Genomic DNA, 107,590 nt, shown 5'->3' on the forward strand with positions numbered 1-107,590 from the left:
AACGTTTTGACACTGTCCTGTTATGCACAAAAGCCCATTAAAGAGTAGTTTAAAATGTAAGGGAATGCCTAGCAACATTTTGCAAATATAAACCCCAGCAGACATTTGGTGAGGAAGCAGCGTGACTCTTCTTTCTGTGGCCAACCCAATAAATCGCAGAAGAGGCGGCAGGCAGCTGGCGGTGCCAGTAACCTGCTGGGGCTGACTGTGCACTCCAGGCTCCCAGCCTTTTGTCTCCCCTCTTCTAAAAGTGTCTCTGCCCTGAGCCCAGCCTCCGTCCTCGTCCTGCCAGTCTCCCCCCAGTTTGGGAGAGGGGGAGGGGGCCTTTCAAGACATTCTAACCTCACATCCTCGCCAGTCCCCTCCCACAGAATGGGTGATGGAAGAGGGAGGACGTGTCAGCTGTCATCGGGATACCAAGTGCAATACCTGTAGTGCCAGGGTGCTCCACGGTTTCGGCATTTTGCTCTGACTGATCGTTCATCCCACTTACCTGACCTCACAGCTGGCTTAACAACCGCGCCTGTTTTCGTCTCTTGAGCTGGGAAGAATTGTACTTGAATAATGACAATAAGAGGGGGTTGCTTGAAATCCTCCAAGTGTTAAAAAGTTGGTTGCTACATTTGTCATTGAGCAAGTTACCTTTTCAGGGTAGGCTTGGGGGAGATACCAGAGAGCTCCACTGCAACTGAAAACAGAAGGCACAGGGTACCTGCAAAGAGCAAGGCGGGGAGCTCCTTCTACAGACACTGCTACACAAAAGCACATGACTATGCAGGATGTCCAGGTGTCTGGACGTTTACTCCTGTTTTCAGATGTGCTGCATCCCCATCCACCAGCACACGGAGGCAGCTGAGAAAACACAGCAAGGTAGAGGTCTCCTGATTGCAAAAAATCACTAACATTGGGAAGCATCAGTGAAAACAGAAGGCATCTTTAAACTAGTTGAGTCTGTGGGGGGCGTCTGTATTGTTAAGTGAGGATTCTGTTTTGAACTGGATAGTAAAACTGTACTGCAGTGAACCATACTGACAATGTGGAAGTCTTTGGTCATCTTTCTTTGAGGACTCAACATTCAAATAATTTAAAAAGTCACAACTGAAGGCATTTCTGAGCTATCCTTTGTGATAAAAATAAGAATAATCTCAGGCTAGGATGCTGTTGTTAGTGGTTATTTCAGTTCTTTTTTTGTTCTCCTGTTTCTAATGTGTATGATGATTCCCTTATGTCACTCTTCCTCAGATGCCTTCTTCCCACACAGGATCACACGAATATTGTATTAATACCAGAAAATTCCCCAGTTCTATTTTGGTTCTCCAAAAAACCTTGCTTAAATTATTGTCATCTGCCCTATATTGCATAATTACGTGTCTGACAAAAACTAGAAACCAATGCCAGGTATTCTGTTTTTACAGTATATATAAATTCACAATTTAGAGTAAAAAAAAAAACTTGTAACACAGTATGACAATAATAACCACCACAGTAAAGTCTTATGGTCATGTTGTGCATTTGTTGTGTGTGGCGATTTCTGTTTTTCAGTTCTGCAGTCTCACCAAAGAGTATTAGGAAGGCTTGATGCACCAAGTAGAGTAAATGTCAAGGGAGTTCCATGTCTATCTGGATTAATATAGGTTCCTCTGCATGACCTAATACTGGAAAGCTTGTACAGTTGGACAGGAGGCCAAAGTTTCTGACAAGGATAAACTGTACTGGAGAAATGGCACTGAAGTCTACGCAATGTTGTGAAATGCTCTGAATATCTCAATATAATCAGTGACGTCATTCAGAACAGATGCCTACCAAAACCATTTTTTTCTAGTTATAAAAAAGTCTGACATTATCTTACATGGTTATATTTCATATATTGTCTGCTGTTCACACATAAATCCACTTATTTATTGACATTTCTGAAAGCTGTGATACTAACACAAGTGCTGTATTCTGTTTCTACCTTAAACTCCGCACTGACTGTACGTCGTACATATCCTATAGCCCAAAACCTGCAGGATGGAAAACAGTGAAACACGAACCAGAGTGAGCATGTGGAAACTATAATGAAAGGGCATTTAAAACAGAAAACATGAGGCACTTTTTTTACCCAAAGGGTTCTGGGAACGAGCCACCCAGCCATGTCTTCGAAGCTGATAAAATGGATTTATTGAAGAAACAGATACTGTAGATGAGATCCTTGGATTAATTAACTACAGTACAAACTACTAAATGAGCTAGATGTGCTGAATAGCTCATAGCTCCATTTGTGATCTGTCTTGTGTGTAGTGGTTACTAACTGAATATGAACACCGAAAGGCAACATAACATTTATTCTTCTAACTGAAGATTATCTATGTAATTATTAGCAAGTTGAAGACTAACAATGTTTTAACCAACTTCTAGTGCTAGGGAAAACCAACACTTTGAAATCCACAAGCTAAAAAGCATATTATTTGAATCCTTCCTGTAGAATGTTCTACCAAAGAGATCTGGTGTTAAGTCACGCATGTGCCATCTGTAATTTCTGATCTAAGGAGTGGAAATAAGAGATGAGCGATACAGTACAGGGATCTGTCTGGGTCAGACTGTTGCTCTAACACATCATCACTATGGTTTTATGTACAGACTCTGTTGCTCTAAGAACTGTGAAGGACACTCCAGGCAGTGTGAATGTTGCTGAATGACTTTTAAGCCTTAACCTAACAGGCATGTGGCTCAGCAAAGGGATGACTCTTTTTAGTCAAATTGTTAGAACTTTAACTCCCAGCATTACTATAAGGTTAGCAGGCCAGAGTATGGAGATCAGTCTTGACTGTCCATCTGAGAGGTTTACGAAAATAGAGAGGTAATTCAGGCTATTCCGGTTGTCTCCTTTAAGGATGCAGCAGATTTGGCAAGAGCACCTGGATACAAAACTCCCTGGAATGGCTGAGTGACAGCGCTCACCCAGCTTGATGCAGGGAGTCAAGTGACTCCACTAGTCTTGGAATGCCAGGCTTTACGTTACCAGTTACGGTCAAAGGTCAGAATACAGGCAGTCCCCTTGTGTTGTGACTTACTCGTAACGCTCCTTGTGAGGCTACCCAGAGACAATAATGGTACAAGGAAACAGAAGGCACCAAAACATCAGGACACTACAGAGGTCAGTGCTGGACTGTCCAATCAACATGGCTGCCTATCAATAGCACCCACCAGTTGCAGTGCAATGGAAGGAATGAACTGAAACCGAGACTATCTTAAGGGACAGATGTAATCTAAATATAGCACTCCAACTGGGGGTGTGAGATGTCTTGGGATTTCTTGAAGAGGGTGCAGCTTCTTAAAGCACTGATTCACTGCTTGACAAGCTCTAAGCAACCAAACTGAAGCTCAGCCAGATAATAAACACAACTGCTTTCTTAAGAGCAGAATAGTTTTTTTTTTATCTGCCACAGTTTTAGAACACTTAAAAAAATTCAAGAGTATGAACCCATTGCTTAAAAAATAAGATGGATCAACTCTGAGAACTGCAATAAAATTATTTTTATCTTAAAGCACTTTATGTACATGGGGATATGCAGCTTGTTCACCAGGCTGTCATGCTGTAGCCAGCAGCCACACAGCAGGTCAGCTAGAGACGTGAGAAATTGCATCACCACTTGAATTCAGGGGTCCTTTAGGGTGGACAGACTGTATTATACATACTGTATACGCTCAGACACCGGAGTTAGAAACTTTACTTCTTTGCATGATGAGAACACTCTTTCCCCTTGTTTTTTTTCTTTTTACCAATGCAGATCTTTTGAACAATCTAATCTTCTGAATAAACCAAATCTGTGACTGCAACATCCACTACTTTGTAGAAACTGAAAACGGATCCAAAATTGTTTCCATCTTTAATCTTCAGCAGTTATTGACCTGTAGTAGCCAGGAAGACAAATAACAGAAAAAGACAACAAGGAGCCCAGAGAATAAGAATCTCACCTTTATGTAGCCCTCATCTACTTTTACACTCACTATCATTCTTACGCTACAGAAGTATGTCACAAAACCCACTTTACCTGCTGCTAGGAATTAGAATTCAGTTGGGAAACACCTACACTACATCATCTGAACTTATCACCGCAGACTGTACAGTATCATGCAGGGAGAAGACGCACCCAGGCTCTACCACCTACAGAGCAGTATGTCAGCTGACACACCATGAGCTCCACTCCAGGAGGTGAGAGGACAACAAATGGAGTTGCACCTGTCACTGTACGCCTGTCAGAGGTCACAGGAGCTATTACCCCAATCAAAAGAATAGCCATTACTCTAGCACCAAACCTATGCCATACACTACCTTCAGTCATAGCTCCCATCTCCCTAGATCTAAACATCAGAGAGCCGTGTAAGAAAGAGGTAAAGGAAGCCGCTCATTTTAAATGAATTGAACCAGAAAGCAAGGCTGTCATAAGAGCTGACTTAGTTTCCTCTTACTATTGTTTCCATCCATCTTCTAACTTCTTGATTAAATTCAGGGCTGCTGGGGAGCCGAAGCCTCACCCAGCAAGCAATGGGAACACGCGGACGGCATACCAGTCCACCGCAGGGCAGACACACAGACACACACCCACACCAGGACCAACGTTCCCAGAAGCCAAACCACCTACCAGCGTGTCTCTGGACTGTGGGGGGGAAACTGGAGAACCCAGAGCAAATTCACGTGAACAGAAGGAGACCACACAAACTCCACCCCAGGTCCAGAGGTGAACCCAGGGCCCCTGCGCTGTGAGGCAGCACTCCTGGCTTTCGGGCCACTATGGCGCCCTACTGCTGTTTCTCCTGGGTTTAAGTTTCAAGAGCTTCCATACATTTTAATTGCTTCCTATAAAATATTTAGGATTACAAATGGCAATAAAAATGTCTAGTATTGAATTAGCACAGAAGCGAGAGGAGCTGGAGAACCCCCTCCCCACCAGGACGTACAGTACAAACTCTGTACATAAGGCTCACCAGCTCAGTATTGAACCTGGGGCAAACGGGTTATGACACAACAGCTCTAACAGCCACACCAATATACAGTACCAGACAGGAAGGCCATTATCAGCAATTGGCTTGCATTATTCATCCATTATCAGAAAGCCGCCAATCCCTGGAGCTTCTCCCAGAAGGCCAGGGTGTGAGGCGGGACTACACAACAGACAGGCTGACAGTTCATCGCAGGGTGAACACACGCAGACACACACACACTGCACAATTTAGATAACAGACACCCAGTAACCCAGCGAGCACGTCTTTGAAAAAGGGAAGGAAACTGCAGAAAACCCACTGGAACTCCATAAAGGACACAGTAAGCAAAACATTTAATAGAATATAAATTTCTATGTGTCCCTACAAGGTTCAAACAGTTAAAGCATGAGAATGTTTTCCAATGCTTGACTATAATCACAGATCTATTTGACTTTGGCATAAATACCTTAAGGTTACATTATGCACAAGGCTTATTAGCAGAAAAACTGAAACATTTAAATTAATCATAAACTGAATTTAAACTGACATGAACAGATTTCTACAGGGAGTACAAAGCGATTAAAAAAGTGAATCTGTTATAGCTTTTGTCCAAAATATAGACTGGCTTCCTAAATTTGGACTATTTGCAAATGTATTAGGACACTGCTTCATTAAGAGAACAGTAGTTGCTCCATCTTTTTTTAATTAATTCATCTGCATTCGGCAATATACAAGCATGATCATTTCTATAAAACTCCAAATGATAAATATACAGTAAATTTATTTTATATGATAATACTACGAACTGAGACATCATGCCAAATGAAAGAGAAATTCTTTCAATATTGCGATCAGCCCAGCTTCCAGTGCTGTACACTTCTGTTACTCGGCTAGATCCAGCAGCTGCGCTCTGGAACAAATGAAATCAAATCATGTTGCTGCCACCTGGTGGCCAAAATAGGCCAGTGCGCATTGATTATTAAAGCTTGCAGCGCCAGCAGCCAGTTGCATTGGAAGTTCCATTCGACATTTTACATCGAGTATACTATACGACCCGTGGCCTGGGACTGTGAAAACAAAGTGGGTTATATGACAACGTGTTGACAGTGGATGTATGAGATGGATGAGGTCTTCATTTCACACAAACTTGTCACAAGGGCTGTTGTCACCAGTCAAGCAACAATTGCGTCTCCAAACTGGGCCATAAAGATAAACATGTTACTTTGAAATAAAAATGCTAACAAAATTATACCTTAAGTTAAAAAGTTAAATAAGGTCTTAATTATCTTCTTATACCCTCATAAACACTTTCTACACAGAAGAGAGTGTTTTCTTGTGAGGGTACCAAAATGATAAGTGCTCCTTTGAAAACCACAGGAGAGAGCAATCAGACCCCGCCTGACTCTAGTACAGTATTAGGATTGGATATTATATTAAGCATTTATGTATATCGTCAGGATTATATAAAGATCTCAATGAAAAAAAAGTGACTAGGCTCCCAGAAGGAAAAAGTCAGAGAGTTGAAAACAGTAATAAAAGGTTGAAAATGATTACGCTGACCATTCACTATCACAGCAGGATTTTCCTCGGCTGACAACGTGACACGGAAGTGTCTAATACTTGTTTATTGTTCTAAACGTATTTAAGTCATAAGCAATACAATAGCAGAAAAGAAAACAAACTAAAATACAAGCATGAATCAAGAAATAAAAAAGTACATCAAAATATTTTTCTCCTAAACAGAAAAGCTTGAAATAAAAGTAACAATATAAGGCAGAACGCATATTTTAATTTAAAGCAATAAACATAACATATTTACAAGAAGACCATTGCAAATCAACTGTATTTCATAGCTAGCTTCAATTATGCTCTAAATATACTTTAATATACAGTATAGCTGTTTTCTTTTCCACATGTATGAAAAGTAGAATGAATCTCTTTCACCATGCATCTACAAATGTGCCTTTTCAAATCATCTTCGAGCTGTAGACAATTCCCATACCACTGCACGGACCTCCTTTTCCTACAGCTGGTTACCTATTACAACATCTCCTCCCATTCCTCAGGTGCTGCTTCTTTAAAAAGATCTTGAAAATCTGGAGACATGTCAGCCCACTGGGACCAGGACCGGACAACTCCTGTTTTAGAGCCATCAAAAAAAGAAATGCAAAGGTGTTTGGCAACTACCGGTACAAAGCTTTATCTGCCAATTGGCATATCTCTGAGATTCTAGACATTCAATACCACAACACTCAAATACCAAGTTGAGTGGGGTTATCAAGAGAAAGTCAAGAGTAAGACATTTTCTGTTTACTCTGATCCACAGTGCACACATATCTAGCGTGTTAGGTGGAGTCTGCATCATAACGTGATCTCTCACTGGACACTAGGTTAATGTCATGTGACATGACGTGAGACATGGCTTATTCTTCAGTCCTCTCTTCTCCACTGACCCTGCTCTGTGCCACCGCAAAATGTTGAAAAACCTATTGAGAATGATGCTGCTTTATTTTGCAGTTGAAACTGAATTTCATTTAGGACTGCTAATAAATACAAAACTAAACCTCCAAATGAACACCATAAAATCAGAATTATGCAGATTTTGTTAACGGTAACATAGAAGTTGGCATCACACTACTTATTTACCAAAAAAACTACAAACTACCCCTCAGCCCATTCTGACTGGAGGCAAGTGCTTCACAATTCAGATCCAATACACCCCCAACAGTAAACTTAAATGCTGAAAAATGAAAAACGCAAACAAGCACAGTGCTGAACAGGACATGGTATATTCCGGTGATGCAGTCCAGCTTACTTCATGGTAATATTCCCCTTTCTACAATTCAAACGCTGGGAACTTAGATCTCATTGGCTGCAGCATGTCAGCGAGAAAATAGATGGTCCCAGCCATACCTGCAGATAAAAATTAAAGAGAAAAAAAAAAAGATGCAGAATAGGATTTCAAGTGCTGCCCTATTCTTCTGAAAAATAAACAGCTGCGGTTTACTGACAGAAGCCCTGTGTGACTCTAATGATCAGTATGAACTTTTTAGTGCAGTGCAGAGAGGGATCTTTGGAAAAAAACAGAAATACTTTTCTCTGCCACTAATACCTATTCTTTCAGATCCAAATAAAAGGACTGATGATCAACTGCCCCTTCTAAGAAGGTCTCTCTTGAGCAATGGTCTTCAATCCTGGTGATGGAGAGCCTCAATCCAGTTACTCTTATACTGTACTGTAGGTCACCCATTCATACAGACTGGCAACACCTGTCAGCTATGAATTAGAAAGAGATGCATGAACAAAATCCTGTATGAGCTCTACATTAATTGATTTAACAGTAGTCAACTAAGGAGTGGTTTCATATCTTTAGAAACTGGCGATATAATGGTGACCTGCGAAATCTGCTGGAATAAGGCTCCCCAGGATAAGAGTCCTGCTCAAGAGGATACATCGGTACAGACCCTTTCAGATTATATTGATTATTTTCCATTATGCGTGCTTTATCGGCACAGGAGACTGTTATACCGAGACAAAATTAAAATTTAGACCCTTCCATTTTAAGAAATGAAAATCTTCAGGGAGAAAGGATCATTCACTTGCCAAGATCTCCTGTTCTTTGGCGGTCACAGGTACAAAAAACGGAAAAGGTTGGAATTATTTAATTTTTACTATTAAAAAAAAGAATTTAAGTAATCGCCTACAAAGTGTGAAAGCTTTTGATTGTGAGTGAACCAATGATGGTTTCTTCCAGACGTATGCAGATAAGTGGCGTAATGTTGTGAATTAGGAAAGTGGGTTACAGGAAGGATAAGGCTGCTGAAGAGACGATACATCTGAAGACTGGTTTTATACAAACTAATATAATAGTGTAAAATACTCCTATCCAACTGTAGAACTCTCTTCCAGTCAATACCTAAGAGGCTCTTTAACTGCTTCACCTACTACACTGGACTGGGATAAATATAACAAGCCTGCCCATCTCTAGCAAAGGCAACATCCAATTAATTCTGCAGTATCACTATATCCACACACTATAAACTGTAGTTCACTTTTATCCTCATACCTTCAAAGAGAGAGAAGGGAGTGTCAGGGGTTCTGCAGCCATGCTTCCCATAGTCCAGACACCACTCAGCAAACTAGAGAAAAGAGAGGAAATAGCTATCAGAGACAGTGAGATTATCTATTGTGTGGCAGAGGCCTATGTGTTATGTAACAGGAGCACAAGTGCATTTATGCAAGTGTCACATAACATACATTTTTGAAAGCTCTACTTATTTTGAAGCATGTTTTAAATACCACTTAACACAGACTGATATGTGGTTGATGTTATTCTGGGGGCTTCAGCACAAATACAGTGTTTCCACCTTTCAAACAAATGCAAACCCATAACTCCCCCCACCCATAACTCCCCGAGACCCTTCAAGTGGATCTGGTACACAGCTGGATTTGTTTATAAATTGGATGAAATGCATTTATACTCATTCTCCACAGATCATAATAAAGGGACTCCCCCTTTAACCTAGAGGGCTTTATCATTAGTCTTTAGTCTTTAGTTCATGGAGTGCCTTATTAAGATGAGCTCCATCTCAACGTGTTTTACAGAAATATGGCACGTGCAAAGCCATGCATCTGTTACCCAAACAAAAATGAAAATGAAAAAAGTTGTCAATGATGTACAGGTCTGACTACGAGTTGTAGAGGAAAGCTTGACGACTGCTATTCTGGTGACTCGACACCCACCTTACAGGCCCTGTACAGGAACTTGGGGTCCTGAGTTAGCTTGTAGAGGGCCAAAAACCCATAGGCATTGCCAGCTGCCCCATGGCAAAGTCCATAGCCCTTCTTCAGAAGTCCTCTCTGCCAGATGACCTCGGCACACTGCAATGCGTCAGACAGATACTGCTCTCCACCATACACCTACAGGAAAACACGGGTTAACAGCGTCTGGAAAAGGACATTATGAGCAAGAGATCCCCGTTTTCGTCTGCTACTTTACTTTAAAGCAAAGGAATAGCTGCACAGTGTATTATACCTAAGTTCTGGTAAGAACCTGTAAGAAATGGCTTGTTATTTGCAGTTAAAGAACACTAAACCCTGTTGCAATAGCTATAGAACTACTTTGTCAATGGGGGCAGACAACAGCAAGGGTATAGCATGCCAGAGACAAAACTAATCAGAACCAAGTGAACTTTCTCCACCTCTGCCTACCTTGTAGGCCTGAATCAGCATGTAGATCACTCCTGGGGAGCCATGGCACCAGTGCACCAGTAGGTCTCTGGTGTCACCGATGCAGGGAGGGAAATTTCCTGAAGGGAACTTCAGCTGGCAGACATAATCCACGCTGGGCTTCACCAGCCTGACAAGCTTGTCTTCACTCACCCCAAAGCCTGGCTAAGAGATGATCAGTGATGTCACTTAACAGCCTGATCTTTCCCTATAATTTCTGTGCAAACTCCCCCTAGACTAGGAATTCTTCTTTTCATATACCCCAACTTGCTCTCCATAAGACACACAGACAGGGAGAGAAGCTTGGGGTCAGAGCGCAGGGTCAGCCATTTATACGGCGCTCCTGGACCAGCTGGGGTTAAGGGCCTTGCTCAGGGGCCCAACGGAGTAGGATTCCTCTGCCGGCCGCGGGATACGAACCGGCAACCTTCAGCCACAAGGGCAGATCCTTAGCCACAGGGCCACCACACCGCAGGGTGGTAAAGAAGGGATCAATCATACAAATAGTTTATATTTAACATTTAAGACACACATTCTTGTTTATTTTAAAATAAACAGAGTGAACAGGCAAGAGTCCGACACTCCTTTTTTAATGGGGGGCCAAAAGCAAATCAGAGCAAGTAAAGCCCATTGAAAGGTTTTACCTGCATGAGGAAATAGTAGATTCCAGCCAGGCCATGTGCTGCTCCCACATAGTACTCCTGGTACCATTCGTACATGAGAGGGCTCCTCTCCTGGTGCCGGCTCTTCTTGGACAGGTTCTCTCCAGAAGCAATGACTGCATCGCAGATCTGAAACCCACAGTGGCACATGTCCAGTTATACCCCTACACAGTGAGTGCATTTAACTCAGCCCGACAACTGAGAATCTGAAGATTTCTAATTGTCAAAGGGAAATCCATCTCATCATGAACTAACAAAAGCGCTCCAGGGAGGCTGTGTTAAATTCTATTTTCCTTCAAAATCTCTTCACACTGATAAAGGAGCTCTGATGATGTGATGTTTCATGTCATCTAAGTACGGTTTCATCCTTTCTCTTTCTGTTTCTTTTGAATTAAGCCTCACTTCCTAGTTTACAAAATCCAGCTTTCACTTATTCTAGCATGAGGGGGATAAAATGTTTAACAGCCCTCGGCACCAGTCCTTTACCAGCTGAATGTACTGCATGGGGATCTTCTCCTGCTGGAATTGCTGGTTGATGAAGACCAGCGAATACAGGTAACCCATCCTGCCGTACAGCATCTCGTCAGGGAGCCGCGAGTCCCCCTTCACCACGGACTGATGCAGACGCAGCAGCCTGGGAGGGGAGAGACACCGCGCACCTCAGCAGACTAAGCAAGCAAACTGTCGCGGCACACTGGTTTCACCCTGGTCTTTATACTGGTGTGCATGCATTGTATGTTACCTGGTACAATTTTTTATACTGGTCTGCATGCACTGTATGTTACCTGGTACCATTTTTTTATACTGGTCTGCATGCACTGTATGCAATCTGGTATAAACTTGTATACTGGTCTGTATGCAATCTGCTATAAACTTGTATACTGGTCTGTATGCAATCTGCTATAAACTTGTATACTGGTCTGTATGCACTGTATGCAATCTGGTACAAGTTGCAGAGTTCATGCAGAAAAGGAAATCTATTAACAAATATGATCTTATTATTTGTATATATCTAATCAAAACAAAGGAGCAATGACACAAGAGTTCCTGTCACAAGTCGGACTCGGTCCAGGGATAATGCCGGGTGGGGATGGCTAGTATTAAGGACAGTGGGCTGCACAGGGCGACATCACTTTTTGATCCCCTGATATTAGATCTTCCTAGAACTGTGAAGTAGGATTCACTTAGTACTGGATTGTTCACCCTCTAAATGGGAATGCGAGCTGGGTTAGACACTCATGAGACAGACTGACTTTACTGATGATGCGATGTTGCGATTGCTGTTGTGATCTGCTGCTCTTTATGAGAGGAACCACAGGTTCAGACACTTGATGCCTGTCTGTGCTTGGCTGAGGAGCCAATGAAACAGAACCCAACAAAAAATTTGCGGAATTATGGTTGGATACCTTCATGGCAACCCCAACGCCTTAAAAGGTGTAAATGTTCTGCAACACAGAGTCACAAAGCAGATTAAGATTTCACAGCAAATCACCAAACAGATACCTTCTTCACTGTTCTAGAAAATCCTTTTCTACATTAAAGTCCCTGAAATAAGGAAGATCCTCGAAGGTGCTAATTCTTGCACAACAGACACTAGTGCAGTCAATAAGGCTACAGGGAATTAAATTAATTCATAATGGCGGTCCCTACCAGAAGCAGACAGGTTTAGTTCTTCTTGTCGGTGTCATGGGACCTCAGTCCAAACAGCTCCTTAAGTACTCAGTTGTTCTTGCTACCCAATATCATTAAAGCGGTTAAGCATTAACTTATATGCAAGCTTATACAAGCGTGCGATGGGAAGGAACTCAAGAGCCAAGACTGTCTAACCACGGTCTCTATGACTAGCGGCTGCACTAGTAGTAAAACCCCTGGGTGGACCGAACACAAGGAGGTTTGCTCTGCGCTGTGCTCACTGGTTCAAGCAGTCCTCAGCCTCCTGTTTCCTCTGCAGTTTGTGATAAACCACAGCTGCCACTGCCAGCGGCCCCGCATCTCCACACAGGAAGGTCACCCAGCGCCGCGTCAGGCACCTCAGGCTCCTGCTCACATAGTCCAGGGCCTTCTGGAGGAAGGAAGACTCCCCATACACATTGTACAGATGGAGGTAGAGCAGGGCAATGCCTGGGAATGAGAGGGAGGAGGATGTAAATCCGGGGCCACAAGAGGGCCCTTCTGGGAACAGCTTGCTGTATCTCTCCTTTTTCCTTTGAACAAAAGAAAGGTTACGAACGAGAGAAGGCCAATCGGCCCACTCGGCCTGGGCAGCAGTTGGCAGTTAATTGACCCAAGGGCGTCTTCCAGCTGTTTCTTGAAAATAACAAGGGTATCGGCTTTAACAACATGGCTGGGCAGATTGTTATGTACTCCCACAATCCTTTGGGGGGAAAACGTGCCTCAAGATCTCGGTTTTAAATGTACTTCCACTAAATCTGAAAGCTGCTGTGGAAGTACGCAACAAGAGGCGTATTTTTATAGTGGTAGTACGTTTATTTTTATATTTTTGCTTCACCTTTAACTCTCAAAAAGACAAAGTTATGCGTAGAGTTCTTGTGTGCATCACCTGGCATTAATATACAAAATAAATTGTATCTAAGAAATTATTTCTCATTAACAAATTTATGGAAGAGAAGAGCTTACAAAGATGGCAACAACACATCAGAGAACCAGCCTATCTGACTTCAGAAGTGTCCCACACCTCTCCACCCTCCTGTGCCTCTCCCAGGATCCTCACCTGCCCAACCAGTGTATCCAGTACAGTCTCCCGGGTCTGCGGACTTCAACCCATTTTCCATCTGCGCCAGCAGCTCGCCAATCTTATTGTTCAGACGGCCTGCGAAGTCCGGAGTGAGCTACAAGAAATGATACACACTTCTCAAACGTTATTTATGCAACATTTGACAACCGAAGAAGGCTCCACAGCCGAAACACTGCGTTTCCTTTCTACTCATTTCAACATGGAATAAACCTTTAACTTGTTCCTTTGCAGCCTACATGTGCTGATGCAGCTCCCTTCGTGAACTACATTTACAGGTACTGTATATATCAATGTGTTTGCTGATATTATCAGTGATAATGCTCTTTTCAGTGGATTATTTAACTTTACCATCCCTCAAGGCATGGGAAGCAAACATGACAAAAGGAGGATTGTCTTACTGAATGAAATTCCATTCAAACTACGACTGCCCAATTCCTGTCTCTTCCTACCAAACAACAAGTGCGCTAGGAAATAGAGATCACTATAAAGCATTCGACCACTTTATCTGATTTGCATTTTTCCACTGAAACTCCCTTCCACCCCCAAAAGATCATGCAGATGTAAACATTTCTGGAAAATGTCTCGCCACGACCTAACTTACTGCTCCCAGCTCAAATACAAAATCTGGGCTCTTTGCTGACACATTCAGCTTACTCATGACTTCCGCCCAGCATGCCTGCTCTCAGACAATGCTGATTCCACATCAGAGGGCTAGAGGTCGAGGTCCTTAATCGAGCATTACTGCCCTGATCAGCAGACTCACAGTCTGCTTGTAATCCGGGTCATTGGGGCTGCACTATTGTCACTCAGGACGGAGGGTGGATGCAGAGATAAAAGAAAAGAACTCAGCTTCACTCTGAATAGCAGGCTATTGACACAGCGCACATCCATTATGCAAATCAGCGACCTTGTGCACAGTGGATGAAATCTATTGTCAGCCTTCTTTCAGAAGGGAAAGCTTTTTAAAAATTTTTATTATCAGGCTGCATATTTGAAAACAAAGTATTTTCATCATACAAAAGCGTGTCGTCTTTGGTATCTGATTTGGTTGTTCACTGCTGTTTTGCTCTTTAAAGCTTCCTTTTACCACACGCATTGTCCCTGATCACTCCGCACCTCTGTAGGTAATTATGATATAATCGGGCCAGAGCTCACCTTGGTTTCTGTACTGTTAAATGGGAGAGAGAGGGTGACCCTTCCCCTGGAAGGGGAGCCAGTCCAACACAAGGACAACACTTCTCTGTCCCCACTTATACAGCTGGGTGGACTGAGGACACTGGAGTAGGGTACAGTACCTACTGTACAGTAGCTGCAGGGTACAACAGCAATATCTGCAGTGGAGACTTGAATCCACAACCCAACAGTTATGAGCCCAGAGACTTACCCACAACACTATGTTGCCCGCCTTCCCCTAAAGAGTCTAAATGTAATATGATATCAGAACACTGGAGTAGTAACGCATATAAGGCGATATGGTTTCACCTTATGTGCTCTACCAAAAGATGGGTGAGCATCACAAACATCAAGCCAATATTAGACTTAATTTGCAGAATGATTCAAATTAGGTGCACAGCACTGTTGTACAGTTAGCAAAGCTTAATAAAATCACACAAATTTAATCTTCAGATTAACAGAAATGAGCATTTCTGCAACTACTTTAAATATTACATTTTCAATAAATGTTACAATATACAAAATCTGATACAAGCTCTAAAAATGGTACATTGGACTGAAATCCAATGAGACTGAACAGACCTATTTCAGATCTCTAAAAAGATAGAACTAGGTTACCAAACTGCCAGGTTTAGCTCTCTCATTGCATTAAAATGAAGCTTGCTTCTGTAAAGTTAGACCAGTTACAGAACAGAGATTTTCAATGTTTGCAATTTCTTATGTTGTTTTTATATGTAGTGTCATATTTAAAAGTAAAACAAGTAGACCTCATTTGAGTGACAAGTAGAGTGAGATTAGAGATAATAAGGAAGGAGAGCTGTGCTATATTCTTATTATTGGTATTTTATTATTTTTATATTAACTATGGATTGCTCCTATTGAGAAGAAATACATCTACTGGAAACCAGCACTGTATGGGATTCAATAGTAACTGGGTTATGTCAGGAGGTAACGAAATAAACACACATTTCTTTGTTAATACCCTTAATTTTCCCCAGGTAAATAAAAAACTTCGTTTCTGCTATACATCAGTAGTTTATGACAGGGAAAACTGAACTGCAAATAGCCTTTACCTAGATGCACTGCTTTGTCTCACTGTGTTTTTCAATGAAACACCGAACCAAACTAGATGGGCCAAATGACCCCTTCTTATATTCTTGTGATGTTAATGGACAATGAATCAATTACATACGACCGGACATGGCTCGTTGTAATCCCTACACTTCATTTTGAGCTATTCGACCCCTGCCTGAAGGGGTTTGTGTAAAAAATAAAATATAGCCTAAAATATACTTGATTTAAAGACCGAATTATTCTCTCTCCAAATGTTTTCTGTATCCCACGTGATTTATGTAGAGCAGCAATAACTTCTGGTTTGCCACAGGGCCTAAATAGTTTAAATGAACTAGTTTGCGCAGGGTGCAAGGTGGACTTTTCAAACTTCTGCTCTCAAATTAGAACTCCCGTACACAAGTCTTGGGTCAAAAGCCTCCAGATTTCAGTTCAGACCAAACCGCAGGACGACGTTTTCACGCTATTGCACCTGCAGAGGAAGATCGCATCCAAGCAACACCCGGCGCGCAATTAATTACTCAGCACTTTCAAGAAAGACCCTCGCATTTTTTAGTTGTCTAAAAAACAATTGGGGGCGAATGTCCTCTCGTTTTGCGATCTAAATTCTAAAGCACGTTTTAGAATTAACTTAGTTTTCACCACAGCAACCAAATTAGAGAAAAATCATGTTCAAATTAGCTCACTTGACTTTTTTTTTTGTAGAAGACTGCGCGCTAGGATTTCTAGGAGCCAGAGCAAAATGAATCCGAATTGCTGTTTGGAGAAACATACACTGTCTCTGTTCGTGAAAGGCAGCTGCAGACTTTCAAGGGTTTGCCCACACCGTTACACAGTCCCCGGTCTGCAGACCACTTTTGTAAACAGTACCGCACTAACTTACTCTGCCTTGCTGGTCAAAAAGACCCTGGGTGCACGCAGGTGTTCCCTCATAGTCTCTGTACGGGTTCTTGATCGCTCTTTGCTCCATATTTCTCTTGCCGCAGATGCTCAGGGTCTTGCTCTGGCCCAGTCCGGGCTTGGTGCACCAGGAACCGAACCAGCGGGAAGCGGAGACAATTCTGCCCCTGAAAATCGCCAACGCCAGCGTGGGCAGGGCCTCCTTCAGCTCTAGAGGAAGCGAATTTCTTTCTGTAATAAAAGATAAAACACCGACCAGATTCTAGGTGTTATTTTGAAGACGAAGTTCCCTTACATGCAACGTTTTGCTCTTAAGACGTCATGAAACCGGCCATAAGCACTGCAGTACGGGACTAAATTGCTGAAAGGGTGCTGTCCCCATTAGCCAGGAGAGGTAAAACTGTTATGCAGACCACTTGATTTCCGAAGTAAAACGCATCTGCAAAATTTTACGAACTAAACGAAAATCATTTTTGCAAAAATAAAATGTAAACGTGAATATATTGCAGCATAACACCCTCTACCTGATCTTTCAGTCGCTCTGGCTAATGTTTTGAGCAGTTCCTGGGTGTGTGTGTGGGTTTAGGGAACGTCTACAAATTCCTTTCTTTGCGGGACAGCGTGTAACGATTTTTCAATGAATATTTTTACTCGACCTTTTATGCACCAAAAAGAGCCCTGATAAAATAAAGTTAAATTGATTTTGATACAATACAATGTAAAATCCGATATACGTCGGATAATTTTATCTGACGTGTACTTGCGTTACTGTTTGAAATTCGTATTCCTACATTTTTATTTTAGTCGTTTAAAGTAAAAAAAGGAAGAATTGAGGCCACGGGTGCTTCTCTAAAGCTCATTTCCAAATGTACTCACGCCTGTCTTTAGGGAGTCAAAGGGACTAATTTAGACAGATGCAATAGTTGCACATGTGGCATAAGCGCAGTGCAATAGTACTGCAAAGTTTTCCACCTTCCTCGCAAGCCCAGCTAACTGTACCACTCAGCCCAGAGTCGAGCTCCTGCGACAGGTTGCGCCGGTGTCGTATCAGAGCTGCTCGCACAAGACGCGAGTTTGAACACACTGTGGTTTAACGCGGAGGTGCCGCTGACATATTTGTTTTTTAAAATCGAATATGCCAAAGATATTGACAGCTTCTAAATTGGTCAGGGCTTGGAAGCATGGATTGCCGTTCACACTCAGCCGTAGCACCGCTGCTTGGAGAGCCGTTGGAGCACGATTGTTCAGCGCAGGGGTAAGCTGTATTATTGTCATTATTAGTATTGTAAGTAGTAGTAGTAGTAGTAGTAGTAGTAGTAGAGTGAGTCGTGGTCTTTCGAAATACAGCGAACCTTAGTGCAGTAGTAGATCATCTGTTTCAATTGCAAGTGACTTGAAGAGTTCAGTACATTTGAGTCTTTATTTTTCTTGCCAGTGAGGAAATGAACCTCTTCTTAAACCTAAAATATTATTTTTAAGTTTTAAACATATTAGATCGTCCAGGAAATATACGACCCGCTACAGTAAATACTAAGGTCGTATTGCACAGCTCAGGTTATTTTATGTTTTCTTTAAATTCACATGCATCTGGCTCTCTCACTCACTTAAAATACTCTTGACATTTAAAATACTGTTTTTTTATTCACTTCTGAGCAAGATGATAGACATGACCCTAATGGCTGCTCTGGTTTAAATATTTTTACTGACATTTGTGTTGGTCTAAATGTAAGACGAGTAATGTATCATAAAACTCCTCACGTCTAAAAAACATAGTGAAAAGGTGTGTGCATTACTAACACTGCAGCTTGTGCAAGAGCCTCTAACATTGGCGAAGTGTAATCCACTGCAAGTCTGGTTTCCCTTACAACGCTAATGAAATCATACTTATCTTAATGACACCTCAATTTGGACCCATGGTCAAGTCTGAAGTCAGAGAGTACGAAGAAACAGGACTCACACAGGTGATATGAGCTCTTGAACAAAAATAAAAACATACATTCTGTGTATTTACAGTACTATGCTTCTGTGCGTATTGTTTCAATGCATCATACATCTCTGGAAACGAGGCTTAGCACCCATCCTGGCTATGTTTTAACCACGTTTTCCAAACATAATACGATTTTAAGCACAAATGAAGATATACTCTCTAGAAAGAACTAGTAGTCCTAATTTGAAACGGCTTTTCAAACGGCTCAACGGTTTATGTTGAGGCATGTTTTGCAAGTTGTTAAACCCGTGATGAGTGAAAAAAGTCTCAGTTCAGTTCAGTTCTGGCAATGAGCCTAAAGAATGTACCCGATGCGTACATGTTCTTAAAAAAAGATCCATCTCATTTGTCCAATTTAACCATTATAAAAGTGAATTTTGGAATAAAAAACTTTCTCCCCCCCCAAATTCTTTAATGTAAGAACCTGTTTGACAGTCTTTCCTCAGTCACATTCATGACAGGATATGTCCATTATGATTGCCGATAAAAGGAGTCAATTCTGCCAGTCACAACAAGTTGTGGAATGACACATCACCTTAGTCTCATATTTTCATGAAAGTTGTATTTTTATCACTGTAATTTATCAGTAATTAATTCATGAATACCTGAAAGCGCACACATGCTCCAGGGCTCTGCTGCCTGGATTAACCCTACATTTGTAGCAGGTAAGAGCTGTGTGGTTAGAGTTCTGTATGCAGTGTAAAGAGCACAGTGAAGCTGCTTGCCCACTGCCCTTGTGTGTTTTACACATGGCATGAGTCAGAATCAGTTTGACGTTAGTGGGGCTGGCTGTTCTTATTCTTCCTCTTTTTACAACCTGTTTTTTGGGGGTGGAGTACACAATTATAGTGGTCCTGCTGACTCTTAAAAATGAAGACCAAGCTACAGAGCCCATATACAACGAACACTTTCAGAAAGACTTCACAAGTGGCAAATGACTGGCATGATATATATAAGTGCATGATGACATAATTTATATTGCCCACACTTCAAAAGCAATAAAGCTCAAAGAGTATATGAGGATAATTAAAAATGCAGAATTTTAAATCAATGCATGTTAAAATTGAACACACTACTAAGATCCCATTTGGAATGTAGTATTTTGGGTCACAGCAGCACTAAAAAGTTACTGGTGTTTTGGAATCTGTTCAGAGAATTGCTGCAATATACATTTCTTAGCTCAAAGGTCTTCCCAGTCCAGAAATGAATCTTTTGAGTTTTAAACAGAGACGATGACAAGGAGATCTGATTCAAGCGCTCCAAATGATCAAAAACATTGATAAAGTCAACCTGGGACCCCAGTGGAAATGAAGAGGAAGCACATTAGAACTGACAAGTCTGAGGACAAACTACAGTAATCCCTTGTTATACAAGCTTAATTCATTCCTCAAAAACTGCTCGTAGGGTGAAAACCTGTATAATGAAAATTAAATTTCCATTGCTTCCCATGTTATAATTTCTGATTGGATCCACAACTGAATAATGTGCCCTCAAACACCCAAGCTTCACCTTAATACAGCACAGAATGATACCTGAGCATGAAACTAACACTCCTGGTTAATTATTTGGGTCACATCCTTATTAGCCAATGTGTAATGTAACAAGATGTAGGAAAACAATAACACTCTTGCATTTACGGTACAGTACCGTAGTTACATTGTTACATTAATTAATTTGATAAGCACTTTATCCAGTTCAGGGACGCAGGGGAGCAGGAGGTTATCTTGGCAAGCAATGTGCACAAGGCAGGATACACCTTGGATGGGACGCCAGACCATCGCAGGGCAGACTCAAACCCGCACAGACTCACACCAGGGCCAATTTTCCCAGTTGTTAGCAAATGCATAACTGTTAGGTAATATCCTGTACTATATGCACTTAACACATTGCAGTTGTTTGTATAGTGAGGGATTATTATGGTATCTTATAAGATTCAGTACAGCAATATCATTATGCCTCCAGAAAGGGAGTGTGCATGGCTCACTAAATGGCAAAGACTGGAGTTAGAACAGTAGACACTGATATAATAGGAGGTTTCAGCACAGCTGCGTAGGATATGTGCAGCTGGTTTAAAGCACAAGGGAGAACTTTCAGCTGCTTTTACAACATATGCTACTTCAGCATTGTACATGGCCAGTACTGTGACCGAGATTAGTTTATTGTTTATCAAATTCTGTGCTAATTGATGTGAGAAATTGAACGTACAAGACAGGATAGGGCTAGGGAAAAGGCCATTTTACCTTCTCAGAGCAGGTTTGGGAAAAATGCCTGGAATGTTGGTGAAGCTTCAGTTTTTCGTAGTAGGTTATGTTTGTTTATTGTGTTCATGTGCAGTTACTCATCCCTGATTCATTTGCAGAGTTCAACATGAAGACAGCGGTTTTCAACTGGCATTAAACTGCTCTCCCTTTGTCTCTCAGGCCCAGTCGGCACACCTGGTGCTGGAGGATGGCACACGGATGAAAGGTTTCTCCTTTGGATCCCCACATTCAGGCTCTGGAGAGCTGGTGTTTAATACTGGACTGGTGGGGTAAGGGGTAATAGACTAATAGCTCATAGCATTGGCAAAAGCACAGTGCCAAGGGCGATTGGGACTTTCATGCTTTGCACATTTGCAGAAGGTTAAAGTCTTTTCTGATTTTTCCTCAAGGGCCATATCCCTCTGCTCATGTGCTTCTCTGGCACAGAAACCTCCCCCTCTCTCGTTTTTCACTGTGGGGATTTGCTATTGTGGTCCTAAACCTGTGAGCCACTGAAGACTGTATTCTGAGCTGTCAGTTAAGTTCATTTTAGTATTGATCTCACATCATTTAAAAACCTATGTGCAACAGAACGGCCAAAGTCTCAATATTGTGTCTGTAAGCATGACCTTCTGTGCTAGCACCATTGAAGGTGTGTCCATCAGAGTGGATGCTGGCCTGCTTTCTGGCCTCCTCACTTGACCGGTCTGCTTCCCTTTCTTTGCTACAGGTACCCTGAGGCTTTGACAGACCCCAGCTACAGGGGTCAGATTCTCACCCTCACCTACCCTATTGTGGGCAACTACGGAGTTCCCAACACTGAGGAATTGGATGAGCTGGGGCTCAGGAAGCACATAGAGTCTGATTGCATTCAGGTATTTCTGTTTGTAAGCCTCAGCTATCAACAGTAAACTTCCGTACAATAAAACCTTGGTATTTATGGAGGTTAGGTACATTGAAGTCTTCCCGAATGGTGAATTTGCAAATATGGGATTTAATATCTTTTGGGAAAAATAAGGCATGAATCTGCAGCTTGTGAAACAAGCATTTCCATAGGAATATTTTTGTTATAATTAACTGTTTCAGAAGTAGTGTTAGTATTTATTAGTAGTAAGTATTTATAATGAAAACGTACGTTTTCTTTAAACTTGAAACAAAGCCTTGTTTTACCCCCTATAATTAAAGTTATTGCATGTGCCAATGAATCAGTTCACTAACTAATGATAACTGAATAACTAAACCATTACCCATTATATGAATCTATTCTCAATATTCACAGTTTTGGTTTGTGAATATGGATAAAGTGGTCACTAATAATTTCTCAGAAATAGGTGAATTCTCAAATGTAGAACACATGAATATTGAGGTTTTACTGTATAGATACAGCATTTAAATAGTATTCGTGAATAGAGTTCTTTATTCACAGAATATTTTTTTCTATTATGTGAATAATTATTTTTTAATTGTTTGGGGAGAAAACAGTCCAACATAACAAACAAATAAAGAGCAATCCAATTTTTAAAACCTTCACCAAGTAGTGACCCATTCCCTCTCTCCTCTTCTCTACAATCTATCATAATATTTTAAAGGGGAACTGCAATGCTATTTTTATATTTTTGGTTAGAAAGAATCAGCATTGATGAGTAGATTTTAAACCACAATAAAAGTCAAATGTGCACACTAACTTGTAAAACCTCCAATTTACTGTACATCACAAAATAGAGGAATTTTCCACGTATGTACAATGCCATTGCGTGATTCAGAATGGGGCAACAAAACATCAGGTGACATGTTCCGGCCCTATTACATCGTAAACGAGCACGTTTGTGAATATATCTCTTTTAATCCAATAGAAATATTGCTTTCAATTTCGAGACGGTTTTGCAGACAAATACTACTTACTGTACTTGTTAACTCTGCATGCAGATCACATTTGAACATTGAAATCTCTGCAGTAAAGTGTCTGCTGTGCCTGTTCACTCATAGATCACATTACATCAGTCGTTATGGTGACTAGTGAGCAGGAAGGGCCGCATCCCGTCGCAATTCATGAGAACTCGAATGCGAATTTGCGACAACATGGCGACTTACAGTACATTAGCAAAGTTCACGATGTTTTTAATCTGAAGTTTGTCATATTTTTTTTAAATGCCGATGAATTCATTTTGTTACCAAGATTTAACAGTTGGTCTGAGAAATTGGGACCGCAGTTCCCCTTTGAACCTTTTGAGAAAATGTTGAAGATCTTGAGATGAAGAGAGTGTTGGATTGAGATTTTGAGAGTGTTGGATTTAAGAACATTTGGTGAGTGTTAACGGTGATCTTGGAGGTTTCTGTAAATATTGGGTTATACTAATGTGCTAAATTTGCTGTTTAATTATGAATTAACGAATGCAGAGTGTTGAGTCTTGGTGATCTTCTGCTTTTGCAGGTATCGGGGTTACTGGTGCAGGACTATAGTCATGAGTACAGTCACTGGAACTCGGTAAAGTCATTGGCACAGTGGCTGCAGGAGGAGAAGGTACAGTAATCTAGCATTTGCTATTTTATTCAGTATTAGTGTGAACTTTAGTATTGATATATATTTGTGGTTTTAATGTAGAGGGTATATGTGTATTCTGTAAGATATTAGAGACAAAGTATAACAAAGTGACAAAGTAGACAAAGTCAAGTGAGGTAAATCTGTGAAGTGTTTTATTTAGTAGAGCTTCACAGAAACAGGTGAATGGCTTAAGGGGTCAAAGAAATGGTTTTTGGTGGGCCTACATATCAAAGACAAGTGAAGCACCATAGAGATGTCGACTAGAAACTGCCAGAGATAAGGGCAGCCTTTCATCACCTTTTCTCTGTGTGTGCCATTATTTACAGTTGCACAATGAGCTCCTGGTGGTAAATAAATAAGAACTTAAGAAGAATGAACAAAACAGGAGAATGTAGTTCAGCCTGTCTAGGTTATTTGGCTGCTAAGCCAAACGATTTAATTTGAGGATCTCATCTAGGCATTGTTTGAACGAAGCGAGGATATCAACTTCAGCATCATAGCTGGATAGCTTATTTCAGACACCCTCTGTGCTAAACATTGCTCCCTGTGTAGTGTCCCAACCAATAAGAACACAAGAAAGGTCAATTGATCCAAGGATCTCATCCAACAGTTTCTTCAAAGAAGCCAGGGTATCGGCACCAACAACATGGCTGGGCACTTTCCTGACTCCTGAAACTCTTTCCATACTTCTATAGCTCAGTATGTGGGTTGCATTATAAAGTATATGTTTGCTGTATATATGACATCGGAGACATCAGATATTTCCTCTCAGACTGGCAACTCCTTGTTGTTTCCCAAGCAAGGGTTGGTGGTGTGGAACAGAGACTCCAGATCAGGGCTTGTGATTTCAAATCCCAGGGTGCTGCTGTACCCTTGAGCAGGATGCTTTGCCTTGATTGGATTCATGTTTGTGTTTATAAATTCGGTTTAAATATGGTCAATTAATAAGATGCTTTGGATGGAAGTGTCAGTCAGATACATTATAATGTAATGTATTTATTAAATTCTGGTAAGGTGAATTGGATGTGGCTGACAAATGTATTGTATACAGTGTACGGTATTACGCTAATGTAAAGTGAATATGCAGAGGACAAAATAGAGGTGTTCTTACAGAATGAACTAACACTTTAAATTTCAATGTCTTAATTTCACCTTACCCAGCTGTTTGACTGTGAATATTTAGTGTTTGTAACCTGCAATAATTCTATCTCTAAAGGTCCCAGCTTTGTATGGAGTGGACACGAGGATGCTGACTAAAATTATCAGAGATAAGGTGAATAAGATAAGGCTATGTTTTTGACAGTTTCAGCTAACAAAGTATACTTACAGAAACGTTCCTTCTTCTGGGTGTCTTTCTTCTATTGAAAAAAAGATTTAGCATGAATTCTTTAAAAACAAAATAGTTTCCTTATATCTGAAGGTTTTCTTTGGTTTTATTGTAATTTTTCAGGGTACAGTTTTGGGAAAAATTGAATTTGAAGGGCAGCCAATGAAAATTTCGGACCCAAATCATCGAAATCTAGTAGCCGAGGTGTCTACAAAGGTAACAGTCTGGAAGCTGTGGGCTCAGTCTTGTTATTGCCTAGTCTTTGTTTAAAGAACCAAATCAACTCTGTGATGTTCTTGGCTTATTTAGTTTTGAGTAAACCCACCTATTCTGTCATGCCCTGTGTTTGAGTGTTCCTGCCGGTTGGTGTGTGTATTGCCAAAGCCACTTACAAACTGGATTATTATGTACCTGCTTTAAAGTATGCCTTTCAATCAATTTTTGTACGAGGTCTGTGGACAAATACAATACATTTGTCCAGATTTGGCTTCTAGTTGCATCATTGCCACATGCATGAAGCTCACACCAGATTAAGGAAGGCGTAGTTCCACGTCAGAGAGTGGCGTGTTGCTCAAAGCCCTTTGAAGCAACCGCACATTATACAGTATACATACTCCAGTTTAATACTGCTGACAAATGAGAAAATGAAAAAAAAAATCTTTCAGCCATTTTGAACAGCTTTATTATTTTTAGTGCTAGAAGTACAACAGGAAAGCTTTCTTAGGAATCATGCATTTGGGTTGTTGAGGAGTAACAGCAGTTAAATATTAAATATTTTTTCATAGTGCGTGATGATTTGATGACTCTTCCCCTCTTGTGTCAATAAATAGGAGGAAAAGATATTTGGGAAAGGAAATCCCATTAAGGTTGTTGCAGTCGATTGTGGGATCAAGCACAACATCATCCGACTTCTTGTGAAGGTGAGGTTGCTAGATTATATATACAGTAGTTTCCCTCTTGGGATTCTTAGGGGAAAGTTATTATCCAGACCATCTTCCGACAGACTTTCTCCGGATCAGCTTGCACCCTGGGGTAAAGAACTTGAGAATATGCTTGCAGCCAGTTTTTCATGTTTTTTTTTTTGTATTTCGTAAAAGTGACATGAAACCTGCTGAAAACTGCAAGATGATTGCTTGGAAATTAAACTGCGATTCCATTTAACCTCAGTAGAACAGATGAGGTCCATAGTCCTCTGGCAGTTCCAGAGGCTTAAATGAGTGAAGGCTTTGCCTGATTCTCCTTTTGTAAGTGCTGTCTCCCTCTGCATTGCTGTAATGCCATCTCTCATTTGCCATTACAGCGGTGCTCTAATATTGTGTCTTTGTTGTCTCTCTGCAGCATGGGGCTGAGGTGCACTTGGTACCATGGGATCAGGAGCTGCTGGGTTTGGAGTATGATGGGCTGTTCATCTCAAATGGCCCTGGGAACCCTGCCCTGGCCAGGACTCTTATTGACAATCTCCGCAAGGTACTTGCCCGCGTAGCACCGCTTAACATGGGGGGAGGGTTGCACATTAGGATTGTTTAAGAGAGTTAGTCCCAGAGATACAGTATAACTTTTTGCAAGGGGTGCCCGTATTTTGTGCTCAATAGCCACAGAGTTTCTGTTTTGCTCTACCTCCTGTGAAAGATCTTTTGGGATAGGTAGCTCAGGTAGCTCCTTTTGTAAGTGCTGTCTCCCTCTGCATTGCTGTAATGCCATCTCTCATGTGTGTCGTGTGTCTCTCATGTGTTAATTTTACACATGAAAACTTCACTTCAACACATGTGTAAGTCAACGGTACAGGGTCACTCACAATTTGCTTGATTGGCAAAACAAAGTTTCAGTAAATTAAAATATAAACAGACACAGTCCCAGAGCTCTAACTCAAACTCTGACATCTACTGTAACCCTGTGATACACCCTGTACTCAAATAAATCCCAAGTACAGTACTTAATTACACTGTAATTAAGTAATTAGTGTTAGTCCAGTGACCATCAATGGCAGCGCCACTGTCATTGCAGTCTTCTGGTGGGGTACCATGACATTTTATACAGGTCCAGGTATGTTAAAGAGAATGTAAATCCAGCAAGATCTGACTGTCATAATTTTATGTGATTTTAAAACAGAGCTTAAGGAGATCCCTTGAGCAGCAATTGAATTAAATGTTAATCAAAACCTACAGTTCCGTAACAGGTGATGTGTAAAGAGAAATTGCAATTCTTATTCCACTTGTCTGCCACTGTTCTTCACTAGATAGAAATGAAACATGATTCACTTGTCACACCACTGAGGGATTAATGTTGTCGTCAGGTCCTAGAGAGCGACCGTCGGGAGCCTGTGTTTGGGATCTGCATGGGGAACCAGATAACCGCGCTGGCTGCTGGTACAAAGTCATACAAGCTCCCAATGGGAAACAGGTAGATCTTCAGGGGCTATTCTTCTCACAGCGAGCAAGATTCCTTGTGACATATTGGGCAGCTTCCAAAGGCTTTTACACCTGTGCAGTTTGCTTCATTTTCTTTAAAGACCTGCGTAACTGTTGGCTCATTTTCCAAAATGATTTATTATTAATTGCTCTTTTTCATGCCTATGATGTCAGTGGTGGATTTTGGCTTTAGAACTTGACAGACAAATATCCCAGCCCAAAAAGGGTATTGAAGAGCAGAATTCCACGTTCTTAACGTTGCAGCATCTGAATTTTCTTTGCCTTCATGGAAGATTGTAATGAATGTTCAAAAGCAAGGGATAACCGCCCAGGTAGGTAGACATACGGGCTCGTCCTGCCTGGCAGGGGTGCAGTCCCAGAGACCTCATCCTTCTGGCCAGGCCACGGCCCTCAGCACAGCGGGTTCATGCCAGATAAGCGTCTCGATTGCTCAGGCGCTAAATCACCCAAGACTAGAAACACTCGCTCTAGAAATGGTGCCAGTCGCACTTGCAGTTATAGCACAGGGTTGTCCAAAAAAATGATCTGTTTTTCCTTGTCCGTGTCCCCTTGTCTTTCCTTCCTTCCTCTCCCTCTCTCTCACTGCAGAGGTCAGAATCAGCCCGTGACGAATGTGGTGAATGGTCAGGCCTTCATCACGGCTCAGAACCACGGCTATGGGATAGATAGCCAATCGCTGCCCCCAGGCTGGCGCCCTCTGTTTGTCAACGCCAATGACGGCACCAACGAGGTACAGCTGGTGTCGCCCTCCGCGCAGAGCGGGGACCGACCAAGCCCAGCTTGTCGAGAATAAGATGCAGCTCTTCTGTCTGTGTTTTGTCTGTGATTTTTTTCTTTATTGCCCTATATGTACCTGCAGTGGTTAAAGTAGCACAAATTAGGTTGAATTTGAAACGGGTCTTTTTTTAATAAATACTAAAGGCAAAAGACATTACACTCATTTCTGGTACTGCGGGACCTTCTTTGACCTTGCATAGATGAGCTAGTTAAATCCTAGTTATACCTTATACAAAGCCATAAACTATTTAAAATACTACGGTGGGATACAGGTAGTGTGGAAGAGGGTAGTGCCATGTTTTTACTGGATGGTTTGGATTGTTGTCTTGTCCTTGTCGTTCTCAGGGAATAATGCATGAAACCAAGCCTATCTTCACCGCGCAGTTCCACCCTGAGGCAAAAGGGGGCCCCACTGACACTGAGGTACTGTAGGTCCTGTATATAACATTGTCTGGGATAATGTAGACTGGCGACTTGGGAATGATGAGTGCACATTGCTGCGAAACAGTTTGAAACCTAAAAAACCTATGCTTTATGAGGGAGGCATGTTAACGTTCGTGGCGTAAAAGAGGGACATGTGCATCACACAACACATTTCAGATCCCTGAAGGGATTCCGAAATTAGCATCCTAATTTTTGAAGCATTACAAGTCCATTATTACAAGAACTTACAGTGGTAAGTGTTTACACAGGAGAAGCAACAGAACTATTAGAACTATTAGTTTGAGTAGCGTTCAGATTTCTGGGTGCAAGACTTACCAGACCCTATGTCCATCGAGCGAGGTTTAATTTGAGGCTGCACATATGTTTTATGGGAGTTATTTATTATGGACTTTCAGAACCGTGCCAAACTATTAACTAATTCTGATATTCTAGAAAGAACGAAAATAGGTGTCTGCAGGTATTCATTTAGGTTCTTCTGCATTTATATAAAAAAATTAATTTGTCTGCCTTCCATTGCAGTTCCTGTTTGATGTATTCATCTCCCTGATTAAGAAAGGCAAGGGCAGCACCATTATGTCAGTGATGCCCAAAAAAGTCCAGCCTCCAAAGCGAGCACAGGTACAGTTTTGTATCTATACATTTTTTCTATACCTTAGACCTTTTCTTTTTTTACTGCCGTATTAGCGAAAAGAAGCTGCGGCTGTGTAAATTCACTTTTATAACAGGACATTATATGAAACTTTTAAATAATTAGCCCTGGCCTTTTTAGGAACAATTCATCACATTTTTAATGGTGTATTCTAAGGAAAAGGTCACGTTCTTTTCCGTGGTCTTTAAAGAGCTCCTGGCCTTTAGTTACTCATAGAGAAATAATCATGACCATGAAAATAAGTCCCATTCAACCATGGAATGAAGTGCCGGAACTGCAGGAACTTGTGATGTTTATATTTTGTGTGTGAGTTGCAGTGCTCAAAGGGTAGTTCAAGTCTGAGGGGCGCAGTAGCTCTTATTGTATAGCAGTTCTGTCTCAGGTTCTACAGACTCCAGGCTTTTGCAGTTATTTGCACCTGGTACACAATACATGAAACTTTGCAATTTGCATGGACTTGTATGGAGTTTAACTAAGAAACTAAGCATGCAATATTAAATAGTAAAGTCGTTTTGTTTCTGCATTGAGTATCCAGCACATGCAGGGGGAGCGGGGCAGGTTGGTCCAGTGGAGCCTGGTGCTGCTGTCAGTGATATTCTGAGTGTTTCTCCTTGCAGGTGTCCAAGGTCCTGGTGTTGGGGTCAGGAGGGCTGTCTATTGGCCAGGCAGGGGAATTTGATTACTCTGGCTCCCAGGCAATCAAAGCCATGAAGGTAAATAGCACAGCTCTGAGGCTGATGCATCAGGGACCATCTGCTTCTGAAATGCGCTGAACCAGAGCTGTCTACAGACAGCAGGAATCTTCTTTAACCGCTGCTAGTGTAACGAACAGAGATTTCTACTTGGATTTTTTTTCCTTCCATCTACCAACAGGCCTGGCTTGAAATGTGTAGCCTGAGAAGAGTGGCAGACACATCGTTATTAATTTGAGTTCCTTGTTATTGTTTTCCTGTTTTCATTCCTGCTGTAGGAAGAAAACCTGAAAACGGTCCTAATGAACCCCAACATTGCCTCTGTGCAGACCAACGAGGTGGGCACCAAGCAGGCAGACTCTGTGTACTTCCTCCCTGTCACCCCGCAGTTTGTCACTGAGGTCATCAAGGCAGAACGGCCTGATGGGATCCTCCTGTCAATGGGTGGCCAGACAGCCCTTGACTGTGGTGAGTTTGCACACAGGGCCTTTATGTCTGTTTTTCTTTCCTTTATGGAGCAGCTGTCTTTGTTCATTGCTTGAAAGGTCCTATCCCAAAAGCAGTCTAGCCTCGCAGTGATTTCTGGTGAGGTGTAGAGTGCTGTACTGTACCCTTGAAGTGGGTTCTCTACGTTTCCCAGGGTGATTTGGAATGTTCTGTGAACAACAAAATATAATGTCATGGCTATCCACGGGTGTATTAAAAATTACATACTTACTGCCAGATTGTCCAGATAGACAGGATGGCCTCCTCATATTTCTTTCAGTTCTTATGGTATAGGAAAATCAAAGAATAGTAGAGTTATGGCCTTTTGGTATTGTTTTTGGACAACCACCTGATTGGACACAAGCTCCTTTATTATAAAGTGGTTCTTTCAAAAGACCAATACTTAGTTTGAGGTGGAAAGACATGAATATATGTGCTCTAGCCTGTGTTTGTGTTGTGAACACTGGACTCTTCTCGGGTGCTCATGTCTGAGGTCACTGGACTTGGGTGCTCATGTACTGTATGTCCCTGTTTCCTTCCTCAGGGGTGGAGCTGTTTAAGAGTGGGGTGCTGCATCAGTATGGGGTGCAGGTCCTCGGCACGCCAGTGGAGTCCATCATGGCCACTGAAGACCGTCAGCTCTTTGCAGACAAGCTGACGGCGATCAATGAGAAAATTGCCCCCAGCATTGCAGTGGAGACGGTGAGGCTCTGGGCCCCAGTCTTGTGTTAAAGGGTTAGATAGTAAATGCTGAAATGTACAAAGGCTTTATATAGCTTCCAACCCACAAAATCAGTTTCATTTACTGCATTACATGCTTCTCTTTTTTCTCTTTTTAGAGAGTCTTGCATGTAATCCTAAACTGTTTCAGTAAAAAAGTTCATTTCCATTTAAAAAGTTTTCTTTTGCAGTTAGTTTCGGGAAATCAGGAGTAAATTCTACTCTGCACAGACTGCACAGACTTTGACAATAAACCTGTCTCAGCTAATCACTTACAGCTGTTCTGTTGGAATAGCCTTTGCTTTGTGACCTTTGTATTGGTCATAATTGGTATAATATATGCACTTTGCAGTACTTAGTATATAATTCCATATATAATGCATAGTAACAAGTAATAGGTTTATTCCATGCTGAAAAGAGAAGAGAGAAAACACAACATTTCGGCTGTGGAGCCTTCTTCAGGTGTCCACAGCCGAAACGTTGTGTTATCTCTCTTCTCTTTTTAGCATGGAATAAACCTATTACTTGTTTCTTTGCAGACTATGCATGCTGACACAGCTACTCACCTAAACCACTGATTCCTTGTGCATTGTCTTGTTGAAATAGCAGATATTAGTTCCCTTAAGAGGTCTAAGTACCGTCACTGAAGTTCTTCAATGTAGTATTCTGCTCTAACATCTAAAATTCTTATTGGCAGAGATAAAATTTCACTGCTTCTTATTTTAATGATCATACTTTCTTTTCCTTTGGTGTTCTAGTTATAAAGGTGATATTTTGCCATGAAGATCTCGTTATCACCTCAGATCATGATCGTTATACACCTTATCTGCTCATATTAATTTAGTTTTTTGAAAAGGGGATGAAACCTTATTTTACAGGAGTCTGCCGATAATGAAATGTCATGCTTTACTAGTTTAATAGGCAATAGCAGTCTGTCTCATTATGGATGCATACTTGTGTAAACTGTAATGAGAGAGAAAGAGATGTGTCACTGGTGTAACAGCTTGGCTGAAGCTCGGTGCTCTTGACTTCTTTTGTCTTCAAAACACATTGGTTATTACTTTACATTGGAGGAATTAGTGTACATAACTCATTTTAGTAACTGAGTGCTGAGTATGGAACACACAGTAGGGGCAGTTCAGAATGGGTTTATTTCCCAATTATTTTTTGCTATTACTCAAGTCATTTCAAGGCTTTATGCTTTTATTCATTCCACTTTCTCTTTCTTGAACATTCCCAGTACGGAATTGTAAATTTTAATGAAGTATTCTGGCAGGCCGACTATTTTTCATTCCTCCTGTCGCTTACTCTTACTGAGGTTTCCACCTGCTAAGATCATTCATTACAAATAGTTATTCAGATACGTCAGAGGTGCTACTTATTCAGAAATCAAATATAACAAATCAACTGCACTGCTAAAAAAAGAGTTGTGAAGTAATACCTGAGGCCTCCACAAATGCCTATTTTGTCCTATATTTTTAAATATTTATGTTGATTTCCGTATTATTGTTCGGGTTCATATTTTGGTTCAAGTGTAAAATATGGAATAGATAGTCGAAAATAACTATAAGTGTGTTATGGACAAGAATATGAATTAGGTAAGACTATTTGCAGTAAGCTGTTTTGAAACTGCTCTTATTTCCTAGTGTATATGTTGGACCTAATTCTAGGTGGTATGCTGGTGCAGTGATTAATATTGCTGCCGTGCAGCAGTAGTGCCCTGTGTTCAGTTCCTGACCTGGAACATGGGTTTTGCATGTTCACATGGGTTTCCTCTGGGTGCTCCGTTTTCCACCCACAGTCAGTCCAAAGACATACTTTCTTTTCCCTAACAAAATAAACTTTCTTTCACAATAGACGTCCTGCAATGAGTACACACTCTAGCAGGTCGTGCAATCTCTACTATATTACCAACGTTTTTAAACGGGTGATTGTCCTTTATCAAGCTGAGCAAGTGCGTGTTGGGGCTGGATTTGCATCCCTACCCCTTGTTGTTGTCCATGCCTTTTCCCTGTCCTAGCTGTGAAACTGTGGTCTAGTCCTCTGCAGCAGCTCAGAGGAACAGGGTATTCTTCCCTGCACATTTAGAAGACATACAGTACTGGTAATTTGAATGCATTTTAGGAAAGCTGGCCCAGGTCTGAATGTGTACTTGTGTTTGTGTGTGCCCTGTGATGAACTGCTGTTCCATGCAGGTTGTATTCTGCCCTTGTGTCTGTTGCTTGCTGGGATAGGCTCCAGCTCCCCCCAGTGACCCTGTGTTGGTTAAAACGGTTTTAAAAGGGATGGATGGACCAAATTCCTTTTATATTAAATATGCTTGAATCTTTGCACAGGAAGCTCTTTGTATGTTCCTGCCTGGAGGTGTCTTATTTAACATTAACACTCGGATTGCCACAAACACACAAACTGGGGGGGCACTGTGTATTTATGGTCTGGATCAAAAGGGCTGTCCACACACGCATGATAGACTCGTGTTTCCTCCCGCAGGTGGCTGATGCCCTGCAAGCTGCCGAGCAGATTGGGTACCCAGTGATGCTGCGCTCTGCCTATGCCCTGGGAGGGCTGGGCTCTGGCCTGTGTGCCAACAGGGAGAGGCTCCTGGAGACTGCCAGGAAAGTGAGTTAGTCATTCAAGAGTCTCACAGCAGCTAACTGTGGTCATCAAGCAGTCGCATTTCATGGAAGCAAACCAGGTGTTGTTGCTTATGAGGTTGGCAGCTGCAATAGCTGCAATATTTCCCTGCATGCTGCAGGGCCTTGTAAGTAACTGACAGCAATAGTTATTATTTAATATTCAGCAATAATAAAAATATTTCCAGCTTGTTCATAGGTACTGTCTTTTATGGGTAAATGTGCAATGATTTAGATTGAAAAATAAAGTTTATTCTATTTGGCACCAGCTTGCAAAATTTGAAATGGATCAAATATAGGCATGCAAGCATAAAGGTTGAATTGTATGTTCTTGGTCAAGGAATGACTGTCCTTGTCTACTGAATGACATCATTGCCTATATTATTCAATAAGACAAAGTTCCTTCCATGTCGTTTCCACATGGAAGGCAGGCAGATACTGTAACTGGACCCGTTCTTCAGTTTCACTGGCTGGGGTTGGGGGTGGTGTGACTGGCTGGGCTATTTCTCCACAGGCCCTGGCGCTGAGCAGACAGATCCTGGTAGAAAAGTCTCTCCTGGGCTGGAAGGAGGTGGAATATGAGGTGGTGAGGGACGTAGCTGATAACTGTGTGACAGTGTGCAACATGGAGAACTTTGACCCCCTTGGTATCCACACAGGTACAGAGCGCTCGGTCGTCAAAAGAAAGCACCCAATTCCCCATTTGCACTGACGCATCCCCGGAGTCACATTCCCTGTCATGCCATCTTTGTACCTGATTGGTTGACGTGAGAATGGATCAACAGATGTCTGTGTAGAAATACAGGACCATTCTGCAAAGAGAAAGGTGTAATTGCAGGGAGTTTTCTCTCCACTTAGGCGACTCCATCGTAGTGGCCCCCAGCCAGACCCTGTCCAACGAGGAGTACCACATGCTGCGGGAGACCGCCATCAAGGTCGTGCGGCACCTGGGGATTGTGGGAGAGTGCAACATCCAGTACGCCCTGCACCCTGCCTCCCTGGAGTACTGCATCATTGAGGTTAACGCTCGGCTGTCCCGGAGCTCCGCTCTGGCCTCCAAAGCCACAGGGTGAGGCACATGGCCCTAGACATCGGCCTCCTTGATGAGATCGCAGCTCAGGTTTTAAGATGGGAGGAGCAGATCAAGATAAAAGCTAAACCCAAACCTCTAAAGTTATAAACTTAAAAAGAACTGTTTGCACTGTGAACAGGTACTTTCGATTTAACATTCACAAAAGATTGGGATGAGAGCCTTTGTGTTTTATGAGAAACGTCCGCAGGCTAGCTAGGTTCACAGTGCAGGGTAAGAATAGACCAGGTATCCATACTTGCAGAAGCAGAGACAGTGCTATAGCAGCTGTCTGATAGAAGAATCCAATGGTTATCCAATTTAAATCCAAATAGAAATTATAATACATTGGGCAATTTGTGACAGGCAGTAAGAATTTTTTGAATGGGTTCCCATTGCAGTAAGAGCTTTTTCATGTATTTTGTACATTTCTCTTTGTAGCTTGTATTTTTTGTTTTTTGATTTGAAAGTAGAATGTAGTTCGCAGCCTCCAGACCCCGGTATAATTATACTTTTCGGATCCTGTTTTTTTTTTTCACCAGCTACCCCCTGGCATTTGTCGCTGCTAAGTTGGCGCTTGGCATTCCGCTTCCAGAGATCAAGAACGCCATGTCGGGGAAGACCACAGCCTGTTTTGAGCCCAGCCTGGACTACATCGTCACCAAGATCCCTCGCTGGGACCTGGACCGTTTCCAGGGCATGTCTCGAGAGATCGGCAGTGCCATGAAGAGTGTGGGCGAGGTGAGCCCGCTCGCCCATGCAGACACATGCCGGTGACCGCGCGCATGCACGACATGTGCTCATATTGATAAGTGCAAACACCCTCACCTTGAAACCCGTTTCAGGTCTCAGGAACGGCAGATATAGAGTGAATGTGAGTAAAATAGCAGAGTATGTATTTAATCCCATAGTGCAATAAAATGTCAAATGCAATACATTTTAATTTGGTATATTGCATGCACTTTTATTTCATGTGGAGGAGCTCAGCTATGAAATCATCTGTACCAGGAGAATTGTAATAACAAAAACGTTTGTTTCTCCTTCTGATTCTTTTAAAGGATCTCCAATGTCCATCTCCTAGGCGCCTGTAGTAGCGTTACTGAGTAACGGCATTGTCGTGTCCCCCAGGTCATGGCCATAGGGCGCACCTTCGAGGAGAGTATCCAGAAGGCCCTGCGGATGTGCCACCCCTCTGTGGATGGCTTCGTGCCCCGGCTGCCGATGAAGAAGGCCTGGACTGAGCATCGGGACCTGCAACAGGACTGGGCTGTGCCCTCCAGCACTCGCATCTTCTCCCTGGCAAAGGTACTGAGACAGCCATGGCCACAACCGTGATCTTAGAGAGAAGAGCTCGACTGATCGACTGTGTCGCTTTGTCCCATTCCTGGCTGTGCTTCTTCCTGAAGAAGTGAAGTTTCATTTCTTGTGACCACATCCTTCTCAGAGCCCATTGCAATACCAATAATTTCATTACACTATATGTAAGAAAAAAAGACCAAAATCTTAATCTATGATGAAGCTTTCCACTCTCATGTGAATGCCTTTCTTCTAGCAAACGGCACTATCCAGTATCAATTAGTTTTGCTCCTTCTGGTCCATTTGGTGTGGGTTTGGAGTAAATTAGTAAAGTATTCAAAGACTGTGTGTCACATTTTCTGGAATTTTCTTTAGCATTTTTCCGTTTTTAATCTTCGTATTAATTTCTTGGAATTTACAGCAAATGTAAAAAAAAGTTTTTTGAGATAAAGTCAAGCCAGTTTGTATTTGTGATTAAGTACGATGCTTACAGTATGTGCATTTGTTCTGGGTGATTCCATAATACTTGCTCATATTAGAACAAAATCATACTTGCTTTCAATCCAGTGATTTCAAGCGACCAAAAGTATTGGGGCACATTTCAGAATGTAAAAGTCAGTCTTTGGTTGCCTTTTCACACTTCAAACATTTCATTACTTTGGTAAATGCTTGTCTTGGTCTCAGCTGCCCATAAAATATTTGTTTAATATTTGTAATGCACAGCAAATTGCAATATGTTATATTGTACTTATTGTAATATATGTTATGTTATACAGATCATTCATGTTAACGTCATGGCAAATCACAAGCAAATACAAATCGCTTGACTATACAGTAAATCAAAAATAACAATTCTGACTTCTGTCCCAGTACCTCTGGAGGGCACTGCATTTTTGTCTGACTTGAAACTGATTCCTCTCCCTCTGTTCTGCGGTGGTTTGGAATGTGCCTTTCTATGTATATTAATTTGTTTATGTCTTTTTAAAAACTTTTTTGGGAGCTTCAGAACAAGACTGCAGGTGCTGAGGGTTCAACTTCAATAGTGTTTTCACTCTCCTTGAAAATACCTTTCCTTTATTTTTTCACTGACCCTTTGAAAAGAGAATGTTTCATGTGTGGAATGAATTTATTGATGCTGGCAGATTTATTTAGAAGTAATGGGCCAAATCACATAAAGCTCAGAGACATCAATAACTTTCAAGGTTAGCTTTGTAATGGACTGTAATATTATATTGTTTCCTGGATCTAGAATTTCACCGACTACTTGTTATGAGTTGCATTAGAAGGCATACTGTGAAAATGCTCAATGTTCATTGGGGAAATTCCTTAGGTACAATGGCAGCAAAAATGTCATAAAGTAGAATTTGAATGACCTCATTTACAATACTGTGTATAATTTAGTCACCGAGTTCCAAGAAAGGTATTTCAGAGAAGAATAACTAGATACATTTCAAAGCTTAAGGGAATGTCCTGCACTGATAAGAAAAACGAACTGAACCATCTTTAGACCCGAACAAAAAAGACTACAAGGGCAGCTGATTCAATTATTGAAAATCCTCAAAAGCATTGACAAAGTCAGTCCAGTGCAATCAGAGTCAGCAGTAGAACACAAAACAGAGGACACAAGTGGAATTTATTTTAGATTTAGAAGAAGATGCCATTTGTAGTATAGAAAATCTAATTTTTTTCACATTGTAGAGTGTGGTGTTCCTACAGTATCCATTTGTCTGGAGTTACCGAGTCTTCGTTGGTACATTATCTCAAATTCTTTTCCCACATTCACAGGTAAACTTGCCCCACACACTGTGTAGGATGGGTCTGCTCACTATTCTTTCTTCTCCCCCACTTATCTGTGTCAGGCTCTCTGCAATGGGGTGACAGTGGATGAAATTCACAAACTGACAGCCATTGACAAGTGGTTTTTACACAAACTGCGTCACATCACTGAGCTGGAGAAACATCTGGGGCAGTTCACCAGGTGAGAGACAACACTCAACATATCTGCCTGACAGGACTTCTCTGCAGGTCTCCTTTATTTTTGCCACAGGAATCTTTTCTGTGGGCACTCCAAAAGTGATGTTCTAGGATGTTTGCAGGAATCAGTAAGTATTTTGACCTCAAAATCCTGCAGGGTTTTTTGTACAAATTTGTTACAATTTCAGTGCCAGCTGCTTGTGCACACAGCATTTAGGGTGTGCTCTCTGTATGGTCTGGATATAAGCGTACGGCAGTGTTGCTTTTTAACATCACATTGAATAAGTTTACATTTTGGCAGAAAAATATGTATATATGCACCTAACATAACTTGAAATTTGAGGGCTTCATTTGCTTACCATTGTTGTAGTACAGTGGCAGAAACAGAAGATGGCACTGCACCACAGTAAAGAAGTTTCACTTTTATTCCTTTCCTTTCAGAACGAAACACAAAAATCAAAGGAAATTAAAAATTCACCAAGACAAAATGAACAAAGGCATTTTGAAGCAAAGATTTAGCAGAACATGGAGCTAATAGGCTCAGACAAAGGAAGCACAATGCCTTTTAAAAATGAAGTTAATTAAAGAACAAGGCAACTTGACTTGAAAAGATGTGAACTAGCAGCACAAGGCTATTATCTTTTCCAGGCAGGACTTTTGAGTTTCTTATAGAGCTCACTGTGAACTGTTATCTTTCATTGATCGCTAGGCCAAGCACACCTGCTTCCATACTTACTTTTAAATAATAAGGGGGTATGAATTTTGAAATAATACCATGGCTTCTTTTTCTGAGGTTTTACTCTGACAATATCCTCATCTATTGAAAAGATTTAAGCTTCTTTTCATTTTTTTCTTCTTGAGAGTTTAATTTCAACTGTTGATAAGAAATACCTAAAACTATTAATATTGGAAATTATTTTTGGCAGGAACTGTAAACATCATAGGTCATTAAACTCTTCCAGAAATCCATGTTTTCTTCGCAAATGTCTACAAATACTGTACTTCTCTTTAAGAAACTATCAGTTAAAAAGAGGTGAGTCTTTCCAATTCCACTATAAAAAACAGTAAACAGTAGATAAGGGGAACCATCAAATTAGGACAATTTAAAATGTAGTAGTCAAGAAATGGTCCATTCACCTGCATTTCCTGGGCTCTTTGTTTCACAGAAACACTTCTCTCTTTAAGAAAGAGAGCAGTAAAGATATATCCATACTGGAAGCATGTGAAGTGAGTGACGAATATAAAAGTAACATGGTTTTGCAAAATATTCGATTTGCTACTACAGAAGCTGTCTCTATCTTTTTTCCTAGTGCAAATGGAAAATAACTAATTTACCAATTAAATGCAAGGTTAAATGCTTTTTAACGCACCTCAGCATAAAATTCAGTTCTCAGATGTAGAAGATTAGAGGTCATAATGCAATTGTGGAATAGTATAGCTGGGCTGCTCTCGCATAATGGCTGCTGTGCATCACCTTGGTGGGTGCTACACTTCAGTGATGGTGAATCCAGTGAGACCCCTCCTATGTGTAGAAATTCAAGGAATTCATGTACTGTTACATTGAAATCACATTTAACCAAAACCTGTTATATCGTTAGAAAAAAATACCATGAGTTGCTAACAATGATTTGCTTTATTTAGTTATCAAAAAAATCTTAAAGTGATTAAGCCGAAAAATGTATCTGCAGAGCAGAGTGAGAGCTCTCGGTGGTCATCTAAAAATAAGCAATGTGGTTGCTGGGCCTGCGCATCTAACAGGCTGTGTCAAAAAGGAACGCATTTCGGAGTCGTGTCTGGTGTGGGATGACTTTCGGTCTCATGTCTTGAGACGATTAGTGAGAAACAGAATTCTCAGGTACTGTACAGTTGCGCCCTTCCACACTCCTAAAGCATCGTAAGTATTTTACGTGGGCAGTCGGAAAACCTGGGGAAAGTTAAGCGATATAGAACTGTCCTGCACTCTGAAATCCAAGTGTGCATTCCTGGTGACACGCCAGCGGATCATCTTGACTCTCAGAAGCAGTATGGAAGCATGACTAAGCTACTCGGATGCAATCAGGGCTGATATGAAGGTAGCGAGATGCGACATGGCTGAGACTGCGATGCCCTCCGTGGAAGCTGCTCTGAGCAGCATACCCATCAAGGCTTCGTGCCCGCTGGGTGCTGGGGGCAATAGCAGACTTCACAGCAGCGCACCAGTGACACGGAGCCAAGCGCAGGCCCAGTCACATGTGACTCATGCGCTGTGTGCTGCGGCGAGCGGAGCTGGTACTGCAGCCATCTGCCTTGAAGCCTGGACCTGTCACATCTCTGAAAGCAAGCAAGCCAGGCCGTGCACGGCACTAGGCAGGGAGACCCGCGAGCGAGGCAGGAAGTGTAGATAGCGGCTGATAGGACAGTAAGTCATGTTTTTACCCTGCATGATAAGCCAGTGATGGGTAAAATCCTTATGGGCTCTCGCCTACTCTTGGGACTTTAAAGATAAATGTCTGCCTTTTGAAGAGAGACAAGAGTGCAGACCTTGGTATCACATACTACTTGGTGGCTAAACTAAGATTTACCATCTCTGTCCTGACCCTATCCCCTACCTGCATTAATTAAGGAGCATCTGTTTCCAACCCCCCTCCACTCTTTTATTTTAAGCTGTGTGGTTTGGCTGACATTTGGGTTATAAATGCCGCTCTGGGTAGGGAACAGCCCTCGAGTGGCTTGCGTCCTCTGATGCAGTGAATAAATGTGTGTAAGTAGGAAACATCTCACAGGGAGCTGCACTCTGTGAGCCTGGGTACACATACAATCCTTATGCCTGTCATACTGAAAACCTAGGGCGACATTGCAGTAAACTGGTTCAAGCCTTGTTTAATTAGAAATGATATTACACTGTTTCATTTTACCTGTCTATTCTTCAAACTTCCTTCATCCTGAGTGCCTCATGATATATAGTTGATGTAAATGCTTCCATTTGTTTTAGCAGGCCTGCAGTTGTGTACTGTATATATGGATAAATGAGAGGGAAACTTCAACCACAATAAACTTTCTTTATTGAATTTTGCAGACAGCCACTACTGTTAATATTACTTCTCATACGTCACCAAATAGTAATGTAAAAATTGATGTCTTTCTGTTTAGCTTATAGATATGGATGGATAGTTCCCTTTCATTGTGTTCGAGAACTTTTTGATTTATTTCCTTGTCAACACTTACGTGTCAAGTCAGTCTCTTTCAATCCATTCTGATCTGAGATTATGGTGTGGTATCCACGTGGGCCACCAGTGTTCCCAGTGAGGACAGTCTTTCTCCGACCCGTCCACCAGTGCAGGAGCGGTTGTCTAGCAGGTACACGTGCCTCACAACTGCAAGTGAGCCAGCATGGTGGTCGCAGGCATCTTCCCCGGGGAGCTGGGATTGAAGACAGATTAGTCTCCCTTCCCACAGCAGAAGCTTTCCTCTTCGACTCCCTTTCCCTCACTGCGGTGCCTCCACCAAAAAAAAAAACCCTAGAACTTACTTTAGAAATACATACAGTATATATATATATCCAAAGAATGAAAATTCATGTCTTTCCTCTTTTTGTGTATAGAGGATGTTGTAACATCTCCTCCCTCCTCTCTCCCGTGTTTAATAATAAATGATAGCAGGGATTTCGGCGTAATGAGGGAATCTCGGCCGTGTGGAGGATACAGGAGGCACTGGAGTCTGGGACATGCTTTAAGCATATCAATTAGATGAGAAAACGAGCCTCTTTCTGTTTTTTTTTTCTTTTGCCCTCTGCTGATATCTGCCTTTTATCTCTCATCTGCGACTGGTAAGAAATACTAAACAAACTGCTGTGCTCTCAGCCAGAGAGACAAACAGCCATTGCATCTCTCAACTGTCAGAATGTAGAAACGGTATGGAATCTGTGATTTCTGTTTAAAGTGTTTAAAAATAATCTCATTGCACTTGGACAGTGGGAGTAGCGGTGGGCCGTGTGGAGCATTTGGAGTTTTGGGTCTACCAGAAATAATTGAAATTACACTGTATATGGGTGCCACGTATCTACTGTAAATGATTCAAAGCAAAACTCATATGGAAGGCTGCTGTATGTAAGACATCCAAACTACCACATCCTACAAATATTGGAAGTTGAAAATGCTCTTGATGTGACTGCAAGAACCTTTTAGTTTAATTTAAACAACATTTTTGATTAATGAAAGTGCACAATCTTCACAATCTCGAAAACGTTAAAATCTTCCCAAACCTATTAGAAAACTGAAGAGAGAATTTGAAAGCACGTGACAGTTTGGATTTAGTTCTGCATAGACCTTCAATAGTTAAGTGAAATTAAAAACCTTGCAGACTTTTTCAAAAAAGGTTTTGATTCCCATGTCTTATAGATGATGGTGTCCCCCAAATATTGTAAAGATTCCTTCCGGTTATTTTGTCTCTCTTGTCCAGCTCCACTGTGCCAGAGGATTTGTTGCATAAGGCCAAGCAAGATGGCTTCTCTGATCGACAGCTCGGCCAGATCCTGGGAGTTACAGAGACCGAGGCCAGAGACTTGAGACTCAGCAAGAACATCAGGCCCTGGGTCAAACAGGTGGCTGAGAGCCTGGGCTGGTATTTGTATCATACCTGGGGGCGGTGTACTGTAACACGTCTTTTTTTTTTTTAATTGGCAAGAATGAAGTCCAGTAGCTGCAGAGTGAAAAAACAGTGCTCTTCTTTATACAATGCACAGAAGCTCCAAAAACTCAAAATGCCAAACAAAGGCCTAAGCTCCACTCTGAGCGTCTGAACTAGACGTTTCAGCATCCCTCACTACACACACTGCCAAGGAGCTAGGCTGCTCACTGCCTTCCCCTTGACTCTGTCTACAGGAATTCACTACAAAACCCGAAACTCACAATCATTTCCACAGCTCTGTCCTTCGGCCCCTCTCTCCATTGCTCCTTCTCCCACTGCGCCACGCGCTACGATGGATCTGCCTTCTGTCTCCAGACAGAAGATGAGGAACAACATGTTGGTCTCGGCTTCCCTTTTTTTCTTAAACTGTCTTCTGAGCAGTTGTCCAGGTGATCTGAGACCGGCATGTCATTCCTCACTGCTTTCTGGGGAATGTAGTTCATGTAGCTTCCATCTTGTCTGAACAGTGCCATCTCCTCACACGTGATGCATAAATCTTTCCGAACCAGGATTCCTCACTGTTTCTGTCTTTGCATATTGAGGACAAGGTTACAGCCCCAGGCTTGAGTTTAGATCTTTCTTGCAATATTTTTTTGGTGTGACGTTTCAGTGTGTATCACGTGTCTAGTTGTGACCTCAGGCTCCTGAGGCTCAGCTTTCTGTTGGTGAAATTTAGTTTTGCTTTTCCTGTTATCAGATTGACACCCTTGCTGCTGAGTACCCTGCTGTGACCAACTACCTGTACTGCACTTATCATGGCCAGGTGAGTCCTGCCACAACTTTCTTTCCAGAACCTGCCAGGAAGCTACTAGATGAAGTTGTCATGACAATGGGCAACAGGTAGCCTGACAAGCAAGATGGTAGCTTCTTTTTTGAAACATCATTTATGTTGATAATGCACAGAATAAAGTAAAGTGTCTTCATTATTGGTGATATTAGGCAGTGATGTGGAGCTGTGGTTAGGCTTCTGGTATCTGTACTGTAAGGTGATAGGTTCAAGTCCCAAATAGGCTGTTGGCTGTTCTACCTCTGAGCTGCTGTAGGTACTTCAGTTCATTTTACTCTAGTAAATACCCAGCTGCACAAATGGGTACTGTCCATTTTTTATGAGTGAGAGTCTGTTCAGAATTGAGCAAAGAAATAAAGTTATATGTTCTGTCTACATATACTTGACCTCAGCCTGCGGTTATAGCTCTGTACTCTGGGCACGGCTCAGTTTCTTCAACATATGTCCTGATCTCAGAGCCCTGTGGGAGTTTGCTGTTTTAATTGGAAGTAATGCTATGCTTTTTAAGATTTAATGGAATGCCATTGACTGTGTCCACTCTTACATGGTATTGATTAAGAGACACACAGTAGGTTCTGGTTGTTCTCGTTCCTCTTACTGGATGCAGATTACCAGACGTGGAGGGGCAGACGAATCCGTCCCATGACACACACCCTTTTCCATCTCCACTGTCAACAAGATAATTTAGCACAGCTCTGCCACTGATTCTCCTGTGTTGTGTCTCCCCATTAGGAACATGACCTGGACTTCACTGATCAGGGAGTGATGGTGCTTGGCTGTGGGCCCTATCACATTGGTGAGATGCGCTTAACTTAATGCTGAGCTCTTTCACTTCATTTGATTTCATTCACATTGCTCAGCTTTCACCTTTTCTCAAATTATACCTCAGCTAAATAGTTCTTTTTGTGAAATGAATACAGTATATAGGCCTAGTGATGCACATTGCTTTCACTGCTTTATTCTGTTGGTTTCAAATACCACATTGAGAGGTCAACAGGTAGCAGAAGGAAGAAATAAATGGAATGAGCAATAAAAGTGAAGCAGGTAAATATCAGCCGGACAGGATTACTGCAAAACAACAGTGTGGAGCCTGACCGGTGTGCATTTCTCCTGCTTATTCCTAAAGGAAGCAGTGTGGAGCCTGACCGGTGTGCATTTCTCCTGCTTATTCCTAAAGGAAGCAGTGTGGAGTTTGACTGGTGTGCAGTCTCCAGCATCCGGGCTCTGCGGCAGCTGGGGCGGCGCACTGTGGTGGTGAACCACAACCCTGAGACAGTGAGCACAGACTTCGACGAGTGTGACCGGCTGTACTTCGAGGAGCTCACCCTGGAGCGTGTGCTGGACATCACTCAGCAGGAGGTCAGTCAAGTCCCACTCTCTTTTTCTCGCACGCTCATGCTGGAAGGCGCAGCACCCACTGAATGGCTCTTTCTAAGAACGAGCAGACACCATGGCCTCTCCCAGGGGAGACTGGTTCTGCGGGCTCAGGAAAGGTAAGGTAGATGAAGGATTTTGTTTGCCTTTTGTTTCGGCCATTTCTCACAGTGTTCCATGCAACTTTTCATCATAATAGTGTTGCGCCACGTGTACCTGCGGTGCAGGGCTGCCCAGTTTCTGAGCAGACCAGAACGGGTCAGGGCAGGTCGGGCTTTCAAGCAGACAAGGTTCCTGGTGGACAGGTTGACTGACAGCTTAAGCGAAGAGACACCAGGGCTGTCAGTAGCTAAATGTCCGAGCGCCGGTCTAGCAGTGAATCAAGCCTTTATGTGGTGTTTAACTGGCAGCTTGATTGGATGATTGAGTGCCTGATTGATAGGCAGCCAGACAGACAACTCGTTCCCATGGGTTTGGCTGGAGAGCGAGGACCTATCCCCTGCGTGACAGACAGCTGACTGAACTAATACACCTAACCTATGAAAGAGTGTGTTGAAATTTGACATAATGTGCTAGGAAAGAGAGAAAGAGGTGTGGCATCTTCGTCTTCTTCTTTCCAGAGGGAAGGGGGGGATCTTGCATTGACCCCCAGTGTGTCTTTAAATGCTGTCTGATGGTTTAGCCTGCTCCTCAGACAGCTGTGAGTGGATAGGCGGTTTTCATAAAAGTGATTCCATTTGAAGTTTCTTAAAATTTGAATAATTATCTCTTTATTGGGTTTGCCTTGCTCAGGTTTTTACTCTATATACAATATTTCTGTGGTAAGCACTGTTTTGTGCCTTTTCGAACACAATACAGTTCTTTCCCTCAGTACCAGCTCCTTTGTGTTTTGGACTTGAGGTGATTAGAAGCAGAGGATAGCTTGATTGTACCCCAGGAGCAGCAATCTGAGAATAGTGTGGATCGCTCAGGCCATTATTTATTTGGAATACCGAAAGCTTGCTCCTTTAGCACACTTATCAACATTTATCATCAGGGATACTGATGAAGTGGTTTGGGCCTATTGGAGCTATTCATAGCATGTGGTAGGACACTGGAATTAGAACACATTCTAAGCAATTAAATCTTACCATGAGCTAGTCAGGAAAGATGGGGACTTGTCATTTAGTGAATAAGTTAATTTATTTAACAAATGTGCAGCTAAAAAACTGCTGATATCCCCTGCAGCTTTTTCCACATTAAACCATGGTGTATGCCTCAATTTGGCAAAAACATCAATAGTTTTATGTTTTATTACTGGCAGCTGCCATACTACTTTTAATACTACAGTACTGGGTTAACCAGATACATGTTAAGGCCTGCTTTGTCTTTAACTCACTGGCTCAGTTGTAGGTCGCTTCAGCAGGGGCTCTTGTTTAAGCAACCCCTGCGTCTGCCTTCTTCAGTGATTTCCCCCTTCACCAGAGATAGGAAAATAACAGCCATCTGAGGTCCTATTTATTCGGCTGCTCGAGATAACAGATACCTGATACCTAATTTATCTATCAAGCTGGAAAAATAAGACACTGATTTGAGATCTAAGTCATCCCGTGGCTCAGCAGAATAGACACTACTTGAGATGTAATTTAAAGGAGCGCTGGCAAGATTGCTGTATGCTGGAGGTCCTTCTTTTGTAAAAAAAAAATAGAAGGAAAGCACTGGGCTGTCTAGCTTGTGTCTCAATTGAAATTGAAGGATGTTGCGCATATCCTAGGAAGCAGGTTTACTGAGGAAAGTCTACAGTACTTTAGCTGTTCCTAAATGCTTAGTTTTAATTTTACCTGGGTTTTTTATAGTCATAAATTCTGAAACATAATCAGAAATAGCATTGATCTATTCAGAAAAGTACATATTTTTGTCAGTTACACGCATATCTTATCTACAGTTAGCTCATGAAGGTATTCCTGCCTGGTTAATAAATTAAATGACGGTTAGTGATTTAGTTATAAACACAGGTGATGTTATAAAGTATTTTTCTTCACTGCTGAGTAAAGACAGAGACAGGAGTGCAAATGCAGTGCTCTCTCGTCAGTCTGTCTCCAAACCTCTCTGTCTGGTTTTGGGAGGTTGGTTTACTTAAAAATATATTATTCTGGAATTGGCTGTGTTACGATGTCTCACACACTTCATTTCTTGTTGTAGGGAAAAAGCTACAACTCAAATTTCACAGCAGTTTGGTCCATTACAGGTTTTATGATCTGGAGGCTCTTATACAAATTAAACTAATGAAGCACAAAAGGCAATATACTTAACATTATTTTGGCTCCCCAATGTGTCTGTTTAGATTTGCTCAAAAAAACAAGCTTGATATTTAAGAGCAGAGTGCTGTGTAAGAAACTGCGGTTCAGTGAAAAAACTGGATCAAATTGCAGTCTGCTTCCGTTTTGTTTTAACTGTGTAAAGGACTGGGATCCTAGATATAGCATTAATATACTGTTGATCCCTGTTTTAGCTAGATGTAATAGATCTTTTTCGAATGCCCTGTTTTACACAAAAAGAGTTGAATGGCTCACAGCAAAATAACAGTTATAGTGGTTGAACCCCTGGGATATTTTATCAAACATCTGAATGACTTTCTTGTGCTAAATCGCATGTCAGCATGTCAGCATAATCAGCGGACCATGCAGTATCAAAGACAGCCCTGTCTTTCCTGCAATCATCCTTCCATTATTGCCTCCTCTCTCCATCTCCCACTGTCTCTCCTCCCATGTTCAGGGCTGCAGTGGAACCATCATCTCCGTTGGGGGTCAGATACCCAACAACCTGGCCATGCCGCTCCATCAGAACGGGGTGAAAGTCCTGGGCACGAGCCCGCTGCAGATTCACCGGGCCGAGGAGAGATCCGTCTTCTCGAGCATCCTGGACGAGCTGGGGGTGGCGCAGGCTCCGTGGAAAGCTCTGAGGTCTCTGGTAAGGAGGACGGCCGCTGGTTGGCCATCGCTGCGCTTGGCTCCCAGCGGGGACCGCAGGGGATGGGTGCTGTTGTCAGGTGGTGAGCAGAAACGGGGAGTTTCCCCCCCCCTCGCAACCTGAAGCACATCTCTCTGCTTCTGACGCTTGGGAAGTCTTTGCCCGCGAGGGGTTGGTGACAGGTAAAGAGAAGTGCACATACCGGGCTTTGAAAAAATAGCAAACATAAGATGTGACCCAGTTTTCCAGTTTTAGTAAAGTCTCATGCACACCTGGTAGCTGCTTTCGCTGTGAAAGTGAGTATCACCTGTTAAGAGGTGGGGGTTGCTAATAAATCATTTCTCAGCTGAGGATTGCTCTTCGCTGTCAAACAACCTTCAGCGTGTTCCTTTAATTGCGTCACAGATCCATCCAGACTTCTGGTGTTTTAACGGTTTTTGCACTTTGTTTGAAGACTTCATGAAGTCCTTTTAGGTTTTGTCGGGATGAGTTGAATTCCTCGCTTTTAAGACGCATCTAATGGTTACTTCTGGCTCTGGAGCTTGTTAAGAAAAAAATCGCCTTAAGAAGCACTTTGATAAATGAGGCTGTTTCTTTTCATCAACCACAAATCATCCCTGTAACACAGGCTCAGGTCTTTATTTTAACAAGTGGTGGTGCTGTTTCTCTATTTCAGTCTCACTTGGTGCTCTCTGTGTTGATGCTGCAGCTTGCCTGAGGTTTCGCAGAAATTAGGCTTCTTAGGCTGCCTGAGACTCTGGAATGTTCTGGATGGCAGAGACGTTTGACAAAAAAAAATCCAGTGACAGAAGACAGACACTTGCATAGTGACTTATTTTCCTTTGGTATTGTGTTTTAGGAAGATGCCTTTGCCTTTGCCAATAAAGTTGGTTATCCCTGTCTTCTGAGACCTTCATATGTTCTGAGGTAAGAATTTGTACAGACAGGTCTAACTGGTTCCTCTTTTGTGAATGTGTTGCCTAATATTTCTTGTATCCACTCAGTTGTAAACACAAGACCAGTAGTGAACTTAATTTCCTTTTATACCCAAGGGACTAGTGTTTCTGTTTTTTTTCCATGCCAGTAAAGCAGTGGAAAGGGTCTTTTTTTGTTAAAACCTGTTTGTTTTTTCACATTGCAGCATAAATGCAGGACAAAAACAGTAATGGGACCAAAAAAAGTGGAGAGTAAGACCCTTCCATCTCCAGGGTCAAAAGATTTGCAGGAAGCCCTATTTTTCTAAGGTGGTATCCCTAGTAGGGATTTATTTTAGTTGTCAATGGCAGAAGTGATGGCACAGTTGTCAGCATTGCTGCTTTTCAGAGCTGTGGCTCTCTAGTTTACTTTCTGACTAGGAGTGCTATCTGTGTGGAGTTTCACAGTCCAAAAACATACTGCTATTTTAATTGGCTTTTGGGAAAATTAGCCCTGGTGTGAGTGTCACTAATCCAGGGTGTATCCTGGCTTTCTCCCATTGTATCTCAGGGAGGTTAGCTCAGGGAACCTAGCTCTCCCGCAGCCTTGAATTGGAGGGAGAGATTAGGATGGATAGAAGATTTGTGTATTGACCAATAAACAGCACAAGCTCTTGCTTCTTCTACCATAAGTGGAGAGACCACTGCAACTTTTTGGAAGCTGTTCACATTAGTGCCAATTTTAGTTGAAAGCATTTAGCATTGCATTTATTTAGTCAATTTTACAATTTTATATGCTATGATTCAAATAGTTTCTTGTGGAAACATCGTAATTGTGGAAGTGTGCATTCTCAACCCATACACAGGTCTGTGCCAGGAAATAAAAACGTGCCTATATTTTGAGTAATATCATCCTAAAATGCTGTGTCAACTCATTTTTGTTATTTTTTATATTTGTAAACAGTCGCTAACAAAGAGTAAAGAGTAAGCTGAATTGCTACGTGAATATTTCCTTTTACAAGGCCTAGTTTCTGAATGGCCACAATTATTATTCAGCCTGACTCAGTGGTTGACTCTACATAACCTAGGAGAGACAACATACTGTAGACCCATCCTGTGACATTTACCCTTAAAAGCCATTTGATTTTTTCTTCCTGCTACAGTGTTAGACTGCAAGCAGCAGAGCATCTTAAGCAACAAAAGGAAGACCCACAATGCCTTATGGATCATACTTTGCCCTGCAGGCTTCCAGCTGGTATTAACATTCCTGATTGTGAGTTTAAAGCAAGGAACTTTTGGCTGTTCCCATCGCATCTTGAATTTGGGCATGTGGTGTCAACATGGCGCAACATGCTGGAAGCGCTGTTAGTGGGGCCAGCAGGGGGTGCTCACCCTGCGGCCCATGCGGGTCCTAATGCCCCAGTATAGTGATGGGGACACTATACTGTTAACAGGCGCCGTCCTTCGGATGAGACGTAAAACCGAGGTCTTGACTCTCCGTGGTCATTAAAAATCCCAGAGTGTTTCTCGAAAAGAGTAGGGGTATAACCCCGGCATCCTAATAATCCCCATCTATGAATTGGTTTCATTACTCTGCTCTCCTCCCCACTGATAGCTGATGTGTGGTGAGCACTCTGGCGCACTATGGCTGCCATCGCATCATCCAGGTGGATGCTGCACATTCGTAGTGGTGGAGGGGAGTCCCCATTACCTGTAAAGCGCTTTGAGTGGAGTGTCCAGAAAAGCGCTATATAAGTGTAAGCAATTATTATTATTATTCCACTTATGAGGCATTCCTGAGGCTGTTACCGCATCAGCCAGTGAGGAGCCTTGTCTTTGGGACTTTGTTTTAGTTATCATGTCAGAAACCCAGCTCCCCAGTGAGATGCCTCAATAAGTAAAGCAGTCTTCTTCAGCCTTTTCTGTGGTTCAGAGGGTCGAGGACATTTTTTAGAAGGTAAATCAGGCAGTGTGGGAGGTGTTCTCAAGTGAGAAAAGGTAAAAGGAAATATTTGTTTAGGATGACACTCGAAATTCTCACTCGTGTTTTCATTTGCCTTTCTAAGGTCATTTTACCATAAGCAGACAAAAACATCAGCAGAAGTGTGATATATTTACTTCACAGTTTTGAGGATCAATATATGCTTTAAACCACTGGCTGGTGGTGCTGTTTTGGACTTTGCTTTGGTTGAAATTTGCTTGCTTAAACACTTCATTTCATAGTCAGGAAAATTGTTTTTAGCTGTTGTGAGTGAGCCCTCTCTGGCCAGCAGGACCGTCTGTTCCAGTAACTTCCTCAGGTGCTGTACCCCCAAGACATCTAGGGACAGCTGCATTCAGAAAGCTTTGAGGGAAGCAGCCGCCTTTTTCCTCATCAGAATGTTAATGAATGTACTTATCAATCTTGTTAATCTTCCAATTAATGACTGAGTGCATGCTTCCACTCATCATTCTGCAAAAAAAAAAGAATTTAAAATCCCTCTGGGGTCTTGTCTTCAAAATAGCTTCTATTAGCTGAAAGCATCAGATGAAAAATTAATCATCACCTTACACTGTAAATTGGCCGACACCCTTGAAGTTTGTGTTTTCTTCCCTACAGTAGGCACGATTCTGAGTGTTTTGCTAATAAAGTGTTTTCTGAAGCCTGAGGTATCATTTAATGAAACAACTTCAATTAGTTTAACACACAACTAAATAAGGGATAAAGTCTGTATTTAATCGGGTAACCGAGAAACGAATATTAGAATAGGATGCGAGACATCTTTTAATTGCATACAGTATGAAATCCCTCAGAGGAGACACACTTCCACGTCTCGCATGAAGACTCGTTCTTAGTTTTCACTGGGGTGAGAAGAGCAGTGTTCGCAGTACTCAGGTGGTTTGGTGACATCAGGTAAAGACTGTAGCTGCGATGTACCAGAACACCTTTCGTTGCCCCTGGTGGACCAGCTTTAGTGATCAGAAGAGGCTTTGTGGCATTTTGTCCCAATGCTCTGGTTTACCTGCGGTATAAGTATTCTGCATAAGTGTCTCTATCAGGCTTTGCTTGCAGCACAAGACCTGTCTTACATTTTGTTGTGCAGATATTATCTCAGTGTATATTTTGGCCTTCCTGGAGAGCCCACGCTGAGTGGTGCATACATGGCATCATTGTGGCTCTTAGGATAGCATCCGTGGAGCATTGCAGCAGCTCTTTGGAAAGCTGAGGTTGCGCCGAGCAGGGCCAGCCATGCAGCCCAGTCCCCCTCCTGTCTGTGAGCGCGGTGACATACCCTGAAGCTCACAGCCTAATGGGCAGCTGATGAAGTGTGCTGGGAGGCTGGTCTGGGAGATGCTGTGACAGCTTCATTCCCAGTCACATCTACTAATGCTCCTCTGCAGTGCGAAGGGATTTGGGCTTGTTTTGCTAAAAAAAAAAAGTCATTTTACCCTAAAAGCTTGTTTTTAATGACAAACCTTAACACAGTTCTGCTGGGAAAGTAAAAGTAATTTTGAAGAGCCTGGAGTGATTGCTGACCTGAATGTCTCTGTCTGTCTCCCCCCTCTCTTTCTTTCTCGCTTTGGATGTAGCGGTTCGGCAATGAACGTGGTGTACGGTGAGGGTGAGATGAAGCGGTTTCTAGAGGAGGCCACGCAGGTGTCGCAGGTAAGCTGAGTGGAGGGGCATCTCTGCGGCAGCATTTGCCCCCTCATCGACTGGATGCAGCACAGCTGGTCGGTGCCTTCTGTCAGCTCTCTGGCCCTCACTCCAGCTTAGGGGCGCTGTTGATTTTCATCTGTAATTTTTCTTTTTCACGGCATTCCCACCGAAATCTATGGACTCCATGATTTCCCTCATAAAACGGCTCCTTGCTTTTGCACTTCTGCACTGAAAGCTGATTGATCGATTTAACCTCGGCGGCATTTTCAGGGAGGGTGGTGAAAGGCAAACGCAGTCCAGTCCAGCCGGCGACACGCTTAGATTCGCCAAGATTCTTTAGTGAATGAAAGACGGTTTGTGCTTCAACGTGGAACATTGTGGAAGAGGCTTGTGGTAATAATGGTCTTTCTCTCATGGAGGTTCAGACATCTCCAATGGACGTGCAAACTTCTTAATGCTTGTGCAAAACAGAGCAACTATGTTTTTGACATTAGCCTGCCTCAGAATTAGTCTTCTCTTGCACCTTGTAGTTTTAAATAGCTCTTTCATGTCCAGGGTAATGAAGGGAGTGGAGATCTGGATACGCAAAAAAACATGTAAAGAAAGTCTATGCAAGATAGCATCGTTTACCTCCATTTTATGAAAATGTAACCTATGTGATCATATACGGTACACTGGTCTTTTTGTAGCTGTTGACTGTGTGTGATCACAGTCCTGTACCTCACACGGTAGTTTATCTTATCTGTGAGACCCATAGCCTTTGATGGTATAAAAAAACTGATGGTGAAAATAAAGTTGACAAATCACAAAGCTTCGAAAAAAAAGACTGTCAATGAAAAATGTGCATAGGGATTTAGATAATTGTGAAATGCACTGTAACACAACAGAGTGCAAATGAAAGTATGTAAGCCTTAAGATCAAACCACATTCCTGACACATAGAATTAAGTTTTCAAAGAATTCTGCTTAGAACAGCTATAAAGACTATAACTATATCAGAAAATAAAAAAACTAAATGTCTAACTTGCTTCTGTTTTCGTAAAAGTATATTAGTAATAGATCAATTAAAGAGCCAATGCTATGCACAACCTGGATAAACCGTTCGTGGAAAATGCACAGTTGACTCTTTGTGTTACATAATAAATGAAATAATCACATATTTTTAACTTCGCTTTTCTCTCTGGATGTGAAACTCTATAAAGGATATTTTTTTTTGCATATTTCTGTTTTTCTCATCAGGAAACTGTTCAGATGCATAGGATCTGAAAGCAGTCAAAAGCTGCTAGTGTTGTATTGAGGTAGTTCCATAAAAAAAAAAGATTCCCACTTGCTTTGACAGTTTTTCTGTGTTGAGGGATGTTTTAGTTGCCTGTGGAGCTGAAAACGTATGCCCTGGTCTCCCCTTCTGTTCCACGCTAACCTTTGAACAGATCAAACTATTATAAGAATTGCTTTTTCTTTACTACAGGCGGTATTCTTTGAGGAAGCTGCATAAAGAGATCTGAGTAACTTTCAGGGCAGTGTAATATGTCACAGGGGCCCTGAAGTGATTTAAAAATAGATGATACAAAAACAAGGGAAAAAAAACATGTTTGTTCTTACATAATTCACTTAGACTTAACTAAGTTCCAGCGATGGATCAGTATCATTTTTAATGCTAAAATGAATTTTGCATTCACCAGTCTCAGCATAAAAAAGTAGCTTTATTGGATTTTGAGATAATGCGCTGTACACAGTATAAGAACATAAAGATTATAAACATAAGGAGACCGTGTTTCCCATTTTGCCCATTTGGTAAACAATATGGCTGAATAGCTTGTTCCATACTCCCACAACTCTTTGGGAAAAGAATTGCCCAGATATTTGTTTTAAATGTAAATCTTGGTTATATTTCCACGTTATAAACTTAATATTGCAGCTTAATTTACAGTACGTGTCTTTGCATGTCCAAAAGCCATGTACAAAAGTTGCACAACAACAGCTATTAGGGTCTGGGCAGCACCGTGCCTGTTTAGTGCATAAATGAATTTGCACCGAAACAGTTATTCACAGATAGCATTTACCAGCTGAGTAAATATGGTTTATCATATTGTTCTTAATTATGATTTATTTTCAAAGTTAATTGAGCACAGATTCCTTCTAGTGAGTGCTGGTGAAGATTGCAGGTAAATTACCTGAAGGACCAGTCTAAAAACCAACACCTGAAATTCAGTCCTGCAATACTTCTTACTGAGATGAATCAATTGTCAGTAGATGTAATGTATAAATATGTTTAGTTTGTTAAACCCAATGAGTAATAAGTAATTGTTTCAAATGAAGAGTAATAGTACTTCCTTGGTAACTGCTTCTTTGGTTGCTGCTTTTTTTTAAAAAATAGACCAGTTTCATTTTTTTCTTTTTTTGCAGACACTTGAACTGCAAAATGTTCATCTCTTGATCCCTCTTACATTCAATAAAGACCTTCATAAATGATCAAGTGGAATGTCTGAAGTATTGGTCTTCATCTTCTAAGCACTGACTAATTCCTTCTGTATCTCCCAGTGATTGAAATAGTAACAGTTTTTAAAATGAATTCAGGGACAGATACCTTGACACAAAGCCTTTTTGAAAGCAGAAGCAAAGTTTTGGAAGACGGAGCTATTGCATGCAAGTGATTTCATCTGCCTGGGAATACATTTAAGAGGCCATGCGAAATAGATTTATCCCCCAAGAGGCTATCCCTTAAAGACTCGAGATTGACTATGATATATGTGTCTCCATGTGTTGTACCTGTCGGATGAGATTTGATTTTTCTGACACTTTGCCAGATAGATTTTTCATCCATACTTGAGCTTTACAGGCTCATCGTGCCAGATTTTGTCCCAGTTTCTTTTACCACTAAGCAGACGGAGAACTCTTGACATCCCCCTGGATAGGATGCTAATCCATCGCAGTCTAGCCTCCGACAGACTGGAGCCATTGAGGTGAAGTATCACACTCAATGGAACAACAGTTGTGTCCACAGTGGGAGTGTGAACCCACAACCTCCCCAGTACTCTAATGCCTGCTCTGAGACAGGTTAGTTTTACCCCGCTGATGAGATGCTGTAGGAGCAGGAATCCTAGTCAGTACGAGAAGAACTGCAGGTTTTAGACATTTTGTGTCTGTGCCTGTTTGAAAAGCCAAACACCTCTAAGTCTGAATCCCCCCTAAAAGTTTGTGCTGAAGTGGTTACTGGGCATCAGTAGCCTTTTACCATCTATTGTTTAGTTCTCTAATCTTATTTTCAACTCTGAACACAGTGGCCATCAGTTTAAATGTCCTGCCCTGATAATTAAAATTGCTAATTGCTAATGAAACCTCTAATGTGACAATTAGTAAATGCGTCTACTTTATATACGTTTATATTTATGGACAGTGAAATTATATATTACAATACATTGTTGACATGTTTCCCTCTTGTACTAAAGGAATCAATGACCTTCATGCGCTGAGGTTCCAGACTTGTATCGGCTTCATCCTCATTGCCCACTTGCCAGCTAAATAGGGAGCCGATTTTGACCTCCCCCCCAATACCCCCCCCCCCCCCACACACACACACACACGGGGCCATCTCAAAATCAGAATACACAAGTGAACACTGTCCCCCAAGCATTGCCTGGATGATGTCTTTGATGTTATGCGAGTCCAATGGTGACACACTGTCTCAAGTGCTCCCTGTTCCTGTGTGGTTAATTGGCTTTGCAGATCGGTTCTGTGACCTCTCTGTCCTGGGGCTCCGGCTGCAGTTGGCACATGTCTTCCTCTTCCCTCTGCCTGATTATTTTTACACCTGGCAGATTACGCAGCTCCTGCCCTCCAGACTGATGAACAGGCTGTTTCATAACACTCCCCGCCACTGCCCTCTCATGTCAGACTGGGAAGCGGTTGTACATTGTTGGACCTGAAAAGATGAGGCAAATGGCACATTGACTGAAAAGAACAGAATAATAGAAGCATTAAGCTACAAAAAAGCTCACTTTACTAAAAAAATATTATTGATTAATTATTATTAAGTTATTAGCCTCTGTTCTCACATTACTGCAAGCTGCTTAATCAAAGGAACATGGTATTTTGCTCAATTGCACTGTGCCACATTGTGCAATAAGATAAAATGAGGAAATTGCAGGTAAACACAAAGTTCTGTGTTCTTAAAATCCAGAATATCCCATTTTTCTTTTATCTGTACCCTCTCAGTTTAGAAGCTGCAACTGTTTATCAGACTCTTTGGTGCTGGTGTTGTGGGCTTTATGGGTACAGCCCCATGCAGTGCACACCAGTGAGGTTCTGCAACCATGCTCCTCTGTCACACCCACCTGCAGTACCAGAGTCATGTATGATTTGACGTTCTCTCGAGCTCCACAGTGCCGTGCAGGAGAGTGCTTGACTGAGGGAATGCTGCATCTCTGTCTGATGTCACTGCAATCTTGTTGGCCCATAGTAAGTCATAGGACTCAAGGATTCACCAAACGAAATGCAGACCCTTGCCAACTAATACCCAGGCAGTCCCACAACTGCATCACTACTTTGCAGAATTCGGTTAATGACAAGACCCAAGCTCAAGGGGAACAGCTTTTCTGATTAAGCCACCTATGATTTCAAACCGTACAGTATGTTAAAGGCCCTTTGTTTCAGCCAACTTTGATGTGTTACAGGGATAAAAGCCTCTGTCCTGTTTGTGCTGTAGAGTGGTCTCCCTTGTTTGCTTTCTGTGGGATGCTGTACATCACAATGCGGTAAGTATGCCTCAACCACTTTCTGCTTTTTTTGTTTGCTGCAGGAACACCCAGTTGTCATCACCAAGTTCATTGAGGGAGCCAGGGAAATAGAAATGGATGCAGTGGCAAGGGATGGGAAGGTGAGTAACTGGATTTGACCAGTTACTGTCCATATCATAGCAGGATGGATAAAATGCACGTGAATGTACAAAGGGCGAGAGTGCAAGTCTAAAGTTAATAGGGAAGGTGAGTGATCTACACTGTATGCAGTAGCATGAAACCCTTTTTAACTTGTAGAACAGTGCTGCTATAAATTGCAGCTGTGATCTCTCCCATTTCTAATTTTATTTTCTGTTTCATGCACCCGATTGGTTTTTACAGCTTTCTTCCCCCAAGGGTGATCTTTGATATGGAGAGCGCAGTGACGCACAGTAGCTTGTGGTCAGTCTGTAAGTTATGCATGTGTATTTCTGAAGCATAAATAGCATGGTGACCTGGCATTAATGTGGGTTTTTTTTTTTTAAAGTTTTTAGGAGGAGCGCCCTCAAAAAATAAAAATCTAAATGTCATTTTTATAGATATTTTCTGCATATGTACTTAGCTTTCTTTAAAGTAGGATTTTAATATTTCAAGAAGATACTTTTCCTGGGAGGTTTCTGAATATAGATATGGGATATGGCTAAATAAAAAAGAGAGAATATTATTTTACATCAGCAGTCATCCCACATTACTGTCATACATCAAGTTGAGCCTTAATGCTTTAGTGACCTATGGGATGCAGTTGTTTCCCCTATAATATGTCACTTCAGAACTTGACTTTTCAGAAATGCTGCTGTCTTTGGTCCAGCCAGTTTGAATTTCAGCTTCAGACTGGCTGGCTTGGGGTAGTCTTCCCATTTCAGTCAGTCATGGCCGCTGGGTGTCCATGTTAAAGTTCATCTTGTTCAACAGCTCAGTTTCCTGGAGCCAGTCCTCAGATCCTCTTGATCTTCTTTCAAGTGGTGGGTTAAAGCGAAAAGGGAGAAATCCTGTCCTAGTAAATCACCAAACCCTTTCCTGATAGATTCTTCGACAGTTGCTATCGATTTACACAACTGTTTCTCCGCCTTTTGCTTATGGCAGCAAAAGAAAAAAAACTCAGCTGTGTACTAAACTATATATTGATAATTGTGAAGAAGATTTGGATTAAGATCAGTTTATAGCATTAAGCAGTTAAAGATAATAAGCTGCTGAGTGCTTGAAGTGCTGTTATGTGTAATTGCTGAAGGAGTTTAATGATGCGGAGGAAAATTAGCAAAAGCTTGCTGTTGCTAGTGAGTGAGAGGTTTGGTGGGTCCTGCTTCATCAGAATGGAAAGCCTCCTCCATATTTGCAGCACTCTTGCAGGAAGTGGAGGCTAACCTGCCCTCATAGTCGCTCTGCTCACCAGCTGTGTCACGGAGACATGTCATGACAACCTTAAAATAGAGGTTGAATGTCTGAAGGCAGTAAACACAGTAAATGCACTATCTTTATTTGGGCCTAGGTACCATTCAGGGTGGGTCTCTATAGCTGTGTGCCCAGTCATCACCTCTGTGAGCAGTAGCATAGCAACCCTTGGCATTCACAGCCCATAACTCTTGGTTTCCCAGCTCTGTGATCTAAATTGGGCTACTTTTGCTGACCTGTAGCTGTTTTTTTTTTCTACCCTGTACCTTTGCTGTTCTGAGGACATTGTATCACAAAGTCCCTGTGTCCTGTTTTGAAATCTTAACCATTGATCTTAAACCGAACCATAAATCACAACCCTTTGAACAGAGAGTCCGTACCCTAACCTGTAAACCATAACCTATACATCATTAAACAACACAACCCAATTCAAGAACACACCCACCATGTAAACTGTAATTGTAACCTTCACCCGTAACCAGATCTAAACCCTAACCATCAATTAACCATTAGCCTGTAACCACAAACTATGTTAGTGTGTGACCAGATCACTAAGCCATCGGTCTGTCTGTATAAACCTACTAGGTGTTTTCTGGTTGGTATATAACCACATGATCTCTCTCATTATATAACACCCTCTGGGAATATTGTTAAGCAACCAAATGAGACCAGGGCTGCTTTCCTCAGTCAAGTTAACCCAGGAGTGTTCCTGATAGCCCCCTCCATACAGCCTGAGGTCTTATGCACTGGAGGGTCCTGCACATCTGACCAGTGGGCTTACGCTCAAGGGAAGACCCACAGCCTCCTCTTATGCATATAGTGGAATTACACCTTAAAAGAGCAGTCTTACTTCTTCAGGCAGCCACAGAGTCTGGTTGCCCCGATAACCCGAGTCCCCTCTGGGATAACCAATAACCAGGCTCCTTTCAAGGAAGAGAAAACTCACCCCATTTCCCTTTCACCCTCCCTTTAACCTATAACCAATGATACCTTAACCTTTGTACTGTACCTTTATACCAGTTGTATAACCTTGACTGATTTATCCCTAAACCTGTTTAACCAGTCATAGTATGATTGTAAACCTACTTGGTTGATAGCTTATGGTTAAGGACACTGACCATAACCTTTACCTGCACCCCTGACATGACAGCAGCCGAGTCTCCTACTACTTCACCCAAGTCTTCTTAGTTGCAGTCAAGGAATCTTTTGACACAGCAGCTGTCCGAGCAGTACATCTCCATACTCAGCAGAGGGCAAGAGCTCGTTATGTTTAGAGCTAACCCAATGGCAAATTAACTACTGCTTCTCCTCTCCTGGTCTGGAGAGTCCAGAATTGTAACCACTGCAAATATTGCAGATGCTCATGAGTTCCAGTGCTGCAGGTAGACATGATTAGGACATGATTAAGTGGAAACAGCAAAACACAGAAGAAATGCAGCTTAGCCATTTTAATGTATTTAATTTTTAATTTGAAAGCCTGGGTTTTTATATAGGAGTATGTTGCAGAAGGATCCCATGCTGAGTGCTGACGAGTGCTGACGAGTGCTGACGAGTGCTGACGAGTGCTGACGAGTGTTGACGAGTGTTGACGTCCTTTATGAGGCTAGCTGATCTCTAAACACTGCAGGGGAGCCCGAGACACCCTCGCCTCCTAGCCCCCAGACCAGGAAGATGGATCCTTTTAACCCAGGCCATCTCCATCTTACCCTGTCTTGGTGAATGCCTGGAGAACCTTGGTAGAGTCCACTGTCACGAGTCCTTTGGTGGTTTTCGGTGGTTTCTTGGAAAGAAGCCGGTGGTCCAAGTTCACAGAGTGTGTATGCTTGCCAGTGTAAAAAATCCAAATGACATACATTGGAAGAAATCACAGAACAAAAGTGTCCCACCTCTCAGGCCTTAGTAATTGATCTGATCTGGAAAAGAAAACTGTTGAAAGCTGGACCTGGCTTTTTAATCTTGTCTACAAACTAGACACGCCACAGTTCCTCTGTGGATCCATTGTGATACCCCAGAAGGAAGTTCCACAGCCAAAATACCCACTTTTCAGAGTGGAGTTAGCCTCTACTTGTTCCTTTGCAGCCCACAGGCATGTGTAGCTCCCCCCTTCAAGAGAGACATAATAACGATCATAATAGTAATAATTTTTATTGATGAATAAAGGACACCAGTATTTGGTAACTTACATTATTTGTAAACTGAATCCAACGTCATGAGATAAGTATTACATCTTTATATTCGAATGTCCCCTGGATTTCATTGTACGATGCTTTGTAGCCTGGGGTGGGAAGGGGAAAAGTTCTTTAACACGCTGTAGAGGAGTCGGGCTCCAGCTTCCTCACCTTGGGGAGTTCCGCGCACTTCAGAGTCTGTGACACTTGGCAGTTAGCTGATAATGTTAATTGCTGATGTGTATATGAGCTCCGTGCAGCACCACACACACAGTCTCTGCTGCTCTCCCTCATGCCTGTTCTGTCCTGAGCATTGACAGAATGCCAAACAAAATGCATTATTCAAGTCAGACTGTGAAAGCAATCTGGGAACACTTCATGTGCCTTTTCCATATTAATTATAGTGTTCATTTGAAGTGTGTTAATGAACGTTACAGTTATTGAGTGTTTAGAGGCTCTAATGATATTGCAGTTCATGAAATTCTGCCGCTTTCCCCAGAGAAGAAAATGGTATTTGGGAAAAAAGAAAAGATGGCATTCAGGCCTTTGGAATAAATTGTTTTCGTAACTGCACAGAAAGTGAAGATATTTACAAATAAAAATCCTGGTAATCCATTTGTTGATTCATTTGTAATTTCCTCTATAATAGGCCGACTCAGAAATTATTGCGCAATTTAGCAGCGATTGCAGCTAAAAGATGATTTTTTTCGGCGCCATGACAGATAACGTCATGTTAAATTCCCATTCCTTCCCATTCTTGTTTTCTGCTGAAGAGGATCTGGCTGGATTTTTGTCATGAGATTTGAGAGGTCTTTTACCCTGCAGTGTTCTGTTGGCAGCATGCATTACTTAAGAAGAATATTTTTTTAATTGCAAACTACACAGCTAAGAGGAATTAAAAAAAAAACAGCAGCACTAAAGGAGCTTTTCGGAAGTGAACTTTCATTTATAGAAGCCCGTGTTTTCATCGCTAGCCGAGGAATCGCTTCGCTCCCCGTGCTCCGGTTCTCCCGGGTTGCCGTGCTGTTTCACCATGCGGACGCCTCTGTTTGTGCCCGCCGCAGGTCCTCGTCCACGCCATCACGGAACACGTGGAGGACGCGGGCGTGCACTCGGGAGACGCCACTCTCATGCTGCCCACACAGACCCTCAGCCAGGGGGCGCTGGAGAAGGTCAGAGCACCGGGGCATTCCGGAATACCCCGCGCCAACATTCCGCGGCTCCTCCGCCTCTTTCGCCTCTGTGTAACGAGAGGTTGCCGCCAGACAAATTAGAACAAACGGGCTAAAGATAAAAACCTGCTCATGGTGCAAAACACAAAAAAAGACCCGGTGTGTGCCAGGTGTGAGAATCGAAAAAAATCGATAAGAATCGGCAGCTAATGCAGAAGCTACTATTCCTTTTTGGACACTTTGGCAGGTGGTTTCAATACAGAGCAAGATGCTCTCAAAATGGCAGCCAAGAAAATCCTTAATGCTTTGACTAAAAACAGAGCAGCCACTCCTGTCTCGTGTGATAGTGGCAAATGAGCTGATACTCCTATTCCTGTATTCTAGGAGAGTATGAGGAGTTGTGCTCTTTCAGATTGTAAGCATTACAGAGATGGAAAACTATATACTAGCCCATTCATTGGTGAGTTTAAAATGAATACAGGTTGACGGTACAAGACTTTTTAAAAGTGAAGTTACTGTGCAAGGCAGAGTTACAGTGTGTTGTGGTGTAATTGTGGCCTCTGACATCTCTCTAGTTGGCTGAGAGAACAGTGTGCTAATTTCAATGGAATGATGGTAACCATCTCATATTTAGAAGTTTATGCACTGGTCCAGACATTATACCGTTCACCTGTGGCACAGGCTCTTCTAAGAGCAGCATGCAACTGGCAGAGCACCACCAGGACCGGCTCTCTCTGATTTGAACAAAACAGCGCCAGCTGGGGCTGCCAGACACCTGCCTCTTGCTGTGACATTAGTGAAAGATACAGCTTTCTTCCAATTGGTGCCTGTTTTCCTGTAAAGCAACTGTGGGTCCTGTAGCATGTTGCATTGCAAGTGGCTTGGTGGACATGTAGCTATAAACAAAAGGGAGGATATAACATACAAAAAATTATATATTTTTTTAAATGTTAAAAAGGCCTGTCTTGTTGCCTTTAGAGTTTTTTTTCTGTATTGTTGAATTAAATGGGAAATTAACACCAGTAAGAATTTGAGGTTTCATTCAACAATGATGGCAGCTTTTTTCAGTGTTGATTTAGAATTCCTCACCCTTTCCCTCTCAAAGTTCTTCGATCTGTCTTGTGTTCGTTTCTCCAGTATTAAAATCAAGACATTCCCATGTTGGGACACCTAGTATCCTCTGGGATTATCTTCAGAAACACAGGCAGGGGGAGAGTATTGTCTGAGTGTCTCTAGTTCTCTACGGAGGAGATAATTTTGCTGTAACACCTGGCCTTCTAAAAAGGGTGTGGGGGACATACAGTAGCAAGGAATTGTATTCCAGTGTCCTTTAAATAGATGAAACATTAATGTTTATAATATGAGAGTGCAAACCTTTTTAGAAGGATACTGTAAAGATCTAAAAAAGTGTTAAGTGAAAAAAAAATCAAAGCAGTTATACAGTATTTCGTGAGTAAGACCTTATTTTTTTTCCACCGCAGGTAAAGAGCACAACTCGGAAAATCGCCATGGCATTTGATATTTCCGGACCATTCAACACACAGTTTCTCGTGAAAGGGAATGATGTCATGGTATAAAACTTTAATTTTAACTTACTATTCTATGCAGTTGTGTGGTTTTGAGATTTCTGAAAAAAATTCTCAATCCCCTATTAACTGATGATGTCAGTAGCATCAGACTTCTTTATTGAGCTTTGAACCTGTTTAGCTTTGTTTGGGATCCTGTGTTTGGGAGTTCGTTCTGGAGTATAGATATGTTTAAAAATGGCTTTTGTAGCAGTTAAGAAGTATTTTTTTTAGCTTTTAGAAGCCAGGATGCTTATCATTGTTGTTATTGACCAAGATAACAGAACCAAGAGACTGTTAACCTTAACTATCCACCATGATGAGAAGGATGCTTTGTGTTTGAGCCAGTGGTGGAGCTTTTCTGCTGTAGCTTACTTCCTGCCTATTGCTGTCGGGTGACATAAGAGACGTTATAAACCAGAGGCCGCTATTCAACCCATCAAGCCGGTTTGGTAGTTAGTAACCAGTTGCTCTGAGGATCTCTTCCAGCTGAAGGTGGCATGTTCATCAAAGAAGTGCCCCCTGTAACCCAGCTGTGCCACGTCTTGCTGCCCCTGTGCCCAGGTCATCGAGTGCAATCTGCGTGCCTCTCGCTCCTTCCCCTTTGTCTCCAAGACCATCGGAGTCGACTTCATCGACATCGCCACCCGGGTCATGATCGGGGAGCACATCGACGAGTCCCGCCTGCCGTCCTTCGAAAACCCCCTCATCCCCATGGACTACGTGGGCATCAAGGTCTGTGAAAGAGAGGGAGTGAGGCTGCGTTGGGAATGTCACCCCTATGGCCCTTTTCCACAGCAGAGCCTTTGTGACATTTAGGTCTCTTTCCCTTTGTGTTTAAGGGGGGCTTTGAAGAAGATGAAATGACTGCTGCACCGTACAACACAGCGTAATATGCTTCGGTTTTCATGTGCACCAAAAGGACCCGTTTTTTTTCCATTTCATCTGTGGTTACTCTCTTACGATCGCTGTGGTTATCAGTTAACTATCCGCTTTCATTTTAATATGACTATTAATATGTTGTTTATTTATACTGACAGTAATTAGTTCTGTGTAGTGACCAATACACAGCATCTTGCTTGTTCTGCCAGAGATGCAGAGACCACAGCAACTTCTCAGCCACACCGGTTCACCTAGGCCAGCTGCAAGTCCACTGAGGTTGGATTTAGTTTTTCTTTTTAAACTTGATGGAAGGCGCTTAAGTTAAATACTGGTAAGAGAGGAAACCGCCTTTATCCTATTGAAGTGCAACCAGTACTGTGGGCTGTTTGTAAAACCCAAACTATTTATTCCATGTCATGTGCTCCTTCTAAGCACACAGGTTTGGCCATGTGTATGCCTTAGAGGCGATTGAAAGGGCACATAAACAGGTCACTGAAGGTGGAACTGTTCTACCTGAAGGGTATCATTAATGCTTAATTTGTAAATCACAAGGTGCCAGAGCTCACTGTGAACGGGAGAGAGCAGATGTACAAGGGGCAATGGAGCTCTTCGCTGTGACATGTACTTAACATCAATGAAACAAACTTTCAATGTATCTTCCAGCTGCCAGGTGCCAAGATTTTTTTAATTAGTCTTTTAAATACCATAATCATATGCTACCAGACCTTCTCTATTTTTAATCATTTTAACTCTGATGGATATAGTCCATAGTGTTTCCAGATCTGACTGTGATCTCCCACTAGCCCACACTGTGCAATTTACTGTATAGCCCATACTGTAGGTAACAATATTGACAAAAATATACTTTTCATTTGAAGGATAGAATTCTTACCTTTTATTATTTTCGTAAAACCATGATTTAAACTATTTTTTTTGTTCAAAAAAGGTACAAGCAGGTGCACAATCAAGACACTCCTGTTAAGACTAGGAACCTCATTTACTGTTAGCCAGACTTTTGAAGCACATTGTTCTGTCTTCTCAAATGTTTTTCTCCTCATTTCTGAGGAAACGTTGGAATTTTTGAGCTGCTGCCCATATCATTAAGATGTCCTGGAATGTTTTGTGAAGCACATGTGCATGACAGAGGAGGGGATACAGGTTTCCAGGGGATACTGAAGTGGAAACAACACCAACACAAATTAATTAGGCTGGAGAGAATGGGTATAAGGAAAGGCCGGCATCCTCTTTGTTAGAAGAAAGGGGGGTTAAACTGAATTAAGTTAGAAAAATGTTATCACGCTGTTCATCTGAAGAGATATACAATCTTGTGCAGTTCCACTTTTTTTCATGGTAATGGAGACTGTTAATCAACAGCCATTCTTCTCTAGAGAGGGACAGGGTTATGATTGGTTTCTGGTCTGAATCGTCTTATAAGATCTTATACAGTAAGTGCACAGTTATTTTTTCTTAATTTTTTTTTCATGCATCTAAAAAAAACAAAAACGATTCATTCCCAGTAACCCTTTCCACCCATTGCTGATGCTGTTCCTTTACATAGTGCTGTGTTTGGTGACCTATGGACCATTTCATATTATTTTACCTGCCAGTCACCAGATGTGCGAAACACAGTAGATAGTGGAAGTCATGAGAATTGCAGGGGATTATACTTCTGAAGAAAAGGTGAAAATGGGGACATGGGGATAGAGCTCAATACAATGTTGAACTATGGTGCGGTAATAATCATTCATGTCATGGCTAGCAGGCAGCTTCATATCCACTCGATAGCTGCTTGTGGAGTACGCATGACACCTTGAACATTTAAATAACAAAATGCTTTTTTTCAAGCCCTTTCCCGGTAATTACTGAAAGTTTATGCAGTACAAGACCAGGATACAAGAGACAGTTACCCAGGTGTAATCATGTTGGCTCATGATGCATCATGTCTTGAATATAAAGTGTGCAGCCACTCACAGTGACTGGGATTTCAATATCTGGAACACACATGTACATTTACTGTACAATAACGCAAGCCTCCCTCCCAGTCTCTCATCCCATCCCAGCTTTTCTGCTGTATTCGCTGATCTTCCAGTGGCTTCCATATAAAGATTGCCAGATAATTCCAGCGAGTCCAGAGTTTTCCCTTTCTTGATCCTGGATGAAAGCAGACGTTTTGTCCGTCCATTGGAAGTGCTTGCTGCGGCATTTTGAAGTTTTGTCTTTGGGGTCTTGGGTTGGCTGAGCCATTTAAAGAGGGGCTCAGAGCACCAGCTGGCGTGCTGCCTGGCTACAGTGGGCCAGTGGCTCCGACACTTTTCATCAGCACTGATTCCATAAACACCCAATAAAGACACAAAATTATTTGCACGTTAACATATGTTTGCATCTCTTTGGGCATGCTGGTATAAACAAATTTAAATGCATTAATAAATTACACATTCTTATGCATTTTCAGTTTAGATGGTTGCTCCCAATGGCTACTCCCTGATTAAACAGATAGCACTGCTTTCACCCAGTTACAGTGATTACCATTTTTTTCTGCTGCTACCATTTCAGCAGAGGCCTGTACTTCTCCTGTAACAAGTCCCAGCTGCTCAGTTTTCCTTCATTGAAACTTGTGTTTCTGCAGCATCATCTTTAAAACCACACTGCTTTTTTAGTCTCTTCACATTAAATTCTACCCAAAGCAGAGTCCTAAGCAATAAAACTGCTTTAGGTAGATGCCATGTTCTTGGAAGGTACTGTAAGCTGCATGTGTTTTTATGGAGGAGGTTTCTATCGGTATTTAATGAGGATTCATAATTTATAAGTACTGGTAATAAAATTATTTTTAAAATCAGGTACTTATTCACAGAGGGTACAAATTAGATTTAATTGTTGAAATGGTTGCTTAAATTGTTCAAATGAAGAGGAAAACACTCATTCTGTGTCAATCAGACCTCAGTCAACTTATGAAAGCTGTCCTTTGTTAACGTGAAAGCAGTTGCTTCTTGTAGTTTTTAGGTTTGTTGCTTCACTCGGTGCCACTGCAGAGGAGTATCACATGAACATTGCTGTACGTTTTGTCATCAGTCTACAAATTGATGTCGTTTCCAGTTGCAGAGTAATCTGTTTCTAACTTGTTTAGGCTCTCGCCGAAGAATACGGAAGTCAAAATGTTGGATGTCAGCTGCATTTCATTTTTTTTCTCAAAAGATTTCAAACCTCAGTATTAATTTGCATCAGAATCTCAGGGAAGTAATTAATTCAAATGGAGTTTGAGATGAATAAAAGGCAATCTTCGTTTGTGATTGCCTGTAAATGTTTTTTAACTGCCTCTAGGTGGCAGCATTGTCATAGACTAGCTGGGAACCAGCTCTACTGCACTACAGTGGACACAGCTACAGCGCCCTGTGTTGCATAAACTTCCGATCAAGTCGGCAAATAAACAATCACTAACCTTTTGGAATTCATTTCATAGGCTCCCATGTTCTCTTGGCCTCGCCTGAGGGACGCCGATCCCATCTTGCGCTGTGAAATGGCTTCAACTGGAGAGGTACTTGTACAGTAGTTCTCCTTTTTCCTAGATCTTTTTGTTTTTCTTTTGCTTCCTCCTCAAAATATCGGATTAATCTTTAGCAAAAGACTGTTTAGCTCCTTTGGCCAGGGAGCAAATGCTAACACCCTCACAGGCAGTCCCTGAGTGGAGTTAATATGCTTCTTTCTCATTAAAAAGGGCTTTATTGCACAGCCCACCCCCCTTGACTTGCCTCTCAGTCATGTAGCAATCCATGCTGATTGTTTCAGGCGAAACACCTGAATCCTCACCGGCTGTCTGGAGGGCTGGGAGAGCTAAGTATCTCTTGAGCGTGACTGCGGAACTCAGGTTCCCCATACACCGTCCTGTGAATAACTGACTCTGTGAGGACGTGTTCTAAAAAAAACCCCGAATAGCACAATATTAATGTTCAGAGCAGATTGCCCACCTGCTTCACTTGGCAAAACAATAACAATTGGAACTAATTTTCAGAACAGAGGCCCAGCAAAAGCCAATTATATAACATATTCTCTCAAGGCTTTGAAGTTCTAATGCTGTGTTTTTCTTGAGTTTGCTTGTTTCTAAATGTGATCCTGTGCTCTCATTTGCTTCGAGGCTGCCTTGCTCACACAGTTTTACTCAAGGCAAAAATTAAATAAGAGGTATGGACGAGATGTTACAAGTTATAGACCAAGCACTTGAATGTATGTTTTGCTTTTTTTAACATTATAATAACAGGCAATAACATTATACGAGGAAGAGAATAGTTATCCATCTATTTTTTTTAACCTTTCCTTCCAATTCCGGCTCATGCGGGAACCAGAGCCTATCCTGGCATGCAGAGGGTGCAAGGCCTGGTACACCCTGGGCAGGACGCCAGTCAATCTCGGGGCAGACACACATTCAGTACTGTATATACAGTACACACATTCACACAAGGGCCAGTTTTCCCAGGAGCCAATTAACTTACAGTACTTGTCTTTGGACTGTGGGAGGAAAGCGGAGCATCTGGGGAAAAAACATGCGAATATGGAGAGGAAAAGTTGTTGTTGTTGTTATTATTATTAACATACTGTACAACCTCCACACAGAGAGCACTGCAGGCCCAGGGCTGAACCCAGGGCCCCAGCACGGCCAGGCAAGAATGCTATCCACTGCGCCACTGTGCCACCTGAGAAAGGTTATTACCAAGGATATTCTTAATGTCCTGAAAATGATTTTTTTGTTGTTTTTAGGATGTTTCACTTGCATTGCTAAGGAAACGAGAAAATAGCTTAATCTGTCATGTCTCTAATCAGCTTGACCATATCTTTGTAGGTCGCCTGCTTTGGGCCAAACATTTACTCAGCATTCCTGAAAGCGATGCTGTCCACGGGCTTTAAACTACCTCAGAAAGGAATTCTCATTGGGATTCAGGTAAGGGAACTGAAACTGAAGCCACTGAGCCTTTTGAAAAGGTTTCTGTGACTGAAGTTGACAAGCAGGGGAGGGTCCACAGAGGAGCACGCCACCACCTTTGCTTAAGTTTGTGTGCATCGACTGGCTTTCTGAATTCGATCCTCAGCAGTTCAAGTACAATTGCCTCTTCATCCTGTATTCGTAAGGAGAGAGATAAGGTGCTTCTGGCTCAGTGAGATGCCTACAGGCCTGTGTGTGTGGTTTTGTTTAAGTGAGGAAGAGTGTAAATTGCATTCTGGGAGACTGGCGATGTTCAGTGTTAATTAACACGATAGTTTGGATCCAAAATGAATATAAACACTGATCAAAAAAAAGCTGCCAACTTCAGTGATATAAAGCAAGTGAGACTTTATTTCCCTTTACAGTTCTCAGTTTGACAGATTAACAAAATCTACGCACAAAGAAAAACATGAAGTGGGACTCCTACTGAAGCTTGCTAGGAGAATATTTTTGGTGGCATTTCTTAGCAGACACCCAAGCTCTCAGAATGGCATATTGTGAAATGCTGGAAGAGTCTTTGGCTTCATGGAAATGAGTGCAGTAAAAATAGACCTTCCTTATTTGGCAAGTAAGACATACAGTATGCTTCTTCCAACAGTCTGCACATTTCTCTTAATTTCGGAGTTGCTTCCAAATAAACCGTCTGCCTCCCAGAACAAAAAGAAAAACTTTAAAATAAAAAGAAGCCTCTGTCACATATACTACCCTAGCCTTAGGGTACAGTTTGGCTGAATGATTTCAGGGTCTGGTGGTCTGACAGTGACCAGGGGAATTTCAGCTTGCAGTTCACCAAGGGCTCCTGTGACTGATAAGCTTGAACTGGCACCAGTGAAAGGTGCTCTGCTTAGAGTTAACCCTGCGATGCAGCAAAACAAAATTTAAGATACCTGGTATTTTTACAGTTGGGGAAAGGAAATTAATGCATTATTCTACAACTAAGAACGGATTGATATCATTTTCACATTTGCCTGACCTTCTGATATTGTGTTGTTGTGAGTACATTAGGTAAATGTGTAAAAGTGCATGTTTGATACACGTCTTAGCAGAGAGGCGCAGTTTGTACACTGTGTGTAGTATTAACTGTAGTAATGTTTTTGTGTGTGTGTGTAGTTGTACTGTGCAGAACAAACTGTCATGCTCTCTGCCACTGGCTGCTCCTCTCCAGTGCATCCATCCCCAGCTTGCTCTCGCAATCTGCTTTTAAATCTTTTGAAGCCCAGATGGAAGTTGACAGTAGTTATTTCTCATCATGGAGAGGCTGTTTTATGTGTCACAAGCGCTCAATACTTGTTTGATAGAAGTATATAGCACCGTTATGAAACGCAACACCCCCAGAAGGCAGAGCAGTTAGCTATTTGGGAACCTGCCAATATTGTCATGTTTTATACTCATCCTTTCTGCTCGGGAAAGTAATGGCAGCAACAGCTTCATAACCGCTGCTGCTGCAGAGGCGCTTTTGAAGCCCCGCGCAGGAAGAAGCTAATGCAGGGAAAGAGGAGGCGCAGTTGCACACCTGTGACTCTGGGAACAACCAGACAGCCTGAGCCTTACAGCGACCCCTGTGCCGGTCCATTTACAGCCATGATGTCTCACTGCATCCGTGCTGGTAAATTTGTCAAAATGTTAATTTAAAAAAGATGTGTCCCCCCGCCACAATTTTATTTAAGATCTGACTGATGTTTTTATCCAAAGTGACTTACATTTGCAGACAGCTGTTCACTCACCTCATGAGCGATTGCCTCAAGAGTCCAACGGCAGGGTCTCACCTGGGTTCGAACCCACAACCTTCCAGACCTTCTAGTTACGAGCCCAAAACCTCTGCTGCTTGGTTATTTACCATTTGCTTTCTTCCCTGCCTGGAAATGGCAGAAGCTAGAATCAGGGCTGGGAGGCAGCTGTCACTGACAACAAGCTCACAGGCACTGTGAGCCCCGGGAGTCCCTCTGCACAGCTGGCCCAGGAAGCTCAGGCCAGCTCGAGTGCTCTCAAATCCAGCAACCTCCAATCCTCCAATCTCAAACCGCCTAGGCAGAAGTTTAACCTCTGCAGTTAAAATTTCATTACAATATTTTAAATATACAAGTCAATTCTTTTTGCTTTCATGCAGTATATTTTCTGTACAGGTCTAATGGATTGCTTCTACACCTTGTGATTTAATAGTGCTTGTAGCTATCTATCATTATTATTATTATTATTATTATATGCCTTAGTTATTTTGTATCTTTTGTTTGATATTATGTCTTTCATGTGAAAAGTGTATTTACTGTTCGGAAACTATGGGGGAGTCTGTTTAAAACTGAGAATGGGAGTCACTTTTTTTGAACAAAGCGTGGTAGAAGAATGGAACGCGCTACCCAGCCATGTGGTTGAAGCCGATACCCTAGTTTCTTTCGAGAGACAGCTGGATGAGGTCCTGGGCAAATTAATTCTTACCCAATAGGCTAGATGGGCAGAATGGCCTCCTCTGTTTTGTTGTTGATTACAGGTTTTATATGTGGTGCAGCCTGGGGGTCAAGTGTGCAGATAAAGTTGAAATGTATTTTAGATGCAATGGAACAAGTAAAGGTTTATTCCAGGCTGAAAAGAGAAGAAAGGAAACACAACGTTTCAGGTGTGGAGCCTTCTTCGGGCACCACCTGTTGTGTTGTGTTTCCTTTCTTCTCTTTTCAGCATGGAATAAACCTTTGACTTGTTCCCTTGAAGCCTACGCATGCTGACGCAGCTCCCTACTTGATGCATTTTGGATGTTTCTTTTCTACATTGCACTGTGTTAAAAACAGTGTGGATGTGTTTTTACTTCACTGTCACCTGTACTTGCTCCAGCAATATGTATACTGTTGGGCTCAGTGTGCTCTACAAAGCAAGGGAAACACTTGGAAGTGTATGAAATTGCTCATTCTTAATTAGCTGTCTTGGACAATGATTGAAGTTCCATACCTTGACAAAGTTGGTTCCATACCTTTATTGACTGAAGCTTCTCTGGACCTACAGTAATAACAATGTAATAACATAATCAAGTATATAATAATGCAACACATCCAGTTTTTATCAGCAGTCACTGTCTTTAAATAGGAGTTTATTGTACAATACTGCTATGTGTAGTGTGGTATGTTACAGCCTCATTCTACTTTAGTGGTGCTTTAAAAGTAAAGAGTGGAAATAAGTGTTTGACACTATGAATGTGAGTGTTGGCTTCATGCTACTGGTTCTAAAGAAAGTAATTTATGTATAGTAATTACAGTAATAGGAGATTACAATGTGCTCGGGAATGCCAGATATTTCTGTACAGTTCAATGTCTAAATGAGTTTGCTCTGATTTTTTTTTTTGATGGCTGTGAAGTTTGAAATCTCATTAAATAGCTCTAATATTTTTTTTAATACATTTAATCTATTTATAATCTGCTAGATCTTTTGACACATCCGTGATATTGGGATACTCTAGGGACGAGCCGAGCTGGAAAGAACGATTGCTGATGGTTTTATCTCAAAGAAATCTCTCAGAAATACAGTTGAGCTGGCTGCGTTTCAGAAGAACGAGACGGAAAGTGAAGGCTGATTCATCGACAGTGGCGTACACCGCTCTGGTAGTGGTAGCAAGAGTGGGAGCAGTGTAGTTCATTACCTTTTTGATAAATAGACTGTTGCGATTGCTGCACGCCACACAGCGGTCTGACTCTCCCATTAGTTCCCTGGGTGTCTGTCAGCGCTGGGGCTCCAGTTTGAAAAACAGCAAGAGGCTGTTGTTGAACTCGCCTCGGAGCCTCATGTATAAATTATTGGTTTGTGACGGCAAGGCTGAAGTGAAAGGGCAGAGGTTGTGTGTGCGTCGGCCGCAGCCTGGGCCAAATACCCAAGGGGGAGTTTTAATGCATTTACTACAGGGATGAGTGAACCCAACCTTGCAGAACCACCTCTGTCCAATCACGGCTTCAGGTGCCTACCAGTTCTGTACCTTTTTATTGTTATTTTTTTCTTTTTCTTTGTGACTCAAATGCACGTGGCGTGTCATTTCTTGAGCCACAGCACTGCCAGCAACTGTGCATATTTAACAAAGGATCTTCAGTAAAGAGCCTTACGGGTAACAAGTACCGCCTGTGCGGCCTCACATTTTCAAAATGACAACACGTTCGTCGTTGTATATTCAGATTGCAAAATGTAAATCTTGAACCTCTGTAAACTAGTAGGCATAGATAAAGCAAAGACAAAAGAATTTAGAACTTTTGAAAGATGAAAAAGAGTGTTTTCTTAGTGGCTGTCTCAATGAGATGATAACCAAATGATATGATTAGCAAGCCAACTTCCAAATTACAGTTGGAATGAACTTCTAATTGAAATTCTAATTTAATCACAAGTTCCAGGCCCAATTCTGGATGGATCCTTTTAGCCAGGATTGGATTTTGAGTCCATTTTTTGAAATCTTGAGAAGCTACCACTAAGAACTAGATGTTGGAAATTGTGTGGCAGTTTATTTTATTTTATTTATTTCAGTTTATTTTCTTTTTTCATTTTATTAACAATAGAGTCCTGTTAAACACTTGTGTGGTTTCCTACAAAGTGTCACAGTATTGAACTTAATTATACGGTATGTATCCTTCTATTTTAATCTCACTTTAAATGTTTTGGTTTTTTTCCAGCATTCATTCCGACCAAAGTTCTTAGCCACAGCATATCAGCTCAATGAAGAAGGGTTTAAGGTCAGTTTGCTCCTTGGATGGATGAAAACGGATCCATTTTCTAAACCACTTTATCCAATACGGGGTCACAGGGGACACTGGAGACTAATGTGGCAAGCAACAGGCGCAAGGTGGGATGCACCCTGGACGAGATGCCACTCCATCGCATGTCTCTTCATAACATACTTAATTCTTTTCAAACGATAAATACATTACACTTATGACAGGACAAGAAGGATTAGGTGCATACTGTATATTCTGTAAAACTTACAAAAACTGCAACAAAACATGCTATTTTAAGTGTATACTGTAGATTCCAGTACCAGCGAACACTAGGAAAACGTACCGAGGGACAGAACTAATCTTTTGAACAAATCTAATGACAGTGGATCATTTGAAAGGTTTTGTTTTCTTCAACATGAGGTATTGAAAGGACCAGTTTACAGGTCTGATGTGAGTTTTGCATTGCTTTCAGCAATGCGCAACCCTGCCACTTGCTGGGAGTTTAGGACTTGAACTTTCCCTTTTGGGAAGTGTTAACTTCCTGTATACTGTTCATACATCATACATCATCCCATCAGACTTTGTGTGTAGATTGTCACCACATCATTCTTCTTTTTCTGAACAAATGGAATTTACAATGAAACTTGAGGGGGGATGACAAGTTCAGAGGGCATCAGCTGTCTCAAACCATAATCATCTGATATTGTTTCCTAAATTAAACAAACAAACTAAATACAATACTTTACCCTTTACTCTTGTGCATTCGTCTTTTTGCATCCCATCTCCACCTTTGCAGTTGTCCCTTGGTCACTCCTAACTCTGCATGGGGCCCCATCCTCCTTGCATTATGACTGAAACACTCAAAACCTTTTTCAACACACTTAATTCTTGAGTGTTGTGATTCCTTTGCATTGTATGATGATCTTACTGTATTCTTCTACATGCTTTCAATATTTTCCTAATAAAATTTGTATCTCAGTATAGGAGATTTTTTCTTTATTGGCTTGTGACACATAGGTACTGTATATGAAGTACAGTTAATGGTCTGATTACATACATATATTGTATATATATATATTGGGGAAAACTTAGAATAGCTGTGTCATCATTTGTACATCTGTACCACTCAGGGTACAGATACTGTAAGTTTATATAAAATCCAAAAAACATACTAATAACTTTCAGGCTCTGTGTTCCCAGCTCTATGCTACTGAGGGCACTTCAGCCTGGCTCAATGCTAATGATGTTCCCTCCACTCCGGTGGCTTGGCCATGTGAGACAAGTGATGACATGAACCCTGCCCTGCCCAGCATTAACAGGTAGGACTGCTCAAATTCCTGGATACAGATATGAAGGCTTACAGTGCGTGGGGAATAATGAAAGCATCTCACTAATGTTTTTGAACCAGGATGCATTGCTTCTCTTCTGCCTTTGTTGACCTGTGTTCTGTACGTGATGATTTTTCTGGCATTTTGTATCTTCGGTTATTCGTTGGAGTATGCGAACCTGCAGGTTCCACTGACTGCTAAGCTTTAAAGCGAATCAGCTGGAAAAATGAACAGAAATGAATTGTGTGATCCTTTAATTTTTAGCAGATGGGAGAATTACCAGTGTAAAAAAATCTGCACCGCTTCCCTCCTGAAAAACTGCATCGTTTCCTCGGAGGGTTTAACTTGATGTACTGTATTTCATAAAACTGCCGTATTCAGAAGTTGTGAAGAGGTAGATTAGTGTTGACGAGACTGATGGGAATTAATACATGTAAAAAACACCATTGTATTCTCAGTCTACTGATCCCCCAATCATTATCTCTGCAGATTACACTGCCCTCTCATTAGAAGTGTTTCATTCAGTGGCGGAGTGTTTTTTTTTGTTAGAATTAAGTGCTCGTTACAATCAAAGCAGGTTTAATAGGGGCCAAGCATCTGGAATCGGTGATAGTTTGTTAAGAGAAGACCTTGCTCTAAAAGTGAAGAGCATTCATTATGAAATGGAATATCACAACCTCAGCCTCACAAGTTCTATATCAGTGCTGCAATTTGTAAAAGTGTGTAGCAGCCCTCTTGAAGTGGTGGTCTCATTGCTTTTCATACAATCTGCTACACATGGTTCAGTAACCTGTGTTGCTTACTTCAAAGAGGAACACAGGTGTAATGATCTGAGACATCTCTTCTAGTCCAGTGCTAATTCCATCACAGCAGGGGATGTCTCTTGGCTGCACCATAAATACACTAATTAAAACAAAAGATAACTACTAGAACCATCAAGGCTGAGCAAACACCTAGTAGATGTCATTTAATGCAGAGTGTAGCATGCATGTGTAGTACCATGCACTACAATTCTACAATGCACCTATTCAGATGTTTGTGTATGACTATCCAGTCACATTATAGAAAATTTCATGGCTTCCTTCAAGAAGTGGCTGGATGACGTTCTCCACTCACTTCACTACTAAAAGCTAAACAGCCCAGATATTCAGAATGACCTTCTGTCATTTGTCATATATGTAAGTTCTTATAATGCACAATGTTCAGGACTCATACAAAAGCCTCTTGGCTGTTTTCATGCAGCTGTGATATGTTCCCATTCTACGCTCACACCTTTTGGGAAAAGTATTTTAGTGTCTTGTAGATGGTAGTTAGAACCTGATAGTCCTTACTTTTATTACTGAGAGCACTCGTGATGATCTTGATCTGCAGCTGTATTCTCCTGATGTTTTTTGCAGCATGAGATAACTGCTACAAGGTTTCTGCAAGCTCGGGAACTTGTGTCTGTTGTTTATAGAAGATTCCTCATGTGATCCCTGTAAGACATGGAGGAGGGATACATGTACAACCTGTAGAGACAGAGCAGAGCAGAGTAGATGAGACCTTGAGAGCTGGCAGTCTGCTGGGGACAGAATTATAGAAAACAAGATTGGCTTGATACGCTTGTCATAAATCTGCCTTCAATCATTAATTATTGGATAACTAAAATCATAAACATGAATGAAAAAAAATCAGAGTTTGAAAATTTCCCATATCCCACCTTAGTGTGCAAGAAGATCTTATAGTACATGCAGTCTTTACCTTGGATTTCCATTATGACAGGTATGGGATGATAACACCTGGCCTAGTTCCCTTACTTGGATAAGAGCTCCTCTTCCCCAGGATTCCCCTGTGGCAAACAAATGAATGAACAAATGAATGCCTTTAGTAGATGTGTGGTTAAAACGTGACTAATGAAGTTAGCCAGGTCTACTTTGCCAGCAGGCACTTGGGCAAAGTGCCCACTTGAGTAGTGGCATCATACAAGGCTGCTGGTCCTGGCAGGCAATAAGTGTGGATGTGTTGTGTACTAGTGGAACGGCTGGAACAGAAAGTCTTCTAACGAGGGTAGAGTGCGACTCGGCCCAGCTGAGATGTGCCAACCTGGGAACACCTTGCCAATTATCACACTATCAGAGGGGAGGACTGCTGCCATAATTCAATTCAATTCAACTTTATTGTCATTAAACTTACACAGGTGCATAGTATAATGAAAAGTGTTTCTCATTAGTCACTCAGGTGCAGTATATAAAAAGGACAGAAGATAAGACAATAGACAGTTACAGAATAGCAATAACAGTAACATGTAATAACATAAATAACATGTAATCAAGTAATCAAAACTGTGCAAAATTCCGCAAACAGAGAAAATTTAACAGGACAAAAACAGTGCAAGGTAATTCTTGGAACAGTGCAAAAAAAAGATAGTATGGTTAAAAGTAGTATGGTTAATTAATAAATATTAAATATTATTATGCCTGTTACAATTTTACTGGGCTATCGAGGGGACAGTACAATTTTGGCTTACATGTGTGTGTGGTGGTGTAGGAGTACAGTCGTTGTGGGTACAGGAGGATGTTAGGAGAGATCATAATAAGGTGGAAGGGAGTGGGGGCGTCACCAACTTGACAGCTCTGGGGAAGAAGCTATTTTGGAGTCTAGTTGTGTGCGACTGGAGTGACCAGAACCTTCTGCCAGATGGTAGGGGAACAAACAAGTTATGACTGGGGTGAGTGGGGTCAGACATAATTTTGGTGGCTTTTTTCAGACTCCTGGTGTTGTATATTTCCTGGATGGATGGTAAGGCACTGCCGATGATGTGTTGGGCAGTTTTGACCACCCGCTGTAGTGCCTTACAGTCAGATGCGGTGCAGTTGCCGTACCAGACTGTGATGCAGCTGGTCAGTATGCTCTCCACCGTACATCTGTAGAAGTTGGTGAGGATCAGTGGGTGTAGGTGTATTTTCTTCAGCCTTCTCAGGAAGTACAGCCGCTGTTGTGCCTTCTTGATGAGACTGGAGGTGTTCAGTGTTCATAATGAAGGGCCATTTAAGTTTCTGTTGCAGAAAAACACGGTGGAGCAGAAATGTGGGGCTATTTGTTGAATAAGGCCCATTCTGGAGGGCAGGGCTTTCAGTGCTGTGCTTTGGGGAGGCTTTCAGCAGGGAAAACAATGGCAGTACCTCAAAACTGGCAATTTGCTTCAGTGGTCCATACTGACTTAAAGGGTCATATCAATGAGGCTGTGTTTTTCATGAAGGAGAATTTACTCCACACACACTCAGTGAGAAGTCAGTTCAAAATAATTTGTTGCAGTGTGTTTTTATGGGTCAAAATACTGAACTTCAAAATACAGGTTTAGATCCAGTCTTTTTATTGCTGGAGAAAACTGTATAAACAATTGCTTTATCCAAACAATATATACAGTATTCAGTGTTCAGCAAAACATAGATCCAGGGTCCACTGTGTCTGTCACACAGACTGTCCTTCGCAACACAGATTTCAGGCATCAGCGTGTTTGATCTTTCCATGTTTTTTTTTTCCGACTTCTTCTCTCTCAGGCTTATCAGTGAAGGGGAGATTGATCTGGTAGTGAACCTTCCCAACAGCAGCACCAGATTCATCAAGGACAACTTCCTGATCCGCAGGATGGCTGTTGACTACGGAGTGCCCCTCATCACCAACTTCCAGGTGAGAAAGTCTTAGCACAGGTCTTACTGACCTGCAGTTACCAGCCAGTATAACATGCTTGCCCAGCAGCTCTGGATTTTAAGAACTTTTATTTTCTCATATTATGTAAAGAGACTTTAGGATCATTTCTTAAACGCCAACGCACCATGATTGCATTAAGGCAAAAAGTAACAAAGTATGGGTGGGGTGTAGGTTGGTCTTTCCTCTTTCTGGACTTTTTTATTTCTCACACAGGTGATGCTGAATTTTTTTTTTAGCTGTGACCCGTTCTGACCCATTCTAGAAGGCTCTCCAGTAAACTAGCACCTCTGGGTTGTAGGAAATGCAGTTCATGTTGTGTTTAAATTTGACATCTTTTACATTGAATGTGGTGCATCAACAGAGAAAATGGAAGGACTATTTCCAGATTTCCAAACAGCCACACCTTTTCTAACTTTTAAACTCTTCCCTCCATCCTGGGCGTCAAACCCATGGAGCGATGAGGTTGGCTCACTTTCTCCTCTCCTGCTCTCCAGGTTGTGAAGCTGTTTGCTGAAGCAATCAAGCACTGCAGTGAGCTGGATGCCACCAGCCTTTTTCACTATCGCCAGCATGATGTCAGTAAGCAGACTCCTCCTTCAGCTACAGGGAACCTGTCTATATAGTTCCACTCCAGTGGTAGAAAGCCCTATGAATTGACAAAACTGCCTTAATAGATGCTTATTAGTCATATATTCTGTACAATGTGACTGGTATACAGTATATGCCTCCCGTAGCTCTTAATATTGAGGAAAACTTGGGAGGTCCTTACAGTATATTTCTTTCCAGTGTTTTTTTTAGGTTTTCAGTTCTTGTAAATGTTAAAAAATCTGTTTACTTTGTTGTGTTTATTACAATATTTAACACAGGTTTACAGTAGTTCCTTTCTAGTTATAAATGTGGTTGAAAATTAATAAAATGGTTTCTGTACTTTTATGTTTTTGTATTTTAGTATTTTGGATGTAAGAATGAGCGTGTGGCAGCAGAATGTGTTGAATGAGTTTGTGAATATAAGAGCAGAGCTCATTGAAATTAATCTGTGCTTTTGTCCTTGACAGTAAAAGCAATGGCTGTACCTCCTTTGGCTTTCACTCTGTTTATTTGTATTTAAAGCTACACAATAAAGATTTGTTGTGAGCTTTAAAGATCAAAATATGCAAAACCTAATCTTTAAAAAACAAAACATGACAGTGTTGAGGTCAAAATTAGTTAAAAGATCTTAAATGTGGCAAGACAAGAAATTGCATCTATTACTTGGAATCCGAGCTATATAAATTAAAATACACTGTAGGTTAATAAAAGTGCTCTGCAGACTTCTGCTGTGTTGATGATTGCTGATGATTACAGTCCAGCATCTCTTATTATTAAAATACTATTGTAAACAGGTTGTGGACTTCATTTGTGATTACATTGCATTTAAAAATGTCTGACTGAAGTTATTTTAAGGCTGTCTGTTGTTTTATGTGTTTGGTTATTGGTATCACAGTAGGAAATTTGCAACCTGAGCTGTGATTTTTGTCAGGATGTCACATTCACACTGCAGTGACCCAATATCAGGATGTTTCACAGTAATGTGTTGCATATGTGACAACTGCAACTCTGTTCCTGACGCAGTTGGTCATTGACCACTCATGGGGATCTCCTCAGACAGGCGGGAAATCCACTACGTCAAAAGGCCAGGTCTCCTGTTGCTGGAGTATTCCAAGAGAGTGATGTCATGTACTGTAACAGGCTCACTGCTAAATCAGCCCTGTTACTTATAGGAGGCTTAAATTTTCCGATGTTTGGTGCTAATGCTTACAGCTTGGCTCAGCAGCTTCCCTGAGTGATCTGCTGGGGGAAAGGAAAGTGTTAAAGGGAGAAAGTAGCAAGCAGGGTCTGGTGTTGAAAACATGCCTGTTGGAAACATGCTGATGCGTTTTATTTACCGAAGATTTCTGGGAGCGGTAGCCTGAGTGTGCCCGGCAATCTAGCGAGCAGCAGGGTGGGCCAGACTTAATCTCGGAGCTGGGGCTGCAGCAGAACGTGTGAGCAGCGTGAGCGGAGTGAGGCGCGCCTCAGACTGGGTCTGCCTTTCATTTGGCTGAGATAATGGGGCTTAGATGTAAGCTCTGCAAGCTCCAGGGGTGCCCTCACACCACAGCTGAGCCCACAGAGCCCCCCACCACTCTCATTATGAAAAATGACATCTTGCAGAACAGTTTCTTTCCTTAAAATAGACAATTTCAGCGCTTTATTTTGGAAATCATTTTCAGTTTTCTGTCAATCTGGATGTGTGAAATGCGGATTCATCCCAGTTTAATGCTGCTGGGAGAAGGAGGATCTTTGCTTCCACTTCTCACAGATGCCTGCCTGTCTTAAGCCACTAGTCACACAGCCATCACACCAATTGGAAGAATGGCACAATCATCACTGAAGTCACCTCAAGCTTCCAGCTCGGCGTAGCTGTTGCATGGTGAGATGATGACACTGCCCAACCCTTACTGTATGTCCTGCATTCAAAATGTCAGAATTGCAGTGTCATAATAAGGTTTTACTGTATATCTTGAAAACAGCATTACTACCTTTAAACCCGATCTCAGAAGTTAAACAGAACCTTAGGAAAGCAAGGTTGTTGCTATAAGTGGCATTAGTGGACTCGTACTGTAGGTGGCACTCTTCATTCTGGAAAGAACTAAGAAGTCTTGTGTGACCCAGGACACTGTGCTGTAAAAAGCACTGTTCTTCAGCTCAGACATTACACTGAGGCCGTGACTACTAGGTTATTAAGGATCTCATGACATTGTTTATTAGAAAAGGAGGTCTTAATCACATTTACTTCTTTTAATTTGACACCGGGCTTGTACAGTCTGGCTTCCCTAAAGGTCTGCCTTTAATTTGGAGGATATAGGAGTTACTCACTTCTCTGTCTGGTCTGCTGTGTAGTGGTGGTGCTGGTGTTGCATAATGACTTATGTGTGTCACCATTTCTTCCAACTTCATGCTAATATGCTTCATACTGTGATCAACAGTTTCTTCTGTCCAGGCATAATACTGTTACAGTAAAAGGATATGTGTAGTTTTCCTTCTGCTAACTATTACAACCTCCCCCTCCTTAATCAGAATATTGTGACACCCCTTCAGAAAATTGAGATTGATTTAATCAGTTAATAATTCAGGCATGATGACTGTCCAAGTCCACCCTGTAGCTAGTTCAGTTCAGCTCATTGACGGCCAGTTTTGTGCTGATATCCAGAGAGAGTCCTGCGCACAAATAAGGCCATGCCTTGTACTGTATATACACCATACCATACAACTGGAACTCCAGCAACCAGCAATGCAGTGGCCTTACACCAATCATCAGCGCTTCCTCTCTTTCCTAAATGAGTTTCTGTGGTGAGATTTCAGCTGTGTTCCCCTGAGATCCTGTGCAACTACACTGGAGTCTGAACAAGATCACACTTCACAGCCAGTCTGAACAGCAATTAATCATCCAGCAAGTGATACATTTTTAATTGTGTAGGTTTTCGTTTACTTTCCTCTAATGCATTTTAGCATTGCTTCGAACTAAAGCATCTGTCAGCGGGTAGGTCGCTGCATTTGTTAAACTACTTGACAAATTGAAATGAATTTGCTGTTTTCCTCCTGTCTGCAAACATCATTGGTTAACACACTGCCGTTTCAGTTGTAACACTGGGTCTGCACTTAAAGATGACCTATTTATAAAGACATAACAAATAATTGATGTGATTTGCGATTCAGTTACTTCCCATTAGAAAACTTTAAGAAGCCGTTAATGTACAGTATTTGGGTTTCATTACTCTTCTTAAAGCGATTAAAACTATTAGATTTATAATTGAGAGAGAGATTTATTTATTTTTTGCATAGCAATTCATCTTCTAATGAATGTTTTGTTTTATTAACATTTAAAAAATGATCAGAGATTTCTGTGTAACTTTATAAATGTGCATATTCAGAAATATTTGGGGTCTTGAAAGACCAACATGGTACAGTGGTGTGAAAAAGTGTTTGCCCCCTTCCTGATTTCTTATTTTTTTGCATGTTTGTCACACTGAAATGTTTCAGATCATCAAACAAATTGAAATATTAGACAAAGATAACACAAGTAAACACAAAATGCAGTTTTTAAATGAAGGTTTTTATTATTAAAGAAAAAAAAAACCAAACCTACATGGCCCTGTGTGAAAAAGTGATTGCCCCCCCTGTTAAAACATAAATCAACTGTGGTTTATCACATCTTTGGAAAGCTGAGTTCAATTTCTCTAGCCACACCCAGGCCTGATTACTGCCACACTTGTTCTCAATCAAGAAATCACTTAAATAGGACCTGCCTGACAAAGTGAAGTAGACCAAAAGATCCTCAAAAGCTAGACATCATGCTGCGATCCAAAGAAATTCAGGAACAAATGAGAAACAGAGTAATTGAGATTTATCAGTCTGGAAAAGGTTATAAAGCCATTTCTAAAGCTTTGGTACTCCAGCGAACCACAGTGAGAGCCATTATCCACAAATGGCGAAAACATGGAACAGTGGTGAACCTTCCCAGGAGTGGCCGGCCGACCAAAATTACCCCAAGAGCGCAGCGACGACTCATCCAAGAGTTCAGAAAAAGCCCCACAACAACATCCAAAGAACTGCAGGCTTCACTTGCCTCAGTTAAGGTCAGTGTTCATGACTCCACCATAAGAAAGAGACTGGGCAAAAATGGCCATGGCAGAGTTCCAAGACCAAAACCACTGCTGAGCAAAAAGAACATAAAGGCTTGTCTCAGTTTTGCCAGAAAACATCTTGATGATCCCCAAGACTTTTGGGAAAATACTCTGTGGACTGACGAGACAAAAGTTGAACTTTTTGGAAGGTGTGTGTCCATTTACATCTGGCGTAAAAGTAATACAGCATTTTAGAAAAGGAACATCATACCAACAGTAAAATATGGTGGTGGTAGTGTGATGGTCTGGGGCTGTTTTGCTGCTTCAGGACCTGGAAGACTTGCTGTGGTAAATGGAACCATGAATTCTGCTGTCTACCAAAAAATCCTGAAGGAGAATGTCCGGCCATCTGTTCGTGACCTCAAGCTGAAGCGCACTTGGGTTCTGCAGCAGGACAATGATCCAAAACACACCAGCAAGTCCACCTCTGAATGGCTTAAGAAAAACAAAATGAAGACTTTGGAGTGGTCTAGTCAAAGTCCTGACCTGAATCCGATTGAGATGTTGTGGCATGACCTTAAAAAAGCGGTTAAGGCTCGAAAACCCTCCAATGTGGCTGAATTACAACAATTCTGCAAAGATGAGTGGGCCAAAATTCCTCCACAGCGCTGTAAAAGACTCATTGCCAGTTATCGCAAACGCTTGATTGCAGTTGTTGCTGCTAAGGGTGGCCCAACCAGTTATTAGGTTTAGGGGGCAATCACTTTTTCACACAGGGCCATGTAGGTTTGGATTTTTTTTTTCCCTTGTAATAAAAATCTTCATTTAAAAACTGCATTTTGTGTTTACTTGTGTTATCTGTGTCTAATATTTCAATTTGGTTGATGGTCTGAAACATTTCAGTGTGACAAACATGCAAAAAAATAAGAAATGAGGAAGGGGGCAAACACTTTTTCACACCACTGGTAAGTGTGATCATATAGAATGTTGAAAGAAAGATTGACTCTTCACGTTAGGAGTGTAATTGGCTCAAAACTAAATTCTGGTAAGAATAATAAGATCTAAATTTCAAATTTATTGCAGGAGTTTATTGATTAAGCTGTTTCAATGACTGTGCAGAAAACTAAACACACTTTTTTTATTCATGACAGTGTTACATTTATATTTGGAATATTATATTTCTGTTTTTCAAAAAACAATTCAGTTCAAAGCAGGAAGTAAGAAGTGTAATGAGGCATTACTGATTGAAAAGGATGTATGGATTTTTCTGTAAGAAGCATTCACAATTAAAATAACAGTGGATGTTTATTTGTCTTTTGTGATATTTTAACACATTTTAGGGGGCAGCACGGTGGTGCAGTGTTAAGTATTGCTGCCTCACAGCACTGGGGCCCTGAGTTCAATTCCATGTTCTCCCTGTCATTATGAGAAGATTGGTTCTCTTCGTCAGTATGCATGTGTTCCACCTGTCCCCTTGTGTCTCCCAGGTTGGGCTCCTGTCCAAATGAAACTCTTAAGACAAAGCTGTTGCTGAAAATGCATAGATGTTGTATACTGTATTAATTAATTTATTTTGGTTTAATTCTATTTTAACTTCAGACCTTTTGGTAGTAGCATTTTGTTGCATTTCTTGTTTGCTAATGACGCACCTGGGGATTCTTGTGGTGAGAAAATAAAAGGTTCTGTGGATTTGTTGAATAGATATCCAACTATTATCAGACGTGATTATTTTTGAATCAGTGTTGTGTGGGAGATCAAGTTAACATTTGGATATTTTTACAGAAGCGACATTGTTCACTATCTTCTTTCAATATTAATATTTTGAATAGGAAATCTGTACTGTGTGTTTCATTGCGGACTGTTTTAGATGTCTTTCTTTATACTCATATCTGTACTAATTCACAGTGCTTGGTATAATGCTGTTTCTTAGTCTGCATTTCAGTAGGAGCATTTTAGGCAGTATTGTATTAGCAGTAGCATGATACAGTATATATTATTCCTTTAAAAGTTATGCCCCTCAGTATGTGAGAATGCATTGTTTCACTGTACCTTTCACAGTATTCTGAGATTTTACAGTGGGAGATGGAGCTGTTGTGGAGGATATATTTAAACAAATTATCCATGACGACTCTTTACATCCAGTCATCTTTTATTAAAACAGAAACTCCACCACAGTGGAGCAGCTTTCCCCTAGTGTGGAAGGGCTCACACATTCTTGTCTCTGTGTCTGCTTTGCTGACTTTTCAAGCTCTAAGATGCACAAAGTGTTCATTTGGATTCTCTATTTTCTTTTGCGTATCCTTCTGTCACCTCAGTTCTGACTATTTTCCATATATGGAATTTACCTTCTTAGGGTAATAAAACTCTTGGCTTAACTTTCTCCTCTAAAGAGGATGAACGCCCAGAAAACCTTCCTTACACTCTTCCATACAGGCAACTGTAAAAGGAAAGTAGGTGTAGTGGTAATAGACAGTGTGCTGAGGGAAACCTGTACTTGTTCCGATTTCTGAACTGGATGTTTTGTTGTTTTACACTGTGGTTTGTTGTACTGTGTCACAATTGTAGTTTGGTCCATGTGTGAACTACAGTATGGTTAAAAATTGGTGAAGGCTAGCAGGATATGACCTGCCTAAATTGCCTTCATTCTGTATTACTTTTTTAAAGAAGATGAAATACAAAAGCTGAAAGGTCTGACTTCAACGGGCTGCAGCTCCATCCTCATCAAAGCCTTCGAAAGCAAAAACAAATGTTATGGCAGGTATCGTGCTATGTTATTATATTCAAAAATTATAAAAAATGTTCACGAAATGTCTTTTCTAAAGTCATTTTGTTACAAATATTAACTTACTTCTTAACTTCAAAGACAGGTGGTTTGTTTAATTCAGAACGCCTTAGCCATATAAACCACTAGACCTCTTCCATCACCAATTAGGGAAATTTGATTTCAGGCTTCCCACGACTCTGTATTGGATAATGTGGTTAGAAAATGGATGGGTTTCAAGCTTTGTTCACAAGGGAGGATTTTTGGAGAACACCATGAGACCTTCAGTTCCTAATAGATTGAAAGGCACTAAAATACTGAAATGCTCCTGTCCCCTGTGTGGAAAAAGCTTGTGGAGTGCCATGCTGCTTGTCACTGGACTATATTGAAGGTTGCCAACACATACTGTACCACATGTGGGCCTGCCCTGCCTGAAGACAACAGGCACCCAGGTAGCAAGTGCTGCTTAATTACAGCTTCTCTTCAGTCATTGATCCTGCTGAGTAAGTGTGCCAGAGACGTTTTCCTTAAAAATAAGCGAACAAGTAGCCTATTAGACTGTTATTGAGTCCAATTGCTTCAGTCTCGTACTTGGTCTCAGCGTGGCTCTCTCTCCCTGCCAGGCATTTGTAACCTGCAGGGTCTGAGTATAATTTGTAGGGTTCGATGGTGATGAATAATAGAAAGGCTTGCCAGGTATACACAGGAGGACAAAAACGAATTGTCAGTGTGAAGCTCGTAATGTAAATCAGGAACAGAGGGCTGTTAGAAATTAATAATTAGCGCAAATGATTTCAGGCTCCTAATTTTGTGTTCTTGTTCCTGGATTTAAGGTTTGATTTGTGTTCAATCTGAATTCTGTGTTTGTGAGGGTGGGTTTTTGATTTTGCTCTTTACTTGACCCTCTGTCCAATGTGAAAGCCCTTGCTTCTGAGCAGAAAAACAATGATTGAGGGATGTACATCCTGGTTGATTTGCTTAGGTCTTGCATTTTGCACACATATAGTATGTGACCTGAAAATTGCCACTGTTTTCCAAAAATTTGAGCAAGGGCCTGTCAGCATGCTTAGGCTGCAAAGCCACAGGTGAAGGTTCATTCTATGTTGAAAGGTGAAGAAAATAAACTCTATGTTTTGACAGTGGAGCCAAGTGTCATCTTCATACACCTGAAAAAGGCTCCACAGCCGAAACAGTGTTTCTTTTCTTAACCTTTCAGCGTGTAATGAACCTGTTCCTTTATTTTCAATGTTTGTGGCTGCCGTATCCTTCACTAGCTATTACTGACAGAGACAGATTAAGTGCACTAAAGCTCTGTTGCTTTAATCCGTTATCACTAACTGCATTTTTTTCCTGCACTGACTAACTCTGTCAGTTGTTTTGAAACACTTTAAATATGCATGCGCATTTGCTTTCAAGAAGAAGCAGTGTGGATAGTGATAGGGACTGAATGAAAATTCCATGTGATGTGCTGAATACTGGTACCAAGTAAGCAATCTTTCATGACAAGCCTGAAGGCTGTAGTTCTTCCTGCATGTCTGTTTTTGGCTAATGCCTTTAGCTACGATGACTGACATGGATGAGATGACATGCACTAGGACCCTGGAGTGCATTGGTGTAGTTTTACCTCCATGAACAACCAAAAACAGTTCAATTCACAGAAGTGTACTTACTGTAGTTACATTGTGTGTTATTGATGCCTTATGGTGTCATTAAAAAAAAAAATCACAGATTTTTTTTTACAGAGCACATTCTCAAGCATCAGGTCTGGGTTTCAAAGCATGTTACAAAGTGTTCTGAGTATCCAGAAACCTTCAAGTAAGGACCCCGCGTGCAGAACTGGTTAAAATAAAAGAAGACTCTGGAATCCATTTCAGAGCTGGCCAGCAGACTCGGGTTCAGTAATGGAGTGTTAAGTGCTCTCTAATGAAAGAAAGCATAAAATAAATTATCTGTACTATCTGCAGTGTGTTTTAGATTCCTACAGTACCAATCCTGGAGGCTGTGTTGCAGATCCCTGCAACCTCTTTCGGTATTGTTCTACTCTGGCCATCAGCTTTGCTGCAGGGGCTTCCCAGTGTTTTGGAAGCCTCGTGAGATTCACTTCTATTAATGTCTCCTGTAAACACTGCAGCGCCGTTTCTGCTCTGAAGGATACCAGCCCCTGAGCTGAGCTACTGGATGTCAGGTGGTCCTGGAATCTGGAGCAGCAGCTGCTTCTGGGCTCCTTGGGTGGCTCAGACAGGTGAGTTCACTGGTGCAGACCCTGGCAGAGTATATGAAATCCGTGTTTTTAAACTGTTCAGCTTTAACTCCATCCTCTCGCTATAGTATATCCAAAAATCTCAGGAATAATGTTGGGGGGGAAACTTTATACTGAAAAGTAACCCATACTAATAACCCTTTTGCTCTCAAAGGCTTGAGCTACTGAGATCACTTATTACACTCTCCTTTTTTATGATTCTGTTTTCCATAAACCTGATAACAAACCTTACCAAAATAGTTCTCTGCAGTTTTGTTTGATTTGCAATATTGAGTGTGGCACTGAATCATCAGTTATTAACTAAGCAACAAATTAGCACACAGTAAGATTTTTAAAGAACGTTGTCAAGTTTCTGTTGCGTAGGAGAAATGAATCCATAATTAATTTCAGTAGTGAATAAGTGTATCTTCTATTCTGCAACGTGAGATGGTAACCGAAAACAAATAATGATATTTAATATAACACATTAATTTGCATTCAAAGCTTAAAAATCTGTTTTTTACATTTTACTGTGGTCTTGCATGCAAGAGCACAATTTCACCATCTTGCTCCTGCACTAGACCCTATTAATGCCAATAATTTACCGAGTTAGTACAGTATGTCATTGGACATACAGTACACTATAAGCATGTAGCAAAGCACTGTGAAAGTCATAAAAACTTAGGAAAGTGTAGACAAAGCAGGATAAATCATTGTAAAATAAAAAAAATATACATTTTCTACTGTAAACCTTTATAATGGAAATACCAGCAGATTTCTATTGACTAACACTAACACTGCACCTTTAAATAAAAGTACTGTAGGATAACAGCCATGGAATCGCAAGTCTCTGAATGCTGCCAGCTGTAATTAAGAGCAGACAGTGTTTTCATTAGAGCAGAGATGTGGCTCAGAGAGGTGAATTGGCACTTTTGCTTGGACGACCCAACTTGTGTCAATTGAAAGTAGTGGACATTTAAAAAAATCAGAACAACCACATTACAGCTACACTAGGATTTCTCAATACGATATTCTTAGATCAGTTAGCTACTGCATTAATAAATGAATGAGCATCACTGGTCTGTCAATTTTGCAATCATTGTATTCTTGGGGTCAGTATTTTAAAACTGATGTCACATCCAGTGATGTGCCAAATCGCAGCTCCAGAAACCTATTAAACACAGGTGTAGAAGACCAAAGCAAATTACTTCATAATGTAATTTCCAACATCTTCCTTTGCAACACTGAGCTAATTGTTAAATAAAGCTGAACAGGTGTGAACGTGATCTGGTATATTTCAATGAAAAGCTGTTATTGGGAGCATTAAAAGCCCAGGGAAAACCTTTTACTTCTGGACCTGGCATGATATTCTTCTGTGGTTCAGTTCAGGTTCAAGATGTAGTGCACTGATTCAGATACAGTTTTGGAAAATATATTTAACTGAAAACAAATAAACAGACCTCTTAACATGGATTAAAAATATATTTCAACAAGCTACAAAAATGATCCACTTTATTAACCTTAGAGAACTTTTCAGAAAACTGTACATGAATGCAACCTAGCTTAATGAAATGCCCCACTTAATGAAATGCCCCACTAAGATACTTAGTAAGGTAAAGGTAAAGTGCCTTTACCTCACTAAGATACTTAGTAAGTTGAGGTAAAGTGCCTCAACTAATTTGGAATCATACATTTTCTTAGGGTCCCTGCTTAAAGGAATCCTACTTTGTTTGCTGATAACAATCTCTGCTGAATTTCGATGCAATGTAACAAGTGTAAAACCTTTAATTAATGTGTGCACAAAGAAATCCACATCCATCAGATGTGCAGTGCACCATCTGGACACTTCAGAAAAGCATAAAAATATAGATTATTATTTGTGCTCTTGTCCTTCTGAAGAGAACAACAGTGCTGTAAATAAACTTGGATAGCCTCCTGTCTTCCCATCCAGCCTGGTCAGTGTTATTATAGCGAAATAATGTAAATGTGCAGTTTTTTAGGAAGTTAATGCAGCTTCATGGTATGCCCATCTTTCCTATATTAGCTTTCACTCTAACTCCAACCACACCCTTTACCCTGATCTTACTATAATTCTATTTCTAACTTTACTCTTCAATCGTATCCTAATTATCTTTGACCCTAACCCTAACTTTAACCCAAATACTCATACTAACTCAGACTCCATGTCTTTCTACAACTCTAATTGTAACCCTAACCATAACACTTCCTGATACCCTAGCTTTAAACCTTTAAACCTTTAGTTAGCAAAACACATTACATTCCTTACTTTCCTACTACTCTGTGCCTGCTCTTCTGTCTGACTATGGTTCTGGCATTTATGAGAAGCCTGTAAAAGAAATCAATAAAAAAGTCAATCCCTTTGTTTAACCCCTGGTATCAAGCAGAACATACACTGGGTACATATCTAACTTGTCCTCAAGTGAACACCATAAGCATTGCAGAACTGTAAGTACACAGAAGTACAGAGACATACTGTAAGTACAGAAGGAAGGATGAGCCCAGAATAATTCAATTCTGGCCATCCTAATTAAAAATGTAAGAATGTGAATCCCATGTCTTGAGCGAATTTATGAATGTCAGTTGCCCCTGATTAATGGGAAATGGGCTCACAACGTAGTCTACAATATCGTAGTCCAGTGTAAATCCAGACCTGAAGTCTGTTTGACGAGACCATACTTTCTTCAAGTGGATACCAAGATACTGGGGTGTCATGGTTCAACCAAAAGACAATGGACACAAATTAAAAGCTTTAGAAATAAATGCAAAAGAAACAAGAATAAGAAATATTTTAAAGAAAATAATAAATACAGCATAGTCCACTGCAATAGTACCTTTCTAAGTTTAGTGCTTTAATTTCTATTCAGAAATACTGTACTGTCAAGTACCGACTTAACAGAGCATTAATAGTTCCACAGTGTTGCTGGGAATTACAGCCATTCCTTATTTTAGTATATTTATACATTTTTGTAAGCATTTTTTTATGGGTGGGATGTCATGCATTTCAAACATATGAAAGTTACAACAAAGAGGAGGTTGTTTAGCCCATCTGCTCTGATTTGGTTGCTGTTATTGATGTGATCTGAGGATCTTATCTAGATGCTTCTTAAAATGAGCCCATGTTATAGTCTTGGCTTACAAAGCTGGGTAGCGTAGTCCAGACTTCCACAACCCTGGTGGATGGGCAGTACCCCTGTTTGAGTTGGAAAAATGTTAATGGCTTTTGAATAACATCTCTTGTGTTTTTTTGTAAGTACAAATTGAGTATAGATTCAGAGGCTTCAATGCCTGTAGCATTTCTATATTCCTCCATTCATCTTCTAAGTGCTTTAACCAGTACAGGGTCACAGAGGAGTCAGAGCCTATCCCAGTAAGCAACGGGCACGAGGTGAAATACACTCTGGATGCAAGGCAAGTTTCTATATTCTATAACTATATTATATATTAATAATTACTAAACTTCTAGTATACAATTAATTACAAACACAATAGACTAAAAAAAACCTTCATATTTGCAGCCTTTCTGTTGTTCTGAAAGCTTTCTGTTGTGTATGTGATACTAATCAAGCTGGTAGCTGAACACCAAAAAAGGGTTTTATCACATGCAAAGTGGTATATACTGGTTCACGTCCTGCTGTATACATACTGTTAAATATGCAGTTTTACTATATGTTGTATCAAGATAATTATTGTATGATTCCCCAAAATAGAGGCAGGAATAAATCATTGCCTCTCCCATTTGACAGATTTGCTGTTGAATGCTGTAGAAGCGTCATTTCACCCGAGTAATTCTGAAAGACGTTGATGCTGGTCTTTTCAAGTGGACAACTAGAAAAACAGACAAATCATAAACGAGTGTGATGGCGTGTTGAAAAAGTTGATGCAGCGATATTAAACTGGAGCTGCATGCAGTAGGCAATGATTGATGCCTTACTGGTTTTCAGGCTCTTGATTTTTGTGTGTGTTTGAGTTCTTGCGAAGTGTGCATTATCTAACTTGTTCCATGTGCAATGTCAAACAACAGTACGTTGGTTTAAGGTTTAGTTCAACACCACGATTTTGCATCTACAAAAGCCATTTTAACACATTGTCTTCCTTGGTTATCTTCGACTGTTGACTTATCTTTTTCTGTCATTTTGTACATTACACGGCAAGACTTCGCTGTCACTTAGCCAATGTTAGCTAAATACAGAACTGCTAAGGCACATTGTCAGTCTAGCAGAAAGGACACAATCCACTTGCTGTCAGAACAGAGGAGTTTGATCTTTTCTGTGGCTTTTATTTGGAGCTTTCCACCTTTCTGAAAATCTGTTCTACCAAAATGCCTGTTTTCTAAAATTCTGGGCCCCTGAAGCAATGTCAGATTCTTTAATGCGCTGTAGAGTATTTATTATTCATAGCCGTGTCTTAATGTCGCATGGCAGTGGGCTGTGCATCAGGTGAAATTAATAAGGGCACAACTGCTGAGCTGAATTGGTTTGCATTGAATGTGCCTCTGTGGCATTAGAATCACATGTAGGACTTTTTGCTGGCCTGTGTGGGACACACTTTGCAGCACAGAAATGCAGTATAGTTAAGAGTATCAAATGCCTGCCACACATTCACATCTATGACTTAGATTGCCCTCAGGGGTAGAATAACATCATTAGACGTGTTTAGAATGAATGATTTCTTTGTATCGTCAAAACAAGAACACCTATGGAAAAGAATCACGTCATAAAATATTAAATATAATCAAAGAACAACTTGTTTACAAAGACTTAACCTTTCGGACTCATGAACGGAATGTACAAGGAAGAACATTCAAGACAGGCGTCTGAGTGAGACAGGAGTACTTGATGTAATGTCATCTTTGCAGCCCCATAACGAATACCATCTTGTCTGCTTAAATTGTGGATTTCTAAATGAGAGTTACAGATCGATCTCACTCACTTGTATATTTCCCAGACCTCCTCATGGGTAAGCAGCCTCTTGTCCATTGGAGAGTGTACCTGCACACGTGAGAATGATACACCCTTGTTTTCATTAATTCAGGATGCCATATGTGGAAGCATTTTTCTTTAAGCATCTCTTAAGTAGAGGTGAGTCTTGTCTTGGAGCCAGGGATAATATCTAAAACTTTTATGCCAGCTCTCTTGCCAGTATGAATGTGACTCAGGACAAGTTTCATATGTGATTGTCTGACAGGCATATCCCTGGCTCTTGCTGTAGTTTTGAACCCTGGGCTATTTCAATCCCCCCTGCCTTGGATGAACATGTTCTTGATGATTTAGCTTAGCACCTGCTGCAGAGGGAAATGTCGTGGCCACTTTAATTTCCCAATAACAAAGTAATTAGCCTTTTATTTGGGGTGAGGGGAGCAGGCAGCAGGGCTGGGGCTCACTGGGGATGGGGGTTGAGTAGTTGTGACATTGTGTGGAACATATGAAACAAGCCCATCACTGGCAGGCGCTATTCAGTGCAATTAAAACACATTACCCTTCATCAGGGCACTCAGGCAGGACGGTCGCTAACAGACTGTGAAATTGTCATCAAGTAATCATCATCAAGGTTGTTTAAGTTTCCGTAGTAGAACATCTGTCACAGATGTGCTGGTAACAGATTAACTCTTCAACTGCTGCAGTCTGTGGTCATTCGGCCCCAAGGGCTTGCAAGACAGCAGCTTTATAAGAATCCCTGTACAAAACTCAATTTTTCTGCCATAATCTTCAAAGCTAGAAAATAGCTAAAAAGAATAATGTGCACAGTTTCTAGAGGACTAGCATGCGGGAGCAGACAGCAGCAAAAATGATAGCCCTGAAGCAGGTATAAGAAATAAAGGGATATTGAATAGGTAATAAACCAAAGATAGATGCCTTAAGCAAGGTGTAAACTTTCACTTTATGGCAATTTCCGTCTAATGAATTTCAGTTTAAATCATGAAACATTAGGGCTGCACTATGTCAATTGGAATGTTAGGCTCGGTTTTCAAAGTAGGAACAGCCCTTCTGGTCATGAAATCCTCTTGTCTCTGCCTGCTGAGTGTAGCACAGTAGGTTTCTGGAGCTATCCCTCCCTTTTTTCGAATTATAATTTAGATCTTCATTTCTCTGCGAACGTTTCATCCATATGGTGCATGTCTGGGTGTGCCTGAAACTGCTGTAATGAAGACAAACTTGTGACACTTCTGGCAGCTGCATCGTTTCCATGAAGCACCACTCATAATGAGCCACAGCCTGACAGAGACTGATGAAGATGATGATAAATCCACATTGCTGTTGTTCATACACATCCTTCCAACTGTACACAATGGGACTCCCGTTGTAAAGATTAAGAGAACGTTACATTTAAAAAGGCACATGGTAATAAACACAATAAAATTAAAACAATTATATATTACAAGAGTTAAACCTTCCTGTTAACTTCTGAAAATAATCAAAATCTGATCTTATTTTAATAAGTATGGCCTGCTGGGCACAGACACATACCCATCAATCTCTCCTTAGGAGTGACTACCCACTCTGGGCAGCTGCGACTTTGCAATTTGGGACTTTTAAAAATAGAATATATAAATGATTTTTTTATAGTCCCTTTTTTTATTTTAAAAATACTTTTTGGCAGTAGCGGAAAAGTATTCCCAGGGCACAGTGAAATGATCATTCACAGTTAAACCCCATAGTGCTGCTCGCTTGTTATCTGCTTGAATCTCCCAGCTGTCCACCCCCCTTTCCCCTCCTCGTCACAGACTGAGACACACACACACACATTCACTGTGGCACACAATTATGATTTTAAGCTATGCTGCACTACTCTTTCTAATCTCTGTCATGTACTGTGCTTTTGGATTTTCTGCAGGATGTTTGCATAGGTTAAAATGCTTAATGCATTGCTAGTCTTTTTGTAACTCTCAGAATATCCCACTTGTCGGCTTCGATTGATTAGAATTGTGCTGTATGTGTACCAGGCACCGTGGCAAGTGCTTGGATTGGACTGCATTTTGATTGCTCAGAAGTGGACTGCTCACATCTGGAGGCTTTACTGGCATATAAAAATAGGCAAACTACTTTGGCATTGATGGACTCAGTTGTCGTCTGCGTACCAAGGTCATACACTGGGTAACAGCCATTCTAGGCCCAATATGTGGGCATTAGGGAAGCTATTTGGTATAATGATGTGATGTACAGATGGGCCCCATATGCCTCCCCAGTGAGCCTCGACCCTGCCAATGTCACAACCTTGTAGCCTCACGTGGGGTGTCTTCTTTTCTCAGCACGGAGACAGGCTCCACTGCCAGCTGCCAGGGGAGTTGGCTCCCATGACATCCAGTTAACCCTCTGCTAAAAACTCAAACTCCATTGTTCTCTTGTATTGCAGCACAAAAACAGATGACGTCTGATCATCTTTTAGGGATTAAGAGAGTACCTGGAGGAAGAGAAAGCCTTTCAACATTATATGCTTGGCATGACACATGGCACTCAGATGTCTTTAAACAGCCCGGTTTACTCACAGAGCCCGTGTGCCCCTGCTGTGCTCTGTGCTATGCATGTACGGTACTGTAATATAGCCCTGCCTTCTGGGGTAGGAGTGTGTACAGTATGTGTGAGGGTGACATGGAAATACAGCACTAAGCAGAAATGCATTGGATTAGATATTGTCCCCGCACAGACACTATCACTTATTTCTGGAACTGGAGAGTTTGGATTGCAGGAGCCCTTTAAATAAGAGCAGCTCCAGAATTAGATTTAATTAAATACATAAATAGTTCATGCTTTAAGGATTTGAAAAATAACTAAATTCTGGCCTGACATTTGCAGAGTGCCTATCTCTTTGATCTAGGACAAGCTGTTTTTCTGCACGTGCCAAACTTTATTTTTTTTAGATGTGGAGGCAAATTGCTGGGGGTGACATCATACCCCTCCGATTTTAGATGGCATGAACTTCCTAATCCTAAACTCTTGTATGAAGATCTCCCAGAGGGGTGTCCTGAATCATCCTCCGTGCGCCCAGCTGATGCCCATTTTTCTAAATTACTCGTCAGGGCACAATAATATCTGAACACATGGAAGCAGTCGGGTACCAGAACGTTTGGAAGCTGGTTAGCTTTTGCATGAGTGGTTCTGTGTTCTTCTGACATTTGCCATGCAGATGTCAACACATATGTCTGTAATAAACACTACCCTGAAACACGGGACTTAATCCTAACAGATGAGCCACTCACCTCAGCTCCACAGTTCTGGTATCTGTCCTTTCTGCTGCTGTTTCCAGAAGACAACCCCTTACTTCCTGTGCCACCTATTACTGCCACCACCAATTGTTTCTGGTTCTGTGCTGTTATACTGCATGTACAGTATTTAACAACACATTTAAAGAAACCACAATTAACAGCTTTAAGACATTCTAAAGATAATTGTTTAGGTGTAGAATGCAGGATCAGGGCTTTGTGTTCTGTCTATTGTAATGGAATTGATCAATCAATGCATTTGCAATAATTTGTAAATTACATGTTAATAGTATATTTTACTGTCATACACCTGGGAAATATTTTGCTTGAAAAGAATTAGGATGTGTCGTATTTTAACGGAATTATTCTTTGGTCAGTTACATTGCTTTAAAATAATATGGAGCAGCTATCTACGTGTATGGCTATGTATACAATATAAGAAATATATATAGAGTATATAAGGAATCAAACACATAGAAAAAGGAAAGGTGGAATTTTGTTGAAACCATCCTGACCTAGTAGAAAAATATACTAATAAACTTCTAATTGAAGGAGTACATTAATTCTCGTTATGGTAAAAAGGTAATGGCAAGGTAGGTAGAGCAACATTTTAAACAATAAAATATATATTTTTTTTACTATATGATCACCCTATGAAAAAGCTGAGCAACTAACAGGTCTAGATCACAATGTCAGACTCGGTGTCCTTTTTTCCTGATTGAAAAACACAAAGGCAAGAAGTTTGAGGACAGTGTGTGAAATGGAAATAAAAGCAGCACAATGTCACTCAGATGCAAATATCTGGTGGATTAACTAGCTGTTGCTCCTGTTGTCAACTGGAGAACAAAATTCCACCTTTCATGTGTTTGATTCCTTATACGAAACATTTTACAGCAGTGACGTGACTTCAACAACAGTAATAATATGATGATACTTCACACTTTTCTCGGTTCAACACAATCTTGTGCAGATGCAAACACATTTGTACTGTATGTAGACAGTTAAACAATATTGTGAAATGCTACATGTAGTTGTTTTAATTCAGGCAAGGTATTTAAGTTTAATTGTGTTATTTTTTGTGTTATTCTAACATGTCAGCTCTTTGCTGCAGTGTATTATGACATATTGGAGGACAGTAAAAACAAGTACAGCAAACTGATGCCATTCTGGAAAGAAGAAAGCAAGGAATTGGGCACAATACAGATATCTACACTGTCAACACCTTGGTCTTGAGAAACATCAGGACTGCTCGACTGTCAGACGTTTACTGACCCCCACCAACTGGCGGCCCCTTTTCAAGACCCTTGCTTGAATTGGTTCGCTCGTGCAGATCGTGGAAAATCCTGTTTAGCAGTGCTTTTGCAGTATACAGTTTTACTCAGCATGAACACCTAAAGGAAACCTGATTCATGGTGTGAGACCTGACTCTTTATTTGCAAAGATCATGAAGGATTGCAAAAAGTGGAGATGGACGATCTCTGTCGGGGCTTAAAGAGTTCTGATGTTGCATTTTTCTTTTTTAAACAAATACAAATTGAAATACAAAATATTTTAAAAATAACATTTAAGTGCAGCAAAGGCACACAGAAAAAATAAAGATCCACAGATCTTTAAATACGTGTTGGCGTTTAAATCTTTCAGCAGGAAAGACTTGAAGGGGTCTGCCTTTTGGAGCTGACTTTATTTACGGATATTTATCTTCTCACACCAATCCCTCATTCTGCTGATTCAATTTTTCTCTTCATGTTTCTCTTTAGTCTCTCAGATCTCCCTAGCCATCTCAAACTGTCGGATCAGTCTGGGACTAAAAACCCTCTTTATGTCTGGGGCTTCGTTAGCATTTGCATTTTAAACAACACAGAATATGCCATGTGGCTGCTCTCCTCTTTAGCGTCTTCCTCATCTGTACACCAGCGGTATCACAGGGTCTTGTTTCTGAAGTGGCTCAGCCTCTTTCCACATGCTGACAAGGCTCCTAAGAGACCTCCAGCAGAAAGATCAAGCCATGAGAGCCGGCCCTAGGATGTTATAAATATTGAAATAGACTGTATTCTGTGGAGACCGCCCCAGCCTAGATCAATATCACTTTCTTGAGTACATTTAGTACATTGCTCCTCACAAGTAAACAACCTTATACCCAGTATCCAAAAGTTTTCCCTTTTCCTTTCTCCCTTCCTTGAAATAAAGCTTTATAACTTTTTTGAAGCAACTTTAATGTAAAGAAATCAAACAACAACAATCGCACACATGGGATGTATGGACAGTTAATAGCCAGGGACATGGGTCTTCTAATGGTGTTTAGGTTGAGATTTGCTGAAACGGCAACAAGAATTAGAAAGCATGGGACACTTTATCCCTCCAAAAACTTTACAACAACCCTTCCAGCACCACTCCCGGCGTTATGTTTTCTGATTTCCACTGTTATTGGCCAAAAAGATTCTCCTAACGGGGAAGATTAACGAGGATGGATCCCAGCTCCTGCTCCTGCTCCACATGGAATGAGTGATTGGGCACCACTAAGCAATGTAGCGGCATATTTCCGAGAGTGTGCAAGGAATAAAAAGCACATGACACTTAGAGTGAACAATCTGGAAGGTGTCACAGACCAGAATAAAACCCAGAACATAAGAGTTGCTAGTCAGCAACGCTAATGGTCTAAACACTGTGCCATCCCATTTTAAAATACTGATGACAACAACAAAACAATTAAGAAAAGAACTGACAGACTAAGAAAAAAAGATTAGTGTAAAGAGAGCCAAGACATCAGTTGGCCAATATTTGTCCACAGAAATAATTTCATTCTCATCATCTCATTGCATGTGAAGTGTTACTTTCATCCAAATGCTGCAAGCTACTATATAGCTAACATCCTGTGGCTGTATAGTTTTTCTTTCATCTGTTTGTCAATTTTCCTTCCATCTGTGCGATTGCCTTTGGGACACCAAGAAGCTGATTTCTGCAGCTGATAAAACAATTTCACTTTCTTGTGTTAAAATGAACACATTTCCTCCCATGCATTCTCCCCTTTGTGTTCTAACAGGAAGAAAATGACAGAAGCTGATACTGCAGCTAATTTACCCTTTAAAAAGAGTTTCCAGTTCTTGAGGCTGGGAGCGTATACAAAAACAGAAAAATGCAGACTCAAGACAAATGCTTCCTTTTTTTGCTTTAGCTTAAAACAAGTTATAAGTGCCATGTTGCACCTGAGTCCACTTTGTCTTAAACAAAGGGAAACAGTTGAGAACACTTTTCTGTGTTTTTAAGATTCTAGATCGAATTAAAACAGGAACTAGACTTCCCCTACTGTCATCTACTCCAATACACTGAGCAGTTACACCAGGAAGCAAAGGAACCCAGCCAGCGTGTTTGGGGATTTAGAAAAACTTACACATTTAACTACCAAAGACTAGGGTTCTAGGGCTTTTAAAGGAACTAAAACTGATAATTTCTCTTCTATTTCATAGGGTAAAAAACGAGAAATCTTCCCTGGTATTCAAAATGGAGATTGTACACTGCTTGTTATCCTCAGCATGATTGAAACTCTAAAAGCAGTTCTGCAATTTAGGACACAACAGGGTGTTCCTTTGGGAAACATTGACAGTAATGCAATTTCACTGCTCACTGTGCCCTCTGGGTGTGCTGGATTCAGCACTGGCAAATGTCTGGTTTGCACTCAACATTAATCATACAACACTTCCACACCAAGTCCTATGGAAACCAGGAGGGAGGTTGAAATATTATTTTTATTAGAAGAATTAAAAAATAGCTGTAGAAGTTGCATTTAACTTCCGACTTGCTGATAAAATTTTAAAGAATTTTAAGTCTGGGTGATGTGCATTACCCTTATCCAGCTCTATTGCAGCCTTGCGTAAACAGTATCTGATCACTGCTTTGTAAATCTTTCTGGGTCTTTTGATGTGGCAATGAACTTGCCTGTACTACCAGTGTCCAAATTCAAGCCCTAACCCAGATGGCCTTCTTCTTTACTGTAGCATTTAGATAGATCAGTTGCTTAGACATGTTTCTTTTAGCAAGCTGTGATTTACAGTAAAAGTGTAAATCAGTGTAGAATAATCACACTCTTAATAAGTAAGTTTTTCGTGGCACGAATGGCTGGTTTAAACTGCGAGCACTGCTTATTTATAGAATTTATTACTCTAAATAGTGGCAATACAAAGCAAAACGAGAGCTGGTGTACAAATACACAAAATAATTCTAAAGGTAAAGACAAATCTGTGTGTTGCCTGGTATGTTAATGCCACTGATTTCCCCTTCCACTGTGAGTCACTTTTACAAACAGGCATGCGCTATTCCTAAATAGGGGTATTTGTGAAATGTCAAATACCCCATTGGAAACAGCTGGGGCTGATCTGCACTGTGGTTTTGTTTTTGGCCCCCAGCTAAATTTTAGTACGTTGTTTCTTGCCTGCCATTTCAGCCATCAGAATGGTTCCTTAATGACAAATAAACATTTTAAGTCAGGCTTCTGTAAAGTTCATAAACAGGTAAGGACTGACTTCACATAACAGAAATCACACTTCCTTTGGGTTGCAACACAGCACCAATTTTATTATGGAATTACACAATTACTGTAATTGCAAAGGGTCATTATGATTCGCTCTAAATGACCATATTAACGGTGTATTTGTGCTAGAGGGTCTTCGGCCCAGATGCAGAGTTACAGACTGTTACCTAAAGTGGAAGGTACCCAAGGGGATAATAAAGAACATAGTGGCTTTACTTTTGAATCTGCATACTAACTTTAGTCACCCCTAAAATGAGACTGCAAAACTTGCCAAAAGTGGGTCGGAATTGTACTTCTTTCTGAAAATGCAAATATCAAACATGGGGAGAACAGAAGTATTTTTTCTTTATGTGGTGACATTTTTGCCCAAAGCCAGGAAGAGACAGCTATTGCACAAAATAAAAACCCACCAGGAGGCAAAATTAATTTTATTCTGAATTTGTGTATTTATGTTGTTATTAAAGGTGAACTTTTCATTATCATTGGGAAGACATTTCATAGTAGATTCTATATTTGTAAAGCAGGAGATACAATACGTACTATATATGTTTCTTGTACTACTTCTTTGCACCTGTTAGATAATAAAAGGCAGCATGTATTTTGTTTCTCAGTGTCTTCACACATATACACAATTACAAAATTCTCTAATGGCTTGCAAAGATTTTCAGGTTATTCCATGTTAGCTGAATAATAATCCTTTCATCTTTTATAAGAAAGATAATTCCCTTGGTAGGGGTTCTGGTAACCTGTAGTCTATCCTGGGAATCAATGGCAGAAGAAGGGACTGCCACAGAATGCCAGACCATTACAAGGCAATCACACACAAGCACAATTTACACACTCCAGTCATCCTTGTCAGCACAGCTTTAGTAGGCATGAGGAAGTCAGAGCACCTGGAGAAAACCCACAAGAAGGTTTTAGGAACACTCCGCACAGAAGGCTCTACAGTCTGGAATTAGTCACAGGGCAAGGCCTGTGAGACAGCAATGATGCCACACCTGCATAAACACCTTGTATTTAAAATCATTTCAGTAATAAAGAACACCCTCCAGATTTCATCTGTGTTACGGTACACTACATGATGTCATGGGAATCATGAAGTTTTAACCAATAGTTTTCTTTTTAGTCAGCAGCTTACCTTTCATGATGCATGTCTTTGAAAGCTTTTTATAAAGTCAGTTTACCAGAACTAAACAATTTGTGTGAGGCTAACAAATCATGGATCAATAATATTAAATTCTTCTAAATGGCTGAATTAACTGGCTTCTGGGAAATTGGCTGTGGTGTGCTCGTCTGTGTGTGCTCTGCAGTGGACTGGCATCCTGTCTAGGCTGTATCCTGCCTTGCACTCATTGATGGTGAGATAGGCTCTGGCTCCCTCTCGATCCTGAATTGGATGAAGCAGTTAGAAAATGGAATAAAAATTCTGATCTACTGTAGTTAGCAAACTAGTCAAGTTTGCAGATAATTCCAAAATAGGAGCATTATCCAGCTAACACTATCAAAGCAGCGACCGCAATTCAAGAAGATTAAGATAAAATTCCAGACTGGGCAAACGCCTGGTACTGTGAATTGTACGAGTGCATTGTAAAGGACTCATCTCAACATTTTACATTGTGCTACACTGTCACAACAGCTTGCCACAGATTTACATCTTAGTACTTAGTTAAGAAACATCCCAGTTAACTGAAAATCATGCTGTTTTGTTGAAGCTGCTGATTTTTTGGCCAGTCTGGAAAGAGTAAAGGTATACATAAAGTTTTTCTCCCGGGGTTTCACTCCAACAAAGCAGGAAATTAAACAACATTGATGTTGCTTAATTGCCCAATGCACAATTTAGAATCCTCAAAACCCCTTTTCTATTTGCTGTTGTCTTCTCACAAATGTACCACTTTACCCCTTTCACTTTGGCAATTGAGCATGCATAACAGTGGGTTCAGCTATTCAGGAGAAACATGGAGGATGACACAGGTCTGATTCTTGTTATAGGCAGCTTTGGTATATCCAAGTGATACTTTAAAGAATGGCACTTTCCATTGTCTTTGAAGAACATTCCAGAAAAAATCAGGAAGCAAATATAAAAAAATTAGCAAGAACATTAACAGGCAGGGCCTGCTGTTTCTCAGAGAGAGAAAATCAACCCATTAATTGATGTTTATTTTCATGCTGTGTGAAAGATTCCCTTATAAATTATAGATGACTTGAAATCAGTCGTGAGTACAGTGTCCTACTGAGCCAGTCAGACCTGCAGTAGTGCTTCAGGTGGGTTTGACTAGCAATTAGATGAAAACTCCCGTTTGTATGCAAGCTGGGGAATCCAGGATTGCCGAGTGATGTGAGAGTAGGAGTGTAATAATCAGTTTTGCACTTTGCCCTCAAGATTCAATGGAACAAGGCTGAAGCCCATGAAAGAACACTATCCACAGACATATGAAAAGCAAAGATAAAGGGGTACTGTATGTGTCATTTAGAAGATGCGTACAGTATATAATTTGAGAATTAGTGCTAAATGCATTAATTTATTTAAATTGGAGCATAAATCTTTGTAATTATTGAAAGATTACAGTATTATAAGTTTCAAACGCATAGTATGGTGTAAAAAAGTTGCATATAGGAAAACCTACAGTATTTGAACAAACTTCGAAAACTTTTTCTTGTGACGTGAGGTTAAAAATCTGCCTGGTTGTTATGGAAGATCCATATGATCTGTTTTGTTTCTGTAGGGAAGTGACAGAAATGACAGCTGACAGGAATTTTAAAAAGATGCTCGTGATTTCAGCTTGTACTTCTGAGTTAGGAAGCACTTGTCTGTATAGTTTGTTGCTGAGTGTAACCAGAGAAATGAGGAGAGAGGTTTGTTGTAGTGGAATGAAACTAATTGCAAACCATAAACAGGCTCACAGACAGGCACACATGACAATAGGCACCACCACCTTAACAAGAACACACACACAGAACATGAATGAATAATTATCTCAGAAAATGAGCCCAGTAAGTCTTCCAAAGCACATAATTCTCCATGCTATTCAGAGATAATACAGTATATCCTTAAATTCCCTGGTGTATGCCTGCCTATAGGCATATCTGAGAACACACACAAGAATCCAGTAGTTACTGGCCAACCTGCTCTCATAAGCTTTATGTTCAGCTGGTCTCATCATTCCCACACTACTCCCCTTAATGCTAAATGGTCCCTTTTCCTGGATGGATCAGTGAGTCATAAATCCAAGGTCGGCCAGCCAGGGCAGATGATGAGACTGCAATCGTGCAGAGGAGGAGCTCAAACAGTTTCGCCTTTGTGATCAATAATGTTGGTAAAGATGGTGATTTTCGTGTGGAGCACCATCTCTGTTTGTCTTTAACAATGTGTAAAAAAGCTGGAATGCAAACACCCTCACTTCCTTGAGCCTAGCCTTGTGGGACAGGTTGTTTATTGATTCATTTTCAATGATACGCCTCTAGAGGCTCTTTGTGTTATAGTTGTCTATTAGCCTAGAACTGGAAAACCATACTGTATGTTTCATAATTCATAAGCATCTTGGTTCCCCACCTATTTCCTGTACTTTTTATCACTTAATGTGTTTATCTGATTACTCATCAGAGGCAACACTAATACACTGTAGGGCTTGGTACAATTGATTTCCAAATGAATAATGACAACAAAAAAATCCTTAAAATAACAGTGCTGGGATCTGTAGAATGTTTGTGTAGTGTACTGTAGCTGAGAAGGTGACAGTAGTATTCAATGTAAAGTATATCAAACTCACACACATGCATACTTTAGTCACAACCGTGGAGAACATCTAATAGCTATTGTACAGCCCTGCACAAAGTGAAGGGTACTCATATGGGAAGCAGCCATTTCACTGTGTTATGAGCAATTGTGCTACACAGTTGACAGATCTACCTGCAGAAGGTGTACAGTAGTTGGTGACAATCCCTTTGTGTAGAGCAGCAGAGGTGTTTTTGAGGGGAAGGGATTCTCCAGGGGTCAAGGGCATCCTGTTACCATTCTGAAAGTCCTGCAATCCTCCCAAAGTCCCAAATTCATATTAGAAGGATAATATGATTTTTTAATTCTATGTAACATGCCATGTGGTCTCTTACAATTCCCAGTGCTAGAGCAATTAGATTAACCATAAATATCTCTGGTGCTTTGAGGGTAGTTGATTGTGCTTTATTGCCTTCCTTTAAAATAAAGATTAGGTGTCTTTAACTGCTTTCTCTTACAAAACAGGAGGAGAATGGTGGCAATGATATTGCCAGTTATGAGCCTCAGGTTCCCTTGGATGTACTCTTCTAGTATGTGTTAATGATATATAGATCACACATATATTAAAACACAAAACGGCATTTTGTAAATTTATAGGCTTATATCAAAACAGGATTCCCTCTGATTTAATATCTTAACTTGTAATTCTAAAATAGTGTTCTGTAATTTGGTTTTTAACGACTAATAATTCTGAAAAAACCCTCTGTGTAAAATATCATCTGCCTGCTTGTGTAGGCTGAAATCCTCTGTTACACCGACAGCGTCACATACGCTAATGAAGAAAAGTATTTTTCAGACTCCCTGGAAAATACAGTACGTTCATTGCAGCATATATGCAACACTGTGTGCCTGCATGTGACAGTAAGGCTGCCGGGGGATTGCTCTGTTGCCTTGAACTATGAATCAGTTGAGAGAGAGAGTTTACCCAGTAAAATGCATTTTCTTAACACCATTTTCACTCAGTTTTGAACAACATTTTGAACATGAACTGTGTAATACAATGTTAGAAGCCATATCTATTCAAAAAACAAAAATAAAGATGGGAGAAAAGTATTACTCTTCCTAAAGTTTACCTGGGCTAAAAAATACAGCCATGAGGTTAAGAAATATGTACAGTAAGAAGTGTGAAAACACTTACCCTAACCCTAGCTGGGGTTCAAATTGAGCAATTCTGCAATCTTTCTCTGCATTCCTCCATTATTCAGATCTGAAAATGTTTCTCAATAACTAAAACAAAATGGAGCCTAAAACACCATTACATTCCTAAAAATTATTGCAAATTCATCACCTTCAATAAAGTACATTCTTGAAGGCAAATTATTATTAACTTAAAAAATCCTGTTACAGTTGTATTTAGAGCCATCCAATTTTGACTTTTTTTTCCACTTGAAATGACATAATTGAGAGAGTATACCTAGCAGATAGGAGCAAATAATCATTCATTTGCCCCAGAATGCAATGCTGAGCACAAAAATTCTCTAAAGAAGTGTGGGAATGCTAACTCTAAACCAGCTGGGGTTTCAACTAAGCAGTTCCGCAATCCAAATCTGAAGCCCTCCAGTCACTGAATGTTCACATGTTCTCTAAACCAAAAACCATTACTTTCAAACGGTCAAAACCGCTCTTGGAAACTCATTAGATTCAATAATCTTTTCTTACAACTTTTGATCCCACCAACTCAGTTTTGGGATAGAATCACCGAACGATCCAACGTGCCATCCAAACAGCCAAAAATCTCCGAAAAAAAAAATTCAGATAAGAGCAACATATCACTGATCTTAAAGTTGTTTTGGGCCCCAAAATCGCTGAGTGTAAAAATTGTCGAAGTAGTGTGTGAATGTTAACCCTAACCCTAGATGGGGTTTCAACTGAGACTTTCCGCAAACTATCTGTGAAGCCCTCAGGTCATTTTGACATGTTCCCTAAACCAAAAAGAATGAGTGGAAAACAATCAAGACCAATGATAAAAGCTCTTGCATTTGAATGAAATTAAATAATACTTAGTTACAACTCTTGATCCGACTGACTCAGTTTTGGAATAAAATTACCGCTCTGTGCACTGCGCAATCCAGGCCCCAGGGAGTTTTAGAAAAAAAAATTCAGATAGGACCAAAAAACCACTCATCCTAAAACTAACTTGGGCCCCAAAATCCAGCCCCCAGCTTAAAAATGGTCTAATTAGAGTCTGAATGCTAACCCTAACCCTACCTGGGGGGTCAACTGAGCATTTCCACAATTTATCTCTGAACTTCTCTGGGCATAGGATTTTGAAATATTCCCTAAACCAAGAAGAATGAGTGGGAAACAATCAAGACCACTGATCAAAGCTCTTGCAAGTGAATGAGCTTCAATAATGCTTGGTTACAACTTTTAAACCGACCGACTCAGTTTTAGGATACAATTGATACTGTATGCAGTGCACCATGACATCCAGGCCCCTGGGAGTTTCTGAAAAAAAAAACCA

General features: G+C 41.1%; 2 protein-coding genes across 4 annotated transcripts; one reads left to right on the forward strand and one right to left on the reverse strand.

The window, feature by feature from the left end:
- Positions 1 to 6,575: 6,575 nt before the first annotated feature.
- lancl1 (LanC antibiotic synthetase component C-like 1 (bacterial)) lies at positions 6,576 to 18,757 on the reverse strand. Of its 3 annotated transcripts, XM_088930054.1 has the most exons (11): positions 17,280 to 17,327; positions 16,739 to 16,986; positions 13,588 to 13,705; positions 12,770 to 12,977; positions 11,343 to 11,490; positions 10,839 to 10,985; positions 10,177 to 10,359; positions 9,709 to 9,885; positions 9,032 to 9,104; positions 7,781 to 7,878; positions 6,576 to 7,103 (listed from the first exon to the last, which is right to left on the reverse strand). In XM_088930054.1, the coding sequence occupies exons 2-10, from the start codon at positions 16,823 to 16,825 to the stop codon at positions 7,802 to 7,804; spliced, it is 1,218 nt and encodes a 405-aa protein (XP_088786180.1). In that variant the 5' UTR covers positions 16,826 to 16,986; positions 17,280 to 17,327; the 3' UTR covers positions 6,576 to 7,103; positions 7,781 to 7,801. The 3 variants fall into 3 exon arrangements, with proteins under 3 accessions (XP_088786180.1, XP_088786179.1, XP_088786181.1); XM_088930053.1 differs by lacking the exon at positions 17,280 to 17,327 and adding an exon at positions 18,713 to 18,757 and having other exon boundaries at positions 6,576 to 7,878; XM_088930055.1 differs by having other exon boundaries at positions 6,576 to 7,878; positions 16,739 to 16,965; positions 17,051 to 17,305.
- On the forward strand, positions 17,818 to 79,888 carry cps1 (carbamoyl-phosphate synthase 1, mitochondrial). The gene is made up of 38 exons (XM_088930056.1): positions 17,818 to 18,010; positions 21,163 to 21,272; positions 21,713 to 21,857; positions 23,414 to 23,503; positions 24,741 to 24,797; positions 24,975 to 25,067; positions 25,682 to 25,771; positions 26,190 to 26,318; positions 27,145 to 27,251; positions 27,869 to 28,010; positions 28,403 to 28,480; positions 29,021 to 29,119; positions 29,768 to 29,863; positions 30,121 to 30,310; positions 30,873 to 31,030; positions 33,539 to 33,667; positions 34,196 to 34,340; positions 34,540 to 34,750; positions 35,293 to 35,491; positions 35,879 to 36,055; positions 37,906 to 38,024; positions 42,458 to 42,599; positions 43,383 to 43,448; positions 44,205 to 44,268; positions 44,650 to 44,831; positions 47,601 to 47,795; positions 48,655 to 48,722; positions 52,280 to 52,355; positions 57,147 to 57,224; positions 61,745 to 61,852; positions 63,334 to 63,423; positions 63,982 to 64,152; positions 67,757 to 67,831; positions 69,131 to 69,229; positions 73,906 to 73,965; positions 75,148 to 75,266; positions 78,815 to 78,944; positions 79,460 to 79,888. Exons 1-38 carry the CDS (start codon positions 17,891 to 17,893, stop codon positions 79,586 to 79,588), a joined length of 4,536 nt encoding a protein of 1,511 aa, XP_088786182.1. The 5' UTR covers positions 17,818 to 17,890; the 3' UTR covers positions 79,589 to 79,888.
- The last annotated feature ends 27,702 nt before the right edge of the window (positions 79,889 to 107,590 follow it).

The sequence above is a fragment of the Atractosteus spatula genome, chromosome 13 (genome assembly GCF_055471065.1).
Source record: "Atractosteus spatula isolate fAtrSpa1 chromosome 13, fAtrSpa1.hap1, whole genome shotgun sequence".
NCBI classification, from domain to species: domain Eukaryota; kingdom Metazoa; phylum Chordata; class Actinopteri; order Semionotiformes; family Lepisosteidae; genus Atractosteus; species Atractosteus spatula.

Coding starts and splice junctions, on each gene's coding strand:
- cps1 (XM_088930056.1), top strand. CDS start 17,891: ATGCCAAAGATATTGACAGCTTCTAAATTGGTCAGGGCTTGGAAGCAT. Junction 34,341..34,539: donor CCCCCTTGGTATCCACACAG/GTACAGAGCGCT, acceptor CTCTCCACTTAG/GCGACTCCATCGTAGTGGCC. Junction 47,796..48,654: donor GGAAAGCTCTGAGGTCTCTG/GTAAGGAGGACG, acceptor ATTGTGTTTTAG/GAAGATGCCTTTGCCTTTGC.
- lancl1 (XM_088930053.1), bottom strand. CDS start 16,825: ATGGAGCAAAGAGCGATCAAGAACCCGTACAGAGACTATGAGGGAACA. Junction 12,978..13,587: donor TGGATACACTGGTTGGGCAG/GTGAGGATCCTG, acceptor TCTCATTCCCAG/GCATTGCCCTGCTCTACCTC. Junction 10,986..11,342: donor CCATGCAGTACATTCAGCTG/GTAAAGGACTGG, acceptor TGTGGGTTTCAG/ATCTGCGATGCAGTCATTGC.